Source organism: Octopus sinensis, linkage group LG1 (genome assembly GCF_006345805.1).
Source record: "Octopus sinensis linkage group LG1, ASM634580v1, whole genome shotgun sequence".
NCBI classification, from domain to species: domain Eukaryota; kingdom Metazoa; phylum Mollusca; class Cephalopoda; order Octopoda; family Octopodidae; genus Octopus; species Octopus sinensis.
This window is the reverse complement of record NC_042997.1, coordinates 183,795,726-183,939,904: the sequence shown is the minus strand read 5'-3', so window position 1 is coordinate 183,939,904 and position 144,179 is coordinate 183,795,726. Positions and strand designations below refer to the sequence as shown.

Below are 144,179 nucleotides of genomic sequence, written 5' to 3'. Positions count from 1 at the left end.
ACTTCTGCAAACAAGATATCCAATTGATAGACTAATATTCTTTTACAACCACTTGGTCAAATTCAGTGTCTTTCTTACTGTTATTCTAATGGTCTTTACACGAAGGGGAGAGTCCACATGTATAGTGTGTATAGTTAGAGGTAACAGCAAGAAGGTCATTGAAGAGTGGGAAGAAGCTAGAATTCATATATTGTGGGTAGGAGAGCAATTGTTGATACCAGCTAAATAACAAGAATTTTTTAAAACAAAAGATGAGAGATATTTGGAAGACATAAGCAGGCAACTTTGGAGATTATTGTGTGAGATAAGTTCTACCAATGGCAAAGAAAAACAGATCTGATTCTACTGGTTACTGAATAACAAAAGAAACAATAATTTATGTTTTGTTTTTGTTTTCTTAATGTTAGAAGTGAGGGGGTGGTGGCAGGTAGTTAAAGGGTAGATTAGAAATTTTGCCTTTCTTTTAAATAAGACATTGTTATATGGAGGCAACTTTAAAAAAACACACACAATTTGGTGATAGAAGGGACACACCTTTTGATGAAGTGGCCTAAGAAATTGTCATACTCACAGTAAAGATAGACCATGTAAAATCTAATTAGGTCAGATCTGAGATGTTACTGTCTCACAGAATTGAGACTAAATAAGACATGCTGTACTGAGTATTTGTCAAACATGTTGTAATAATGAAAATGATGATACACTTCACAACATTTCTAAAATTTCTATTCCTTCAGCTCTGATTTTGAGACTTTCTTCAAGCAGTCATATAAATGCATAACAGCATTTGTCTGACGCTATCAATTCTGCTCTTGAAAGAAATAATTGTGACAATGAAACATACGATGGTTATAGTATGTATGGGATGGTTCAAGAGTCAAGTTTGGTTTTGTGGTTTTTTCTTATCTACTAGCCCCTTTGGCTTTGGTTTCCTTTATATCTTACTCCTACTTCACCTCATTTCATGCTTTTCGTCCATATGCTCTCTAACTTATGGCACACCCAACAATCAACCACTGCTAACACTATTATTGCACTTTAGGAACATATTTATTGGCAACGTGCAGGATAAATACATTTTTGTGTGCTCATCTACTCTCTTTTACTTGTTTCAGTCATTTGACTGTGGCCATGCTGGAACACCGCCTTTAGTTAAGCAAATCGACCCCAGGACTTATACTTTGTAAGCCTAGTACTATTCTATCAGTTTCTTTTGCCAAACCGCTAAGTTATGGAAACATATACACACCAGCATCGGTTGTCAAGCGATGTTGACGGGACAAACACGGACACACAAACACACACATACATATATACGACGGGCTTCTTTCAGTTTCTGTCTACCAAATCCACTTACAAGGCTTTTGGCCCAAGGCTATAGTAGAAGACACTTGCCCAAGGTGCCACGTAGTGGGACTGAACCTGGAACCATGTGGTTGGTAAGCAAGCTACTTACCACACAGCCACTCCTACACCTATCAAAAGAATCTTTTTCATCATTTAGGTTTAAATTTCTAAATACCCAAGTTACTATTGAACTGGTTCAGCTCAGGTCTAACATCTAACTTCACATATTTCCTTTCAAAACACACACATATACCTGTTTTAAGCTTTGATAAGACATCAGTACAAATGTGGAATGCGATGGAAAGTTAATGTCTACGGAGAGGTTTATCATGGGGGTCAATTTCTGTTTTCCACCATATTGCATGGTCTGGCAATATCCACAAGTCCCAAGCCAGATATAACAGGTTCAACCTGTATGCAAATACAGGGTGTGGCAGAGAGGACGGACGTTTTTGAAATGGCTATTACTCAGCTCCAGTGGGAGGGACATATGCCTGACAGGTACCATTCGGTCCATGGTGTCTTAGCATTTTTTTTCTTTTCAGGTGAAGCCATGGCGCTGTGGACAATAGAGCATCGCATGTTTGCCTACAACAGTTACGTGAAGAATATTGAGTCTGTCATGGCAGTTCAGTGTGAGTTTCAATGCCACTTCAATATTCACCAAAATCAGGCTGTTCCCACCCGTAACACATTCTTTTGTTGGGTGAATGCACTTCGTACACGATGTATGCTAATGAGTAGGAGACTGGCGGGGGCACCACGAATGGTACAGACCCTAGAAAATGTGGAACGTGTCAGACAAGCTTTGATATGGACCCAAATCTCTCTGCTCAGAGGCATTCCACTGAACTTGGTATTGGTAAGACACATTTTGCATGAAGATCTGCATTTCCACCTGTACAAGTTGGTCGTTCAGCAACAGTTAGAAAAACCATGGAACTATGCACGGTGTCTTACCTTTACCCATCAGATGGAAGCAATTTTTGAGGCAAATGACAACCTCATTTAGTTAATGAGTGATGAAGCTCATTTTCATTTTAGTGGCATGGTGAATCAACAGAACTGTTATTGGGCTCTTGAAAATCCAAGAGAACTGCACCAAAGACCACTGCATAGCCCAAAAGTGACAGTCTGGTGTGCTGTTGGAAAAATTGCCATTATTGGTTCTTACTTTTTTGAAGACAATAATGGAAATGTTGTTACTGTGAACTTCAAGCATTACATTGATATGAACAGCTTCTTTGTGCCTGAATTATGATGAAAACATATGCGTATTTGATGTGTGTGGTTTCAGAAGGATGGGGTGATGGCCCACACAGCCACGGCAGCAATGGACATTCTTCGCCCTCTCTTCAGCGACCACCTCATTTCCAGGTTTGCTGACATTCCTTCACCCCCCCAGTCCTCTGATTTGTCCATGTGTAAGTATTTCTTGTGGGGAAACCCTCAAGGCACATGTGTGTGCACACAAGCCCCATACATTGGACGATTTGAAGGAGGCTATTTGTATGGAAGTCACCCTAATTGACAGAGCAATGCTGGAGAAAGTAGAGGCCAACTTCCAAGAATGCCTTCAGAAATGCATCAATGAAAACACACCACATGATGGATGTTGTTTTCCACACTTGATTTTGACAAATGCTAATTCAATACAAACACATTGATGTCAATAAAATTTGTTTGCAGCTAAAATTAATGACTTTGTGACTTTTTCAAAACATCCGTTCTCTCTGCGCCACCCTGTATATAGATATATATAAATATGTGGTATGCATTCATACCTACATTAAACAAAACCTTTTCTCACAAAGCTTTTGCAGTGCCAGTCCTAGTACCAACATTTGGGATATTGGACTGGACACTTGACAGGATATGCAGCCTGCACATCAAAACTGGGAAGGTACTGGAAACCACAAGCAACTTCCGGAAGAGGCATATGGTCTTGGAATGTCACACAGTTTCATTCAGGCAACACCTGCTGAACAGTAAAGAAAGAAATAAGTACATTCCCTGCATACTCAGAGGTGAGAGCAACAACATCTTCAGAGTTGGAGAACTGCTGTGCAGGTACTCTGAGAATACAACTGTTTGATGTGATCCAAAGGAGCTGGACTGGCCTACCTAAACAGAAGCTTGGAGGTGAACCAGGCAACATACCAACAAAAAGCAATGCATGGATACATATCCTGTAACCTAGGAAGCAATGACATGAAGAGTAGCCTCTCCTGGACCTGCGATAGATATATTACACCCTACTTGCCTTTACTATCCAAGTGCACGAGATAGCTACTAAATACCAGATAAACAAGAGGGACAAAGATACCATGTGATAAAAGATGTAGGCTCTGCTATACCAGTGTGGAAGATATCACCCACATCATCATCAGTAACTGCCCCAAATGTCTATGAGATACTATCTGCTCCTGAGGCATGATATAGTTGCAAAGACTATTTACAATGTTATGTCCAGAAAGGACTGCCCTGATGTATACATTGAAGGCATGTCAGAACCAACAGGTATTCACACCTTTAAAAACAGCAGTTCAGTGCAAATATAACATACCTGAGATTGTTCTGCAGGACAGGGAACAAAAGTAATGCACTGTTGTTGAGGTCAACTGCCCAGCAGATGTGAATATACAATTAAAAGTCCAGGAAAAAGAGAACATTGTACCCTGACTATAAATTCCCATTTGTACCTATCATTGGTGCATTAAGACAGCGAGCTGGCAGAAACGTTAGCACGCCAGGCATAATACTTTGTGGTATTTCGCCTGCCACTGTGTTCTGTGTTCAAATTCCACCGAGGTCAACTTTGCCTTTCGTCCTTTCGGGGTTGATAAATGAAGTACCTGTTACGCACTGGGATTGATGTAAATGACTTAATCCATTTGTCCTTGTTTGTCCCCTCTATGTTTAGCCTCTTGTGGGACAAATTTACCCCAAAACCTAGAAATACTAGGTTTTGTGATGAAACAGCAAAAGAAACTAACAGTGAAGATTTGTAAAACATTCCAAAAATTCTCCATCTGAGATTTTTATGTGAAAAGTTGCAAATACTATTCACATGTGTACATCAACAGCTCAACCAACACACCAACTCAATTACATATTTACAAACATTGGGAACTCTTAATTAAAAAATTATTGTCGCTTTGTTAGCAACCAGTTTGAACTCTCTTATGAACTTAAATAAAACTTTAAAAAATCATTCATTCATACATACATACAAATAAACAAAGTTGGATCCCTTGATCCACCAAATTTCAGACCTAGCCCATTGCCAGTCAGGACAAATGCCAGAAAATAGAAATTGACCTTTAAGAGGATCCTCAATGTAAACGTAGTCTTGCCATCTTGGGACAAGTGCCTTCTATTTTAGCTTAGGGTTGACCAAAGTCTTGTGAGTAGATTTGGTAGGCAGAAACTGAAAGAAGCCTGTCGTATATATATCCATGTGTGTATCTTTGTCCCGCATCACTACTTGACAACCGGTGTTGGTATATTTACAAACTCATAAATTAGCAGTTCAGCAAAAGTAACTAATAGAATAAGTACCAAGCTTAGATATAAAAAAAAAAGTACTGGGATCAATTCCTTTGACTAAAATTCTTTCAAAGTGGTGCTGCAGTTTAATGACTGAAACAATATATATAATCGTCAGTAAATCATAAGTCTGAAAGGGAAGCACACTATAAGTTATAGAGCAGCAGAGTAATTAGATATAGTTATGGCTGGTCTATGAGGTTACCCTGAGTTTCACATCCATCAAGGATAAATATATATATATTATCCGAAGTGTTCAGTATTATATATCCATCGCGGCTAATTTTACCAATCAGTTTCGCACTAGGGGTCGGATAATATACCCACTCCATTGACAGATATATGAGTGGACTTTTAGGTGCAGGAGTGGCTGTGTGGTAAGTAGCTTGCTTACCAACCACATGGTACAAGGTTCAGTCCCACTGCGTGGCACCTTGGGCAAGTGTCTTCTACTATAGCCTCGGGCCGACTAAAGCCTTGTGAGTGTGTTTGGTAGACGGAAACTTAAAAAGAAGCTCATCGTATATATATGTGTGTGTGTGTCTTTATTTGTCCCCCAACATCGCTTGACAACCGATGCTGGTGTGTTTACGTCCCTGTAACTTAACGGTTTGGCAAAAGAGACCGATAGAATAAGTACTAGGTTTACAAAGAATAAGTCCTGGGGTCGATTTCTCTACTAAAGGCGGTGCTCCAGCACGGCCACAGTCAAATGACTGAAACAAGTAAAAGAACCGTTATTTCATCAGAAAAATATTACGAAAGCAAGTTAAAACATCTTTGTGTACAGACCATCATTCTGAATAATTTTTTAAAGTTAAACATACTGCAAGTTTACACGGGCCTTTTTGCAGATACTATACGTTTAAATCCAAATCTTTCAAAGATGGCAAAGTGTAGACTTACCCGTTATCGATACCAATGCCATTACTAATGACTCATCCAAAAGCTAATGTTGATTTCTTGTTTTAGCACACTACCACACATTTGTAGAGAAGGGGAACGAGAGTGTGGGATGTCCGTGCATTTCTTCAGCAAAATAAAAGCTAAATGTTACAACTGCGAAACGAAACCAGGTCACATTCTCAGATCGGTAGGAGTTTGCTTTCAATCCTCCAGCACTCGTCACTCCAAGAGTTAATATTTTGAATATCAAACTAATATAACTAAATAACAGACCTCCTTAACCTGAACTGAAATAGAACTGTTACTTACGAATTTCAATTGTGATGTATATCGCAACTACACAATATCCATAACATGTCCGATTATGTAAATTTTTATTTCGGATAGCAAAGGTATTTTCTCAAAACCTTATAAATAATCGCTGAAATTTTATGTTGTATACACGTCATATATAGTAACCAGTGATCAGAAATAACAGCATACAATTCTGGGAGTAAATAATAAAAATACCATAAGTAAAAACAGCTGCCCATTAAAATTAATGTACAACGTTGATCTGTGTATTCTGATATCCCTTCAGTCACTTATGAAAACAGAAAAAAATAAGCTTGGTGTGTACATGAAACTCTGTTGCACTTAGATATGTTATTCATTTCAGCAAACATTAAAATACACTGACTTTAACATCTGACTGCTGCGTTTGAATAAACGACGGCAAATAATCTGTTAATGTTTAATTAAATAGGCTATAATCCCCGCAACAATTTGACATATGCGTGTGGTGACAGTCTCAAATTGATTAGAAGATAGTAATTTGTTTAAAGTTTTAAGAATCTTGAAAAATATTTTGAATCAACTAACTTCTCATCACTCATAACATCTGTGGTAAAAATTGATACAAATAAACGTATGCTTCTCAAGGCTGTCTTGTAAGATATTTATTTATTTATAAATCGTACTGTGTTTCTACTTGTTGTTGTTATTGGTGTTTTGAATACTAGCAATAGAATTTTAATTAAAACAATGCTGAATAGATATTTATTATATTACTGAAAGCTATCGAAATAAACAAACTAATTAAATAAATAATTGTATACTTACGATCATTCTGAAGGTGGCCGGTTACGGTAACTGACAAACTAAAGAATGACCCATTAATAATTCTTCAACAGCACTACGATGTGAAAGATCGAGTTTATAGCTATAAGGATTTTCATCCATTTTCTTGTTTACTGTGTGAAATGATATATTCAGTCTGAATTCCTTTTTTTTCTTAATTTTTTTTTTTTTTATGTATGGTAATTATGAATCCAAGGTTCCCCGTAGTTTACGAATATGATGTATTGACAATAGATGGCAGTAGTTATCTAACTATGGGAGATAACTCTATGTGACAATCTTTGACTCGTCTGTTACGTATGGACGATATTTGTGACATCCTAAGGCGGCGAGCTGGCAGAAACGTTAGCACGCTGGGCGAAATGCGTAGCCGTATTTCGTCTGCCGTTACGTTCTGAGTTCAAATTCTGCAGAGGTCGACTTTGCCTTTCGTCCTTTCGAGGTCGATAAGTTAAGTACCAGTTACGCACTGGGGTCGATGTAATCGACTTAATCCGTTTGTTTGTCCCCTCTGTGTTTAGCCCCTTGTGGGTAGTAAAGAAATAGATATTTGTGACATCCTAAGGCGGCGAGCTGGCAGAAACGTTAGCACGCCGGGCGAAATGCGTAGCCGTATTTCGTCTGCCGTTACGTTCTGAGTTCAAATTCCGCAGAGGTCGACTTTGCCTTTCATCCTTTCGGGGTCGATAAATTAAGTACCAGTTTCGTACTGGGGTGTCGATGTAATCGACTTAATCTGTTTGTCTGTCCTTGTTTGTCCCCTCTATGTTTAACCCCTTGTGGGTAATAAAGAAACAGATATTTGTGACATCCTTTGCAGATGCATGTTTGTGACCAGCTGACGAGTCTGTATTATTTATTTACATTTGATAACTCACCTGTAGCTCTCGACTTTCTCACCTCCCCTTTCTATTCAACTCGTCTGCTTCTCTTGCTCAGACGCTGTGGTCATTTAGCAGGAAGGTTGGCCAGTGACATGTTCACCTCGGCTTGGGGCAAACAATCTTTTTGCTGCTTTATTGATAGTGAATGGCTCAGGCCACTGTGAATGAGGTCTGCTCATTTGTCCTTCAACAGTGTTGTTATGTCCCTAATGAACAGCAGAGATGATACTGAAGCCATGAACTTGTAGACAGTTCTCAAGGCATCTTAGAAGTCTCTTGAATTGCTGTCTGCCAAGGGTTAAATTTCAATCTGCTTTCATATATAGGCATGATTTCTGCACCTGCCACAGCTTAGCCAGGACAGTCTTGTGTATCACGATGAAAGAACACTTCGTGCTTTTGGGCAATCTGTCATTCTGGCGAACTCTGAGAAGATAGTGCTTCAAGTCCAAGAAGGTTTATATCTATTTCTTTACTACCTACAAGGGAGTAAACACAGAGAGGACAAACAAACGGATTAAGTCGATTATATCGACCCCAGTGTGTAACTGGTACTTATTTAATCGACCCCGAAAGGATGAAAGGCAAAGTCAACCTCAGCAGAATTTGAACTCAGAACGTAACAGCAGACAAAATACGGCTACGCATTTCGCCCGGCGTGCTAACGTTTCTGCCAGTTCACCGCCTTAAGTCCAAGAAGGTTTATATCTCAGTGTTATTCTCTTCAAATTGACCCAGTTGTTTGGGCCAGCGAAGAGCCAAATAAGCTTCTGACAGCTGCTGAATCTTCGTTTACATCAGTGAAGGAGAGACTGAACATCCCAAGTTTGCTTTTTTGCAGACATTGAAAACAAATTGGTGACAGCTCCATGGTTAGTTCCTCCACCCCTGAGAAAGTTGAATAGACTGGATGCAGATACTAAACTGGGACAGGAGTCTAGTAATAGGCACTACACATAGCATTGGTCATACAGTCTGTGTTTAATCATAACGAAAAGGCAGTTGACTAGATTTCAGAGTGAAAGGGTCCGTCTATGATGTCAAGTTATAGAGGAGCAGGAAGATGACTTTTTTGCAACATGATCTGTACACCATCATCATCGTTTAACGTCTGCTTTCCATACTAGCATGGGTTGGACGATTTGATTGAGGACTGGCGAACCAGATGACTGCACCAGGCTCCAATCTTGATTTGGCAGAGTTTCTACAGCTGGATGCCCTTCCTAACGCCAACCGCTCCGAGAGTGTAGTGGGTGCTTTTACGTGTCCTCATGCCGGTGGCACGTAAAAGCACCCACTACACTTCATAAAAACTGAAAGCCATTGCTGTTGCACTTTCCAACTCTACTTCTTCCAGTTGTTCCCTCACAACTCCCATAGTCAAACCCAAGAACATTAAGCTTGTCTTGGTTTGGCACAGAACTGATAAGAGTTCATTCAATTCTTCATGGAACTTTTTCTTGACTTCCTCCAGCTTTGTTATTGTGGATGCATAAGCACTATCGATGAAAATTTATTGCATGTGTTATAAGCCAATTGTTCAATCCCTTGGAAAGACAAAGACCAATGAGTTTTCTGACACAATTCTTGAAAGCGAAGCTCACCTCAAGTTAGGTCATTCTTCAATGTTGCAACCAGCCCAGATATTCCCTATCCCTGTTTCTGTGACTTGGCCTTTTCCAGTCACTTGATTTTCACTCAGTCTACTGTCTTTATACCTTTTTGTGAGAGCTTTCTAGTGCCCAAGGCTTTTTTTTTTTCTTCTCATCTCTCTCCACATTGGTGATGTCTATGATTATTCACTTGATCTGTCTACAGTGATGTTTTACATTAAATTTTTCAATCACCAGTTCAAGATCTCTGCCAGCTGCAGTAAGCAAAACTGTGTTTAGGGTACTTTTTCTAGTTCCTTTCCCAATCTATTGAGATGTGCAGTGGAGTCCATTATTAGTTTCATCCACTCAATTCAGAGATAATATTCATTCACATACGAGGGTAGATACATTCTGACTAACTGAGAATGACATCCAGTGGCTACCTTCAACTGAATTAGTCCACTTATCTGTTTGTTCAGGGGCTAAACAACTATTGAAAACTTCATATAGAAATTGAATAAAAGATACATAGGACTGCAACAACATTAAGGCTCAAGCATTAGTATGGATATATTAAAACCTTAAATTATGTTTTTCAAAATCCAAATCATACCTATATACATAACTTTGGCTTGAGGTAAACAATCTTTTTGCTGCTTTATTGATAGTGAATGACTCAGGACACTGTGAAAAAGGTCTGCTCATTTGTCTGTCAACAGCGTTGTTTTGTCCCTAATTAACAGCAGAGATGATCCTAAGGCCATGGGCTGAAGACAGTTCTCAAAGCGTCAGAAGTCTCTTGGATTGCTGTCTGCCAAGGGTTAAATTCCAATCTGCCTTTATACGTAGGCTGAATCACAGCTCTGGCGTGTCAAAATAACTGAATGGATCAAAGCAGCTCAAGTATTGCAAGTTCTTATCCTGTCATACTATTTCTTTGTTTTTATTAACACATAACTAAACTGATGAAGGTTATAAAGCTAGAGGTCCAGTTTATTTTTGAAATATTGTTTTCAAATGCTTAACATTGCAGTTACTATTCATAACAAAAGTAATAAACTTCTAATAAAATCAGATTTCCCCACTCCTAAGCATATCCAAGCCATTTAAAGAACAAAGTACATTTCTTGAGAAAAAAAATAAGGCATCAGAGGGATGATGCAGGCCCTGCACATAGATAATTTTTTTTTGTAAATTATAGTGTGGCTTACAAAGTTGCTTACCTATGCTTTTTAATTGAACTGAATTAAGCTTTGCGATTGACTAAACTTGCTTATTAGGAAATTTTTAAGTTCGATTAAAAAAATTTTTTTTTTTTTAAGTATCACCATTATAGGTATTATAGGTATTTATACTCTGATGTAATTATGAAATTAATTCATAAATAAACAAAACCCTCAAATCCTTCATTGTACATGCACACAGTCACATATCTATGTATTTATGAATGTTTCAAGATAACAAAACCAAATTTTCATCATTTTAAGCCACTCACCCAATGAGTATTTCTGCCAAATTTAGTGAAAATCCATTCAGCCATTTTCCAGTAATTTTGCAAAAACACAGACAAACAGACTAAGACAAGTGATTACAATACCCTGCTTTTGCATGCAGGGTAAAAATGCTTCTTAAAAAATAGATGACATCGATTCTACATAATTATAAAGGCTTCTCAATATTTTTCATTTAGAATATTTACCATTATGGGGGGGGGGGGTTACTTTCAACCAGTAAATGAACCATATAAAAAGACAAACCAGTTACATGCACATTTTCATTTTACGATATAGAAAACTTATCAAAATTTTTCTCATATTAAATTACAATACTGTCTAACTAATTACTTCTTTATGTTGTTGCAAGGAAACACATTTATGCAGTGTAACCTTAATAGCAGTTACAATTATTAGACTAAAATAGACAAAAAATTAAATGAATTCACAAAAACAACTGAGATTGAGCTAAAGTGAAATATATAGCAAGAAGAGGATAGATTTTATTATTACTAGAGGAGATTCACATTTTCACCAGCTGATAGCTTATGAAAGTATACAACCAACTAAGGACTAAAGATGAAGTCAAAATAAAACCAAAATATGTCTGCTGGTCTCCCATAATTAAGAACAAATGAAAATATTACTCAAAGATTGTTTTTTTTTTCTACCCAATGTAATTATTTCTAATTAGTTACGAAATGTTCTCTAACCACATCATCATCATCGTTTAACGTCCATTTTTCATGCTAGCATGGGTTGGACGGTTCGACCGGGGTCTGGGAAGCCAGAAGGCTGCACCAGGCTCCAGTTTGATCTGGCAGTGTTTCTACAGCTGGATGCCCTTCCTAACGCCAACCACTCCGTGAATGTAGTAGGTGCTTTTTATGTGCCAGGCGAGGCTGGCAACGGCCACAATCGGTTGGTGCTTTTTACATGCCACCAGCACGGAAACCAGTCAAGACGGCACTGGCATCAGCCACATTCGGATGGTGCTTTTTACATGCCACTGGCACAGGGATCACAACTACAATTTCCATTGATTTTTGATGTTGATGTACTTGACTCAATAGGTCTCCTCAAGCACAGGGTCGAAATGGTGTTTCTTTATTTGCCACCTGCACAGGAGTCAGTCCAGTGGCACTGGCAACTGCCAGGTACCAGCCATAGGATTGGTTCAATTTCGATTATTTTTATATGCTTTTGGCCTACCTAAAGGCTCCCTCTGCTGAACCTTGGCTTTATTCTGAGATATGTGTTCCTACTGAAATTCTCTTTCCTGTTGTCAATCTCTTGAGTGCTCGTTCCACATTAATATTGGGGAACTTTTGGAAAAAAAAAAAAGAGAATAAGACACGATAGGCCTAATAGCACTACGTCACCGAGTGCCTTCGACAGAGTTCACTTTATTGCAAACATTTTGAAATATTGTTTTAAAATGCTTAAAATTTCAGTTACTATTCATAACAAAAGTAATAAACTTCTAATAAAATCAGACTTCCCCACTCCTAAGCATATCCAACCCATTTATTGTTATTACATGGACCAGCATGGTTGCTTTTTTACATGGATTAACACAGGTGCTTTTTACATAGACCTGTGGGTGTATGTTTACATGTTTTTTTTTTGTTAGTCAAGAATGAAGGTTTTTAAAAATCCACAGTTTGTTTGACTTTTTGTAGCAGATGTTATGCAATAATGACAGGTTAAAATCTAATACAGATTGAACTGTTAAGTCAATGTTCTATTTCCAAAGGTATCACAAGTTGACAATGTACTTTAATGTCTCTGGAATACATGAAATTCTGCTAGCCTCTATATACATAAGAACTGTAATGCTTCTGTTACAAAATTGAGCAATTAGAAAACTAGCTAACAGGAGATAACATAGAAATTTACAAAACTATAAACTGACAGAAGAACTAAGGGAAGTGAACCAAAAAGGAACAGGTTGAATAAAATCAACTTAGAAGTGATGTTCAATTAACATCATCATCGTTTAACGTCCGTTTTCCATGCCAGCATGGGTTGGACGGTTCGACCGGGGTCTGGGAAGCCAGGAGGCTGCACCAGGCTCCAGTCTGATCTGGCAGTGTTTCTACAGCTTGATGCTCTTCCTAACGCCAACCACTCCATGAGTGAGTGGGTGCTTTTACGTGTCACCTACATGGACGCCAGTCAGGTGGCGCTGGCATCAGCCACGCTCGGATGGTGCTTTTTACGTGTCACTGGCACTGGTATCTTATCTACAATTTCCAGACAAATATGGATTATGGGCTGCTAACACTACAAAGAAATTACAAAATCCATAGTGACCATCCACTGGAAGTTGCTTCTTTTACAATATGCAGAAATGTTGATTAGTTATTTACATTTGGTAAGAAAATGTTTGAAAACAGATTAAAAAATACATGAGAGAAAATAGCAAAAGCATTTTATTGAGCTATCATTTAATACAAATAGACACAGAGTTCCATGTTGGAAAGATAGATAAAAGGCAGAACTCAGTGAAAATAGATGAAAATTGTCACTAAGACTAGTGAATCAATTCATCCTCCTATATGAATAGGAGACATAAAATTAAGATGGGGGATGAAAATATGGAAGTATTTCTATGGTTAGAATCAGTACATAAAGTTGGACACTTAGCAGAGTCAAATTCCATTGTCCAACCTAATATACTGTACACTTAGTTGAGTTAAGCATTCGGTTTATATAGCCTGAATAATAAATTGGCAGAGCTATATGTCCAATTCTCTAAACCACAGAAGAGTATACATAGCAAAGCTAGATATCCAGCTCTTTAAACTAAAGAACTGCACACCTAGCAGAGATAGCTGTTCAAACTTCATATCACACAAATAAATGTTCAGTGTCATTTACATTCTTCTTTGTTCGAATGTTATTTAAATTAATAAAAAAAAAAATGGAGAATTAAAATAGTGACAGGTTTAAGCTCTGACAGCAGCCTTCACTTGAGCCTGTTGGAATTGGTGTTGTAATTTGCCGAGGTTCTCACGGTGGGTTTCCTGTTTCTTTTCTAGGTCTTTAATAGTGTTTTCATGGCGTTTCCTGGAAAAACAAAAATCCAAATAAATAAATAGGCTAGAACAATTTTAAAGTACATTGACATGGGACAAAGTATTGAAGGCTGACCCCCAAAATGCTGAACCTTATGAAGGAGATTACAGAGAACTGAGATATGCAGTGCACTGCTCTACTGGAGAAGACCTGCCCACCGCAACAGAACTAAGATCCTAAAACCAAGGAGCAATGTAAAAAGCACCCAGTACACTGTAAAATGGCTGCTGTTACGAAGGACATCCAGCCATAGAAACCAAGCCAAAACAATGGGACTTGGTGTGGTCTCTGGCCTTGCCAGTGCCCACCAAGCTGTCCAACCCATGCCAGCATGGAAAAATGGATATTAAATGTTGAACTTAAACTTCATTATTGTCCAGTCTTAAAAATAAAACACAAACCAACAATTAAACAACAGCAAATGCTATATAGATTGGTTGAACGTGTATATTTTTACATTACCAAACACTAATAATATATTGTCAAACATTTCTTTAAATTTTGTAACTTTTCAAATTTACTTTTTGTTTCTTTACAAAGCATTAATTAGCACTACATAATCTGTTTTGTTGATTTTCATGAGAAATTAATAAAACATACCCAACAGGAACTATTGGTTTAATTTCTTTTGTATATTTCAACAATTTTTAGAAAATTAACTTCAGGTGTGATGGCAGAATGTTCAAGTGCAGTTTCTGACCTATTAGCCACGAGCTGACAAATTCATCATCACAATGACCATTGTCACTTTTCCAAGGTTGCATGAGTTGCACAGAATTTGTTGAGGCAAATTTTGTACAGTTAGAAGCCTTTCCTCTTGCCAAGTAAGGTATTTTCCCATGGTAGAACATGTTTTCATGGAAGATTGGAAACAAAGGGTACCACTTGTACGACAGTGATACTCATTTGCAAGTAGCACACAAATGGGCTTCTTTCAGTTTCCATCAACCAAATCCACTCACGACATTTTGGTCAGCCTGGGGTTATAGTAAAAGATATTTGCCCAATGTGCCATGCAGTGGGACTGAACCCAAAACCATGTTGGGAAGTGAACTGCTTAACTAGACAGCCATACTTGCACCTCACACACTACAGAATAGTTTTAAAAAACTAATTTAATTTTTTTTAAATTCATTTACAAAAACTGACCCCCAATAATTTTAAAGGATATTCAACATAAAAAGGATAGTTTACTTACAATTCACTAGAGATATAATCAATACGTTTCTGGACATTCTGTTTAGCTTCCTCAAGATCTTGCTTTACCAAAACTGGACCTATCAATTTGTATACACAAGATTCCTTTTCAAGGATGTCCAGTTCCTACAAGAGAGGAAAAAACAAAAAAAAGAAATTGCAATTTATATCAACTCAAACAATCAAATTTAAAGTGGCCATATCCAGCCTAAAATTTTCTTCCTGTTTTATGTTCAAACAGGCCTCTCACACTTACCTAACAATGTCATTGTAAAATAAGCAATCACATCATTGAAATCTGAAAGCTACAAGATAATGCATGATTAATTCAAATCAATGTGAATATATGAGCATTGTGTTTGCCAGAGTAATTCTGAATGCTAAAGGGCTAAACTCCTCATACTTTCATATAAGATGGCACTGAAAGGGTTAACAAATTTCAGATCATTTTACACCTGTCTATCCTTGCTGAAGTGAAGGCGCATAGCTCAGTGGTTAGAGTGTCGAGCTTACGATTGTGAGTTTGAATCCCAGACCGGGCTGCATGTTGTGTTCTTGAGCAAGATACTTTATTTCACGTTGCTCCAGTTCATTCAGCTGTAGAAACAAGTTGCAACATCACAGGTGCCAAGCTGTATCGGCCTTTGCCTTTCCCTTGGATAACATGGGAGGCTGGTATGCATTGGCAACTGCTGGCCTTCCATAAACAACCTTGCCTGGACTGGTGCCTGGGAGGGTAACTTTCTAGGTATGATCCCATGACCAAAGGGGGTCTCAGCATCCTTGCTGGGATGGATTAGATGGGTCATCACAGCCTGCACCATCTTGCACAAAATAGAAAAAAACCTGCCAACTTCAGTTTTGTTTATGTCTGAGATGCATTTCATCACACCACTGATACTAGACTAGCTGCCCCAAGCAAGATGAACTGAAGAATTTCCTCTACCTATATCAGTTTTTATACCAAGTTTCTACTTTCCAAGATGTGTAGCTTGCAATGTGGTTTGTAGAATCCGCATTTCACTCATACATTCCAATTTGACATGGTTTTCTACAAGTGGATGCCCTTCCTGCCATCAAGTAGTTTACAAAGTTTTCTGGGTGTATTTCATCATGCCATTGTTCTAAGTGAGGATTTAAAGACTCCATTATACCATGTGTTAATACTTATTCAGGTTCACTGCCCTCTGTCTGATAGCTGGTGATGCAGCTTTTGAAATCTATGTCAGTTATTCCTCTATCCAGTTTGATAATGGGTAGTTAAACTAACATAAAAAAAGAATCAATAATTGAATACTCCAACCTATAAAAATTTGTATGACATGAATGCATTCAATTCCAGTATAAGAACTATGATTACAATGGACCAGTTCAGTTATCTAGCATCATTAATCAAAGTGATTAGTTAATCTTATAAACAAATTTCAGAAATGTTAAAGCATAAGAAATAATACTCTGGTATTTTTCTTCAGGCTTACAAGGTTTCTGAATTCAATTTTGTCTTTCACCCTTTCAGAGTTGATAAAATAAGTACCAGTCAAGCACCAGCAATGATGTAATCAACTAACCTCCCCACCCCCTCCCAAAATTGCTGGCTTTGAGCTAAAATTAGACAGAATTATTAGTAGTATTATTACAAATGTAAAGAAATTTCAACTATTAAAGGTAGCATATGTAATGTACTTGTGTGTCTTCTTAATTATCATGACAATATAATAGTGTCTAGACTGTAATAAAATGAGATCAGAAAATGTGAATTTTACAAATTAAAACACCAAGCTAAAACTTTAAAAAACCAAAAATTATTACATAGAAAAAAATTAAGAGATAGATTTGACCAAAAAAAAAAATACTTCATACATAAAAGTAAGTAGAAAACTCAGATGGTAAAATGCTTTTAGCAAAATCATAATAGTGATTAAAAGTAGAAAAAAGTTATTACCTCTTTTACTAAAGTGTTCTCATTGAGCTGGGCATCAAGTTTCTGCTTTCCCATGATATACTTCTGGATATCTGAAAAGTATGTCACATGAAACTGATAGAGGAACATATATAAATGTACTTTAACAAAAATAAAGTCAAGTAGCATTTTTATTCAGCTGAGCAGCCATTTGCAACATCAGTGAATGTACTATTCACTGTTTCCTATACCAAAGGTGATGAATTCTTGATCAAGTACATGGATGGCTAAATAATTTGTCTTGCATGTGTCTTATCAACAAATATGTTTGAATTTGTAGTGCATTGCAAGCTAATAGTTAAATGTGACTGGGTAGAACTCAGAACTATAAATAATGAAATATTGATTAAAATTATTAAGCCTTTATGAAATAACTATAAAGTAACAAACTGATAAATGTAGGGGAAAAAATAGCAGACCACTGTAGTTTATGGCATGTAGATGAAAATTATTAACCCCAAAAATTACTGATATAAGTTTCATGATCTTTGGTTGGGAAGCTATATTTATACTGAAAATTATCTCAATTGTAGTAACTTTTAAAATATTTAAATAGACGATGGAGATTAAATAATGGCATATGTGTTCTCTCTAGCATTAATTCCAAACATTTTCACATTTATGTGTTTATACAGAATTTGCTTCTCCAAATTATGTCCAGTCCATAAATTCAGTTGCGTTTCAGATACACAGAACTTATATGCATACATTCAGAAACAATGTTCATCCTCGACACCAGTAAAATTGGCCTCCAAATGCATCACTTAGAAATTTTCATGAACTGACTACCATCCTTGTTCATTATCCACTTTTGTGCTGTTGTTGTTAAGCAACAAGATGGGTAAGGGTGATTAGGTGATGGTCTAGGGCTTAGGGGCCCAGAGACCCCAGACATTGGAAAAAAAAAAAACTTTAGTCATCTTGTTGTAGTCAAGGGCTCTTCGTTGACACCACTGGGAGGTGGCCCTCGAAGTCGCTGGAAATGGAGATCTCCAGGTTCAAATTCTTGAACAGCCTTTTCTGTGCTTGTATGAGTCAGATAGAACTTTGTGGAGGTAATTTTACTGCAGCTGGATGCTCTTCCTATCATTGACCCATACCTGTTTCCAAGCAAGGTAATAAATATTTCATGGAAGACTGGAAATAAGCATTGTTTGCATGACGGTGATGCTCATTTACAATCATCACATGATGTCAAGACAAGTTTACACACAAAGACACATATATATCATATATATGTGTATGTATTTATGACAGAGTTTTTCAATTTTAGTCTACCAAATCCACTCACATGGTTTCGGCCACTAGGACTATAGTAGAAAACACTCGCCTGAAATGCCATGCAGTGGGACTGAACCTGAGATCATATGGTTTCAAAGCAAACTTCGAAATCATAAGCCACAGCTGTACTTAGCAGACTAATATTGAAGTATGAGAGGGCTGAACCAAATGGGCAATAAACCACCAGCCAAAGAGTCAGTGGTTGCGTCTCTTTGGTAGTACTGTACAATGTTCATGGCCTGAAAATTTTGCTCCAATTTATCTACCTGTAGCCAGCAAGAAGACTATAATCAACACATGTTCATTAACCATCAGTGCTAAGCTCAAGTCCTATGGAACTGATAAATCTTACAGAAACCCAATTCTTTTAAAATCAGATAGTTTAGCAGGAGTTGTCTACCACTAAATAGTGATCCTTATAAATTGTTATAATGTAATGGTAAAACTGTAAAGAACACCTCTTGTAGAGTGAGGTCGGTTTCATTATTGACTATTGAAAATATAATTTTGAATGTATTGGATACTATCAAGATAATAAGCACCTATCAGTGTGTATGTAAGACAATACACAGGTGAGCTAAAGAGAAAAATGAACGTCTGAGTAATGAGTTGCAGTGTGTAAAAGAGAAGACCGAACTGGAAGGAACTTGTGATAAGTAGGAAAGATGACTGTAGAAATGTCAAGCAATTCAAGTGGAAGAAATTCGTAAAGGAATAGTGGAAGGCGATCTCAAGATGTTGCCCTTCACGAAAGACGGTGTGCTAGGGGCAGACTAACTGAACTCATTCTAGCATAGAAAATCAGACATAAAATAAGTTATTTTTAATACTGGAGACATATAGCAAAAGCAGCATTTTCATTTTTAGAATTGGAATTGTAAAAGTATAAAATAATGGTGTGACAAAATGTTTTTCACGGATTAAGTTTTTTTAATGTTATTCACAAAATGGTTAGGTCTCTTACTTTCATCTAATACGGAAGAATAGATGATTGGGTAATCTTATCGAAGCAGTACATTTTCAGCATTTTGTTAATGCTAAAATAGCTTCGAAAGATCAACGTTTAGGTTGACAACAGACCCAGAGAAGTACAAGGAGCAAGAAAAGATTTAAAGAACAGGTTCCTCAGAGTTATATTTCAACAACTACATAAACCGAAGTGTTGTGCAGAAATTTTCCTTTTTAATCACCTGTGTGATTTAGCTCCCAGTACATCAATAGGTTTTGTGTTTTACCTGGAACATACCAATGATAGTTGATCATGTACACTGCTGTATAAATGTATACATAAGTGGTGCAATTTAATATGCTAATATTTTTTTTTAAATTCTTAGTCGCACATGTATACCTGTTCAAAATTATGTTGACTAGTATAGGTAACGTTTAATTACGCATATTGTTTGTAATTAACAGTGATCTCGCCAGAGAAGCCTTACTCAATACATCTTCAGTAACCACACTTTAAAAGGAAGGGAACACGATAAAGAAATATGAAAATAATCTCAAGTATCCTGAAATAGCACCACTTAAGCTTATATTGTCTATACATTTACTCTGTGTGTAAATTTACACTATTCACATCTATTTATATATTTACACATATAATTAAAACGTTTTACTTATGCATTTACACAATCCACACATCGTTCATACATAAAATATTAACTGCCTCCTTCCTTCGGAATACACGTGAGGAAGACAGTACATGCACTTACAACAGCAAAATATGACAGTTTTTAACAAACTGTAGCCACAGATAAATCGTCACATTTTAAATTGTTTTGTTATAAATTACCTTTTTGAACACTTTGATACTTTTCGACTTCATTCTGTAACCGCTTCTGTAAACCCTCCGCCATGATGCCTATTAATACTAACCAAGAGGCCAGTAAAAGAACACTTTTGATTGGAGGAAGCTTTTCACTTAGGCGGTTGTTGATTCGTTAATTCTTAGTTGCTCGCAATGATAAAATGTTTCCTTTCGAGCCGTGCGCATGAGGCTGGTTTCAGTGACGTATATATTCCGCACCTGGACGGGTGCATTCTGAGTTCAAATCCTACTGAGGTAGAATTTTGGAATGAGCTGGGAAATTGTTTTTAAGGGAGAAAACTACTCGAGATATTGTGGGGCTCTTCTTTTCTTTCTTTCTTTATTTATTTATTTTGGTATTTTTATTTTCATACAATGCAAATTAAGATTCTGAAAGAATATTTTAATAGACTTGTCAATTTTTTTACAGCCCGTCTCCATCAGTTTTGCGTCACTGATCCAACAGGATTGAAACAAAAAAAAAATTATGCTGGAATCACCTTAGACAATGTACTCTCTCCCCAAATGTGTGGTCTTGGTCTAAAATTGCAAATTATTTATTATAAGTTTATTAAACATTTATATAATTCCAAGATGTTGTAATGTAATCTTCCATTTATCCCAGCACCCATTTCATACGGATAAGCCTAAGTGTAACGAAAGCTATAAAGGATATTTTACACCTAAATGCTTATCAGAAAGCAATTCAGGACTACGAATTAGTTTCACTAGGCCAATAATTTTAGGGGAGGGGCAAGACGGTTACATCGACCTCAGCATCCAACAGATACTTATTTTACTTAAAGAATAAAAAGGAAAGTCAATCTCGGTGGAAACTCAGAACGTAAAGACGGACGAAATGCTGCCAAGTATTTTGGCCGGCGCGGTAGCGATTCTGCTAGCTCGCCGCCTTATTCAGAACTACAAAATAATTAGAAAAATGTTTCACTTGAAATTCTTTTTATCATCATGCAAGTCGTATAGTTAAGATGTTCGCTTCGTAATTTCATGGTTCCAGATTCAATTCCACTATGTGGTACAGTTGGGTAAACGTCTTCTACTATGTTTTAGCTTTGTGGGTGGAATTTGGTTGACAGAACTGTGCAAAAGCCTGTCGTAGGTGAACAAGATTGGAATCTTTTCGGTTTGAACGGCAGTTTTTCTAGCGGTGTCCTATGAAATTGTCACCCATAGTTATGACCCTAGTATCGATCTATTGCATTTCAATCTGTTTTAGGGTTATAGTTAGGGATGGGGGCAAGGGTATCTTTTTTTTCTTCAGAAATGTAAATAAACCCAATCTGTTTCTTATACGTGGGACATTTTCATACGGCACAGAATGTTTTCACCTCAATAGATGTCATTGATTGGTTGAAATTGCAGAAATTGAAGGAAAAAACAACAAATATCTTACAAACTATAGAATTTTCTCAATAAAGCCAAGAGAAAAAGATGTTTTATAAACACATTCTACCAGTATACGAAGTTTTAAAGTGTTTAGTTACGTGGAAATTATTTTTAAAAACTGCCGTTCAAACCGAAAAGATCCCAAGATTAGGCTTAACGATTCCGTTGACAAATCTATTAGCGATTATTGCTCTCTTGTGTACTACCCATTCAAGTGGTATTTAATATTTGTAATACTATATCTTACATTAATTACCAATAAAAGAAATTTTGTCTTGAGTCATTTTTAGATTAATCTCTTTTTTCGTATTTCCATTTTCTACATTTGACTGATTGGCAAGGATCCACTTACCAATACACTCCAACCACCATCCCACAGATGTGCTATTTCATTATTCCGTATCTTCTACCGGTAGTAGAATATGTACTGGTTGTTAGAGCTAGTTATCTGATTACAAATACGACACAAGCTTCCCGATACACCCATCTCTCCTCTCGTAACCAATTTTGTGTCCTGGTTCTTAGGCTTTACATTGACAATGAATGCCAATTCTTCTTTACCTAAAACAAACCTGCTGAAATTCTTTTCCTGTCCATGTTTTTCCTAAAGACATCGGCTTGCAGCTGTTCAAGCTTAACACTAACCGTAGTTATCCCATCATGGTGAAAACCTTGTAATCAGCAGAAAATGTTGCCATTGAGAAATAATGTCTGGTGCTACATGGGCGTGTGATCTACAATTTAAAGGGAGATTACTTTAGGTTACGTTTTAAGTTACTTTTCAGTTTCTACATTTTTTAAATAAATTCTTTTAAATATATTTAGCATTGTAAATATATTTTTTCAAAATTGTAAAAATCTTTAGCCAACATCTTTTAGAAATTGAAAAGTAACCTAAAGTTACTTGAAATTGTAGATCACACGCCAAAGTAGCACCAATTATTGTTAGTGTTGTATTTAAATTTTCTGCAAAACTGGCGTAGTTGTGAGGTCTATCTCCATCTGTATAATCTAGCAATTGAGCAACATCTACTCTGGATAGTAAGGCTTGTCAATTGCAGGGGAGAATTTGAATTCAGTGCAGTCTAACGAAACATTTATCAGTTATACTAGTTAAGTTAGTGCTGACATATTTATTGCAGGAAGTATCATAAAGATAATTCGAAATAAATATACGACGATGAATAAAACAATATTTAAAAAAACTATTACCATTATTCAGGCAAGTACGGGAGATAACTCTAGACATAGTTCGGTATTTTCTAACTTCATCAGCAACGTATAGCTTTAACTACATATGTCTAAATGGTTGATGAGAGTATCGGGGAGGGAGATGCACATTGCGCTCTAAATGAGATGGTGTAACGCAAGGGATCGATATAAATTGTTGACTTTTCCACCTTCCATTAATATCCAAACGGCAGTCAACTACTGATTTTCTTTCTCTCTCCCCCTCTCTCTAATAGTAATTAACGGAAATAAATACGCAAAAAAAAAAACTGATCATAACTTTGAATGCTAATGTGGATATTGTGCCCTTCGATAAGATACTCCACAAATGTTCTAAAATATATATATTTCAGCCCTTGTCCCCTACTGTTCCTACATATGGGGCAGTGTTGCTGCTACGCATACAGAGAAAGGCCACTCAACTAACTGATAGTTAATCACTTACGAACGTATTCCAGCCTCTGGCCTACAAGCGTACTGTCTCTTCTCTGTCATTTCTATTGCTACTGATCATCAAAACTGGTTCGATCTCGTAACCCCACTCTTCATCACTCATGATCTACCAACCTCCTCTGACCTGCACTAGCCATTATGCCAAGTCCTCTTCTCCTAAGAACATCGGTGCTCTATAATTTTCTCCCTACTCGTCTTTCCTGCAGGAGTTGGCTTGCAATAGTCTAAAAGGAACATCAATGGCATCAAACCTTCTGGTCTTGAGGGAGCCTACAAAGATTATAGACAATACTTTCCCCTCCAAACTCAACAAGTAATACACAGGCATGAAGTATTAACAGACATGAGATAGTGAAATAGGAATTTGTAACACAAACTGGATCTTTTCCGTTTGAACGGCAGTTTTTTAAAATAGTTTCCACGTAACTAAACACTTTTAAACTTCGCATACTGGTAGAATGTGTTTATAAAACATCTTTTTCTCTTGGCTTTATTGAGAAAATTCTATGGTTTGTAAGATATTTGTTGTTGATTTTTCTTCAGTTTCTGCAATTTCAACCAATCAATGGCGTCTATTGAGGTAAAAAAAAACATTTTGTGCCGTATGAGTATGTCCCTCGTTTACGAAACAGATTGGGTTTATTTATATTTGTGAAGAAAAAAAGATACCCTTCCCCCTACCCCTAACCATAAAACAGATTGAAATGCAATAGATCGATACTAGGGTCATAATTATGGGTGACAATTTCATATGACACCGCTAGAAAAAACTGCTGTTCAAACAGAAAAGATCCCACAAACTTTCCCCCGAAGTTACTAACGAAGGAATGTACCGGATCAGAGTCAAGAGAGTAGGCCTTTGCTCTGTAAGGGACATAACTTTTTATAGCACCGCTCTGATATTTTGTGCTTGAACGTCGCGTACCGACCGTCATGGGGTGGAATGCTTGTTTACGATTATTAAGTCAACAGGTAAACAAAAGTTCTTTTAACGAAAAATATGAATATATTTTCCTATTCGTTATGTTTTTTCAAATGTGTTTTTAATATTTTAATTACGAATTAATGACTTTTCACTTACATAATAAGTATCTTTAAGTAGGGTCCTATAATCTAATAGTTTCGATACAGAAGGTTTTACTTCTATAAAATATATTTTAACCCAATAAATATCATACATTTTGTTATGAACTCACTAATGAAATGCGGTTTCATTTACAGAAAGATATTATCGCCAGAAGTTGTTCCTTCTATGTTATGTAAAGAGTGAATTCGTTAACCTTCAAACGTCGGCTGCCGTTTAAATAAACCACTGACAGGAGAATTAATCTCTGAAAAACATATTCTTTTATTGTAATTCAATTCATGCCTTAGCTGCGCTTTTAGGAATGTTAAATCGCTCTAGTACAGAATATTTTATGGCGATCCTTCGGTATAATGACCTCAGATGCATTTCATTTAGAAGCGTAAAAGGTCTCAATTAATTAAATATTGCCGGCGTTTTGACGTTTTCTTTAAGGATTTAGGTTTTAGGACAATAAAATACGTACAAAGAAATAAGAATATTATCGACAAGTTGTTTCCCATATAGATAAAAGCACTAACAATTGGATAACGGCGACTGACGAGATTATGCAATATCATAAATACTTTTACTAAAGCCCTGATGTTTTTTCAATCTTCTTTCCAACTGAGATCATTAGTTACTATAAACCCAAAAGGAACAGCTAGGAAGGAATGTGTTATTAAATTACGCATACCATTAGTTTGAGTGTTATAAAATACTAGATTTTGACCTCTAAGTATAAGAATAGAAAATAATTCGTGTATTTCCTCATTTATTGTTACATCTATGGTTTAGTTAGGAAGTTTTGAGTGCCACTGTGTTTACCACCAGTAAAGGAGATTGTGTGGTTTTCGTACTTGCCAGGAATTGTGACTAAATCACCCTTTTCTCTTTAAAATATAAGGAAGCATTGAATGGAGTAGCTTGAATTCATCATCATCATCGTTTAACGTCCGCTTTCCATGCTAGGATGGGTTGGACCATTTGACTGAGGACTGGCGAACCAGATGGCTGTGCCAGACTCCAGTCTGATCTGGCAGAGTGTTGGACAGCTTGATGCCCTTCCTAACGCCAACCACTCCGAGAGTGTAGTGGGTGCTTTTACGTGCCACTGGCACGAAGGCCAATCTGGCGGTACTGGCAACGGCCATGCTTGAAATGGTGTTTTTTACGTACCACCTACACAGGAGTCAGTCCAGCGGCACTGGCAACGACTCTGCTCGAAAGTTTTTTTTTTTTCATGTGCCTCCAGCACAAGTGCCCGTAAGGCGACGCTGGTAACGATCACGCTCAAATGGTGCTTTTTTACGTTCCACCGGCACGGAAGCCAGACAGCTGCTCTGGTAGCTGCAAAAGGTTTTTCTTCAGAGTCTGCTTCATTCAGAGACAGCCTGAGGATAAACAACAACCTACAAATAAGAGCCAGTGAAGGAGCATTTATGTAGTCACTCAATCTGTTAGAAATAACAGTCAAATCTCCCTGCAAACACTACACACCCTACTGTTTCAAAAAAATTGATACAGGATGATGTGTTTAAAAAAGACCAATTGGTCAAGAATGGAATCCCTTTGATTTTAGGGCTTGTCTGGGTGAAACAATAGCTGATAGATTGAACATATATATGTTTTATATATATATATATATATATAAGAAAACTCTCTATATATGTGTGTGTAGCATGTCTGTACTAGCATAGCTTAAAACATGCATTTTGGATCTCAGGTAGGCTCAAACAACACTGTATGTTTACAACTCTATTCAGTCTGTGATTGGCTGAATAAGCAAGCTCCCTCTAAAAGGTGCTCTCTACTATGTCCGATTGTCACTTACATAATGTAGCTACTGCCAGGTTTGAGTTCCTTGTCTCACTTCTCTAAAGCAATTCCAGCATGCAGTTTTGCTCTATCACGTTAACACTGGCCTCTCTCACACAAGAACATCCTTCTTCCTCATGCGCCGGCAGTATAGACCAAATTCATGATTTCAAAGCGATGAAAATATTTTGAAAAATTAAATTTAAATGTTGAAGTGAATCTAACAGTTTTTGTGTAAACACCTTCCACGCTTTAATTGTTTTTGTTTCAGCACATGATCTCAGATCAAGTCACTTGCTATGCGAATACATCTCCATAAAAAAACTTTATTTATTATTTAGCCCAAAAGATGTTCTGTTCTAAAGAGTTTATCACTGAAGCAGTATTCTTCACAAGTTCCTCGCCTCAAACCATATGTATCCAAAAAGAAATCAGCTCCTTCAGGATATGTACTCTTGGTAAGCACTTTTTATTTTGTATTCTATTGTAGTAGTAAAATAGTTGAATGAATTAATTATCAGACCTTAAAATCATAATGTCTGATTTGGAATTCACGAGGGCCTTTTCATTGTTTTTTTGCACAATACAGTTAAGTTTAGGTTCTCCACTTCACCAAACTGTCAGGATTAGGCTTAAGATCATCTGGGACCTATGTTACCTCTGATAAACTGATATGCTATCAAAGAAAAACTTGCAGGACATCATGGCCTAGTTTCTATCATCAGCAGTAAGTCACACACATTATGTATATATGAAGGGAACAGTTGTATCATACCCTTTCTCCAAATGCATGACTTACAAAATTGCTGCAAAAACTGGGCCTCCCAGTCCCTGAGGAGGCTGGCAATGGCTACGATCGGTTGGTGTGGCACGTAAAAAGCACCGACCGATTGTGGCCATTGCCAGCCACCTCTGGCCCCTGTGCCGGTGGCACGTAGAAAGCACCCACTACATTCACAGAGTGGTTGGTGTTAGGAAGGGCATCCAGCTGTAGAAACATTGTCAGATCAGCCTGGTGCAGCCTCCTGGCTTCCCAGAACCCCGGTCGAACTGTCCAACCCATGCTAGCACGGAAAACCAACGTTAAACAATGATGATGATGAACAACCTCACTCATATAAATAACATTACCGAAACTGCATTTCAAAGACAAGGCTCTTGCTCTCTCTCTCTCTCTCTCTCTCTCTCTCTCTCTCTCTCTCTCTCTAGACCCAGAAAATACCAATCAACTCTGCTTAGCTATTAACTCAATGCAAATCTCAAGTAAACTCATAACCCTCTGTGACAATGTTACTGTAACACACACACACACTCACATAGTGCATCTAAAAGAATGACATTTGTCTGATTAGCAAAAAGTCATTTGCCAATACATTACTGTTACCAGATCACTGATACATTATTTCCGCTTTCTTTTACTACTACTATTACATTTGCTTCTCTAAATGAAAAAGGAACTGCTGGGAAGAAATGTTATTAAATTATGCATGGAAGCACTCCGTCGGTTACGACGATGAGGGTTCCGGTTGATCCGAATCAACGGAACAGCCTGCTCGTGAAATTAACGTGTAAGTGGCTGAGCACTCCACAGACACGTGTACCCTTAACATAGTTCTCGGGGATATTCAGCGTGACACAGAGAGTGACAAGGCCGGCCCTTTGAAATACAGGTACAACAGAAACAGGAAGTAAGAGTGAGAGAAAGTTATGGTGAAAAAGTACAGCAGGGATCACCACCATCCCCTGCCGGAGCCTCGTGGAGCTTTAGGTGTTTTCGCTCAATAAACACTCACAACGCCCGGTCTGGGAATCGAAACCGCGAGTCCGCTGCCCTAACCACTGGGTCATTGCGCCTCCACAAATTATGCATACCATTAGTTTGAGTGTTATAAAATAGTAGATCTTAACCTCTAGGAATAAAAAAATATGTGTATTTCCTCATTTGTTACAACTTTGGTTTGGTTAGGATGTTTTGAGTGCTGCAGACCACTGTATTTATCACCAGTAAAAAATGAGACTGTGGTCTTTGTACTTGCCATGAATTGTTACTAAATCACCATTTCCTCTTTAACCCTTTTGTTACCAACCCAGCTGAAACCACCTCTGGCTCTGTAGTACAAATGTCTTGTTTCAAATGTTCTGAATTAAAATCTTCCACCAAACCTTAGTCATAATTTATGTTCCTAACACTAGTTTAATGATAACTAAGTTATTTTACTAAATTCTTTCTTATATTTAAAATTGATTGGAAGAAACACAGAGCATCTCAAAATAAATATGGTAATGAAAGGGTTAAAGTGTAAGGAAGCATTGGATGAAGTAGTTTGAATTAAAAGAAAAAAGAGACGAATGGTTGTAGTTGCAAAAGGTTTTTCTCAATACTCTGCTTCATTCAGGGACAGTTATACCCTCCACTCAAGCCAACCAGACACCCATCTCTCCTCTTGCTACCTCTGTGTCTGACATCTTGGATAAAACCTGCATGAAGTATTTTGCCCAATTCTTCTTCAGACACAACCACCCTCTAAAACCTCCCGAGTTCATAAAATATAATTCTTTTCTATTGTTAACAATAAGAAGACAATAACTTCTTTTTAGAAATTCAGTCTAATTGTGAATTCTATGAATAATGATATCATTGTCATTATTATTCTCCTTGTCCTTATATCTTATGTTTGAAAGAGTCAACAGTTTTATTTGTCTAAAATTTGTGACATCACAACTGTGAGGTCCAGCATTCTCAGGTTTAGCTTAAAAGCCTTTTCCTGGAGTTCCTTCATTTGTCTCAAGCATGGTTACAATCCATAACATTCTTGCAACCCAACATATACCACTCATTCACAGTACATGTTCATATCATTGTAGCTGTATGGAGTTAACATGGTGCATCCAATGTGCAATGTTATCTCAACACTGTGTAACATTTTTTTTTTGTCGTTCAGTAAGTGTTATTTTCTATTTGCTTCTGTCTAGAAATCAAAGGAAATAACTACTGTTCCCTTCAAACTTTTGTGATCTGGACACCAATGTTTTGAAACTGGCCAATTTTCCATTACATTCCAGACAGATTCGGCATTAAGTTGCTGAAGCAGAAATATCATCATAACAAATATTCTGCTCAATACCAAAGATTTGCTTGTCAGTTGCTTCACCTTAACCCTTTTGTTACCAACCCGGCTGAAGCCAGCTCTGGCTCTGAGTATAAATGTCTTGTTTTCATAAGTTTTGAATTAAGATCTTCCATCAAACCTTAGTCACAATTTATGTTCCTAATACTAGCTTAACGATAACTAAGTTTTACTAAATTCTTTGTTATATATAAAGTAATTGAAAGAAACAGAGCATTTCAAAATAAATACAGTAACGAAAGGGTTAATCAGTTGAGCATGTCCCTTAGTGGCTGACAATATGTGCATCTCTGATCATGAGTAGGAGTTATTGGGGAGCATCATAGTCATGTGTCGAGAAGGATTCTTTGGGGTTTGAATAAATGAAACAAAAGAAAAGTTTGAAGGAAATAGCTGCTTTTCATACTTTCTAGGAGTAAGCAAATTAGAAATAACAGTTGCTACTCAAGGACAAAAATTGTGTTACACAGCATAATTTGTCTTTAGTTGCTGTATTCATTGCCTATGTTTTCACAACTATTCAGCATCAAGCCAGTCATATATACCTCTAAAAATACAGTAAATAATCCAAACACTTACAGTTGTATTGTTTTATACTTCTTTATTTTTCCAGATAATCCCTATAACAACTTTTGGCCTTGGGACATGGCAAGTTCGTCGTCGAGAATGGAAACTTGATTTGATTAAGATGCTTGAGGATCGCACTATGGCAGAGCCTATTTCTCTACCCGAAGAGTAAGGGAGCTCTTATGTTTCACATTTCATTTTCACTAATTTTGTAACTGAGAATAAGAAAGAATGAGTTGCTATGAATGATTAGATGTGCATCATGAAATGACAAGTGCATACGTACTACAAAGAAGCTGATAGTGAAAAAGTGTAGTTGAGAGTATACAAGGTAGGAGTAAGTATAAAAATGGTCTTGGATGCAATTTTGTTTTATTTGACCATTGCAGTTTCATAAGATATCCACTTGATAATGAATTACCCTACTACAAGATGATTTAAACAAGTAATAGCTATTATATGCAGCCTTTAATCAGAAACATGTGCTTTGATGGGTGATGGTTCATAAATGTATAATGAAATTATTGTATACAGTGCTCAGGTGCACCACAACTTGTCAAAAGTGCGTATAAAGCATATGCAGTAATGTACAAATGTCTGGAAAGCGAACAGTATATGAGTCAGATACATGCTTGCGTGTGTATGGAGGGGAGAAAATCAGGTGTAGTATTGGCGAATCTCAGGAAGCATGGAAGTTTTGAAGGATGCAGTGCTCCGACAACTAACAACTGATGCCGGCAGTTTGTTCCATGCTTCAGCAACTCTCAGCGTAAAAAAATGTTTCCGAAAGTCATGGGAACTGTGCTGTTTTCTGACTTTGTAAACATGTCCATAGGTATTAGACAGGTGGAGTTTGAAAAGGGGCTCAGTGTTATTGTTTGTAAGATGGTTAATAATTTTATACTAAAATATTCTAGAAACGCTTGTCCTGAAAATATACATCTAACCTCTACATTCTATTTCCACTCACTCCAAACTTCAGACAATTTATGATAGCTGCAGAATCAACAAAATACCCTCCATGTGTCATTCTAGCTATCATCATACTCTGTTGCTAACTATAACTCTGTCTCTCTCTCCCTTTACTTCCCCCTCTATCAACCATTATTAACATCCATCACTCATTTACTCACTTTCATTATGCATGTTTATTGCTATCCATCACTCTATCCCCCATTGCTTTTTCTCTCTTATTTCCAGTTCTCCCTCCTCTGTCACTGTGTTCTTCTTCTCACTTCCTTCATCACACCACTTACGCTATTTTCTATTCAATCTCCTTACCAAAAACCAGCATATAAAAGTTTTTATTCCTCTATTACCCTTTCACTCCTATCACTCTGGTTTTCTCTCTGCCATCACTCTCTTTTTATCACTCTCTCAGTCATGTTACCAACAAATAGATATAGCATAAGATAGAGAGGACTCTTTAGTCTTGCACATGTAGAAGTTGTCATTTCCTTGTCATCACCATATTCTCTCACAAAGCAAACTTCTCAACTACAAAGCCATGTCTATACCTATATGCTCCTCAACTATACATAAGCTCTGGACTGTTAGATTTCACATCACAGCTATTCAACTAACTACATAAATGGCATGAGTCTGCTTGACTAGGGTATGACCAGGGTTACGTAATTACTAGAACAACAACAGTGCTAGAGTTGTTCCTACTCTGTATTATGTATTTTCATCTTGGTTGGCCATTTACCCTGTCTATGGACACACCAGTGCTGGTGACTGGATACAAACTACTAACCTCTCAGCTGGCTGTACACCACCCTGGCTTCTTGGCTTCTACTACATAAAAAATACAGAATAAATAACAAAATCAAAGCAGATAAATGGAGCTTGTGTTACAGATGTACTAATGATTGAAAGGAGGAAGAGAGTGATGATACTTGAGGTATTATCAATATGTATTAATGTGAGAAAGTGTCCTATAAAAGCACAGAATGATAATGGTTTCACATATTTTTGGCTAGGGCCAGCAATTCTGAGGGGAGGGCATTAATTATTACCGTTGATCCTATTACTTGAATGGTACTTCATTTTATCAACCATGGAGGGATGAAAGGCAAGATTGACCCTAACAGAATTTGAACTCAGAATGTAACAAGTTAGTAGAAATACTGCTAGGCATTTTATCCAATGATCTAATGCTTCTTATTTCTTTATTGCCCACAAGGGGCTAAACATAAAGGGAACAGACAAAGGGATTAAGTCGATTACATCGACCCCAGTGCGTAACTGTTACTTAATTTATCGACCCCGAAAGGATGAATGGCAAAGTCGACCTTGGCAGAATTTGAACTCAGAACATAGCGGCAGATGAAATACCTATTTCTTTATTACCCACAAGGGGCTAGACACAGAGAGGACAAACAAGGACAGACCAACGGTTTAAGTCGATTATATGGACCCCAGTGCGTAACTGGTACTTATTTAATTGACCCCAAAAGGATGAAAGGCAAGGTTGACCTCGGCAGAATTTGAACTCAGAACGTAGTGGCAGACAAAATACCGCTAAGCATTTCACCCTGCGTGCTAACGTTTCTGCCAGCTCATTTCTTTGAGGCATGTTAATTATATTAGTTTCAAATTTTGGCACAAGGCCAGCAAGTTCAGTGGAGTGGTTAAGTTGATTTTTATCAACCCCAGTGCTCAACTGGTACTTACTTCATTGACCCCAAAAGGATAAAAGGCGAAGTTGACTTTGGCAGAATTTGAACTCAGAATGTGAAGGTGGACAAAACGTCGCTAAGCATTTTGCCTGGCATGCTAATGATTTTGCCAGTTTACCACTTTAAAAATTCTTAGTTTTCCATGTTTTCTACTTATTGTCTCTTAACTTTTCACTTTGTTACTTCATTGTTATAATATTTTTCTTTTTTTTTTTTCCTTTTAGTCTTGAAGAACTTGAAAATCTTGAATACCGCAGAATCAGAGTGAAAGGAAGATTCATGCACAAAGATGAGTTTACAATAGCACCTCGCTCAAACTTTGTTGAGGATTTTGATCCAAAACTAGTGAATCGTGATGCTGTTAAAAAAGTTGGCATGAACGTCATAACTCCATTCAAACTGTCAGACAGAGAGTAAGTTATTTACTTTGCTTCATTATCTGAAAGGCATTTTGTTTTCTTTTGAAGCAAAACTACTTAAGATCATCTGAACATACCAGAGGCACAGTTTGATACCACTGCAAGCCCCTGCCCACACAGTCCTCAACTGCCAGAATACATCTACAACTCTCTAGAATGCTACTACTGACATAAAAAGTATAAATCTATTTTACATTGTGTTAAATTCAGAAGATTCTTATTTCTGTACTGCCCACAAGGGGTCACACACAGAGGGGACAAACAAGGACAGACAAAGGGATTAATTTGTTTTCATCGACCCCAGTGCGTAACTGGTCCTTAATTTATTGACCCTGAAAGGATGAAAGGCAAAGTCAACCTCGGCGGAATTTGAACTCAGAACGTAGCGGCAGACGAAATACCGCTAAGCATCTCGCCCGAACTGCTAACGTTTCTGCCAGCTCGCCGCCTTCAGAATTCAGAAGATTCTCTCAGTTTCTAAGTGATGGCCTTGTGAAAATTTTTGCAATCTTGGTGTCATCATCATCATCATTTAATGTCTATTTTCCATGCTGGCATGGATTGGGTGGTTTTACTGAAGCTGGTAAGTCCAGGGACTTCACCTGGCTACATTGTCTGTTCTGGCATTGTTTTTTTCCTTTCTTTACACCAACCACTCCATAGTGTGTTCTGGGTGCTTTTGACAGGGCACCAGCACAAGTGCCACATATAACCATGAATTGGATATGTCTCACAATGTATGCCAGACACCTTTGTTGCAGTCACTTGAAGTCAATATATTATAACACAGAAAATATATTATAACACAAGAGTTTAAAATGTTCTTTTAATTAGTACACATTTTGTGTATGTATACTGTTTATATTAGTCAGATTGGTGTCCTCATCTTGATTTTTTGCTTTCAGTATGTTTCAGTTGTGCACTCCAGCTTTCTTCAGATGTCTTGTGTTATATCAGAAATCAACATTTTGTTTTAATAGCTGTTACTTTATGTTCCTATCTTACATTTATATGTATTTTAGTTTGTTTTTACTGTCAATTTTTCTTTTCAGTATTATTATTATGGTGAATAGAGGCTGGATACCTATGAAAAAGAAATATCCTGTAACCAGACTAGAAGGGCAGGTAATGTCTGAATTTAGTGAAATTTTCAATGATTATTGGAAAAGTGAATGCAAAATTCCTTGTTAAAAAATGGGAGTTGTTAAATATCAAGATAGGAAACACTTTGACACAACTGTTTTGGTCCTACCTATTTGGCATTAATGATTCAAAACTGACTTATTTGATTTCAGACATTTTGTTCCCAGAACCATTTGGCACTGTGAAAATTTTGTTTTTCTTCTAGTTGACAACTATTTTGCAACCACAACTACTCAACTTCATTTAACTTTCTGCTACACTTATGTACATAATGGTTGGTGAAATATAGATGAAATGTAGAAAAGGGTGGTTTTCTCACAGTGAATTCCTGTACATCTTTGACAAAGTAGAATTGAGAAGGAATTGAAATTTTGTCACTGTAAGCAGAAAAATCAGAGAAAACATCAAGATGTATGATGTGACCCCTTTTTTTACAAACACATCTCTCTCTCTCTCTCTCTCTCCCCTTTTTGTGTATGTGAGGAGAGGGGAGGTGTTTATGTTAATTGGGTTGAATAGAATTAAATTGTAATGTAAGGTGGCGAGCTGGCAGAAACGTTAGCGCACCAGGCGAAATGCTTAGCAGTATTTTGTCGATAAATTCAGGGTCGATAAATTAAGTACCAGTTATGCAATCGACTTAATCACTTCGTCTGTCCTTGTTTGTCCCCACCAGGAGTGGAGCCTGCGGCTTAATTTGACACAACACGGGAAAACTCATCCGGTCTGGACACCGGTAGGATTGACAGATCGATAGTTCTTTCATGCAATCTTAATTGTGGGCAATAAAGAAATAAGAATTAAATTGTAATGTCTCTCTATTTCCCACTTTCTGTCTGTGTATGTATATCTATGCATGTGGGTGTGAGCTTGTGTTTGACTCCAGTGCCTAAAATAGCCACCACCAAAACAGGTTCCATGTCCAGTTGATCATGCCAAATTGTCAGCATCCAAACAATCGCACCCAGTCGTCTCATTCCATAAACATTAAGGGAGTTTAATCCTTAGCATTTAAATCGACCATATCCAGGCAATATTTTTTTACTGTTTTATGTTGAAACTGGCCAGATCTGGCCTCTCATACCTACCCTACAATGTCATTCTGAAAATAAATAATCACATCAGTGAAATCTCAAAGCTATGACATAATGCGTAATTAATTCAAAACAATGTTAATAAGCATGACATTTGACAGAGTAATCTGAATGCTAAAAGGTTAAAATAAACTGTTATCTTGCTTCTATAATTGATGAATATGGGGGTTAAATGGAATAAGTATTCTGTTGAGTGGAAAGGATAAAACTGATGTATTAATTGCTTCTTGGATCAAATACCGTAAATCCTCGAGTATAGTCCGCCCTTGAGTATAATATGCAGGGGATTTTTAGGGGGCTGTACCTCTGAAAAAGCTAAACCTTGTGTATAATATGCACCCCCTCTCTAACTTGAGTCGTGCGTAATTAAGCCAGCAGCACCTAATCGAACAAACACTTCTGCGCATGCATAATACAATAATGGTGATGTTCTTAACTGTTATATGGGAATGTAAATATGTTTGCAAATTGTTTTTGTTACATGTTATTCTGTGTTCTGAATACTTTTATTTTAATAAATGTTGCTTACTGCAAGCTATGGATGATTCTTTTATGACTTCATTGCTTTCAGGCTTAGCTTAAAGTATTTTCGTGCCCAACATCACAAAATGCATCTGAATAAACATTGCTGGACAGCAAATAGAGACTCGGACATTGCTTAGAAAATATTTTTCATTTTTAACCTCGTATATAGTACACACTAGGGATTTTGACCTCTAAATTTTGGGGGTAAAATGCAGATTATACTCGAGGATTTACGGTAGTTGAGTCTTTTTTGAAATATTCTGATATTTTGTCTCATATTTCAAACAGGATTTTCAAAAGACAGACTTAATGATAACATGCAATCTTAATCTTTTCATCTAATTTGTTCTGTTATGTCATTTTTTAAACTATAAACCACCTTGTTGTTGTTCAAGCCTGCATATAAATCTTACTGTTGGTAAAAGCAAAACTGAATAAATATCTAAATGTCTAAGACAAGCTAATAGGATTATAATTTTTCAGATGATTAGCCTGATCTTAGTGATTAAAAATATATTATCATGTACTTTAAGTTTTGGTCATTAATCGTCAGTGTGTCTTATTTTCTGAATGTATACATAAATACCAGTACTAGGAAGCTTTATTTTTAGAAATAAGGGTAATACCACCTGCTCTTATTCATTAGTCCATGATGCATGTACAATTAACCCTTTAGTGTTTGCATTATTCTACCAAAATTAATGCTTTTTATCCACTTTGTTTTGAACTAATCACACATTATCTTGAGATTTTAATGAAGTAGCTGTTAATTTTTAAAGCGATATTGTAGGGTTGGTGTGAGAGACCAGATCTGGCCAGTTTGAACATAAAACAGGCAGAATACTTTTGGCCGGATACGGCCAGTTTAAATGCTAAAGGGTTAAGGTTACATTTTTAGTGTATTTAAATTAATCATTGAGAAAAGGTTGCCACATTGAGCTGATGTTAGTGCTGGGCTTATTGATTGGGTTACCAGCAAATGTTATACTCTCTCTTTACATGTTTCAGTCTTTTGATTGTGGCCATGCTGGAGCACCACCTTTAGTCGAGCAAATCGACCCCAGGACTTACTCTTTGTAAGCCTAGTACTTATTCTATCGGTCTCTTTTGCCGAACCAGCTAAGTTACAGGGATGTAAACACACCAGCATCGGTTGTCAAGCGATGTTGGGGGGCAAACACAGACACACAAATGTATACACACATACATACATATATATACGACGGGCTTCTTTCAGTTTCCGTCTTCCAAATCCACTCACAAGGCTTTGGTCGGCCTGAGGCTATAGTAGAAGATACTTGCCCAAGGTGCCATGCAGTGGGACTGAACCTGGAACCATGTGCTTCATAAGCAAGCTACTTACCACACAGCTTTTTAAATTTTCCACCATTGTTCCCTCTAACTTTTTGCTCTGTGTGTGTGTGCGTGCGTGTATAGAAATTTGTTGGTGCAAATTTTCTCTTTATTTGTGAAGTATGTGCTCCTTCATACAAATAGCCATTATTTCAATGTCATATTGATCACCTAAGCAAATGCATATTATCTTAAAGATTTTATTATGAAATTACATGATGAATTCTTTCAATTAAAAAATACTTTTTTTCATCTTGAAAACCCTGAGTGCCCACATTTTTTCTCTTTGTGCACTAGTTGTAAAATGTGTGCATGTTTCTATTTTGGTTCTATATGTTATAACATTTTTTTTTCATAGCAATATAAAATTTCCTTACTTGTTATCCAATCATTGTTAAATTGTTTATTCCTTATTTTCATAACACGTAAGCATTAATGAATGTTGACCTGAGCTTAAACAACTAACTCATTTCTTGTTTAATGTTACATGACATTATCTTGTAATAAAATTAATTCATTTCAGATTGAAGATGAGGTAGAAATAGTTGGTGTAGTACGTCACTCTGACCCTGTAAGTAAAATTTGTATATTAAAATATGTCATAATATATATATATATATATACAACCTCGCTACGACTACCTTCTTCTTGCACTTATCCTTATTCTTTCCTTATTCTTCATCCTTATTCTTTCCTTATTCTTCAATTTCCATCTCATTGTATTGTCACTTATTCTTTCAGTATTCCCTCATTACCCTGTCTAGCTCAAACATTTTTTTTTCGTTTAGACTTGTCTCCATGTTCATAGCCACTCTGATTTTTCAATTTTTCAATTTTTCAATTTTTCGTTTAGTATTGTCTCCCGATTCATACAAACCCATTTGCTAGCTCACGATTAACAGAACCTCTTTACTCAGCTACGGTGTTATATTAGCTATCAATAATGATATTCCCTCTGATTTTTCTGATTTTCAAACCTATTTATCTAATGTTTATTTATCGACAATGCCGTCCCCAGTCAAATTCCCTCAAACCGCTTATTGTCACGTGTCCCTTGACCTCTCTCTCTAACTAACCGTATCTCTCTCTCGCTATGTCCCCCCCTTCCCATAACCATCATCGCCATGGTCCTCTATGCCCCCCCTCCCCAAAACCATCATCGCCATACATTAAAGAGCCATCGCATTTATCGTTAACCCCACTCGCTTCAAAATATCTAAAGAATACGCACAGATCATGAATGGCTAAAAGTTAAGTGAATCGTCCAACCTCGCTACGACTACTTCTTCTTCTTGCACTTATCCTTATTCTTTCTTATTCTTCATCCTTATTCTTTCCTTATTCTTCATTTCCATCATTGTATTGTCACTATTCTTTCAGTATTCCCTCATTACCCTGTCTAGCTCAAACATTTTTTTTTCGTTTAGACTTGTCTCCAGGTTCATAGCCACTCTGATTTTTCAATTTTTCGTTTAGTATTGTCTCCCGATTCATACAAACCCATTTGCTAGCTCACGATTAACAGAACCTCTTTACTCAGCTACGGTGCACCCCCCCCCCCCCCCCCCCACCACGCATGCCGGAAGTTCCTATTCTCTTCATTCCGGGTTGCTTCCCATGAAGACTGCAAATGCTCTCACCATCCATACCCCTCCCTACCCCTAGTCTCGACCTATGTAAGGTAATGTTCATACAGTGCAAAATATGAAAGGCTAGCGTTATGCAGGTTGTACTGAAGGCTACTTTACTACTTCATTTCTTGCACATGAATTCTGCCAAATGCGAGCTTTCTTTTCAGGTACACGAAGCTACTGTCCACCGTCCCAGGGTCTCTAGAGCCCATGCCTTCCACACCCTCAGGGTTGGCACCCTCAACGTTGGCACTCTGAAAGGTAGGTCTGGTGAGATAGTCGAGATGCTTGAACGGAGATGTGTGGATATATGTTGCATGCAAGAAATAAGGTGGAGAGGAGGATCAGCTAGGCTCCTCACAGGCAAGGAACGCAGGTACAAGATTTTCTGGGCAGGGAACACTGACGGGGTTGGTGGCGTGGGTATACTTATCGCTGAGAAATGGGTAGATAAAGTAATTGAGGTAATCAGAGTAAGTGACAGAATACTTAAGATTAGATTAGTGCTTCATCATAGTTTAGCAACCATTATATCAGCCTATGCTCCTCAGTCGGGGCTACCCGATGGACAGAAAGACCGATTCTATGACACTCTACTGCAGACTACCTCATTGACGAACGACAGAGACCTTATCTTTGTGGCTGGTGACTTCAATGGTCACGTTGGACGACATGCTGGGGGCTTCCATGGCGTACATGGAGGCTATGGCTATGGCTCCCGCAACGAGGAGGGAACCAGGCTGCTGGAGTTCTGCGATGCAAATAATCTTATGATTTGCAACACTAACTTCAGGAAACCTACCAGCCACCTAGTCACTTACCAATCGGGCCAACATACCAGCCAAATTGACTACATCCTTACAAGGCAAAGGGAGAGATGGCTGCTTATAAATGCCAAAACCTTCCCAGGTGAAGAATGTACCCCACAACATAGACTGGTAGTTAGTGACTTTAGGATCAGGACTAGGAGGACAACCAGAAGACGACAAATATGGAGAAGAAGGATCTGGAAGCTTAAAGATCCTGCAAATGGACAGAGATTTAGGGACATATTACTTGAAGCCTCTGACGAAGTAGAAGGGGATAGAGCATCACAGGGGTAGAAGACAGCTGGACGTTTCTAAGGGACAACCTGCTGAGAGCCACTGACCAGATCTGTGGCTGGTGCAAAGTCCCCTCTCGACCTAGAATAACGTGGTGGTGGAACAATATTGTAGACAGGGCTATTAGAGAAAAGAGACAGGCTTGGAAGGTCTGGAAAAATGGGGGTAGCAGGGAATTGTATCAGACTGCCAAAAGAGAAGCTAGAGACAGGTTTATTTAGCCAGAGGGGAAGCAGATAAGAAAAAATTTGCCAATGTTCTGCGCCGTGAGGACCAAAGACTGGAGGTGTTTCGTGTTGCAAGACAGTGTTTGAGAGAGAATCGTGATGTGGTAGGAGAGAAGTGTGTTCGCATGGAAGATGGTTCACTTGCGCTAAATGAGGATGCGAAGAGAGAGGTTTGGAGATGCCACTATGAAAGGTTGCTGAATGAAGAAAATGAATGGGATAAAGAGAGTCTGCCGAATGTTGACCCACAGAGGGACCAGCTATCCGAGTTGATAGTTCTGTGGTAGCTAAGGCAATTAGAAGCATGAAGACAGGGAAAGCCCCAGGCCCATCAGGAATCACTGCAGAGATGCTCAAAATGTCTGGTAGTGTCGGCTATAGCCTAGTCACCATATAGTTAATCAGGTGATACACAAAGGGGTCATACCCAATGACTGGTGTAGCAGTATAATAGTCAACTGCTACAAAGGTAAAGGTGATGCCCTAGATACAAATAACTACACAGAGGTATCAAGCTGTTGGACCAGGTGATGAAGGTTACGGAGAGGGTCATAGCCCAACTAATTAGAGAGAGAGTTAGTTTAGATGAGATGCAGTTTGGGTTTGTGCCAGGGAAAAGTACTACTGATGCTATATTCCTGGTAAGGCAGCTGCAGGAGAAATACCTAGCCAAAGATAAGCCCCTGTACCTGGCTTTTGTTGACATGGAGAAAGCCTTCGACAGGGTCCCCCGATCCCTTATCTGGTGGGCAATGAGAAAACTAGGGATAGATGAATGGTTAGTGAGAGCTGTGCGGGCCATGTATAGGGACGCCGCTAGTAGGGTGAGGGTTGGAAATGAGTACAGTGAAGAATTCCGGGTAGAGGTAGGGGTCCACCAAGGCTCAGTACTCAGCCCCCTCCTATTTATCATAGTCCTCCAGGCAATAACGGAGGAATTCAAGACAGGATGCCCTTGGGAGCTCCTCTATGCTGATGACCTTGCTCTAATTGCTGAGTCGCTATCAGAACTGGAGGAGAAGTTTCAGGTGTGGAAACAAGGATTAGAATCGAAGGGCCTCAGAGTCAATCTAGCTAAAACCAAAGTCGTAATCAGTAGGAAGGTAGACAAATCACAAACACCTTCAGGTAGATGGCCCTGCTCGATCTGTAGAAAAGGTGTAGGTAGAAACTCTATAAGATGCACCAAGTGTAAGCTATGGACACATAAGAGATGCAGCAATGTCAAAGGAAGGCTAACTAGGAAGATGGTTTTTGTATGTGGCAGATGCTCAGGAACAACAACACTGAAAATGCTCTGAGACCAACTTCCGTCACTTTCCAGGGAGAAAAACTAGAAATAGTTGATAGTTTCCGTTACCTAGGTGACCAAGTCAGCAGCGGGGGGGGTGTGCTGAAAGTGTAACTGCTAGAGTAAGAATAGCTTGGGCAAAGTTCAGAGAGCTCTTACCTCTGCTGGTGACAAAAGGCCTCTCGCACAGAGTGAAAGGCAGACTGTATGATGCGTGTGTACGAACAGCCATGCTACATGGCAGTGAAACATGGGCCGTGACTGCTGAGGATATGCGTAAGCTCGCTAGAAATGAAGCCAGTATGCTCCGATGGATGTGTAATGCCGGTACTCACACTCGGCAGAGTGTAAGTACCTTGAGAGAAAAGCTGGACCTAAGAAGCATCAGTTGTGGTGTGCAAGAGAGACGTTTGCGCTGGTATGGTCATGTGGCGAGAATGGATGAAGATAGTTGTGTGAAAAAGTGCCACACCCTAGCGGTTGAGGGAACCTGTGGAAGAGGCAGACCCAGGAAAACCTGGGACGAGGTGGTGAAGCACGACCTTCGAACTTTAGGTCTCACTGAGGAAATGACTAGAGACCGAGACCTCTGGAAGTGTGCTGTGCGCGAGAAGACCCGGCAGGACAAGTGAGTCCACAACCCGTGGCCTTCTACATGGGATGGAGCCAGCCTACGTATGCATACCTTCCCTTCTTGGGACACAAAACTCTACTTGTGAAGACGTGTTGAGGCAAGTGAGGATCAGAATCGAATCGATCAATGGAAATTGCGGATGTGCTAACCAGTGCCGGTGGCATGTCGAAACTCTGCTTGTGAAGACCCATTGAGGCAAGTGAGGATCAGAATCGAAATCGATCAATGGAAATCGATCAATGGAAATTGCAGATGTGTTACCAGTGCCGGTGGCATGTAAGAGAACTTTCCGTTTCGCGACCGTTGCCAGCACCTCCCCGTTTCGTGTCCGTTGCAGCCTCGCCTGGCCCTCGTGCCGGTGGCACATAAAAAGCACCATCCGTTCGTGGCCGTTTGCCAGCTCTGTCTGGCACCAGTGCGGGTGGCACGTAAAAAGCACCCACTACACTCACGGAGTGGTTGGCGTTAGGAAGGGCATCCAGCCGTAGAAAAACTGCCAGATTTGACTGGGCCTGATGAGCCTTCTGGCTTCACAGACCCCAGTAGAACCGTCCAACCCATGCTAGCATGGAAAACGGACGCTAAATGATGATGATGATGATGATGATGATTATATTATATATATATATATATATATATATAAAACTGAGGATATATATAAAACTAATGAAGTTTGCAACTGATTTTCTTCAGACTGGGGACATTCATTACTTATGTTCCAGAGATGGTTTTAGATACTGGAAATTCTGCCCCTGGGTGCAGAAAACCCTCTTTCCTAGGTAAACAATATGAACAACCATGTAACTTGGTTAAAAGGACATTACTCTTGATGGCATACTTGTGATAATTTCTCTACCTCTCTATATATATAAAACTGAGGATGTATGTCTGTAAACCCACAGAACATCTGAAGTTCGCAACTGATTTTCTCTGGGAACATACATTACTTATGTTCCAGAGATGGTTTTAGACTCTTAAAATTTTTCACATAATGAGTAATGGGACCCCTGGGGGCAGAAAACCCCCTTTCCTGGAGTACATATGACTGCCCACATTGTCCATGCTTTGCTTCTGTTAAAACTGGAAAAAACAGCTACTGAAATTATATAAGTAGTTTGTATTAAATGGATGAACTGATGTAGAGTTCAAACTGTGTGGTCTAAATGGTAGCAATAATAGCCTGTTCCTGTAGTACCATAGGTAGCAATTTGTTGGAATAAAAACAGTTTGGAATGCACTGTGTTTATTTTGAAAAATATGCTACAATATGTTAAAACCTGAGCAACTATTGTCTTTTAGCTTCAGTATAAAAAAGTCTTTCTTCTAAGCTTAGACAAAACCCATACAAATATTCTTCAGCTATTGATTCCAAACCAAAATAATGCATGTACATTAACATACTAATTTATGGTGTCTAAGACCCCACCATGTTAGTTAGAGACTGTGTCCTTAATGTGAGCTTACATGCTCAGACACTGCATGCAGAATTCTTTTTGTTAGGTATCTGAATTATCCTCACAACAGTCGCACAGTTGAGCCATGACCATTGATTCCCAATCATGTCAGCAACTCAGTGCCCTATGACCCAACCATATTTGTTAGAGACTGTGTCCTTAATGTAACCTTGTGTACCCCAACAGATGAAATACTGCTAAGCATTTCGCTTGCCATGCTAACAATTCTGCCAGCTTGCTGAAGGAATTTTTGTTTCAAAGCACCAGTTTATTGGTTTACTTAAAGATATACACATATATGGCTTCTACTTAGTTTCTGCCTGTTGAATCTCAATTATAAGATATTGACCAACCCATGGCTTTTGGTAGAAGACACTGTTCTAGGGTACTGTGCAATGGAATTGAATCTAGAAGCACACGATTGCAAAGAAAACTTTTTAACCCTTTTGTTACCAAACCGGCTCTAGCTCCGAGTACAAATGTCTTGTTTTCATAAGTTTTGAATTAAAATCTTCCACCAAACCTTAGTCACAATTAATGTTCCTTACACTAGCTGAATGATGACTAAGTTATTTTACTAAATTCTTTGTTATATTTAAAGTAATTGAAAGAAACACAGAGGATCTCAATATAAATACAGTAACAAAAGGGTAAACCACATAATCATGATTGTACCTATTAACCACATAATAATGTCTGTCTGCTCTTTCCCTAAAGATTAAAAACCAGGTTGACTTATATTATTTTTCTCTTTTTTTTTATGTTCTTGTAGCCAAGAATGATGACCCCAACTAATGATCCTAAAACACATGGTTACTGGATGTTACGTGATATAGAGGCTATGGCAGGGGCTTCCGGAAGTTCACCAGTCTTCATTGATGCAGATATTCGTAAGTATTTTCATGATGGTAACAATTATCAGAAGAGTGTTCAGCTTTTTAGCATCTAAACTGGTCATATCCAGCCCAAATATTCTACCTGTTTTGCATTCAAACTGGTCAGATCCAACCTCTCACACCTACCCTACAATGTCGTTCTAAAGATAAACAATCACATCATTGAAATCTTGAAGCTACAAGATAATGCATGATTACTTGAAAACAATGAATAAATAAGCATTACATTTGACAGAGTAATCTGGATACTGAAGGGTTAAAAGGAAAAAGCTTTGATACCCAAGAAAAATGGTAAATTATGATTTAGTATAGGTGCAGGAGTGGCTGTGTGGTAAGTAGCTTGCTCACCAACCACATGGTTCCGGGTTCAGTCCCACTGCGTGGCACCTTGGGCAAGTGTCTTCTACTATAGCCTCGGGCTGATAAAAGCCTTGTGAGTGGATTTGGTAGACGGAAACTGAAAGAAGCCCGTCGTATATATGTATATTTATACTGCCTCAAATCTCCTTACAACCTATGCCAGCATGGTAAAATAGACATAAAACAAAAAAAGTCACTTCCTAGAATTTGAGACTGAAATGTTATGATTATCATATTTCAGATGTTAGTCGTCATCATCATCATCATCATTTAACGTCTGTTTTCCATGCTGGCATGGGTTGGACGGTTTGATTGAAAACTGGTAAGCTGCACCAAGTTTCAATCTGATTTGCATGGTTTCCACACCTGGATGCCCTTCGTAATGCCAACCACTCCATGAGTGTAGTGGGTGCTTTTTATGTACCACTGGCAATGTGATGAGACGTAATGTTGTTTTAGGTCAGACTAGACTAGACTAGACATGGTAGGTATACTGGATTTTTAGCTGTATTCAATTCATGTCAAAATTTTGTTTCAACAAGGATGATTTTGAACTATTTCATTTCAATTGCATGACAGGTGTTCTTTGGAAAGGCATTAATGTCTTGTCCTCCTGTGAACAACTTTTGGTTTCATGGTTACAAATTTAGTTGCGATCAAAAGATAAGCATTATCAAGCTGTCTTGCTCTCATTGTATTTCTTGAAGATGGAAGTACTCATGAATTAGTAGATTACATGTTATTGTTTAACCCTAGGTCAACCCTGATTCAGCAGAACTATGATCAGAAGCTTTCAAGCTATGACAATCTTGTGTCCTCTCCATATGAAAGACAATAAGGTGTGGGTTGAGGTAATTTTGGCTGTTATTTCTTATAGGTTGAGTGACCACACAGGCTATTTGTTGACTCAGTAGATTATAGATTATTACTGTAAAGAAAAGCAACAATGTCTTCTTTTTCTTTCATTTTTCCAATTTTATTTCATGTAATTACATTACAGTGTTGGTAAATATTCTAGTTATTAATACTCTTATTATTCATTCACACATTTTAATGAATTACCATTTCATTTGAAATATGCCTTTTTATTATTTTTGCCAACAGACAGCACAGTGCCTGGTGGCCCACTGGGTGGACAAACAAAAATTACTCTAAGAAATGAACACCTGACTTACATATTTACATGGTGAGTGAATTTGAGTATTGACATGATCAATTTCCTTTAACCCTTTAGTGTTTAAACCGGCCACATCCGGCCCAATATATTCTACATGTTTTATATTCAAACTGGCGATATCCAGTCTCTCACACCTAACCTACAGTGACATTCTAAAAATAAACATTCACATCATTGAAACCTCAAAACTATAAGATAATGCATGAGTAATTCAAAACAATTTGAGTGAAAAAGTATTAGATTTAACAGAGTAATCTGAACACTAAAGGGTTAAACATATGGGACAGTAAATTTGTTATTTTTCGAATAGTTTATATTACAAAAAGAAGGAAATTTAATGTCGAGTTAGTGTGTTTGTGGTATTAAGTTTAGAAATTTACAACACTGGTTGTGTTGTTATGAAGATGGCTGTATGAAAGGTTTGTTGTCATCATCATCATCATATATTGTATGCTTGCGGTGCATTGATGGAACTATAAACAAAAGTCTTCCGGATTAAGCACAAGTCCCCCAGCTGCATTGCCACTCTTGTCCAACCAGCTTATGATATTCAAATTCCTGGAAGGTCCCCTATGAATTGTTAATAGCTTTCATTACCTAGGTAATCTAATTAGCAGTGGGAGATGCCCTAAAAGTATAATTGCTTGAATAACAAGGAACTGGAGAAAGTTCAGGGAGCTAATACTTCTGTTGATAACAAAACCTTTCTGTCAGAGAGAAAAACAAAATGCTTGTGTGCAAACTGTGATGCTTTATGATTTCTTACATAGCAATAATGATCTGCTGAAAAAAATAAGGTTTTCTGACTTGGGATTATCTATTATATTTAAGTTGTTCTGTCTGTCTGTGTGTGTGTCTTCTAGGATCTCAAACATCCTCCATCCGATTGCGCTCAATTTGATATGTAGATGCTGATGGTATCAGGGCGTGTATAAGTCTTGAAAAAAATTACAAAAATCGATTCCAGGTGAGAATGGGATCAATTAAGCCGTGGGAACGTGCATTTGTTCGCGCAAGTACATCAGCTGTTGCAATCGATACTATACATACGCAAGAAAAATGCATGGTGTCTCAAATTTAGGTTAAATAAGTGTTTCTCAAAGGGGAGACCTATGTGACAGTTGGACAAGTTGTTTAGAGAAAATTTGGTTTAAATGTTTGACAACTCAGCACCGGATTTTTGGACGGGGGGGGGGGCGTTTTGCTCGTAACCATATAATCACAACTGAAATACACACACACATATATATTTAAACTAGTTGTAGTAGCTCTACAGACACTCTAATAACTGGCTGGCTAAGAAAGAGATTAAAATTAGGATGGAGTATCTCCTAAAAGCAACTTCTGATGCAATATCTTAGATATTGAAAAATATTGGAGATTAAAAGGAAAGCAAAACAAAACACATAGGGGTTTATAGTTATTTCTGAGAATGTAATCCTAAAGACAACAGCCTCCTGAATATTATCATACAAAAATGAAATAAAATGAGAATGATGATGATATAATTTTAATACATGTTAAGTGTTTGCATTTAAAAATTGTTTACTAATATTATTTTTTTTGCCCACAGGTACACATTAAGTGCTATAACTGCATGGATGTGGTACCGTATGTTTCGCCGACCTCCACCTCCTCAACGCCCTGCTGATATAGTATTTAATTCAAGAAAATTTTCATAGTGTTTGAATAAATTATATTTATGTATTCATAAATTTTCTCTTTTTTCCCTCAAATTTGTTAAGAACTTGGTTCAAGACTGTACACCATCAAGTCATATCAGCAAATATATTAAAACGTTTTGGGATCTTTTTGGTTTAAACGGCAGTTTTTTCTAGCGGTGTCATATGAAATTGTCACCCATAATTATGACCCTAGTATCGATCTATTGCATTTCAATCTGTTTTAGGGTTAGGGTGGGGGGAAGGGTATCTTTTTTCCTTCGCAAATGTAAACAAACCCAATCTGTTTCTTAAACGAGTGACATATTCATACGGCACAGAATGTTTTTTTACCTCTATAGACATCAGTGATTGGTTGAAATTGCAGAAATTGAAGAAAAAAAACAACAAATATCTTACAAACTATAGAATTTTCTCAAGAGAAAAAGATGTTTTATAAACACATTCTACCAGTATATGAAGTTTAAAATTTTTTAGTTACCTAGAAATTATGTTAAAAACTGCCGTTCAAACCGAAAAGATCCACATTTTGTTACCATCTTAGATAAGTATTGGGATCAATTTGTGTGAATAAATACCTTCAAGGCAGTACCCCAGCATGGTTGTACTCCAATGACCAAAACAAGTAAAAGATAAAAACTTATTACATTACTCAAATCAAGTGTACTTCTTTCACATTGCTTAAAGCCTTAGGAAAGGTATGTATATTTCAGTTTAACATTTCTCATTTAAAATTCTCATATAGGAAATCTTTATTATAAATCTAAATAGAACAGATCACTAGAGAAAATTTTTTACATCTAGTTTGGTGTCTCCTGTTTGTGAGATCAAATGGTTTTAGCGTTAACTTTGTATTTAATTCTTGCAAGAGTTGATAAAATAATTACCAGCAGTAAGCTAGCATCAATTTATTGGTTTTACTCTACTCTTATTAGCAAACAAGTGTACTTATGAATTAATTTAACTAGGAAGCCAGCTATTTGTCAAACATATTTCTGTCAAATGGCTCATGTTAAGAAAGCCATCTCTTTATCATTATAACTTCCAGGTTCTATGCTGGCATGGGTTGGGCAATTTAACAGAATCTGATGGGCCCGAAATATCTGCTTTTGTATGCTTTCTATGGCTGGATGCCCTTCCTAATGCCAACCACTTTATATTGTGTGTGTTCAGTGCTTTCTTTTCATTGAACCAGCACTAGTGAAGTTGTTGTGTAGCCTGCAAGACTACAATCCTTTTCAATTGAGTGGAGCTACAATTGTGTTATGCTATGGACTGAGGAGTTAAAAGAGAGAAACAGGGTCAGGACAGAACAGGCTTCTTGCTATAAATCACTTTTTCACCCCTGTCCTCTTTAGTGCTGGTGCCATGATATAATGCACCAACATCCTCCACCAAAAAAATAAAACTTACAACCAAATATGGTTCTTTGACCTATCCAGGAAAGCAGCAGTATGCCAGCATAGAAGTGGATGTAAAAGGATGATGATAATTACAGACATAGGTATGGGCTGTGTGGGTGCAAAATTTTGTTTTGAGTTCAGTGTGTGACACCGAGAGCAAGTGTCTTCTACAACAGCCTTGGGTTGACCAATGCCTTTTGAGTGAAATATGGACAAAAATTGTATGGAAACCCATTGTGTGTGCAGATGCACATTTGTATCCATGTCATCATATCACTTTTGAAGCAAAAATTATGACGTCTGTTTACATCTTCTGTAAGCAATATGCCCCCATTGCTTGATAGTTTCAACATGAGAACACCAGTGGAATAAAGACAATTGTAGAACAAGAAGAGCATCCATTCATAGAAAATTGTTTCAATAATTATTGTTCACTTTGTGCCAGTGTGGAAAAATTGAACATAAGAACAAAAGAAAGAAACCATGAATAAAATATGATGTCTTAGTTTCTAGATATGAACTTCTGAATAGTTCAGCTAGTATATATGTTTCACTGTAAACATTTCTTATTTCTTTATTGCCCACAAGGGGCTAAACATAGAGGGGACAAATAAGGACAGACAAAGGGATTAAGTCGATTACATCGACCCCAGTGCGTAACTGGTACTTAATTTATCGACCCTGAAAGGATGAAAGGCAAAGTCGACCTCGGTAGAATTTGAACTCAGAATGTAAAGGCAGACAAAATACCTATTTCTTTACTACCCACAAGGGGCTAAACACTGAGGGGACAAACAAGGACAGACAAATGGATTAAGTCAATTATATCGACCCTAGTGCGTAACTGGTACTTAATTTATCGACCCTGAAAGGATGAAAGGCAAAGTCGACCTTGGTGGAATTTGAACCCAGAACGTAAAGGCAGACGAAATACCGCTAAGCATCTCACCCGGCGCAGTAACATTTCTGCCAGCTTGCCGCCTTATTTCACTGTAAACATTTCTATGAGAGATAAAGTAAGAGACAAAAAGATTTTTGAAATGTAAAAAAAGAGAACAACAATGTGAAATGGGGTTTGGCATATTTACCTCAATTTAATGAACATTTGCATTGCTCAATATTAACAATTCAGTTCAACTATTTTCAGAGCAAATACTACTTGGAGGTTTAATTTTTTTTTTTATACAAGTGAAAAGAACTTTTTTTATTTTAGCATTTTTCTTTTACAATGTCTTGAATTTTTAAATATGAAGATAAAGGGAAAGAAAATGAGAAACAGTGAAGAGTTAACCATCAGTGAAATCCCTTGTCTTCACATTTTTTCTTGAATAAAGGGATGAGTAAGAGCCTGGTTTATACTGATGCGTTTACTGGGATCAAGCATCAATATTTTTTCTAATAAGTCCTTTAGTTGAGTTACTTTACGTAACTGATCTTCTGGTAACCGTTGGTATCCCACAAGCTCCTGAAGAAGATCCTTACTTGGACTGATGCTGCTATGCACTGTTACTTTTTCCTGAAACAAAATATACGAAGCATGTAGGATCTTTAAGTAATTACAAAATATTCTGAGAAAATCATAAATTTAACATACAGTTCTATATTTAAGAGATGAGGAATTATCTACATTATTTGACAGATATTTGTCCTCATCTTGTTTTCGGCTTATATATCCTCCAGCCTTCATCAGGTGTCTTGGGGAAATTTCAAACCTGGGTTCTCATTCCTAAGGTATTTTTTGATGTTATTATTATTCAGGTCACTGCCTGGAATCGAATTCAGAATCTTGGAGTTAGTAGCCTGCACTCTTAACCACTACACTATATTCCCGTGGGCATATAATAATAACAACATCAAAAAATACCTTAGGAATGAGAATCCAGGTTTGAAATTTCCCCAAGACATCTGATGAAGACTGGAGGGTATACCAGCCGAAACATTGTGTTAAGAACAAACAAGATGAGGACAAATATCCATCAAATGTAAATAATGTACATAAATTTAACATTTTGGTGATTGCAATTTTATGATAATTTGCAAAGAATATTTTTAGTTAGATATTCAATAAAAGCTCAAAAGTTAGCCCGAAATAAAATAGTACTTACCCTATGAGTTACTTTGTCAACTTCATGATACAAGAAATTGTAATTTATATCAAAATGTTGATCTTTAAACATTCCTTTGCGTACCATACGGTTGGGCATTTTCCCTTTTACATCCATCATAAATTTCAGCATTTCATTATTTGATTGTCCAGGAAATAAAATTTTTCCCGTATACAGTTCAAAGATAGTGCAACCAACAGACCACATGTCTATAGCATGTTCATAGCCCATGCCAATAACTGAAAAATCAGAAACATATTTATAAAAATTTTTTTTCTTTTTTTAAATATATACACACACACTTACATATATCAGAAACACATAAATATATAAATAATATATCATCATCATCATCATGGGTTGGATGGTTCAACTGGGGTCTGGGAAGCCAGAAGGCTGTACCAGGCCCAGTCTGATCTGGTAGTGTTTCTACAGCTGGATGCCCTTCCTAACGCCAACCACTCCGTGAGTGTAGTGGATGCTTTTTATGTGCCACCGGCACAGGTGCCAGACGAGGCTGGCAACGGCCATGATCGGATGGTGCTTTTTACGTGCCACTGGCATGGAGGCCAGACGGGGCTGGCAACGGCTACGATCGGATGGTGCTTTTTACATGCCACCGGCACATTATCATTAAATGTCTGTTTTCCATGCTGGCATGGCTTGGACAGTTTTGTCATGGTTTGTATGGTTGGATGCCCTTCCTAATGCCAACCTCTTTACAGAATGCTTTGGGTGCTTTTTATGTGGCATCAGCACAGATGCTTCAACATGGTGCCAGCAACAGTGCTTTACACATGGCACTGGCATGAGTGCCTTTGAAGTGGCACTGGCCTGAGTGGTTTTTATGCGGTGCCGGCATGAGTTGGTGTTAGGAAGGGCATCCAGCTGTAGAAACATTGCCAGATCGGACTGGAGCCTGGTGCAGCCTTCTGGCTCGCCAGACCTCAGTCAAACCGTCCAACCCCTGCCAGCATGGAAAGTGGATGTTAAACGATGATGATAATATATATATATATGCACAAACACAATGACAAACCAAGATATACTGTGCTAATGAATTGAAGTTATCTTGTGCAGAATATCTACTGAGCAAGCAGAGTTTATTTTTGGACTGTGTGTGAAGTCGGGGCCTTGGTATATTTTTATGTTACTTTTCATGTTCTTTATCATACTGCAATTATTATTACTGGTACAAGGCTTACACATTTTGTAGGGTGAGAGTTGAGTCAATCAAACTGATACCAGTACTTGACTGGTGATTTAATTTATCAAACTTTGCAACAATGAAAAAACATTCCCTGATGGATTTGAACTCAGAATATCACTAAATTCTACAAGGCATTTTGTTTGTTGCTCTACTGAATCTGACATTCAAAATTTCTCACATTTGTACAAAGGCAATTTCTATAGAGTGAGGTTGAGCATGCTTGGTGGGTATTTTAGTGAACCTGGATGAATTGAAAACAAAATTTTTGTCAGAATGTGAAAGAAAAAAACTAGGTGCTATAATTGCAAATATGCCGGTGGCATGTGTAAAAAGATTCAAGCGAGGTCATTGCCAGTACCGCCTGACTGGCCCGCATGCTGGTGGCATGTAAAATGCACCCACTAAACTCTTGGAGTGGTTGGCGTTAGGAAGGGCATCCAGCTGTAGAAACTCTGTCAGATCAAGATTGGAGCCTGGTTCGCCAGCCCTCAGTCAAATCGTCCAACCCATGCTAGCATGGAAAGTGGACGTTAAACGATAATGATGATACTCTTTAAGAAAACAGTAACTGCACACTATAAAGGTTTCTTAATCATCCTCATTATCTTCATATTTTAAGCTTTCATATTATTGACATGAAAGTAGATATTAGATAAGTCAGAATTATTGAATTTTATATATTATTTATTTATTTTGTAATAAATATTTCAAAACTGCTTGTAATAGTTGAGAATTTGTAAAGACTTCAATATATTTTCTGACAGAAAAATTTAACACTATAATCAAGTTTATGTGTATACACAACACTTTACACTGTGTTTCTCAATAGATTTTTTTCATGGAAGACTACAAAAGAACAACCTAACCCATATGCAAGTGGTGCTTGTTTGCAATCGTCATGTGATGTCAAAACAAGGGTACACACAAACACACACGATAAGCTTCTTCCAGTTTCCATCTACCAAATCCAACCACAATCACAAGGCTTTGATCAGCCTGAGGCTATAGTAGAAGACACTTGCTCAAGATGTCTCACAGCAGGACAGAACCTGAGAATAAATGGTAGGAGGCAAACTTCTTAACTGCATGGCTACACCTGTGCCTGCTTTACATCTGATTACAATATTCTCACTATCAAGAGATTATAAAGTAAAGAAATAGAAATGGTTTGATGAACAGGCAGTTTCTCCATTTTCACTCGGAACACTCTGTTGCCATAGTTACTCTTTTACTTGTTTCAGTCATCTGACTGTGGCCATGCTGGAGCACTGCTTTTAGTTGAGCAAATCAACCCCAGGACTTATTCTTTGTAAGCCAAGTACATTCTATCGGTCTCTTTTGCCGAACCGCTAAGTTACGGGGGACGTAAACACACTAGCATCAGTTGTCAAGCGATGTTGGGGGAACAGACACACACACACATATACATATATACGACGGGCTTCTTTCAGTTTCCGTCTACCAAATCCACTCACAAGGCTTTGGTCGGCCCAAGGCTATAGTAGAAGACACTTGCTCAAGATGCCATGCAGTGGGACTGAACCCAGAACCATGTGGTTGGTAAGCAAGCTACTTACCACACAGCCACTCCTACGCCTAGTTAGTCAACTGTTTAATCACAAATAAACAGAAAATGAAAAAAATAAAACAATCCAATATCAGTTACTCTTTTTAATACATACCAATTTCAGGAGCTCTGTAAAATCGACTAACTAAATAAGGTGTAATATCATTTTCTGATACATGGGAAGCTGAACCAAAATCACATAACTTTAAAACTAATTTAGTTTCATTCACCTAGAGAGAAAAAAAAGATAAATTCATTAACAAAATTATACATCATTATCATTATTGTTGAAACGTTTATTTTTTGCATATAAATATGAATGGGATAAAAAGAAAAAAGGAGGTAAAAACTCCCTTCGGTCATGAATGACCATAGGATTACACCTAGAAAGTTCTTCTCCAAGCACAAGTCCAGGTAAGGTTGTTTATGGAAGACCAACAGTTGCCCATGCATACCAGCCTCCTCTCTCCATGCCACTGTTATCCAAGGGGAAAGGCAAAGGCTGATACAGCTTAGCACCAGTGACACTGCAAGGACTGCTATAAAGCTTATTTCCAACAAGTTTAATCTTTTAATGTGAGTTCAATGAAGATAGTAGATCCAGTATGATGAATACAAGTAAAACACCAAATACAAATACCGTAAAATCTTCGAGTATAGTCCACCCTTGAGTATAATACGCAGGGGATTTTTAGTGGGTTGTACCTCTGAAAAACCTAAGCCTTGTGTATAATACACACCTCTTCTCTAACTTGAGTCATGAGTAATTAAGCCAGCAGCACCTAGTCGAACAAACACTTCCATGCATGCGTAATACAATAATGATGATGTTCTTAACTGTTATATGGGAATGTAAATATGTTTGCAAATTGTTTTTGTTACATGTTATTCTGTGTTCTGAATACTTTTATTTTAATATAATGTTTCTTACTGCAAGTTATGGATGATTCTTTTATGACTTCATTGCTTTCAGGCTTAGCTTAAGGTATTTTTGCGCCCGACATCACAAAATGCGTCTGAATAAACCTTGCCGGACAGCAAATAGAGACTCGGACATTGCTTAGAAAATATTTTTCATTTTTAACCTCGTATATAGTACGCACTAGGGATTTTGACCTTTAAATTTTAGGGAAAAAAATGCGGATTATACTCGAGGATTTATGGTATTCATAAGAGCTACATGGCCATATTTATTTAGTAGGACATGTTTTAATGTGGTTACAGGATAATTATTGGTATTGTTACTATAATTCATTGTACTTTCCTTTTATTCATTTATCACCTAGGGTTCTGCTATTGATCTGAACAAAATTTAATAATATATACTGTATATACCAGCATATAAAACGATCAGATGTAAAAGATGATCCCTAGGAATTCCAGTTTAAAAAGTAGGTTTTGAGCTATACTTGCTGTATAAGACTACCCCAAGTTTTCATAGAAAATAGCTTGAGTGCCGAAGGTACAAACTTCATAGATAAAGGGGTTGGGTGAGCTGTAGCTGCCCCAGCGGCCCCTGAAGCCTCTGCTTTTCTTGTGTTTCAATAGCATCTTAACTATGTTTCAATCAGTAAACTCTGTATACAACAATTTTGGGATCTTTTCGGTTTGAACAGCAGTTTTTAACATAATTTCTAGGTAACTAAAAAATTTTAAACTTCATATACTGGTAGAATGTGTTTATAAAACATCTTTTTCTCTTGGCTTTATTGAGAAAATTCTATAGTTTGTAAGATATTTGTTGTTTTTTTTTCTTCAATTTCTGCAATTTCAACCAATCACTGATGTCTATAGAGGTAAAAAAACATTCTGTGCCGTATGAATATGTCCCATGTTTAAGAAACAGATTGGGTTTATTTACATTTGCGAAGGAAAAAAGATACCCTTCCCCCCCACCCTAACCCTAAAACAGATTGAAATGCAATAGATCGATACTAGGGTCATAATTATGGGTGACAATTTCATATGACACCGCTAGAAAAAACTGCCGTTCAAACCGAAAAGATCCCAATTTTGCTGTCTTGGTTACATAAAATTTATCCAGTTCTTCTCAAAAAGTGGCCAGATATTGTAAATTACCTACTATAATAGACATCAAACATACCTGGCTGGTGTAAACACTACTGTAGTGACGTCACTTAGGTGTCGATTTTACACAGGGTATATAAGTCGAGCCCTAGTTTTGGGGTGATATTTTTTAAAGTTCAAATTCTTTTCTGTATGCTAGTATATACAGTAATTTGTTTTAATTTTTGTTTTTTTGGAGATTTTTTTCCCCGAGAAAATTAGTCAACTTCTGTTCCAAGAACTGTATAATTACACATGACTGTTGTAAAGACAAAAACAAAAGATACATAAATTATACTCACAAGAATGTTATCTGGTTTGATGTCAGCATGTAATATGCTGCACCGCTTGAGAAGCTTGAGAGCTAGAAATAGTTGTTGGGAATATGACCTGACAGCTTTAATATGTAAACCAATGTCTTTGCCGTATTTCTTCAATACTTCTCTTAAATTCATGCTAAGTAAAATAATATGGTTGATAAAAAAATTCTATTAAAATATATATTGAATGGGATAAAACAAATATATATAAAGTAAGTTATATGAGAAAAAAATGTTATTAATAAGAAAATCTATATATATAAAACTCTAGTTGTGTGAGTGTCTGTCCCCTTCAATTTAGATTCCTAACTCCTCCCACATTTTGCGGTGCAGTTTAACCAAATTCGGGTATCTTATAGTCGTGATTCATATCGAGCCCGTCTGGCTATTAGCGCGCGTCAACGAGGAGTCTACGATTTTAAAAATAATTTAACATCATTTTTTATTCCATTTTAATGCATAATTTTTCGTGTGTCGATGGCGGCGGAGTTGGCGTCCATGGTCACACCTGCACCTGTTTGCTTCTCCCCCTTCTTCCCTCCCTCGTGAAGCTGTGGGGAAGGGAGTTTAAGGAAATCAATGTCGTAATGCGTTGTCAAGGAGACCAGCGTTCTTTTAGAACAACGACTTCATGGCTTGAAGACACCAAAACAGAAATGGCTAAGAAAGCCCGAATTGGCATCTATAAGGGAAGTAACTCTCTAAAAATGCTTATATAGTTATTTCCCTTACAAACCCGAGCAACGCCGGGCGATACTGCTAGTACATAATAAATGTGGATGGAAAATTAAAAATTATAACAATTGAGGTTGCATAAACTATATCAGCAAACCTATCCATACAGAATGTGTAAAGAATTCATCAGCTTAATAGAAAAACTTCACATGGCATATTTCTTTCTTTTCTTGTAATAATAATCTTTTACTCATTTCAGTCATTTGACTGTGGCCATGCTGGAGCACCGCCTTTAGTCGAGCAAATCAACCCCAGGACTTATTCTTTGTAAGCCTAGTACTTATTCTATCGGTCTCTTTTGCCGAACTGCTAAGTTACGGGGATGTAAACACACCAGCATCGGTTGTCAAGCAATGTTGGGGGGAAAAACACAGACACACACACACATATATACATATATACGATGGGCTAGTTTCAGTTTCCGTCTACCAAATCCACTCACAAGGCTTTGGTCGGCCTGAGGCTATAGTAAAAGACACTTGCCCAAGGTGCCACGCAGTGGGACTGAACCTGGAACCATGTGGTTTGTAAGCAAGCTACTTACCACACAGCCACTCCCACGTCTATGTATCTAGCGTTTATCAATACTGTTATCTTTTCTTTCGGTATACAGTAGCTGTCCTAACTTAAGAGTTTTCTCATAAATTAACACAAAGCATTCAATGAAACATATTCCTCTTCCAACTCATTCTTCAACAACCATTCACTGTATAATCTCATATAAGTTACACATTTCATATAATATAAGAGATTTGAAAACTGGAGTTACTACTTACTTCAAAGACTCAAATACCATACACAAATGGTTCTTATGGAAGAAATGCCGATGCAAACGCAAACAGTGAAACTTATCATCAGGATCAGCATCATTCAATTTGCGAAGGAACTCAAGTTCTTTCAAACCTGTTTTATGCCTGGAAACAAGGAATTATCAAATTAAAGATGGCTGTAGAGCATTAAAATAACAATTTACATACAAATCAAATATATATCATTAACAACCCCATTTTGTTTTCCTTTTTTACTTTCCACATAAATGCTTTCTAGACATCCAACACATCTCTCAACTTTCTTTGCTTCATCTGAAATTTAATTATTTCTTATTTTGACTGAGATCGCAGTCATAAAATTGAAATTGTATGATCAATTTGACAGAGGAATCTGAATGCTAAATTCAGATTACTGTCAAATGTAATTCTTGGCTATTCATCATCATCATCATCATCATCATCATCACCATCGTTTAACGTCCGTTTTCCATGCTAGCACGGGTTGGACGGTTCAACTGAGGTCTGGGAAGCCAGGAGGTTGCACCAGGCTCCAGTCCAATCTGGCAGTGTTTCTACAGCTGGATGTCTTTCCTAATGCCAACCACTCCGTGAGTGTAGTGGGTGCTTTTTACGTGCCACCAGCACAGGTGCCAGACGAGGCTGGCAGCAGCCACGATCGGTTTGTGCTTTTTACGTGTCACCGGCACAGAAGCCAGTCAAGGCGGCGCTGGCATCAGCCACGTTTGGATGGTGCTTTTTACGTGCCACCAGCACAGGTATCACAACTACAATTTCCATTTGATATTTATTTTGATGTTGATGTACTTAATTCAATAGGTCTCCTCAAGCACAGCAGGTCACCCTACGATCCAAGGTATTCATATTGTTTTGAATTAATTATGCATTATTTTGTAGCTTTGAGATTTCAGTAATGTAACTGTTTAGTTTTAGAATGATATTATAGGTAGATGTGAGAGGTTGAATCCGGTCAATTTGAACATTAAACATAATATTTGAGCCACATATGGCAAACTTAAATGCTAAAGAGTTAAGCCAAAGACAAATATTGCACCAAGCATACTTAATTCAGTTTGCAAGTACCTAAAATGTAACACTGAACAACAACTCTTTTTACCTGTTTCAGTCATTTGACTGCGGCCATGCTGGAGCACTGCCTTTAGTCGAGCAAATTGACCCCAAGACTTATTCTTTGTAAGCCTAGTACTTATTCTGTCGGTCTCTTTTGCCGAACCGCTAAGTTACAGGGACATAAACACAGACACACAAACATATACACACACACAACACACACACATATATATATACATATATACGATGGGCTTCTTTCAGTTTCCGTCTACCAAATCCACTCACAAGGCTTTGGTTGGCTTGAGGCAATAGTAGAAGACACTTGCCCAAGGTGCCACATAATGGGAATGGACCTGGAACCATGTGATTGGTAAGCAAGCTACTTACCACAGCCACTCCTGTGCCTTTTTAAAACCTTGAACATAAAATTAATTTGAAATTTCATGGAGATCAGAAATGTTGACTCACTTTCAATATAGCGTATCATTTATTTTTATTGCATACCTACAGCAACACAAGTCTATCTTTCAATATACTTCTCATCTTTGTCTAGAATTCAAATTTATATTTACACATTCAAATAATTATACCCCTTACAAGGGTTTACTACATTCCTAAATATTCAATTTCCATCAGTTACATAACGTCTTCATGTAGTTACATAGTGAAGCATATTAAAGTTTCCCGAAATCGAATTGAACCAGCCAGGATCCCTGGTCTGGTAGTACGTAAAAAGCACTATCCGACTCGTGGCCGATGCCAGCGCCACCTTGACTGGCTTCCGTGCTGGTGGCACATAAAATACACCAATCCGACCATGGCCGTTGCCAGCCTCGCCTGGCACCTGTGCAGGTGGCACGTAAAAAGCACCCACTACACTCACGGAGTGGTTGGCGTTAGGAAGGGCATCCAGCTGTAGAAACATTGCCAGATAAGACTGGAGCCTGGTGCAGCCTTCTGGCTTCCCAGATCCCCGGTCGAACCGTCCAACCCATGCTAGCATGGAGAACGGACGTTAAACGATGATGATGATGATGATTGAAGAAACAGCTACTTTGACAAGATACAAAAAGAATAAGAGTTGTTATTTGAAATTATATAAAAAACAAATCTTAATCTCAATTACCAAAGAATTTTATGAATCATCTCCTTTAGACTTATTACATATAGAAAAAGGGAAATATATAACATAATTATACTATTGCTATTAGCACTATGACCCGGCAACACCGGGTCATAGTGCTAGTGCATGCATGCGCACGTACACACGAGTACTGTCCAAATCTCCGACCAATCACATACAGCTAGCTGGCATTCAATTGGCGTATCAAGTTTCAAGCATTTTGATTGGGTTTTGGATAGAAAATTCACAAAAAAGTCACTTCTATTGATTTTTTAATGGTTTTGCAGGGTGACTGGGGAAATGTAAAGATGTGCACAACCACCCTTGGACGGTTTTGAATGACTATAGACTGAAAAATTGTGGATTTGTATAAAGGACACACACACACACACACACACATTTTGCCATTTATATAGAGATGATTATTTTTATTTCAGTCCAGAGAGTTAATTTCCTTCTTGTTGTAAGAGTTTTACAGGTTTAAGTAGCTGTTAAATAGAAACACAAAAGAATCAATCACTTTTAAAATATTATGATCCATCACTCAGTCTAGCATCATTCCTGGCTGGTAGAATCCACTCTGTTGAAAGTATTTAGACCAGGTCTTCTGTGAGAGAAGAACTCAAAATCTTATATGCCACTTCCAACTACAGTAAACCATGAGCTGTGAGGTCTCTTACCTTAACCTCACCAGGTTCAGATATACTACAAAACATCATAGACAATGATATATAAAAAAGAAAATGTCTTGAAGAGATCTGTCCTTTGATGTTTTCAGTTAAAAAAGAAAGTTTACTATGTAAAACTTTGTTTAAAAAAAAACTGAATCTTACAAAAATAATCTTAACAATATAAAATCTACCCAGCATATCTCTTTCTCTATATGTAAGACATGAAGCAATTTTAAAGGAGATAATTCAAGTTCTTTATCCACTTAATAGAATTTTAATGAGCTTAAATAATTCTTTCTACTATAGGCACAAGGTCTGAAATTTGTAAGGAGTGAGAAGTTGATTAAATCGACCCCAGTGCTTAATTGGTACTTATTTTATCAACCACAAAAGAATGAAAGGCAAAGTCGACCTCGGTGGAATTTGAACTCAGAACATAAAGATGGACAAAATGCCTCTAAGCATTTTTCCCAGCATGCTAATGATTCTGCCAGCTCGCCACCTAATAAGCTTAAACAGAATATAATTTTTATATGACAATTTAAAATGTTGAAAAAATTGTATTAAATCCTTTTTCAGGTATACATCACCATTTCCTCATATTGAAGAAAGTGCAATCTAAACAGTTAAAAAAAAAAGAGGTAATGTAGGAAAATTCATGGAAAAGTTTTTTTATATAATAAATTCTATATAGATCAAAATTAAGATAATTATTAAATACAAACACGAAACTTACATCATTTCATTATTTCTTATAATTTTAACAGCTACATCTAAATTTCCTCGTGCTGCATCTCGGGCTCTCACTACATTACTGAACACTCCCTGGCCTGTATAGCCATACACAGTGTAGCGTTTATCAAGAACTTCTCCAATCCGGACCCCTAGTTTAAAAAAAAAAGCAACAATAATAACAATAATTTCTGAGATAAGTGAATGACTGCATTTATGGGGAAGGGCATAGCAAATTTAATATTGACACCAGTACTTGACAAAGTACTTTATTTTATCAACTATGGAAGGATAAAAGGTAAGTCAACCTCAGTGGAATTTGAATTTAGAATGTGAAGGGACATAACTAAATGCCAAGAGACATTTGATGCTTAACTGATCTTAATAATAATAATAATAATCATCATCATCATCGTTTAACGTCCACTTTCCATGCTAGCATGGGTTGGACGATTTTGACTGAGGGCTGGCGTGGTGCACCACAACTTGTCAAAAGTGTGTATAAAGCATATGCAGTAATGTACAAATGTCTGGAAAGTGAACAGTGTAGGAGTCAGATACATGCTTGCATGTGTATGGAGGGGAGAAAATCAGGTGTAGTGTTGGCGAATCTCAGGAAGCATGGAAGTTTTGAAGGATGCAGTGCTCCGACAACTAACAACTGATGCCAGCAGTCTGTTCCATGCTTCAGCAACTCTTAGTGTGAAAAAATGTTTCCGAAAGTCATGGGAACTGTGCTGTTTTCTGACTTTGTAAACATGTCCACGGGTGTTAGACAGATGGAGTTTGAAAAGGTGCTCAGAGTTATTGTTAGTAAGATGGTTAATAATTTTATGGATGTCTGCCAAGTCAGCTGCCAGACGTCGGAGTTTCAATGTATCCATGCCCAGGGAAGTAAGGCATTCAAAATATGGCAAATGCTTGTCACTACTGTCACTACATCTTGTCATTACTCTTGGTTGTGCATAGGTAGCAATGAAATATCATTTAGACCGACAAGGACACAAAGCTGGGCTACTGACTATTTAGGTTTTACTACAGAGATTATGGCGTTACCCTAGCTTTGCATGCTCAAGTTTCCCTAACTTTAAAAAGAAAAGAAAGGATGGGAATTCACTCTTTCTTCATAGCTGAGTGATTATTAGTAGGAGGGACATTCAATCCTAAAAACAATTGTTTTGAAAAAGAAATAATCCCACACTAAGCAAGCACGAAAAAAAAACAAATGGATATTTAAAAACAGGTTAAATTTCTAACACAATCATCATCACCACCACCTTTACCATCATTGTCAACACCATCATCATTTCACATCCATTTGCCAAAATGACATGTGTTGGATGGTTTGACAGGGTCCAACGAGCCACTGCATCAGGCCCTAATGTCAACTTTGGCATACTTTCTATGGCTCGATGCTCTTCCTAACACCAACCACATTACTGAGTGCTTTTTTCCATTACACCAAAGTAACATGTAAGACATAGTAAAGAAAGGAAAAACAAAAAGACACCACATCTAAGTGGGAGTATTTGAGAGAGAGATGGAAATTACTTTTAAGCAAAGTGTTCAAGGCTAAACTATGATAGAGAAATTAGCACAGATGTCTTACTATAAAGGAGATACATGACTTCCCAGCATTATGTGAGAGTGAAAGGGAAATAAAGATGATGGTAACGGGAGGTTAGAGTGTAACTCACAAGGTACAAGGCAAGTATAAGGGAAAGTCTAAATTGTGGATCGGGAGGGAAAGAAAGGATAAGTAATTTCATGAGAATGTGGGAAGAGAGTGACAGAGGGGTAGAAATTGGAGTAAACGTGGATGTAGAGAGTGATGAAAACGGGTGAAGATGTGGTTGATTGTAAATATCAGTTTGGAGGCAGGGGTGAGAATGACAGAAGTGGATCCGGAAGGAGAAATTGTGGAAAGCACAATTGTGGGGAGTAGCAATCTGACAATGAAGTTGGTGGGAGGATGATGAATTATGGCAGAGATGGGGACCAGAAATAGATGACTGTGGCCATAGTAAGTAGGATGACAAAGGTGGAGGGGGTATTGATAGTGGGCTATGAAAGGGGGTTGAGAAAGATTGAAAAGGGGTTGAGAAATAATTAAATACAAAAAATTTAACAAAAACATGACTAATTACATTGAGTTATATAAATTCTTATCATAGATTTAACATTTGATTCCCATGATTTTGGAGGTATTAACTTACAAAATGTAAAAGTATAGGAAATGACCTTAACTAAGCCTAAACTAAATGTATGACCATATCTACTTTTGAGATGAACTTTGCTTTCTTCTGAGTGTAGGGACCAAATAATTATGTCAATACAATATACTGCATCTCTTTTGTTCAAGTGATGTCAATTAACAACCTCTTTTGGAAAGACACTAATTAAAGAATATAATGTCAACTTACTGTAGTATCCTTCAGCATCATCCCAGTTATCTGTCAGACTTGGGTTTTCATGAACAGCACCAGTATAGTTTGCCACACAAACATCCTGAAATACAAAACAGGTCCCAACAGATTAGTAGACTGTTAGTCTTGAATTTCTAATTAAAGCAATCATTTATTTAATACTGTTAATGCTCATTTTAAAAATAAATGGGCATCATCATCGTTTAACGTTCGCTTTCCCTGCTAGCATGGGTTGGACGATTTGGCTGAGGGCTGGTGAACCAGATGGCTGCACCATGCTTCAATCTTGATCTGGCAGAGTTTCTACAGCTGGATGCCCTTCCTAATGCCAACCACTCTGAGAGTGTAGTGGGTGCTTTTTACGTGCCACCAGCACGGGGCCAGTCAGGCTGTACTGGCAATGACCTTGCTCGAATCTTTTACACATGCCACTGGCACAGGTGCAAGTAAGGCAATGCTGGTAACGATCACGCTCGAATGGTGCCTTTTACGTGCCACCAGCACGGAGGCCAGATAACCGCTCTGGCAACGATCATGCTCGGATGGTGCTCTTAACACCCTATTAGCACGGGGCTCAAGTGCCAATAAGACGACGCTGATAATGATCACACTCAAATGGTGCCTTTTATGTGCCACTGGCATGGAAGCCGGTTAGCCACTCTGTCAACGATCACGCTCATATGGTGCTCTTTGCACCCTGCTAGCACGAATGTCAGTCATCAAATTTGATTTTGATTTCACTTGCCTCAACAGGTCTTCGCAAGCAGCCAGATAAAACAATAAACATTTTCAAAAGTAGTACAACTGCTGTGGGGTTCAGATGCTGGTCTACTAACCCACATAAGTTGAAACCTGAAAGCTGACAACGCTTCTTGTTACAGTCAGCCTGACCTGTAACAAAATCTATTTTACTTGAGCGTGTTCGGTTTCATAGTTGGGTATGAACATTGTGTTCTGTCAATGAGCAGGATCCATATCTTTGTTACAGTCTGCTTCATCTATAAAAAGACCCATTTCACAGTTGAGTGGTTACAAGACTTACTATAGAATTGTAAAAACTACCACCACACATACAACTTCATAAAGATACTTATACCTATTTCTTTACTACCCACAAGGGGCTAAACACAGAGAGGTCAAACAAGGACAGACAAACGGATTAAGTTGATTATACCGACCCCAGTGCGTAACTGGTACTTATTTAATCGACCCCGAAAGGATGAAAGGCAAAGTCAACCTCGGCGGAATTTGAACTCAGAACGTAGCGGCAGAAGAAATACTGCTAAGCATTTCGCCCGACGTGCTAACAATTCTGCCAGCTCGCCGCCTTAAAGATACTTATACCATTGCTACCATGCATACAGCTACATGAAAATACTCATAATTGAATACGCATATATAAGCACATAGATATGTTTATGAACAGAATACACGAGTTATTCTTACATGGTATTCATCTAGAGTTTCATTTTCTGCAAACATGTCAATTCCTGACCTCACCGGCACAGCCTTCTTGTTAGATAATGAGTCATTGAGTGAAGGTTGTAACAAGGGTTCAGAATCTTTAGGAAAAACAAAGGAAAACAATCAAATATACCATTATATATTAACAAACAGTGATGGAGAACTGAAAATTAGAAAAAAAAAGTTAGCATTTAAAGAAAAGGCAAGCTAATATTTAGAATAATATCTTTATATATAAAATTGAAGTTGTGTGTGTGAGACGCTGTCTCCTCCGATTTAGATTCCTAACTACTCCCACATTTTGCAGTGCAGTTTAACCAAAGCGGGTATCTTATAGTCGTCATTCATATCAAGCCCTTCTGGGTATTAGCGCGCGTCTACGATGAGTCTACGATTTAAAAAAAAATTTACCATAATTTTTCCGCATTTTTAATGATTTTTTCTCGGGTTATATAAGGGAAGTAACTCTCTAAAAATGCTTATATAGTTATTTCCCTTACAAACCCGAGCAACGCCGGGCAATACTGCTAGGAATACATAAATGCATTTATTTGATATTAAATGAAAGGATGAAGGCAACAGTTTCAAACCATTTAAATATTATGATTTTCTACCAAACTTGGTATCATTAATATTTAAGTTCCTTGTAGTAGTTATTGGTATCTACTCTTTGGAATACAAAAAGTAAAAAAAAGCATACAAACTAAAACCTGAATTATATATAAAATTTGGTGTAATGGATCCTTTATTTGTCTGACTTCCAAAGTTGCAAATGTCTTTTGCTGTTCTTAAAACATTATCTTTTACTTGCACCAGTCATCCGACAACGGCCATGCTGGGGCACCGCCTTGAAGGGATTTAGCTAAACATACAGGGACATAAACACACCAACACCAGTTGTCAAGCAGTGGGGAGGGGGACAAACACAGATACACAGACACATGACAGGCTTCTTTCAGTTTCTTATTTCTTTATTGCCCACAAGGGGCTAAACATAGAGGGGACAAGGGGAATCATCATCATCATTTAGCGTCCGTTTTCCATGCTAGCATGGGTTGGACGGTTCAACTGGGGTCTGTGAAGCTGGAAGGCTTCATCAGGCCCAGTCAGATCTGGCAGTGTTTCTACGGCTGGATGCCCTTCCTAACGCCAACCACTCCGTGAGTGTAGTGGGTGCTTTTTACGTGCCACCCACACAGGTGCCAGACAGAGCTGGCAAACGGCCACGAACGGATGGTGCTTTTACGTGTCACCGGCACGGGGGCCAGGCGAGGCTGGCAACGGACACGAATGGATGGTGCTTTTACGTGCCACCAACACGGGGGCCAGACAGAGCTGGCAAACGGCCACGAAACGGATGGTGCTTTTACGTGTCACCGGCACGGGGGCCAGGCGAGGCTGGATATGTTGGATAAAATCATAATTAACTGATCCTCTTGTATTATCTTTTACCCAAAGTCAAGAACTTTTCAGCACCCCCTCGTAGATGAATTTACTGAGAAGAAAGATCTGAGCCAACCTTCTATGATTTTTTTTTTTTTAAATTAGCAGAAAAACTCACAAATATTTGATCTACCAAGAGAAGAATACAAATTTAGCAAACACAGAACCAACTTACTAGGAATTACACAAGTCATCCCAGCGCCTCAATACACATAATGTGCAGTCTGATTGGAAATGGAATACACGAGAGACAATGAGCTGCTGAAAAAGGCATGGAAAATTATGAGTGAAAACTAAAAGTAATTAGAATTGTGAATGCCTTATTTGTCTGATGAATCTTTAAGGAGATCAGAAGCAGGAAGGACATAAGACAAATGCGATAAAATGATTAACAATAATCCTTAGTAAAGGTTGATACTGCTGCGAAAGAAACCATTTAATTAATGCTCTGGAGAGCACATTTGTTATATTTATATTAGCCATACCATATAACAAGACAAGTTGATAGCATATGACAAAAAGAATGATTTATATGTTCTACTATTAAAAGAAACAAATGGACACACTTAGCAAGTTCGTTAATCCTTTTACATAATCCATTAAGATCTGATTAACCCTTTAGCACTTAAACCAGTCACATCCAGCCAAAATATTCCGTTTTACGTTGAAGCTGGCCAAATCCAGCCTCTCACACCTACCCTACAATGTTAATCTAAAAATATATTATCACATCATCAAAATCTTAAAGCTACAAGATAATACATGGTTAATTTTTAAAAATGTGAATAAATGCAGGAGTGGCTGTGTGGTAAGTAGCTTGCTTACCAACCACATGGTTCCGGGGTTCATTCCCACAGCATGGCACCTTGGACAAGTGTCTTCTACTATAGCCTTGGGCCGACCAAAGCCTTGTGAGTGGATTTGGTAGACGGAAACTGAAAGAAGCCCGTTGTCTATATGTGTGTGTGTGTGTGTGTGTGTATATGTTGGTGTGTCTGTGTTTGTCCACCCCAACATCTCTCGACAACCAATGCTGGTGTGTTTATGTCCCCGTAACTTAGCGGTTCGGCAATAGACACCGATAGAATAAGTACTAGGCTTACAAAGAATAAGTCCTGGGGTTGCCTTGCTCGACTAAAAGACGGTGCTCCAGCATGGCCGCTGTCAAATGACTGAAACAAGTAAAAGAGTAAATAAATATCACTGTCGACAAAGTAATCTGAATGCTAAAGGGTTAAATAAGAAATAAATCAAGAGACATAAATTAAGCAGAAATAATTTTAAACTAACTTACAATGAAACTTCCTGAAGACTGTCTTCCCTGACAGTATCAAGCATCCAATGAATGTAGACTAGTTATTTTAACATAAATTTATTGAAGCTTTAACCCTTTCATTACCATATTTCTTTTGAGATGCTCTGTGTTTCTTCCAATTAATTTTGAAGATAACAAAGAATTTAGTAAAATAACTTTTTGAGATGCTTTGTGTTTCTTTCAATTACTTGAAATATAAGAAAGAATTTAGTAAAATAACTTAGTTATCATTAAGCTAGTGTTAGGAACATAAACTGTGACTAAGGTTTGGTGGAAGATTTTAATTTAAACCTTATAAAAACAAGATATTTGTACTACAGAGCTAGAGGCGGTTTCATCCAGGTTGGTATTGAAAGGGTTAAATACTCTAACATACATCTGCCAGTTTCCTACACTCCGATACTTCTCTTCCACACTATCTCTTATTCAATCGATTGCCAGAACTATACTCATTTTCATTGTTAACAACTTTCACCAACACACGTCTATACTTATCAATGGATCTCTTTCTCTCTCTCTTGGCCCAATCACTCTCCTCCATACTTGCATACTTAATGCATTGATTTTACTTCTCAGTCAATACAGACAGGCGCAGGAGTGCCTGTGTGGTAAGTAGCGTGCTTACTAACCACATGTTTCCGGGTTCAGTCCCACTGCGTGGCACCTTGGGCAAGTGTCTTCTACTATAGCTTCGGGCCGACCAAAGCCTTGTGAGTGGATTTGGTAGATGGAAACTGAAAGAAGCCCATCGTATATATGTATATGTATGTGTGTGTTTGTGTGTCTGTGTTTGTCCCCCCAACATCGCTTGACAACCAATCCTGGCGTGTTTACGTCCCCGTAACTTAGCAGTTCAGCAAAGGAGACCGATAGAATAAGTACTAGGCTTACAAAAAATAAGTCCTGGGGTCGATTTGCTCGACTAAAGGTGGTGCTCCAGCATGGCCGCAGTCAAATGACTGAAACAAGTAAAAGAGTTGATGTCAGTGACATACACTTCCTATATCAATGAGGACTTTCACAATACCTGCATTACTGGAATTTAATGATTAAGTAACATTTTATAATAACACACTGTAATGTATTAAGTTTCAGTCTGAGGACTGCAGCCAGGCTGGGGCACCACCGTTTACACAAATACATTAATGCAAATGTTGGCTGTATCACAGAAACACGTCCCACTCGAACTTTATTTCACTCGTTATGAAAAGAGAATATTTACCATTATCTAAACTTTCCAATGTTTCCAGCTTTTGTTTAATTATGTTCTCGAAATCATCCAAATCTACATCCATCGGAACATCATTAGAGTTCTTGAGTTTTGAATCTTCTGACTCATCATCACTGCTTTCTGTAGATGACGACGACGATGATGATGATGAGGCTGACGATGATGATGTTGAAGAACTATTATCAGAATCATCGTCTACATCTATAGCATTTTCATCTTCATCTTCATATGCTTCTTTATTTTCTATTTCTTCTTCATCCTCTTTTTCGTCAGCTACCTCAGGTGCCTCTTCAAAAGGCTCCACCTCATCGACATTTTCATTTTTCTCAGTATCCTCCTCCACAGAAGCTGGTGTTTCAGCATCATCTTTGCTGGTTTTCAAAGTCTAGGGAAAAAAAAAAACCCTCAAAATTATAGTTGCAATCAATAAAAATATTAACTGAAGTGTTCATGTGCAAACATAAAGATATGTGTATACAATAATAAAGAATGGATGTTGTTAGGTCATTGTAACACCACCAAACCCTCTCATCAAGATGCAGTGTATCAGGTGCAATCGCTTTTTCTCCGTTCTTTATGTATAACAGTTCAATGTCTGTCTATCTCTCTCTCTCCCTCACTTTCTGTGTGAGTATGTGTGTATGTTTGCGTTCTGTGCTAAATAGTCTATCACTAAAAAAGCCATTGTCAAATCAGATTTAATGCCCAAACAGCTATGCCAAATAGCCAGAACCCAAACAGCTGCAGCCAATTAATCCCATTCTGAGAGGTAATAGTATTCATTCAGTCCCATTTTCCCATGCAGATTACAGGTTGAGTGGGGGCTTAGCTAAAGCAGGATCTTAGAGCAGGATGCACTTTCTATAATGAACAGTTACCTGTTTTTCAACAGGTAATTGTTAATTTTATTCCATGCACCTTTGAAAGTGCAGAGCAACAAGCCATAATGTAAACAATGAACGCAAACTTTTTTGCAAAAGCAGTGACAAGCAAAACTGTGGAATACCAACGTTCATGCACATTGCACAAACATATGCAATGAACTTCCATAGTTTCTGTCTATCAAATTTACTCACAAGGTACTGGTCAGCCCAGGGGTATAACAGAAGATTCTTCCCCAAGGTGCTGTGCAGCGGGACAGAACCTGAAACCACAAGGCTACAAAGTACACCTCTTAACTATGCAGCCATACTTGAAGGAAGGGTACAATTAATTGAATGCAACTCAATGCCTGTCTGATAGCTGTTTTATAGAAGTGGAGGGATGAAGGGCAAAGATTTACCCAGGAAGAACATGAACTCAGAATGCATATGAATGAGAGCAGTTGCATCAAGAGGTGCTGATCTCTAATTGTAGAGGGAAAATGTGGAAGGAGTAGACCCAGGAAGATATGGGATGAAGTGGTGAGAAAAGATCTATAGATGTTGGGACTCACAGAGCAGATGACAGGGGACTGAAACTCCTGGCAGTTTGCTGTGCTTGAAAAAACACATCAAGCTAAGTAAAAGCATGGTAGCCCTTGCATACAGGCTTGTCCCCTGCAACCCTCTCCAGCTGAGCATCCCTAATCTTATGGATTTATAAGTGCTGGTGCCACAGAAAAAGCACCCATGCCGGTGCTATGTAAAAGTACTTCTGTAAAGTTGTTGGCATTAGGAAGGGCATCCAAACATAGAAACTGTACCAAAAACAGACATGGAACCTGAACAGCCTTTCAGCTGGTCAGCATGGAAAATGGACATGAAATGATGATGACTGTTAAACACTTAACTCAATTCTGTAGTATTTCTGAATGTAGAAACGCAGAATATTTAAACTAGATACTATAAAAGGTACCTGGTCAATTGTTCTAATGCTTTACTATGTAAATCAATGAGAAAAAAATTAAGTAAAATCAGAGATTCTTTGAGTTGAGATTATATTAACATTTATGAGGGTTAATCTTTTTTTTCAAACTACTAACAAATTGGGGGATCTTTTCGGTTTGAATGGCAGTTTTTTCTAGCGGTGTCATGTGAAATTGTCACCCATAATTATGACCCTAGTATCAATCTATTGCATTTCAATCTATTTTAGGGTTAGGGTTAGGGTTAGGGGTGGGGGGAGGGTATCTTTTTTTCTTCAGAAATGTAAATAAACCCAATCTGTTTCTTAAACGAGGGACATATTCATACGGCACAGAATGTTTTCACCTCAATAGACGGTCATTGATTGGTTGAAATTGCAGAAATTTAAGAAAAAAAAAACAACAAATATCTTACAAACTATAGAATTTTCTCAATAAAGCCAAGAGAAAAAGATGTTTTATAAACACATTAAAAACTGCCGTTCAAACCGAAAAGATCCCAAATTGGGTACAAATTTCTTATAGAACTATCTCAAACAATTACCTAGAACCATGAAAACAAAATTAAGAAATTGTTAATAAATTTGGAAAGACAAAAAAATACCACAAGAAATACACGTTTGTTAGAATTCAGTTTAACTCTGTTGATAGTAACCAAATATATTACCTCTAACAATGCTTCTCTTTCTTTCCTACGTTTTTCAATAATTGCATCCACATCATCATCTTCCTTTTCAGAAAAATCTAAATCACCTCTGAAATAGAAACATTAACTAATAAGCATTATAGTAAAATATTAAAAACTTTAAAAATATTAATACTCTTTTACTCTTTTATTTGTTTCAGTCATTTGACTGTCGCCATGCTGGAGCACCGCCTTTAGTCGAGCAAATCGACCCCAGGACTTATTCTTTGTAAGCCTAGTACTTATTCTATCGGTCTCTTTAGTCGAGCAAATCAACCCCAGGATTTATTCTTTGTAAGCCTTGTACTTATTCTATCGGTCTCTTTAGTCGAGCAAATCAACCCCAGGACTTATTCTTTGTAAGCCTTGTACTTATTCTATCGGTCTCTTTAGTCGAGCAAATCAACCCCAGGACTTATTCTTTGTAAGCCTAGTACTTATTCTATCAGTCTCTTTTGCCGAACCGCTAAGTTACGGGGACGTAAACACACCAGCATCGGCTGTCAATCGATGTTGGGGGGACAAACACAGACACACAAACACACACACATATATATATACATATATACGACGGGCTTCTTTCAGTTTCCGTCTACCAAATTCACTCGCAAGACTTTGGTCGGTCCGAGGCTATAGTAGAAGACACTTGCCCAAGGTGCCACGCAGTGGGACTGAACCTGGAACCATGCAGTTCGTAAGCAAGCTACTTACCACACAGCCACTCCTATGCTTAGAAAATTATTATTATTGGAAATGTCACATGATATACTTCACATCATGAATCAATGACAGTATTTCTATGCAAATGATTGACTTACTATGTGCAGCAGCAAAATCTCTCACTAAACATTCTTTCAGCTTTAATCCATTTGCATTCAGGTTACTCTGTCAAATGTAATGCTTAGTTATTCACATCTTTAAAAATTTATCACGCATTATCTTGTAGCTTCAAAATTTCTATGAAGAGCTTTTTTATCGTTAGAATGACATAGTAGGGGGTAGGTGTAAGAGGCTAGATCTGACCAGTTTGAATATAAAATTGGTGGAATATTTAGCTGGATATCACCAGTTTAAAAGCTAGTGTTAAAACTTACAAAAGCATGTATGAAATGCTTTGTAAGTTCTTATAAAAACTGACCTACATTAAGGATGGGATAGCCAGAGTCGTTAATGCCTACTGAATGCTTTTTTTGATAAGCTATCTTCAGGCTTAAGGCATGTTCAGGCAAAGTTATTTTGCTTTTTTAACAAAAAACATCAGTAGCGACATTATTTAACACTAGCCTTGTTGAGTTTAAATAAATTATAGAAAACTCAAAGAGTAAATAGTAAAAAATAAGATGTGTAAATTATCAAATTTTCTATCTATCTTAAAATGCCAGTAAACCTATATGGAAAAGTTGTCTTCTTCTTCTTACAGCATTCAACCGGGGTGGGTTGAGCTGGCTTCATTCATCCTCAATGCTGCATCTCTCACAAACGCTGACCAGGCCTGGCGATTTGAGGCTAATGACCGCGTGATCTCCAACCACTCCTTATTCCAGCGGCGAATGCCATAGATATGGGGGCCTAGGTTAGGTTCCAGATCAGCCTTGACCGTCGTCAGCCAGGTTTTTCGTTGTCCACCACATTGCTTTCGCCAACCCTGAAGGGGAGCTGGGGCAATTGCTTTGTAGATGAATTCTCCTGGTTGACGACGGAGGGCATGACGTCTCATTAGGATGGAAAAGTGAAAAAAAACTTGACTCTTTTAATAATTACACACAATATTAATAGCATTTTAACTATGTGAATATATCTACTAGTAACTAATTTTGGTATTAAATGAAGAAAAAGCTGCTGATTATAATAGTTTACTTGTTGTTGTTTCAAACCTAAGACATTGGATGAAAATCATTAGCTGAGATACTTTTGTTTTTCTAAAAGTCATCAACAACATAGAATGAAATGGATAAAATTGTGATATTTTTTTCTAGACTTTAGATCTATTTCTTAATTATAGAACAAGTGGGAAGATTTTTGTAAGCTGAGACATTTGCATGAACTTGACAATAAAATTATGTACAACCGACACTTGGCAGTGGAAGGATTAGCATTAAGAGAGCCATAAAAAAAGTTATGAGACATTTTGAAAATAAAAAAATAATATTACTCTTTTACTGGTTTCAGTCATTTGACTGCGGCCATGCTGGAGCACCGCCTTTAGTCAAGCAAATCGACCCCAGGACTTAATCTTTGTAAGCCTAGTACTTATTCTATCGGTCTCTTTTGCCAAACTGCTAAGTTATGGGGATGTAAACACACCAGCATCGGTTGTCAAGCAATGTTGGGGGACAAACACAGACACACAAACACAAACATATATATACATATATACGATGGGCTTCTTTCAGTTTCCGTCTACCAAATCTACTCACAAGGCTTTGGTCGGCCTGAGGCTATAGTAGAAGACACTTGCCTAAGGTGCCACACAGTGGGACTGAACCCAGAACCAAGCTACTTACCACACAATCTCTTCTACGCCTATTAAAAAGTAATTTTTCAAAGAACATTGTACTTGGCATAAAAAATAAACAAAAATTCAATTAAAAAAACAACTTAGAAAAGATAAAGAGCAACAAAAATGGAAAAGACATGTTCACTTAATTGAAGCTGATTAATATCACAATAATTTTCTTCTACATTAATTATTGGACTTTCTGGTAATTAGATGTCAAAAGTAACTGCAGATACATTTGGAGACATAGCCAATATCTTACTTGCTTGACATACACATCGTAATTATAGCACTGACAAATATTTATCATATCAGATACTACTTAATAACTCATTATATTTTATTTGTGTATTCACTATATGTTACCATTATTACTAATTATCATCAACATTTTCTTATTAATAAAAACTTAGCTTCATACCAAATAATCAGTCTGTGAGTAGAGTATTCAGCCAGGAAGCATAATGTTCTTGGTTTGAAACTTGGTATCCTTATCAGTTGGTGCAATACTTGCAAATGGACACAAGTAGAGGATGGACCTCAAAACAAAAGTCTCACCTCCTCAGCTGCAACCACCACCACCACCACCACCACTTACACTAGAAAAATGGCAGGGTAGAAAGCTATTTATAAAGCAATGTATAAATAAAACTCCTTATCAATATAATTTACATTCAAAACAGTAATTAGCACTGTTGACAAAAAGTAACTATAACAGAGAAAGATAAAACCTCTCGATATCGACACAAATAGATTAATCACAAGTCATGTGATTGCATGTCACCAAAATGACGGACATTGCAATTAACTAAAATCTATCAATTATTACAATAGCTGGTTCGATCTAAAGCAAAAAGATTTCAGAATAATTTACAGTTGTTTTCAGAATGTCAGCTTATTAAACAAAAATATTCCAACAAATTTACTGAATCCAACTCTTTACTAGACTTAACTGAAACTCAATCTAATCTGACAACCAATCATCATCACCATCATCATTTGATGTCTACTTTCCATGCTGGCATGGGTTGGATGGTTTGACAGGACCGGGCAAGTCAGAAGACTTGTGCCATGCTCTATTGTCTGCTTTGGTATGGTTTTTATAGCTGGATGCCCTTCCTAATGCCAACCATTTTACAGTGTGGACTGGGTGCTTGTCATGTGGTGCCAGCAGCAATGATGTCACCAAATAATTTACAAGACGCTTCCATGCCAGTGGCACATAAAAAGCACCAACTGATCGTGGCCGTTGCCAGCCTCCCCTGGCCCGTGACGGTGGCACGTAAAAAGCACCCACTACACTCACGGAGTGGTTGGTGTTAGGAAGAGCATCCAGCTGAAGAAACACTGCGAGATCAGACTGGAGCCTGGTGCAGCCTCCCGGCCTCCCAGACCCCAGTCGAACTGTCCAACCCATGCTAGCATGGAAAACGGACATTAAACAATGATGATAATGATGATGATGACCCCTCAACTGAGGGAAGGAGTAATAATGAGGAAGGTTGATAAGATTGAGAAGAACAGTTTAAGAATACTGAAAAAATACTACACTCAAATGCCACTAAAAAATAAAAAAGGACAGAAGTACTTACTCTTCTTCAGAAGATATTTCAACTTGCAAAAACAAACCCTCAGACAAACTGTCTTTGAATTTATCTACAGGTCCTTTAAACTCTTCAGCATGGCGCTTAGCACGACGATCTTCAGTAGTTCTTTGTTTCCTATCACGAGGTGACCTGCTTCGTCCATATCTCCTAGGAGAGTAGCTTCTATCTCTTCCACGATGCTTCATACTAGAAAAGTAATATAAATATATATATAAAAACTACAAAAAGTAAGAAATATAAATAGTATAACATATATATATATATGTGTGTGTGTGTGTGTGTGTGTATAGTTTAGGGCAATCAGTAAGTTGTCATAATAGGAACTCAGAGTTTCTAATGCCAGAGCTAAGAGCTACGATGCATTCTCAATGACTATTATGACAATAGATGCTATAAAAAAAAACGTTGAATAAAAGAAAAGTTATTCTAATAGAGTAGGAAAAAATATAAAAGTTAAAAAATACACGCAACCATATTCTCACAATACATAGACATAAAAACCTCCTGCGTTCATAAACATCTACATACGTACACACTCACACAAACATGTATATGTACATGCCCATACACACACACAAACATATATGTGCATTTACATAGTCATACACATATCCACGCACATACACACATATATGCATGCAACTTCATCTTCATATATGCATAGGTATATGTCTACATATATATTTAGACAATTATACATATAAACATACGCATTCCGTCCCTATTTTTGTATTCATATTCGTGTAACATCGTCCATTTTCCGTCCTTGTTTCATATATATTCGAAGCTTTTTACCAAGGAATCTAATGCACTTAGCTTAGTTTTTCCTTGGGCTGGCCAGATTGGAGCAATCTCAAGATTAATCAGCCAAAATTGTGAGGATGTTCCGGTTCATTACTGAAGATTGAAGGCTTCGAATGTCCCGTCTGTGTTATATATTTCAACCCCCGGTCGATGCCGCAGCAAGTTCCTCTTTAAAATTTATCTTACTATTTTTTATTCGTTGTTACTACGTTTATTCATACATTGATAACTTGATTCGTATTACCCATCTCATTCGCTACGAAAATTAACCTTTTAGGCTACTTTCAAGCCTTCGCCATAACTTGATTTATCTTTCCTATCTCTCTCTCTCTCTCTCTCTACAATTTAACCTTAGGCTACCTCAAGCCGTAATCCTATCTTTTCCCATCTTTCCGCCATTGGCGGTGCGCCCCGCCCCCCCACCCCCACCACCAATACCGATGAACACTGTTCTCACTCCCCCCCACCACCAATACCGGTGAACACTGTTCTCACCCCCACCACCAATACCGATGAACACTGCTCTCACTGCCACCACCAATACCGGTGAACACTGCTCTCACCGCCACCACCAATACCGGTGAACACTGTTCTCACCCCCCCACCAATACCGGTTGAACACTGCTCTCACCCCTACCACCAATACCAGTATACCCTGTTCTCACCATCTACACCGGATACGCCCTACTCCCTCCTCCGCCCCCCACTACCCCTTATCCTCATATGCTTTCACTGTGAAAAGACAAGCTGCTAGCGCCATAGCTCATCAACTGCCCACCGATCTTTGCTTCCTCCTGACACCGCCTCAATCCGACCATCCCCTTTTAGTACCCTCCCTGCCTCGTAATATCCTAAAGACCCGGGCTGCTTTCTGCAGCAATTCCACATACCCCCTACCCATTCTAAGTACCCCGGATCCCCAAAGTACCCCGGACCTCGTTGCCCCCGTGCCGCTGACACGTTAAAATGCTCGAACCGATCGTGACGATGCCGGACCCCTCCGGCCCCTGTGCAGGTGGCACGTAAAAAGCACCCAATCCACTCTCGGAGTGGTTGGCGTTAGGAAGGGCATCCAGCCGTAGAAAACCTGCCAGATTCAGACTGGAGCCTGGAGCGGCCCCTGGCTTCCCAGACCCGGTCGAACCGTCCAACCCGTGCTAGCGCGGAAAGCGGACGTTAAACGATGATGATGATGATGATGATGATGATATATATATATATATACATACATATACATACTCATACAGGCATACATTCACACTAACCACATATATGAATGTACATATGTACACAGATATATTTATATATATATATATCCCTATGTACTGGACACAGTCCTGCACTCGTATACATACATACACGCGTACACATATATACACATGCACACATACACATTTAATATATACATACATATACTCACACATGTACAGTCACACCATTAAAAAGGAAAAATGAAAAAAATATATGAAACAATAAAACATGTTAAGACATATGGAAAGCTTGTACAGGAACAAAGTAAAAATGCAGATTCTATCCGTGATCCGGTGGGGGGGGGGACAAAACCATAACAGGAGGTTTTATGTCTATGTATTGTAAGAATATGGTTGTGTGTATTTTTTATCTTTTATATTTTATCCTACCTATTAGAGTAACTTCCCTTTTATTTAATGTTTTTTTTTATAGCATCTATTGTCATAATAGCCGATGAGAATGCATCGTAGCTCTTAGCACTGGCATTTGAAACTCTGAGTCCTATTATGACAACTTACTGATTGCCCTAAAATATACATATATAAATTCCTCTATTTACTTAATATCAAGGTCTCATTTTTTTGTTGTCATTTATTATTATTATCATTATTATATATATATATATCAGTCACCATGATAGATCGTTAGCCACTACACACATTTCTTCTCCGTGACCTCTGCAAAACTCCTGGTCTTTTCTAGCATACTGTCCATTGCTATGACCGCCCTCACGAGCTCCTCCTCTGAAGACAGCTCAGACCCGGTAAGGTTCGAGTACATTGTCTCACCGCAGCAACAAAACCGACGTCCGACTCGGACACAATCGACAAACCAAATGCAGTATGGGCAACCGGAAGCAAGCTGGTTAGCGAGCTACTTTATTTTATTAAATTTGCCATAAAGGCAGTACACAGATGGGACACTACAACACATGTGGGAACATATAACAATTAAAAAATAAAATATGATATAATGAATGAACATGAAAATGCACATGAAGAACAAATTAAAATATGATAATATGAATGATATCTGAAAATGATATTATGAAGAGTGTGCTACTCACCCCACACTGAATAACACAACTCGCTGTCTCTGGGTCCTGAGTCCTTTTTCTCTTTTCGTTCAATCCTGTCACTTGATGGTAACCTTCTCTCCATCATGCATTCATAACCTTTTTTGCCGGGAGGGGGGTCTTCTAAATTTTGTGGTGTCTGTTCTTTTTTTTTCTTTTTTTCTTGAGGGGAAATGGAGTGGGTGGGTCTGAATGGTCTTGGGTGGGATAGGGTTGGACTGGGGTGCCACATCATACTCAGTGTCTTTTCTTTTTTTTCTCTTTCTTCTTGTGCGCTCTGCAACTTTCCATTCCTCCTTTTCATCGCTCCTTGCGTCTTTTTTTTCTTTCCTCTCTTTTCTCTTCTGTCTCCGCAACCACATCCTCGGCCGTAGTCTTTCGTAGAGGGCAGTATGCTCTAATGTGGCCCTTTTGGCCACATTTAAAGTAACGTGGTACTCTGCCCTCTACCCACACCCTCAGCATGATTTCCCCCAGCGTCACAGTCTCTGCCAAGTTCTCAAGTTGTTCCTCCTCCGTCTGAATGATTAATTCGAGCGTCCTTCCTTTGCACCCTCCGTCTTCTGTTTCTGTGGCTTGGAGGACAGCCACCTTTTCCTCGCTTCCAACAAGGACAGCTGCCACTACCCAAGCCTCTTCAACATCCGGCGGAATTGCTTCTACCCTCACTTTAGAAGTTTTTTTTCCCAGGTATTTGGGCAGAAGCACTACCTCCTCCGTTTTCACCACCACACTTGCCAGCCTCATTGCCTCTTCAGCTGTCCTAAATTGGACGACCATTGTTCCGTATCTTTTTCCTTTTGTGATGTATGTGATTTCTTTTGACCTCTCTCTTAGCACTCTTTCTGTATCCGCTTCCACCTGTTCAGCCCTTTTTCCTTTTAAAGAGAACACCTTATAGGTGATAGTCTTCCTTTCTATCTTCTCCATAATTCCTTTGGGAGGCGACAGTCTTACGTCCCCTCCCACCTTCTGTAGCATCTTGCCATGGTTTTTCAGACCAGCCAAGTCCAGCTCCTTTCGTTTCTTCTCCGTGACCTCTGCAAAACTCCTGGTCTTTTCTAGCATACTGTCCATTGCTATGACCGCCCTCACGAGCTCCTCCTCTGAAGACAGCTCAGACCCGGTAAGGTCCGACTACATTGTCTCACCGCAGCAACAAAACCGACGTCCGACTCGGACACAATCGACAAACCAAATGCAGTATGGGTAACCGGAAGCAAGCTACTTACCACACAGCCACACTTACGCCTATTAATTGAATACATCTGATATAAATACTTTCTTTCTCTTCATACACATAAAGAGAGATTCGCTTGCACATAAACAGGGAGAGAGAATGAGTAAAACATTAAAACATCTGATGTCAAAATAAGTCAGTGTCAAATTAAGCAGTGCTAAATAAGCAGCACCAAAATATTTCGTATCCCATAGAGTGTGAGTGAAACCAGAACAACATAACTGTGAAGATATTAGATAAAAAATAAATGCACTTACCGATTTGGGGATCTACTCCTTGACCTACGGAAACGGTACTTATCAGCTCTTTTACTGTATCCTCTACTTTCACTCACAATGAGAACATCATCATCATCGTTGTTGTTAGTAGAGGACAGCTGAGAAGTTTTGTGTTGCTTTCGTCCAATGTCAAAGCGCTGACGAGATATTGGGCTACTGTCTCTCTTGGACCGATGTAAAGGTGAATTAGAACGATGCTTAGATTTTGAGTCATGTGATATGCGCTTTGGAGAGCTTCGAGAGCGTTTGTGAGGAGGTGAGCGTTCAACCGATGTCCGTCTCCTATAAGCAGATTGAAAATGCAACATATAAGAAATTGAAGTCATTAAATTTTTCTTGAATAGCTGAAAGATACATACACACACACACATATTTATATATACATAGTCAATAAAACATAAGAAAAGAACCACATTCTAAATTTAAAAAATCAGTAGTTAGTAAAACAAGAAGTTAAATTCTGGTCATAGAGCTACCAAAGGTTTTGTATCCATGAAAGCCTTGTAGATAGTTTGTCAGACTACATACAAAGAAACAAAAATTATTAAACTTTGTGGACGTGAGGAAACACTCAGATATTGAGATTTAGCTCAGATATCGAGCTAACATATAAAAACGTTAATTAGGACGGATTATCTCCCCTTCGAAACATGGAGTAGATAAAACAGGGACAACTGAAGTAGGAGAATATTCTTTATGTTGTATGCCTTGTTTCTCTGTTTGTTTGTTTTCGTTGTTCAAAAAAAGTTTGTTTCTATGTTTTTGTTTTTATGTTTTCATTTCTCATTGTGTTCAACGTTTTTTTTTTGTCCTGTAGCCATATATGCATGTATATATACATATAGATGTAGGTATGTACATATATGTATATATGCATATATTTATATATTATTATTATAATATATATATATACACATACAAAGTAAGATAGGGGTTATGAATGTAACCCACTATGGGATATCAATTATCCAATATACTGCTGGTAAAGTACCCAAATTCTTAATACATAAATGCTTTTAATTGCAATGCAATTAATTCATTTATTGTATTAAATGGGTGAAGGTAAAAAATATTTTTCCCGTAAATTCATAATACAAATGAGAAAATGGAGAAACAAATTCATTTCGTTCATCAACTTACGGATATTACAATTTCACATCGTTTACACACACATACATACATACATACACAGACACATCTCATTCCATACAGAAAATAGATAAAAGTTGTAACATCACATGCAGGATTCAAACACCACATTTGCTATAAACCACTTAACTGAACTAACTGCTAAACCAAAGCAATATCATAGCCTTTGACTGCCTAAATTAGTAGGCTTAAGTCCATAATGCACATACTAGTGACCAGTCAACAGAGATCTCAGTCCATATAGTATTTAAATCCAGCTGATAAAATACTTAGATGCATACATATATGTATACATAAGTATGTATGTATGTATGTATGATATATGTGTGTGGGGAGAGAGAGAGAGAGAGATTTAACTTCAATAGTTTATGACATCGAAGGACTGAAAGAGAAAGTAGATCTCTTGAGGCTTTGATAGAAATTATGAAAAACTGAACTTTCACACATACATTGAGTTCATGAAATATATATTAAGTTTCAAAAGGACAAAGAAAAGAAAACTGACAGCTGTTGTTAACTAAATAATTTCAACAGAAACAATCGTTTTCCAAAGATACACTTGAAAAACATTAAACTAAAATGTAATCTTTTTGGTATCTCATATTGATTTAAGCTGGATTTCATCATCATCGTTTAACGTCCGCTTTCCATGTTAGCATGGGTTGGACGATTTTGCCTGAGGGCTGGCAAACCAGATGGCTGCACCAGCCTCCAATCTTGATCTGGCAGAGTTTCTACAGCTGGATGCCCTTCCTAACGCCAACCACTCCGAGAGTGTAGTGGGTGCTTTTTACATTCCACCGGCATGGGGGCCAGTCAGGCAGTACTGGCAATGACCTCGCTCAAATCTTTTTACACGTGCCACTGGCACAGGTTCCAGTGAAGCGGGCTGCATGTTGTGTTCTTGAGCAAGGCAGTTTATTTCACATTGCTCGAGTTTACTCAGCTGTAGAAATAAGTTGCAACGTCACAGGTACCAAGCTGTATCGGCCCTTGCCTTTCCCTTGGATAACACTGGTGGCGTGGAGAGAGGAGGCAGGTATGCATGGGCGACTGCTGGTCTTCCATAAACAACCTTGCCCAGACTTGTGCCTGGGATGGTAACTTTCTAGGTGCAATCCCATGGTCTGTGTCGTGACCGAAGGGGGGTCTCAGCTTTTCTATTACCCTCTCCTCTCTATCACTCTCTTGCTCTGGTTCTCTAACTTCCATTTCTCTCTTTTATCAACTGCTTGGTTATGTTGCTTCTATTCAATTTCCTTACTATCAACTATCATACAACTGCCTATCACTCACTCTCCCTTTTAACACACTATACCCCTTTAGCTGTAGCTCTCTTCCTATCCTTTAGGGTGGGAAAGAAAGGAATGAATGAATGAACAGAGGCAAAGCAAGGAAGAATGATGAATGAATAAAAACAGAGACAAACATAAGGGGTTACGCTCGAATGGTGCCCTTTTATGTGCCACGGGTACGGAAGCCAGTTGGCTGCTCTGGCAACGATCATGCTTGGATGGTGCCCTATTAGCACATGCACAAGTGCCAGTAAGGCGACGCTGGTAATGATCATACTCGAATGGTGACCTTTTTATGTGCCACTGGCACAGAAGCCGGTTAGCCACTCTGTCAGCGATCACACTTGTTCTTTGAAATTGATTGTTCTCAATAGCTTATTTCCCAAACCAAATACAAGCAGGGACACTCAGTTTATATTCATACATGAGGATTAGTTTAACTTCAATATTAGTAAATATATGCTTAATGTTGGAATTAAACATGGCAAAGTTAGAGATATTTTGTAAATCATTCCCAAAGCACAAAACAAAATCTGAAAGAGAGGGATTTTGCGAATTTCAAAGTGGGAAGAACATGCCCAGAAACTGATTAGTCTTTACTCTTGACTTGGTGGACAGTGAAGTACAACTGGCATTAGGTCAAAGAGAAATGTATTTAGTAAATAAAGACTTCAAAACCATAGCAGTTTAATATGTAAAGAGATTTGGTAGAATTTAGTTCCTTGTACTGAAAGCAAGCAAATGGATATAGAAAAGTGCAGAGGAGCTTAGTTATGCAAGAGTAGATAATAGAAGATCTCATGAAATGAATTCTTATTTCTTTATTGCCCACAAGGGGTTAAACATAGAGGGGACAAACAAGGACAGACAAAGGGATTAAGTTGATTACATCGACCCCAGTGTGTAACTGGTACTTAATTTATCAACCCTGAAAGGACGAAAGGCAAAGTCGACCTTGGTGGAATTTGAACTCAAAATGTAATTGCAGATGAAATACCGCTAAGCATTTCGCCCAGCATGCTAACGTTTCTGCCAGCTCACCGCCTTCTTATGAAATGAATTCAATGAACAATTCAGATGGCTGGCTAGAAGAAATATATAATTTTTTATCTAGATTACATATTTTCTATGAGAGATAAGAGACACGTCTCATTTAAAAGGTCACCATATTCTAGCAGAAAGAAATCCCTATTCTATTGTACAAGCCCTCAACTGAAATTAAGGAGGTTTGAAGGAAATGAACAGAGTGCATTTACTACACATGTAATACAAGAAAATCAAAAGATTCCAGTCTTCAGTTATGCAATAATTCTAATAATATGACAAAGATTAGTGATGGAAGTAGCTGTGATGAGTATATAGTTGGAGGGTTAGAAGCACCTCCATCTGATCAGGATTACTGCCAGAGCAGCTGTCTGGCTTCCATGCCGGTGGGCACGTAAAAAGTACAATTTGAGCATGATCGTTACCAGCGTCGCCTTACTGGCACTTGTGCAGGTGGCACGTGAACAAAACATTCAAGCGAGGTTGTTGCCAGTGCCGCTGGACTGACTCCTGTGCAGGTGGCATGTAAAAAACACCATTTAGAGCGTGGCCGTTGCCAGTACCGCTAGACTGGCCCTCATGCCAGTGGCACATAAAAGCAGCCACTACACTCTTGGAGTTGTTGGCGTTAGGAAGGGCATCCAGCTGTGAAAACAGATCAGATGGAGCCTGGCGCAGCCATCTGGTTCACCAGTCCTCAGTCAAATAGTCCAACCCATGCTAGCATGGAAAGTGGACATTAAATGATGATGATGATGATGATGAATACCAAAGGTTTTTCTATTCATGCCTAAGAAGTATAATGTTGCATAGCAGCAAAGACTAAGCACTAAATGTTGAAGATCTTCAAAAAGCTGGTGAGAAATGAGTTATCTTATTAGATGCACAATGTTAACTTGCATGAAAAATAGAGTACATGTGAAATGAGAAGGTAGTTAGACATTAAGGCATTAGTTGATTGTGTGCAGGTAAGTGAAAAAGTGCTGTGTGGAAGGAACTTGTCTCAGAGAAAGATAAAACTCTTGAGAAGCAGTAAGGTCTAATCTCTCTATATATATAAGCTGAAGTTGTCTGTGTATGGCAGGTTTGGTAGCCTTCAACTAACACTATCTCCTCCGAGACCCTGTGGCGCAAGTTGACCAAAATTGAGAGTATGATAGGAGAAGGCTTGCTCTTCCTTCCATAGAAGAAAATTTCAAATCAGACCATGTTAACACCAAAAATTATTTACATCAAAAAGGTGCTTTTTTTCTACGAAAATCCCTATTTTTTTACGATTTTTTGACTGCTGTGTCGCCATTTTTTGGTGTATTTCAACCAGAAAAATTTTCACTTGAAGAGAATAACAAGCTACATAATGCAAAATTTTACTTTTCAAAGATTCCAATCCTAAAGGGTCGAAACAAACCCAAGCAATGACAGGTGATACTGATAGTTTTGCCAACATTGAAAAGTAGATATAACAATGACAAGAATATGTAGGAGATAGATAACTAAAATAGGAGATCTAATGAAAATACAAAAATCTAGAAAGGGAGAAGGTTCCTAGGTATGAAAGAATATGCACTATATCTATGCAAAGATCAGCTAATATATTAAGAGACAGGAGAAAGAAAAACCAAGCTACTGAACTATTAATGAGGGGATATTTACAGATGAACTGAATGCAATGTAGCAAATGTGAGAATACATCAGCAGAGTAAATCTAAGTGCAGATGAATATACTAAACTTATACTTCTGATATAATTTACAATTAGCAACAACTATATCAACAACAACATAACAGTTTATCACCTTCTTTTTTCTATTGTGTGAAGGCGCATGGCTCAGTGGTTAGAGCAACAAGCTTACGATTGAGAGGTTGTGAGCTCGAATCCCGGACCGGGCTGCATGTTGTGTTCTTGAGCAAGGCAGTTTATTTCACATTGCTCGAGTTTACTCAGCTGTAGAAATAAGTTGCAACGTCACAGGTACCAAGCTGTATTGGCCCTTGCCTTTCCCTTGGATAACACTGGTGGCGTGGAGAGAGGAGGCAGGTATGCATGGGCGACTGCTGGTCTTCCATAAACAACCTTGCCCAGACTTGTGCCTGGGATGGTAACTTTCTAGGTGCAATCCCATGGTCTGTGTCGTGACCGAAGGGGGTCTCAGCTTTCTATTACCCTCTCCTCTCTATCACTCTCTTGCTCTGGTTCTCTAACTTCCATTTCTCTCTTTTATCAACTGCTTGGTTATGTTGCTTCTATTCAATTTCCTTACTATCAACTATCATACAACTGCCTATCACTCACTCTCCCTTTTAACACACTATACCCCTTTAGCTGTAGCTCTCTTCCTATCCTTTAGGGTGGGAAAGAAAGGAATGAATGAATGAACAGAGGCAAAGCAAGGAAGAATGATGAATGAATAAAAACAGAGACAAACATAAGGGGTTACTCTTCAGTTTTGCTGGAGGCAAGACAACCTCTCTAGTGCTGGTGCATCTATTACATTCAGTAAAGTGGTTAGTAATAGAAACAATACCAAAAATGAAATGTACGAATGAGAAGAGGGCCTTGACCCCTCTAGGAAGGCAGTAACTTTAATAACTGACTATAATGACCTGTCCAGCCCATACCAACACAGAAAAATGAACATATGACGATAAAGACCTCCCACAACCTTCACTGTTTCAGCATGCCAGTTCTGCTATATCATATGTCAACAAGAGAGCTTATATGTGGTCATTTGACTTGCTAGAAGTAACAGCAAAATCTTCTTTAAATTATACCCTAGCATTTTAATAACATTATCATGTTAGATAATGCATTCCTAGCTATATTATGCCTGAATAAAAGATAGGATAGTTATGGTTGGAATATCTTTTATCATAGGACTACTCAATCAGGGCTGACCTTGAGATAAACAACAGCAGTTTGCTGTATTAAAAATGATACTTCAATGAAACTAAAATAATTTTGGAAATACATCTATAGAAAAGAGTCAAAGCTGGTCAAATCAATTACTGAAGGATTAGTTGTTCAAATAATATAATCAATAAGACCACTATATCCATGATCGACACACTTAACTTCTAGTGGCCTAGTAAGAGTAGGTACTACTATAATGTGGTGTGTAGAGTTCACTACTTTAAGAGTGATGTTGAAATGACTGTAAAATTGGTGATCACTTAATTTGCTTGCAGTACTGAATTCAACTGCCACTTGTGTTTATGGTTTGAAGTGTTCACATTATCATCATCATTTAGTTGAGAAGACCTGGCAAGCCAAGTGAGACCATTACCTCGTGGCCTATGCCAGGGGTGTAACCAGCCCACTTATGCATACCTTTCCTTCATTGGACACTAAACTCTGCTCGCGAAGACCTGTTGAGGCAAGTGAAATCGGAATCGAAATTGAAATCAAATTCGATGACTGGCATCCGTGCTAGTTGAGCGCTAAGAGCATCATCTGAGTGTGATCGTTGCCAGAGCAGCTAACTAGCTTCCGTGTCGGTGGCATGTAAAAAGCACCATTCAAGCATGATCGTTACCAGCGTCGCCTTACTGGCACTTGTCCCGGTGGCATGTGAAAAAACATTTGAGCAAGGTCATTGCCAGTGCCGCTGGACTGACTTCTGTGCAGGTGGCACATAAAAAACACCATTTGAGCATGGCCGTTGCCAGTACAGCCTGACTGGCCCTCGTGCTGGTGACACGTAAAAGCACCCACTACACTCTCAGAGTGGTTGGCTTTAGGAAGGGCATCCAGCTGTAGAAACTCTGCCAGATCAAGATTGGATCCTGGTGCAGCCATCTGGTTCGCCAGTCCTCAGTCAAATTTTCCAACCCATGCTAGCATGGAAAGCAGACGTTAAACAATGATGATGATGATATATATATATATATATATATATATATATATATACATACATACATACATACATATATATATATATATATGTGTATCTTTCTGTTGAAGAGCGTAGGCTCGAAATGTAAAAGACTTGTTTTATTTATATTCCTGAGCGCCATACTAATACAATTGTTTGTTTATATTCCACCTGCCTTCGTCTTTTGTTTATTTTCATAAAGCTTCCCGTTATATATATATATATATATATATACACACATATGTATGCATACATATATATCAAAGTTCATCATCATTTAAACGAATTTTACTTAATTTAGTGTCTGTTTTCCAAGCTGGCGTGGGTTAGACAGTTTGACTGGGACAGGTAAACTGGAGAGTTGTACCAGGCTTCAGTCTGATTTGGTTGGATTTCTACAGCTCGATGCCCTTTCTAATGCCACCCATTCCAAGAGTGTAGTGGATCACCTTTACATGTCACCAGCACAGGCCACAACTATGGTTTCACTTGGTTTGACGTGTCTTCTCAAGCACAGCAAATCACAAAAAAATCTCATTCAATACTCTCTTTCTCTCTTTTACTTGTTTCAGTCATTTAACTGCGGCAATGCTGGAGCAACGCCTTTAATCGAGCAACTCGACCCCGGGACTTATTCTTTTGTAAGCCCAGTACTTATTCTATAGGTCTCTTTTGCCGAACCGCTAAGTAACGGGGACATAAACACACCAGCATTGGTTGTCAAACAATGCTAGGGGGACAAACACACACACGCATATATATATATATATAAATAAAAAAGGAGAAGAAGAACAGAAAAATAGCACTTAGTGCACATATTGATACCTGTGCCGTACAACTTCATCCCAATTTTAGAATCTTTCCCCTCTACAAATTTAAAGACAATGCCACTCATACCCAGCGAATAACCATGGAATCCCACTTTATTAATAAATACAGACCACTTCTAAACACATCCCCCTAACACGAACCCACAACAAACACACTTACACCTGCACACACCCTACACACACTTTTACCCAGATATTAACACCATGACACACGCAAATATATGGTTCCACACATACACATAATTTGATACGGGTGCAAAACATTCAACACTATTTTTTGGAAATGACTGTAAATATTGACTTCACACAAACACGTTGCTTCCCGATACAGGCACAAGGCCAGCAGAACTATAAATATTGAAAATTGTACGCACACATATATACATGCGCGCGCGCCCTAACATACATATAAACACACACACACACGCACACATACATACATATAGCTCTGCCTGTCCTAAATGAACTTACTTATCCAGCTCAAATTCAGTCAAGCGGAAAATACACTCCTTAACTACGCCCTAAAAAGCTATTTAAAATATCCACATGACGTCTACTGACCAGCCTGAACAATAAGAATTTTCAACAATGCTATTTTCCAAAACTCCATACACCACCCACACCAACATTCATTCTAAACATTCACATGACCTCTCTATTATGACCACATCCAAGTGACCTCTTTATTATGACCAATAAGAAATTTTAGGCGCGACACTAGCCAAATTTTAACATCTCTGGAGCCTATTTTCTTACCCCAACACCAACTTCCATTCAAACATTCACGTGACCCCTTTATAATGACCAATCAAAATTGTATTGACCATTGTCCACAAGAAATTTTAGGCGCGAAACCAAGCAAATCTTAAACAACTCTGGAGCCTCTTTTTTCACAAATAAGAGACAGCAAACCCAACATAAAGTCAGATAAGAGAAAAAAATCTATCAGAAAGGAACTCTATCTCTCTTAAAAAAATATCTTTTGATAAGCATAAGAAATGCGCAACCGGTAAAAAGAACTTTCACCTAATTAAATACACTCTCACTTACTTAAATTATTTTGTCAGCATTTTCTTCATTTCCTTTTTTTATATATCACAACTCATGTTCCACATCTTTTTTAAATATATATATATATATATACATATATACGACAGGCTTCTTTCAGTTTCCGTCTACCAAATCCACTCACAAGGCTTTGGTCGGCCCGAGGCTATAGTAGAAGACACTTGCCAAATATCATTTATTTCATTATATTTTTTATTAAATTTCATCATGATAGAAGGAAAATAATTATGCTGTTTCATACATATTGAGAAAGTGAAACTCACTATTCAGTGAGGTGTAGAGAATTAGTTTTACTTTTTACATTTTATATAGTAATCAGTGAAGAAAGGCATCATAGGTTCATTGTATTTTTAACAGTAAGAGAAATAAAGGAATTAATAGAACATGGTAGGCACAGACGTGGTTTGTGCGTACCTTTGTCTTCACATCATATGATAGATGTAAACAAGTAAATCACTGTCATACAAGTAATGTTGCTTGTTTCCAGTCTTCCATGTCTGACCATGGGAAATATTGGGTTGTCCGGAAAGTTCGTGCCAATTTATAGTAGCTTACCTTTCGACTTATTTTAGAACATGGTTGAGTCCATAAAATAGGATTTGACTACACCTCCATTTAGAGCACAGTTTAAGCTATCTTTACGTGGAAGAAGGTTTATGTTCCTATAACCTGTGTTAATTCTGTAACCCTTTAAAATGGAAGATAAGAAAGTTCATTTTCGGCACTTGATGCTTTGGGAACCAGACAAAAATTGCTGCAGCTTGGCTGGTATGTGTTACATCACCCTCCATATTCACCAGATATTGCTCCTTCAGATTTCCACTTATTCAGGTCTCTGCAGAATAGTCTTAATGGTAAAAATTTCAATTCCTTGGATGATGTAAAAAGATACCTTAATGAATTATTTGCCATGAAACCCTTCAATTCTGGGAAGAGAGTATTTTCAAGTTAAAGGAAAGATGGAGATGCATTGAGCAATAAAATGTTTCATATTTGGTTGATTAAAAATGTAATGGCAAGTATTTATTGACCTTTTTCTTTCCTTTAAAAATTGGCACAAACTTTCTGGACAACCCAATATTATTTAGTTTGGAAACAGGTGAGGGTTGGCAACAGGAGGGGTACCCAGCCATAGAAAAATCTGCCTCAACAAGTTCTGTTTGATCCATGCAAGCATGGAAAAGTAGGTGTGACGATGATGTACATAAAGCGGGTATTTCAGCTTGAAAAAAACTGTTAGCTGAAAACTCAGATTATTTTGAAAGTAGAGAATAACAAAAGATATTCAAGTTATATTTTTGAATGACAAAAAAAAGTTAATAAAAAGAAATAAATAAAACCAACAAAATAATAAAAATACTTACCTTGGAGGAGAGGAATGCTTGTGTTGGTCATGTTCTGATCGATAATGAGAGTTATTTGTTTCTGAATCAATCCAGACCACATTTCGATCTCCATCAGAATACTTTTTACTACTCCTCTCATGGCGCAAAGATTCCCTTTCAGAGTTTTTTTCAGACGACTGTTTCTCTTTCGACTTAGGAAATGCCATATGTGGAGAATGACTTGTTGATCTCCGACTCTGCTGTAAAAACTGTTCTAAGTATCTCTCCACCGAGTCTTCTCGCATCGGTGTACTTACTGAAGAAGCTAATTTATCCCCTTTAGATTTATGAGATGACGACTGTGATGTCTGCCCCGTGCTCTTTCTGTTTGCAAAATAAGTAGCATTATCTTCACTGTGGTCAATGACAATTCTGGTGTCGCATTCTCGCTGTGTTGTTACATCTAACTCATGTGCGGATGCATGCATTGGAGGAGAGTAATATTCATAATCATAGTTTCTCGCATAGTTGCTATTATCAGAAGGTTCTCTCTCCCTCTGATGTGAATCTTCTGCTTGATTATTTTTGTTGTAATAAGAGCCTTCTCTATAGTAAGAACTGTCATTTTTTTTATAAACAGATTCAGTCTTTTGAGAATTACTTTCACTACCATGACTATGGGAATGGTGGTGGTGATGGTGGTGATGATGATGATGATGATGGGGAGGATGGTAGTCATCTTCTTTTGAATGGGGATCAGACTGCTCGGGAGATAGCTTCACTTTCTGATTTTCAATCTCACCTTCTTCAGCTTCTTCCTCAGAATCTGACCCATAACCCTGAGCTATAAGTGCCATAGCATTCATTATCTGTGCATTTTTCTCCCCATTTAAATGGGCACGGATAGCATCTCTGGCCGCTTCCAGCTTAGCTAGGTCATTGTCTTCTAATCGCCCTTTCTGGTCACTGTCATCCTTTGAAGCTTGGTATTTCTCTGACCTGTGCTTTTTACGCTTATGTTTGTGCCGTTTTCGATCGTTGCTATGTTTGTGCTTATGTTTATGTTTGTGCTTGTGTTTCTTCTTGTCTCTTCGACTATGTACCTCCTTCTCCATTCCATCTTCACTGCATGAACTTTCACCCCTGTAACAGAGAAAAAAAAATGACAAAATTAAAAGTAACCAGAAACACAAAGAAGCAAAAATATATACAGTAACAAAAGTCACAGCAGAATAAATTGACAAAGTGGTTCCCAAGCTGTGTACATATGCAAGGTGAAGCTAATTGTGTCGCAAAATTAATAAAATTACCTTTAAAAAAAGACGGGAAAAATACATACTGAAATTCTAACTGAAATAAATTGAAATTATAGTCTTGAGACACATTTTTTGTTCAAATGATACTCACAATAAAATATTTCTCTAACATCTGGGATGGCACTGCTATCACATATACAGATAGCTTAGAAATTTGGTAAACAATCTGTAGTGTGTCCTATTCCCAAGAAGAGCTAATTCTTCTCACTGCCACTCATCATCATCATTGTTCGACCGTGGTCGAGACAATGGAATTTACTATGCTACGCCAGACTTCACGGTCCATCATAGCATTACGGAGGTCCTGTTGCTGGATGCCTGTATCCCTGGAGATTACATCAGGATTACATCACTGCCACTTATTGCCCTATCATACTCACTCCTAACAATTCAAGGACAATGAAACACACCCATTGACAACAACCATCTCCTTCACCTTGAATTTCTCACTCTCCCACCTTAATTACTGTTAGTGAGATCTCACTCTTTAAGAAATATAATGAAAACTGTTGTTGCTCTTGATATCAGTAAAGTTTTCAACTGTATCTGTATCAGACAAACAAATCTGGCAGAGATGGAAATGTCTACCTAACGGTCCCCTCTGTCTCCTGTCTCTTGAATTAGTGGTTGTCTGTTAGATCACACATCTGAAATATGCACAAATGAAGTTCTCTCTGAACCCCACTACACTCTATCAACTCATGCACCGCAGGGTTCATTTTGTCTACCTACACTTTTCTTTTTAAACATCTTGTTGTCACCTCCAACAAAGCCCAATCCTACACAGATGACACTACCCTTCATTCCTCGAAAACTTCACATCTGTCGGCCCACTGTGTGGCATCTTGGGCAAGTGTCTTCTACTATAGCCTTGGGCTAACCAAAGCCTTGTGAGTGAATTTGGTAGACGCAAACTGAAAGAAGCCCGTCGTATATATGTATGTGTGTGTAAATGTTTGTGTGTCTGTGTTGGTCCCCCCAATATCACTCGACAACCGATGCTGGTGTGTTCCTGTAACTTAGCAGTTCAGCAAAAGAGACCAATAGAATAAGTACTAGGCTTACAAAGAATAAGTCCTGGGGTCGATTTGTTTGACTAAAGGCAGTGCTACAGCATGGTCACAGTCACATGACTGAAACAAGTAAAAGAGAGAAAGAGTATACCCAACTCCCCATCATGATTAGCATGCAACTAGAACTCACAGTTACTACAAACACTAGGCCTCATCATTACTGAGGATCTCTCTTGGCAAAGCATACATCTTCAATTATATTCAAAACAGCATCACAAATACTGACTTTTCTCTTCAGAAGACCAGAAAATGCATTAGTCCTCCTCCATAACTACTAATTGTCTTTAAAACCTAAGTGAGATCCAAAATGCAAAATTGCTCACCAAGTGCTACTGATCCACACACAAACAGCTAAGACCACATCCAAAGAAAGCCACTCAAATGATGTTAATCACAAACCCACCAAAGTCTCTAGTTCACAAATGTGCTGTCTTCTCTACTGCTACTATAGTAGCTACTGCTCCTTGACCAACTCTTACACTGAATTTTCTCTCCCTAGACTGTAAACTATCTTTTAAATCTCTTGTGGAAGCGTCATCCAACCAAAATGCAAATATATGGGAAACTACCACCAGTGTCATCTCTTGTGAAAGGTAGGAGAGTCCAGTTTGCTGGACATTGTTGTAGAGCTGAAAACGAGGCAATTTCTACTCTTCTCCTCTGGAAGCGATCTACTCGCAATACCAGAGGGCGCACACTCTCCTACCCTGATGTAATCTCCAGGGATACAGGCATCCAGCAACAGGACCTCCATAATGCTATGATGGACCGTGAAGTCTGGCGCAGCATGGTAAATTCCATTGTCTCGACCACGGTCGAACAATGATGATCTCTTAATTCCCTTCCTGCAGCTATCAACTAGTAACTATTCAAGAGAAATATCAACTGCAGAAATCTCACCAGTCTTGGAGGGCCAGTAAAGAGCATGGGCACAGGATCTTCCTCCCAACCAAAACAATGGGCCACCTGGCTGATTAGCATGAAGACATATATCTTTAGTCCACAGATGTACCTTCTCTTCACTCTTTCTATTATACTGTTACTTCAGAAGCATCTATCCTCCTATGCCACCTTAATTCAGGCCTACCCAGACTCACATGTACCTAGCCATTTGCATCACTATGCCCAGTCACCCAAGCCAGGGCCACCCTGTAGAATTCCCTCTAAGCAAATGTTTTTCTTACAACTTCAACTTGCAGTTGTTCAAGAAAAATACCAACCCCGTTGATGTCTTTAATGGGAACAGTCCCTTTCCCCAGACCAAACCAATAAGAAGAAAAAAAAAGCAACAACTTAGAGTGGTTAGATTGATAGAGAGTAAATATATTGATAGAAACGTGACAGGAAATAAATATTGAGCTCCCAATGGATATTAATTTCAGATAGATATGAAGGATAGGTATAGTTGACTATGTTGGACTTGTATTTCTTTAGTTTATCGACCTCCAGAAAATGAAAGGTAAAACCACGGTTAGATTTGAACTCAGAACGTTAAAGGATTATATTAAATACCGTATATCTAACGATTTTGCTAATTCACCATCCTTTCGATATTGGAACTTATTTTGTCTAGATATAGTCGAAAATATTAGTAGATTCTGACAGTTGATTAATTAGTCTTTGAGAGATAAAGAGGGGCTAATTCGTGGGTGTGATTAATGAGATATAGTCAATACGAAGGGAGCAACATTCAACTAGCCAGCATGCTGTTGGGTCGTGTAATGATATTAACGTAACAGGAATTGAATAATCTATCGAACATACACAGATTATATTCAACCCTCCAACAATACGATGTTATATTCAATGTCTGAAATCTACACCAGTTTTCGAAATCAGAAACTTAAGAAATAAACAACACCTACAGACTGCGTGCAACTTTATTAGTTGGCGACAAAGCAAAGGGTTAATTAAAGCCACGAGATATAATAAAATGTCTCTAAGAAAATACACATGCTTCTCAATATGAAACAAAATAGTATTCATAATTTCGAAGCACTGGCTTTTAACAACAGTATTTATTCAAGGAAGCATTTCGTAAAACGATATGGGAATATAAACAAACAGTAACCGGTCATTGACAATGATTGGAGATTTATGGATTTATTTTTATTTCAATCTTAATTTTTATGTGCAAATGATCTACAGATTTCGAATCAATACACAGATGCCATGAAGCAAATGAAAACACTCAATCATTTTCCCTTTCGTTCATTTTGTAACAAGAATACGCAGAAAGTCATACTGGAATTTTTGTCTCAGATTAAAAGCCACGGTATCTGATAATCTAACAAAAGAACCCTTCGGGAAAACAAATGTCTGAGAAGAGGAGTCATTTATAACCACTTGTAATATTGGGTAAAATATAATATACACCGTAATTAGTTAAAATAACATTAACACTCCAGCGTTTAGTTGATTTCGTGAAGGAAATAAGAAAGAAAACACGAACTCTCTTGTCGCCCAAGTAACACACGCAGGGTCAAAAGAGCAATAAAATCAATAAATTGAAACTTTTCTCTGTGCTTTTTATAGAACAGAATTATCCAGCAATTTTATATAACCAATTAAAGACATAGAATTTGCTTACTTTTTGCTTGCTTGGTGTTCTTGATTTAAAGTCTCAATCTCTAAGAGAGCGGATTGCATGTCCGCCATTGCACTTATATTATATGTAATATAGAGCCGTGCAATATTTATTATGAAAACAAATGAAGTTTATAATGATGTCATGTTAAGTTACGTTTCCAATTAAAGAGATAAAATAAAATTAATTTTCTTTGATGAATCGTTGGGCATTTTCGTAAGATGTGACAATGTTCGAAACTAAGGAAATTTGAAAACAGTCAGGTTCGATTTCCAATATCACAGATCACTCAGAAAACTGTTTTCGTTGAAAGCTTCAACTTATTTGCAGCTCAAACTTCATCAATTAATATAAATTCGATTTGTCTAAGAATTTCTAAATATCTTTATTGGAATTATCCAAATTTATTTTATGTAAATATTGGTTTCGTATTCTTAAAAACCGATTTATATTGGTTCACAAATATATAAGAATTATTTCGAAATATATCGATTACTGTTTTAAAAAGGTTACCACTTCGTATTGTTTTCTTTGAATCCCCTTTTCCAAAAAGAAATTACTAAATCTTAAAATTATAGTTTATTAGGGAACTTGCAATGACAACTTAAATATTTAGTTTCTTTTGAATAAGTCCTCCCACCTTTTTTTTTTTTCTACGTGAAGAGATTAGGGAGTCGGGAAACGACTGAAATCGACCTGGAAATTTACTTCTTAATTTCCATTTAAAAACTGCATGTGGCTTGCATACTTTTAATTTTAAAAAATAGATAAATAAACTCCGGCTTCTATGCGACCGCTCGACCTGTTAGAAATAACAGCCCTACCTTCCTCAAATTACCCCCTACTATCTTGTAAAAGAACACATTTTATAAATACCCTTTAAAAAAGGGATGTTCACGACTTGAGGACCTTTGATTTGATCTGCTCGATTGTCCCACAGTAATTACGAATATTTGAAGAATGGATTGAATCAAGCGTCTACATAAAGCGCAAGTGTAGAAATATAAATGGAGTGTGCTTGTGTGAAGGTCATGCCTTAAAAAAAAAAAACTACTGACATTAATCAAAACTGACGGCTAAAAAAACCTGAAAACTGGTAGGGGTTTTGATAGATGAATGCCATAAAGGGGACATTAATTGATTCGATATGGCGGTTTCTCAAGTTAATGATTTACATGAGTTTAGGTGGAATGTCTTCTTTGACAAAAAATGGATAGGCATTGCAGTAAACAGTTGTCGAACAACAGTAGAAAAGAAGGTGGATCTTTTCGGTTTGAACGACAGTTTTTTCTAGTGGTGTCATATGAAATTGTCACCCATAATTATGACCCTAGTATCGATCCATTGCCTTTCAATCTGTTTTAGGGTTAGGGGTGGGGGGAATGGTATCTTTTTTTTTCTTCACAAATGTAAATAAACCCAATCTGTTTCTTAAACGAGGGACATATTCATACGGCACATAATGTTTTCACCTCCAATAGACGTCATTGATTGGTTGAAATTGCAGAAACTGAAGGAAAAAAACAACAAATATCTTACAAACTATAGAATTTTCTCAATAAAGCCAAGAGAAAAAGATGTTTTATAAACACATTCTACTAGTATATGAAGTTTAAAATTTTTTAGTTACCTAGAAATTATGTTAAAAACTGCCGTTCAAACAGAAAAGATCCCTTTTAATTACCTATGATTGCCTGTATTAAATAATAATATTCAAATGCTTTCACAATAAAATATTTTTTCGCTTATTTCTCTCTTATCTGTATTTTAAATTATTTCACTTGGAAAGACCCCCCCCCCCATTTTCTCCCAAATTTGTTTATTTTTGTAATTTTTTTTTTTTTCAAAAAATCCCCGTTTTCGGATACGGAGGTTCCGGAAAATTGCCAAAAATCGGCATTGTGAAATTCCCCTCCCCTTTCCCTCCAACTTCTTCAATTTTGACTTTATTCACTAACACTAACCCTAAAACGGAGTAGTGATGACAGTTTTCCTGGCAAAGGGTACCACAATTATAGGAGCCTATTATGCTTCACTTTTGAGGAAATTAACGAGAAGCTATCAAAATCAAGAGGCGGGGCAAGATCAGCAAAGGCATCCTCCTCCTGCAGGACAACGCTCCGGTTCACAACTCGCGTGTCGCCATATCAGAAGCACGGGCGTGCGGCTATGAACTCCTCCCCCATAACCCCTACTCTCCTGACCTTGCACCCTCTGATTTTCACCTCTTCCCAGCCATGAAGTTGTTTTTGAAAGGAAAGCGTTTCCCAGATGATGCAGCCTTAATTTCTGAAGTCACGTCGTGGTTGGAGGACCAAGCTGGGGTCTTCTACAAAAACGGTCTCCAGAGCTGCACCAAACGATGGGAGAAATGCGTAACTCTGGGTGGTTCCTATGTAGAAAAGACTAATAACTGTGCCAAGTTTCGTTGCTTTACTGCTATGGGAAGTGGGTCAGGAGCATTACTTACTGAAAGCCCCTCGTACTTGCCGAAATAAAGATGGGAATAAGTAAATATTTAAATTAGCTGATTTTTCATGTCTACTCGTACACAATATTTTACATCTACTTAGTGGTTATCTCGTCACTACTTCTGCAGTTACAGTGAAATCTATACATAACTGAAGAGGTCTAATAACACTAAAGCATATCTGGTGTTATCTCCCGTGCTTACTGAAATGTCTAAAAATAATATTGAGCTAATGTTGTTGTTTTTTTCACCGCGTAATTCTTATGAATATTAATCTTCACTACATTCAATAATTTAAAACTAACTATTGTTTTTCAAGTGATGTCGTCTTTGAATAATTATTTCCATTGATTCTTTTTTTTTTTTTAATGTATACATTATATAGATGATAACCCGAGAAAGAAGACTCTTCTGATCCAATTCGCTATCAACTTATACTCTCACTTCTAAATTGTAATTAATAATCATTTCGAGCGGTCCCATAAATTTCGGTCAATTAGAAATTTTTCACACACAAAAGTGCGTCCTATGCTCTTTTGACGCTCGCAGAAACACCACGCGCGCACAAATTTAAATTAGCTGAACCACAGTTAGCATGATCAAAACGAAACTCTTTTGAAACTAAATATGTAAAATACAGTTTTATTAGAATGTAATTTAGTTTTTATCTTAGCGAAAAAAGAATAATTCTCTTGTTTATCAATTGAACTTTATTCGTATACCAACAGCTCGGAACTATCTCTGTAAGGAACTCGGTATAATTAATTATAAAAACATATTAATGGATTTGTTTTGCGCTTTTTTAGTGAATTAAAATCTTTATTTACTATTTACTATATATAACAATCAACGCAGAATAATTATATACTGAGTAAAAGTCTTAAAATAGTTTGTAAGTTTTTAATGAAATTTACAATAACTACACCGCTTCGAAGGATGTTCAGTATTTATCTTTCTTCATAGCATCAACAATTATAAATTGTTTACAGTAAATTAAAACTTTTTGTTCGATATAAATTAATTACTATTTTATATTATTTTATATATTGGCAAGAATTCCTCGTTGATAAAACGAAAAAGAAAAGTAAAGAAATTAAGAATATACAAAGCGCTCGTTAATGAGTTTGTTGGGAAACTGTTAAATGATATGAATGTATTAAAACTCCCGCGTCGTGACGATAGATGAAGATGGAAGAAAATAACAGTGACAGGTATGTGCAACAACTAATATGTTTTAATATTATTTTCTCAGTCTTATGACACCTATTTAATCATCTTCCCTTAGGAAAAATATAAAGGAAAGGGAAATTCTGTTATATGGTATGAACACCTGGTTTGTGCTTGTCACCGTTGTTTGCTTACATAAGTGTTAAAAACTGATTGTTTGGGAAATAGAGTTGGGACGTGGTGACGTTAATAATGTTTTTCTCAGTTTGATAATTTTCGGCCTTAAACTCTATAATGCTCGCGATTAAATAGTGTCATTTTCAGGACACTTCGCCTATAGATTTCAGGCTCGCCTCTTTATTACTCGGTATTGTGTGTAATAGATATTTTCTTTTCAAGTAGATGAAGGCTTCCCTTCTCTAATTTATCCATAAATTTCGCTTGCTCGAGCCCTCAGTTTGTAATGTTGTTGTCGGTGCTCCGTCGTGATAATAATAATAATGAAATTATTGTATACAGTGTTCAGGTGCACCACAACTTGTCAAAAGTGCGTATAAAGCATATGCAGTAATGTACTAATGTCTGGAAAGCGAACAGTGTTCGAGTCAGCTACATGCTTGCGTGTATGGAGGGGAGAAAATCAGGTGCAGTGTTGGCGAATCTTAGGAAGCATGGAAGTTTTGAAGGATGCAGTGCTCCGACAACTAACAACTGATGCTGGCAGTCTGTTCCATGCTTCAGCAACTCTTAGCGTGAAAAAATGTTTCCGAAAGTCATGGGAGCTGTGCTGTTTTCTGACTTTGTAAACGTATCCACGGGTGTTAGACAGGTGGAGTTTGAAAAGGTGCTCAGAGTTACGGCAGATAATGACTTGTCACTGCTGTGTACCAGAACTTGGTCCACTTTTATTTACTTGTCCATTTACTGAGGTTTCCCGTCCATTTTCCGGTCTGCCCTTCTTTCCCTATCCACGGTCTTTTGCAGGAAGGGCTTACTAAGGACACTTGTTATTGCATGGTTAAAGCGTCAACACCAACATCACCATTATGAGAGTTTTATGAGAGCTGTGACACTGACTCGTTTTGTGCGCTTTTTCTTTGTAATATCAAATACAAGGTTCTTAAGATGTTATAGTAGCTTAACATGTTTAATACTGCATTTTCGTAACTGTATATTTACAGTAAGAGAGTTTATACGGGGTGCTTAAACCAGAATTCGGCGAAAGTAAAGAATACGCACACCACCCATTTTCGGCATAACCCTATCCCTAAACACAGGGTGTGCGTGTTCTTTACCTTCGCCAAACCAAGCGAATTGAATATATACACCTTGCTATTGTTAGCGATATAAGCATTTATCTGACATATAAATGCATGGGTGGAGTTTCGGAAGAGCTAATGCAGTTTCGCCAGATTCCTACGTTTTAGATGTCGGAGATTATGAATATGCAAGAAAGCACGTTTTCAAAATTTTTAATTCAATAAGCATATAGGTATGTGTATAGATAGATATGAATGTCTTCCTGGGGCTAAAAACAACAACACCATCCACATTTAGTTGGCAAATATATTTCATGAATAAACAGACAGGGATAAATAGACAGGCAAATAAATAAATGGATGAAAAAGTTCAAAATTTAAAATTGGGGGAAGGGTGAAATTTGAGCCCCGTCTTAAACTTTATAACATTAATTATTAAACATATTAATGTTTGGTTTGCAAGATTCTTTATGTGAGTTCGTGTATTGAAGCATATTCTGTTGTGCCTTATAATTTAACACACTCACCAGTAAAATTTTACCAAAATTTCTACTCATTTACTTATTTTCTTTTCAAAAATTTGCGTTGCGTCTTGCAACCTTTTTAATAAACAAGATCAAAATTTAAAATTTAGGGATGAAATTAATTTTTTTTTTTGCATATTCATAATCTCTGACATCTAAAAATTAGGAATCCGATAACATTTTTTCCAAAATTGCCTTTTTCAAAGAAAGGTGCGATTCTGTACTAGCCCCGTTTTCGGATAAGGACGCTCGCATATGTTGGATTCTCCCCCCTTCTTTTTTTTTTGCATTCCTGCAGATGTGTACCCAACCCCCGATTTTGTTGCCTCATAACATCCAGGAAAATGGATACTTTTTACCGAAGCCTTCAACAAATACTACTTAGATGTTGTAGATTTAGAGTATATAGTGATCTGTTGGAAAGAATTTTTCCGAAGGTGTGGGGGGGGAGGAGTTTCGGAAAATTCACACGGCCCGACTTTTTTGCCTCAGTTTTCGGGAAAATGGGTATCTTTTAATGAAATTTTATACAAATACCTTTCAAACAGCATAGATTACGATTATAAAAGAATTTGTTATGAATTTTTTTTTCCGAGGGAATTAGGTGAGGATTTTCGGATCAAGAAGCCCACATAAGTTGGAATTTCTCCGTTTTGACTGGGATTTTCTCTTTTTGTTTTTTTTTTTCATCACGGCCTTCGAAATGATGTTGGGGTTATCTTTTTATGAAAAAATAGTTTTGAAAATTTATAATATTTTTTTCGCCTTACCCATCTCAATCCCCGACTCCAAACCAATTTTGGTCAATTTTTTGGCCCTGCGCACTTTAAAAAAAAAATGGGAACAGCTTTACGATAAAAAAAAAAAAATATTTGTAAATATTTTCAGAGGGAAAAGTGTGTGATCTAAGGGAGATTAGGCTGTTGTTTCTAGCATATCCTTAAAACACCCTCCTCATTTCTTTATCATGAGGTTTTTCTCCCCATTAACACATTTATACTATAAAAAAAATTTTGGAAATTTATGATTTTTTTCAACCCTACACCCCATTCTATTTATAATTTTAAAATATTGAAAAGCCTGAAAAGGTCATTGCTAGGATTAATCCCTATATACTCTTAATCTAATTTGCATCATCAGTTTGGAACCCCTATCTTGCTCAGAACATTGACCTCCTGAAATCTGCTCAGAGACATGCAACCAAACACATACCCTCCATCAGACACCTACCATACTCTGAGCGCCTTGTTTCCCTGGGCATGGATTCACTGAAGCTCCGGCGTCTGGCGATGGACTTGGTAAACACCCACAAAGTTATCAACCACCTCACCAACAACACCACTGAACACCTTTTTGATCTCCATGTGTCCAACACACGTGGACATGCCTACAAAGTCAGAAAACAGCACAGCTCCCATGACTTTCAGAAACATTTTTTCACGCTCAGAGTTGCTGAAGCATGGAACAAACTGCCTGCGTCAGTTGTTGACTGCCATGACACTGCATCCTTTAAGGCCCTCATGCTTTCCGAAATCCACCGAAACTACACCTGATTGTCCCCCTTCCATACTCATACACATATGTGTATGTCATGACTCATGCACTGTTCTTTTCCTGACGCTTGTACATTACCCTATGTACTATACATACACTTTAGATGAGTTGTTGTGCACCTGAGCACTGTACACAATGTATTATTATTATTATTTGTTGAAAATTTCGTTAAAAAGCATCCATTTTCCTGGAAGTTATGAAGCAACAAAGTCAGTGGTTACACATCTATAGGAATGTCTTTTTTTCACTTTTCCTTGTTCCTACCTCTGACGGCATGCATAAGTTGCATAAATCTTCCCTTGAAATCACTAGCTGTTATGCTTGTGAAATATTTAGTGATGCAATCAGTATGAAGATAGTTTTATAGACTTAGAGAGATGGGATTCTTCTAGTGGGTTATTGGTGAGATTTCAGTAGATACAGGCTGTGAAATGGGATGGAGTCCATATGGGTGCCTACTCACACATATCTTTGTTGTAAATAAAGTTTTGCTCTTTGAAAATCAGTAGCATGAAGGACAACACTTATAAAACTCTAAAAATGTAAGAATAAAATAGAGAGTAATTTCAGCACATTAATAAATAATTACACCCTACTTCTGTATGGAATACTCTCCTTGTTATAAACTCTCACTCACACCATCATCATCATCTTTATATATAAAAGTGAGGTTGTGTGCTGTCTGTCTCCTACGATTTAGATTCCTAACTACTCCCACATTTTGCGGTGCAGTTTAACCAAAACCGGGTATCTTATAGTCGTGATTCATATCGAGCCCTTCTGGGTATTAGCGCGCGTCTACGATAAGTCTACGATTTAAAAAAAAATTTACCATCTATTTTTCCCATTTTTAATGCATTTTTGGCATATATAAGGGAAGTAACTCTCTAAAAATTTATTATTAAATCTCAGAACGTAAAAAGCTACAATACCCCCCCCCCACCTTTGTGGTTAGCCATATTGAGATGGCTATTATACTTTACATCTCTAAAAATGCTTATATAGTTATTTCCCTTACAAACCCGAGCAACGCCGGGTGATACTGCTAGTTATTTATAAGTGACTTGGTAGTGTTTTAGTTATTTCTAATAAATATTAAATGACATGTAATTTTTAATATCTACAGTGCTACGAGTTCCAGCCAAAATGACAGTGAAGAATTTCTGAAGAATCGAACATTTCAGAAAGATACTATCCAGGCAATTGATCGTAAATCAATTCATCACATATGCTCTGGTCAGGTCATTGTTAATCTAGCAACAGGCGTTAAAGAACTTGTTGAGAACAGTATAGATGCTGGAGCCACAACTGTCGGTATGTATCAACATCATTGTTTTAGAAATTTTTTCATTTTTATTGAAATAGTTTTGAAGGACCTGCCTTTCTACATTTTGTTAATATCATTTTATGCTTAGTTGTTTTTGTGAAAGCCTTACCAACATTGTTTGAGTAGACTATTGCTATAGAAGTAAATATTAGTAATGTAAAGTACGGAAATGATCCATCTTGATTATGCCATACCTCATTCTGAACTGAGTCATCAAACAGCTTTTCATTTGGGGTAGTAGAAAGGTGTCACAGCCAGATTGTGCTGTACCTAGTTTTGTTTCCATTCAAAGTGTTTTGTGTTGATAACAATATAAGAAAGTGAAATAGGCCCTTTTTTTATTATTGCTGCATACAAACCATCCTTTAATATAAGTATATTTTGTTAATAAAGCTATTTTTGTGAGCATATGTTTTCTGTCTTTTTTTTTTGCATCAAATGAAATGGGTATTTTAGTAACGCTGTAGCATGATTTAACTTCACTTTTTTTAATGTTTTTTACAAAGCTGTTTATTATATTATTTGGAGGCACATGGCCTAGTGATTAGATCATGGGTTTGAATCTCAGATTGGGCGATGTGTGTGTTTATGAGCGAAACACCTAAGCTCCACGTGACTCTGACAGAAGGTAATGGCGAACTTCTGACTCTTTCGCCACAACTTTCTCTCATTCTTTCTTCCTGCATCTTGCAGCTCACCTGCGACGGACCATCATCCCATCCAGGTGGGGAACCTATACACCAAGGAAACTGGGAAACCGGCCCTTATGAGCCAGGCATGGCTCGAGAAGGAAGAGACAAAAAATATTTAGAAACTTTGCATCTTAACAATTATAATTAGCTGAGGTTCCAACTTTGTCAGTACCTGAAAATAAGTACTGCTTCTGCTTCATATTTTAGTTACTAGCATGAGGAAATCTGCTCAATGGGAAATATTTTATCTATGGAAATGTATTTCTAGTTTGAGTTTAGTAAAGTAGTAAAAGTTGATCATAGCTATTATTATCACAGATGGATTGGATTAACAACTTCAAATTATTGTAAATAGTTCGCAGTTCCTATGACAACTTATCTAATATTTAATCTAATCTATGTGTTTTTATCAATGTCAATTTGATTTGCAGAAATTAAATTAAAAGAATATGGTTCTGAGTTGATTGAAGTTATTGATAATGGTTGTGGCGTCGCAGAAGAAAATTTTGAAGGTTTAAGTAAGTGTATTGTTACTGCATTAAATTCTTTCCAAATGCCAGGGAAAGTCTTTTTTTTTTTTCTGTCGAGGGCTTATATTATTAGACTATTTTCCTTAGTCATTGCACGGTGAACGGCATAAGCTTTAAGCTTATATAAAAATACCATTATTATTATTATTATTATATACAGAATTGTAAAATATGGCACCGTATAATAAAGCCATTCGCACCGACCAAAACTTTGTGGGTGGATTTCGTACTTGGAAACTGAAAGAAGACTGTTGTGTATATGTGTATATTTGTGTGTGTGTCTTGTATTTGTACCCCCACCATTGCTTGACCACTGATGTTGCTGTGTTTACATTCCTGTAACTTAGCAGTTTGGTAAAAGACACTGACAGAATGAGTACTAGGCTTACAATGAATAAATCTTGTGATTGATTTCTTCGACCAACGGTGGTGCTCCAGCTTGGCTGCAGTCACATGACTGAAATAAGTAAAGCAATAAAAATCTATGCAGTTTTAATTCTGAGCAAGGCCGAGTATCTCTGCTAGTTATATTTAAAAATCTTGAACCCAAGGTAAGAGATGTGTAGTGGCTGTAAGGTTAAAAAATCTAATTTACAGATGTATCTCAGCAATGACAAGGAGTTGCGTCCCTTGATAAGTTACTCTTAACTTAGTCTCACTTCGCTGAAAATTACTTTTTCACCTTGTAATTGAATGATTATCCTGCAGAAAACTACCCCACTTAAATGAGAGAGGGGGAAAAAAAATGAATACCACTTCAGCAATTCACTAAATATCCAAAATCTGAAGTAGAGTCATTATCGACGTAAAAAAAGGGCTGTAATGTGTTGAACTACTAATTCCAGGGTCTCATTCAAATTTTGCTGTTGCTATTTTATTTTGTATGTATGCAACCATTGTCACTTCAGTTTTCTTAGTTAACAACAAATCAAATTCTTCTCAGTATTAATACTTCAGGGGAAGTATTAATAATTCAGATACAAGTGTAGTAAAACCACCTCATACACTTTATCATCTCTTGTGAAAGGTAGAAGAGTCCAGTTTCCTGGGTATTGTTGTAGAGCTGAAAACGAGGTAATTTCTACTCTTCTCCTCTGGAAGCCATCTGCTCGCGACACCAAAGGGCGCACACTCTCTTACCCTGATGTAATCTCTAGGGATACAGCCATCCAGCAACAGGACCTCCGTAATGCTATGATGAACTGTGAGGTCTGGCGTGGCACGGTATTCCATTGTCTCGACCACGGTCGAACAATGATTATGATTACCATAGAACTGTGTGTGTGTTTAAAACTGATAAATAAATGAAAATAAACAAAACTTTAAAATATACTTATATGCCAAATTTTAAAAGTTTAAAATTAATTTTCTTTGTTTTGGGATTTTCTCAGCTTTGAAACATTATACCTCCAAACTGAAGGATATTTCTGACCTCACCTTAGTAGAAACATTTGGGTTTCGTGGAGAAGCATTGAGTTCATTGTGTGCCCTCAGTAAACTAACAGTTATCACCAGACATATAAATGCTTCAGTTGGTACAAAACTCCAATTTGATCATCATGGAAAGATTAATTCACGCACACCTTGTGCAAGACAAGTAAGATGCATTCATTTCTTTATATTTCCTTACTTTTTGTGTCTTATTTCATTGTATCTCGGGAAGGTCGCTTCAATGGATGAGTTTACATCAAGAATATTGCAAACCAAATACAGAATCAAGGATCAAGATCATTAATTGTATCATCAATTGGAAAGTGTTCAGTTAAAGAAAATATCGCCAATATTTTTGGAACAAAGCAAGTATGTATTATAAAAACATTTAGAGAAAGAAAATTATTTTCACATTTATTGTATTGCCAGTACCGCTGGACTGGTTCCTGTGCAGGTGGCACATAAAAAGCACCATTTGAGCATGGCCGTTGCCAGTACCACCTAACTGGCCCTCATGCTGGTGGCACGTAAAAGCACCCACTACACTCTCGGAGTGGTTGGCACTAGGAAGGGCATCCAGCTGTAGAAACTCTGCTAGAACAGATTGGAGTCTGGTGCAGCCATCTGTTTCACCAGACCTCAGTCAAATCGTCCAACCCATACTAGCATGGAAAGCGGATGTTAAACGATGATGATGTTCTATGTAATTGGTATAGTCCACAATCTTTAATTAATGGCATATCAGGCATCATCTATAAGAAAGGCATTTGTTTCAATGATGAACTCTTCTTTGGTTTGTGCCAATACTGTGGTCATCTCTTTCTCAACCCACATATAACAGATACTTGTTAGGCCATTGATGATAATTTTGTTAAAACCCCTGAAGCTCCTTCTTTTCCCATGTTTTCCTTACAAACATTAATCTACAATGTCAACCATGTCAACTTGATGGGTTTTCTAAGAGCTAGAGTTACTGCTCTTTGACTAATTGATATAATAAATAAAAATAATTTCAGAAACGTAGACTTTTAGAGATTGTAATAAACACAATTCAAATGTTAGTAAAATGATTGTTTCAGAGTCAAAATATTTTCATTTCTTTCTTCAACCTTATGTAATTTCTTTGAATGTGCATTTAACTTAAATGTATTTTCATCTGCAGCCAGGATGCACTGTCATATTGGAGAATTTGTTTTCAACACTACCTGTTAGGCATAAAGAATTTTTAAGGAACTTGAAAAAAGAATTCTTTAAAATGGTTCAAATTTTGAATTCCTACTGCCTTATTAACGTCGGTGTGAGGATTTCATGTTATAACCAGGTTGGAAAAGGGTAAGTAATGTTTTTAGAGTCATTTTAAAGGAATTTAAGTAAATAAAATTGCATCTTTGGGAAGGAAGAAGAATCATTAAACTTAGTGATCAATTCTGTTTATAAATAAAAAGGTGACAGCACATATCTAAACTGTGGAGGCACGTGGTTAAGTGGTTTAGGGTGTCAGCATCATGACCGTAAGATTGTGGTTTCGATTCCTGGACCGGGCAACGCATTGTGTTCTTGAGCAAAACACTTCATTTCACATTGCTCCAGTCCACTCAGCTGGCAAAAATGAGTAACACTGCAATGGACTGGCGTCTCGTCCAGCTGAGGAACACATACGCCATTGAAACCGGGAAACTGGGCCTATGAGCCTGGCTAAGCTTTAAAAGAGCGCATTTATTATTATTTTACATATTTAAACTAAAATTATTTTTAAATAGACTGTGCAATGCAGTAGAAAATGAGCCTACTTTTTTATATTTGCTTCACAGTAAAATTCCAGTCTTACTTTTCAGTTAAGGAATGAGTGATAATTAAAATCATTGCCTCTCAAATCGCAAAAGGTTCATAAAGATTGTTGCTCATCTGCAGTTTCTTGGTATTGAGTGGATGGGATAAAAGTTTCTTCTTGCTAAAAGGCCATCACAAGAACGTAATATTCCCAACGGCTTTCTGAATTGAGATATGTTCTGAAGTTTGGAAAGTGAAGGCAACTGATGAGTTTGATGTAGATGTTCAGTTGGAACATTTGTAGGTTTATGTTTGCAATGATAAGATGAGTAAGGAACAAGCTCTTGTTGAAAAAGGGAAAATTATTTGTGGGTTAAGGCAAAGTATGGCTGATGTGAGGGTGGGAGGTAATTGTATTAGTTAGTACACTGTTTTCTAGCTCAGAGGAGCAAAATCTACTATTGTAACAGAAGAGATAAAAGTTGGAGTTGGGACATCTTGAGGCTAGTACTTGTAGTGTGTTGACTTGTGTGACTAGTAGTTAAAATAGTATTTTATTATTTTTTTCTGACACCGATTTGTATATAGTTCTTTTCCTGCTACTGAATTGTATATATTTTTGTGGGGATTTTTGTAGGTTTTAGATTTAGCCATAAAAATTATGTTGATACCAAACTTGTTTATTATAACCATTAATGAATTTGTAGATTTTAATTTTGAAAGATAAGAATTTCCTTTCTCACTTTTCAAAATTTCTTTTCTTGGTATTCCTCAGATCAAGATCATTAATTGTATCATCAATTGGAAAGTGTTCAGTTAAAGAAAATATCGCTAATATTTTTGGAACAAAGCAAGTATGTATTATGAAATTTTTACATTTATTGTTATGAATTAATAAACAGAAAGGGCTTTGGTTTGCTTTCAAAAGCCTGATGTTGACTGAGGTTTCCTAATAATTATTGGCAAAGTATTTTATATTATGCAGAAGTTTATCATTGCACTCTCAATTAACTTAGATCTTTATGGATCTTTTTTTAAATATGCTGGAAAACAAGTAATTTCAGACCGCTTAAATATCCACAGATTATCTCTCATTTCCCATTTGTTATGACTTGTTTAGGTTACTAATTTCTCAAACTACCCTGTTTCCTCTATAATCGTTGTTGTTGGCTAACAGTATTCTCGTTATTACTATAATAATATCATGTTTATCTATGTTTGTTTGATATTTACTGATCAATTTTCCTTTGCCAATGCTGTTCCATATTATCTCATCTGTGATTTTTTTCAATTATCATATTTAATCTGTTAATGTTACATGTCCAAATATGTATATATTTCTTGTATACATCAGCCGATATCTTTGATACTCACTTAATTTCTCAATCTTTTTCATTTAGTGTTGTTGTTAGTTTATTTCATGAATCTGACTTACCGTACATGACTCATTTCTCTGTTTTATGTTAAACATTAAATCATTAGTTTTGTATCAAAACTGAATGAAATGTCACTTTGTCTTACAGCTTCAAACAATTTCAGAAATTATTCATACTAAACCCTCAGAAGATGTATGTGCTGACTTTGGAATAAAACTGAATGAAGAAGTGTGTGATCTTTTCAGGTATTTTAAGAGAATTAATTATATTACTATTTCATTGAATAAATGGTAGGTGATGACAGATTTTCACTTGAGTGCCATGTAAAATGCCAAACAATATTTAGTCATGTTATTTCATGTTCTGATCTTGGATTCCTTCAAGTTCAGTTTTTAAAATAGTAATGATAGTGAGCTTATGGTATGCAGTTCTCAGATGCACTATGGCATGTCAGAAATAGATAAAGAATGGATATAAAGTGGCGATAGTCAAGTAAACAAAAAGATAGCAATGATACCCAAAAGTGCATGCCTAGTACACAGACAGAAAAGAGAATTTTAAAAGAGCTATAAAATTTAAAGGGCTCATAGGCTTGTTAAAAGTATTGGTGAATTTCAGGAAGCATGGACTCTTTGAAGAATACAGTATCCTGAGAGCTATTAATGGATGAAAATAGTTTACTCCATACTTTGACAATCCTGAACATGAAAAATGTTTTTAAAAAATCATGGATATCTTGCTGAATAACAAACATAAAAGAAAAACAGTGGGAAACATTTAGAACTATGAGTTGAAGAGCTAAATACCATAATGCAAAACCATTTTTCCATATTGTAAAGTATTGCTAATAATATTCATTTTGATTGCTGAGGATTTAAAAATCAATAATGTTAATTTTATAGCATTGATGGTTACATTTCAAAATGTGAACATGGCTGTGGAAGAAGTAGCACTGATCGGCAATTTTATTTTGTCAATAAACGCCCCTGTGATTCTGTAAAGGTAAGTTTCAATAATGAGAATAATTCTTAGAATTTGTCAATGAATATATATGTATTAGGTGTAGGAGTGGCTGTGTGGTAAGTAGCTTGCTTACGAATCACATGGTTCCAGGTTCAGTCCCACTGCATGGCACCTTGGGCAAGTGTTTTCTACTATAGCTTCGGGCTGACCCAAGCCTTGTGAGTGGATTTGGTAGACGGAAACTGAAAGAAGCCCATCGTATATATGTATATATATATATATATATATATATATATATATATATATATATATATATATATATATATATATATATATATGTATGTGTGTGTATATGTTTGTGTGTCTGTGTTTGTTCCCCCAACATCACCTGACAACCTATGGGGTGTGTTTACGTCCCTGTAACTTAGCGGTTCGGCAAAGAGACCGATAGAATAAGTACGAGGTTTACAAAGAATAAGTCCTGGGGTCGATTTGCTCGACTAAAGGTGGTGCTCCAGCATGGCCACAGTCAAATGGCTGAAACAAGTAAAAGAGTATATTATTGCCATTGAGTTTACTTAATGAATGCCATCTATAATATTGGAGCATTCTGTTCAAGCATGGCTGTGTGGTAAGAAATTTGCTTCTCCACCAGGTGGGTCTGAATTCAGTCCCACTGCATGACACATTGGGCAAGTGTCTTCTGACCTAACTCTGGGCCAACCAAATCCTTGTGAGTGGATTTGGTAGACAGAAAGTGAAAGAAGCCTAAGGTGGTGAGCTGGCAGAAACGTTAGCGCGCCGGGCGAAATGCTTAGCTGTATTTCGTCTGTCGTTAAGTTCTGAGTTCAAATTCCACCAAGGTCAACTTTACCTTTCATCCTTTCGGAGGTCAATAAATTAAGTACCAGTTACGCACTGGGGTTGATGTAATTGACTTAATCCATTTGTCTGTCCTTGTTTGTCCTCTCTGTGTTTAGCCCCTTGTGGGTAGTAAAGAAATTGGTATTTTGTCTGTCGTTACGTTCTGAGTTCAAATTCCGCCGAGGTTGACTTTGCCTTTCATCCTTACGGGGTCGATAAATTAATTACCAGTTACGCACTGGGGTCGATGTAATCGACTCAATCCCTTTGTCTGTCCTTGTTTGCCTCCTCTATGTTTAGCCCCTTGTGGGCAATAAAGAAATAAGAAACTGACAGAAGCCTGTCATATAAAATAACAAAGGCAGCTTTACACAATATAAAACCAAAAAGGACAAATTCAATTGTTACTAATTGTGACTGATGGTGCAGGGTAGAACCTACATCGCTAGAAATAAGAGCTAAAATCCCTTAGAGCTGTAAAGAAGCACGTTTATGCACTGACAGTTTAGTTAACTGCCCTACAGTGAGTGAAATCACCATACTAGTCTAGTTTCGCTTAAAATTAAAGCTCATCAGCAGTGACTACTCCATTTCTTGATGATTTGGCCTAATCCTGACTGTCAGTATATTAGTGACACGTAAAAAGCACCATTCAAGTGTGATCGTTACCAGCGTCACTTTACTGGCACATGAAAAAACATTTGAGCGAGGTCGTTGCCAGTGCCGCTGGACTAGCTCCTGTGCAGGTGGCACGTAAAAAACACCATTTTAATGTGGCCATTGCCAGTACCGCCTGACTGGCCCTTGTGCCGGTGGCACGTAAAAGCACCCTCTACACCCTTGGAGTGGTTGGCATTAAGAAGGGCATCCAGCTGTAGAAACTCTGCCAGATCAGATTGAAGCCTGGTGCAGCCTTCTGGTTCGCCAATCCTCAGTCAAATCATCCAACGCATGCTAGCATGGAAAGCGGATGTTAAACGATGATGATGATGATAAGCTTTTAAATCTTAGAAACTTAGTACTTATATGTCTCGTTTTGATCAAATTTATATCCCCATTGTATGCTTGTATGTGATTAGAAAATCTTAGTCATGGTGAAAAGTGGTAATGTGAAATTTGGAATAATACGATGTAAAATCTCAGTTTGTGGTTCTTGTTATTAACTGCATTATATATTGAGTGTTGAATCCTATGTTGTCTTTAAAATCAAAATAATCTCAAATAACTCTGCTGCCTATGAGTGTGGTTGGATTTTTATACTGACTGATTTTTCTTAAGTAAATCTTTTTGCTTTTGCAGATTACTAAGATTGTCAATGATGTTTATCACATGTACAACCGTCACCAGTACCCATTTGTGGTTCTTCAGCTGAACATTACCAAAGGTAATATTTCTACTTCTTTTCTTTGCTGCTGCTGCAATTACTACTACTGCTGCGGCTGCCGCCACCGCCATTTTCATGCCTTCCCTGTTCAAAATTGATCTTTTTCCTGAACAAGCAAAATCAGTTTCATCCTCATCTATAGATTTCAGACACAGTATAATCCCTTAACACATAGTGCTTGCAGTATCTAATTGAACCTGAAATCATATAGTTGAAAAGCAAAATCATAAAAACCACACAGCCATAGTGCACCTCTTCTTTAAAAATTTCTGTTTATAAAGCATTATTAAATTGTTGACACTTAACTAAATGTTTATATTTTATTTTCATTTTTTCTCCTTCTCTAGGAAGTGTTGATGTCAACGTTACACCTGATAAACGGAAAGTATTCTTTGAGAATGAGAAGTTACTTCATGCTATCATAAAGGTTCTTGTCAACATCTTTTTTATTTGTGTTTCTCTCTCCTTCCAATGTTTTACTTGATTTGATTTGTGTGATGATAGTGAAACTGATTATGGTGGTGGTGGTGGTGGTTCTTGTTTAGCTCCAAATCAATCCTGATCAAGAGACATATGATCAAAGGCATTCCAATGTGCCCAACCTGTCTTTTCCTCTATGTCGTAAACCCAGGTTCACATCCAGTGTGTCTTTTTCAAAGACACTGGAGTCACTAGGTTCTTAAACCAGAAATTGTTAGTTCAAGTCCCATGAATGCAGAGTCATATTATGATGTAGGGTACAATAATTGTGATTTTAAGTGCTGGTATACTAACCACATGATTAAAAGGCTCTTCTTATTACAACTATTTTGTTTTACCCTGAGCAAAGCATATAACTCTGCATGGTTGTGGTTGCTTGATTAACAAAAACAGGTTCTATTCATAATTTAGTGTTAGAAAAGAGCATCATAATCATCATCGTTTAACGTCCTCTTTCCATGCTAGCATGGGTTGGACGATTTTGACTGAGGGCTGGCAAACCAGATAGCTGCACCAGGCCCCAATCTTGATCTGGCAGAGTTTCTACAGCTGGATGCCCTTCCTAACGCCAGGATGCTCTTCCTAATGCCAAGATGCCCTTTCTAATACCATCCATCTTTAAAAATAGTTGCTCCATTTATGCAAACATGAAATGATTACTGCAAAGTCAAGGAATTTGATGTGATACATTATCTTCTTTGCGTTACCATCATTTTTGTTTGAATTCTGAGAACTAAGAATTGCATCTTTAGAAGAGTGATCTAAAAGAGAAACTAAGGTTTCATTGTTAAAAATGAATGTAACTGAGATGAAATATGTCATAAATAACAATGACAAACGAAATATAGACGACCGGAAGTTGTTGTTGACAAACAACAGCAGTAATTTTATTCAGCTGAATACACATCATTGATTGGTTGAAATTACCGAAATACGACGACTTTAACACAAAATAACTTCGTAAATAGAAACTTTTCTCAACAACGCTAAGAGTAAAAGATGTTCTATATGACACATTCTACCAGTATACAAAATTTCAATGTGTTTAGTTAAAGAAAATTAATTAATCGAGCTGCCCATGAAAAGGAAAAGATCCAGCAATTGTACTAAATTAACTTGGGGAAGCATTTGTCCAATACCTTGGGCAAGTGCCTTCTTCTGTAGCCTCTAGTTGATGAAAGCCTTGTGAGTGGAGTTGATAAAAAGATGCCCATTGTGTGTGTGTGAGTGTCTTGTCTTCACATGATGGTTTTAAACAAGCATCACCATCATACAAGTAATGCTGTTCATTTCCAGTCTACTGTGAAAAAACATGTCTGATCATGGGGAAATATTACAGGTGACAGTTGACAAGAAGGGCATTCAACCATAGGAAAACTACCTCAATGAATGTTGCACTTACAACATATTGGTCAACCTAAAGCTATAGTAGAAGATACTTACCCAAGACACAGTGGGTTTGGACCCAGAAACGCAATGTTGTGAAATGATTTTAACCATACTGATATACTTGCTCCTATAAACATTCTCCAAAGACCTGACATCTTGCCAGCCTACCCTGGCATCTGTGCCAGTGGCACTTAAAAAGCACCATCCGTACGTGGCTTATGCCAGCACCGCCTTGACTGGCTTCCGTGCTGATGGCACGTAAAAAGCACCAACCGATCGTGTCCGTTGCCAGCCTACCCTGGCATCTGTGCCGGTGGCACCTAAAAAGCACCAGCCATACGTGGCCGATGCAAGCACCGACTTGACTGGCTTCCATGCCGGTGGCACGTAAAAAGCACCAACCGATCATGGCCGTTGCCAGCCTCTCCTGGCACCTGTGCTGGTGGCACGTAAAAAGCATGCACTACACTCACAGAGTGATTGGCATTAGGAAGGGCATCCAGCTGTAGAATCACTGCCAGATCAGACTGGAGCCTGGTGCAGCCTCCTGGCTTCCCAGACCCCAGTTGAACCGTCCAACCCATGCTACCATGGAAAACGGATGTTAAATGATGATGATGACACAACGCAAGTTCACATAATTTTATATGAAATCTGCAATTTTTTCCCAGTTCTCTAAGACCTTTTTCTATTTCAGGCTTCACTGTTGGCACTTTATGAACCAATGTCTGCTATTTGTACAAGTATTTCTATGAAAGGTAATGCAATTGAGTTAATTTCTTAGTATTGATCTTGAAATTCTAATATTTTTAAGTTGCTTAACCTCCTTGCAAAACGCCAGATGTTAGAAGTGGCTATAATGATGTATGATGAAGATAAAGGGTAATGAACTGTGTGACCAAATAGTTATTATTGGGAGTTAAGGTCAGCTCCTGTTTGAGCAGAGAGAGTAAAGTCTAAAATCCATTGAGATTGATGATAATTCACATCAGATTTTAGGAACTTCATGTATTGCTGTAACACAAAAGTAATCAATCATGTACATCATTGAGTAAGCGTTCTAGCCACGGTCATCCTGCTATAATGGAAGGCAAGGTTTACGATATCGGGAGAATATCGCCATCTCCCATTTTATCTTGTTCTTTGTGTAGTTCAGGCTTCGGCAGGTGAAGAAAGAAGTCTTTAAGTACAAATGCAATTTACAACCGGTTTATTTACAAGTTTCACAGAATAGGTGAAGTGTGTTGCTCTCAGCAACCATCTCAAGCTGTGTGCGTTTTGTTGTATTTCCCTTAGTGCGAGCACATTGCTTCTGGAGGTACAACATGCAGACAGGCCAAGCCAGTGAAGTGTGCTCAGCAAGTGCTGCTGCGAAGAAGTGGAGAGAAAGACTGAATCTGTTTCTGTTTTGCCCTTATATAGATCACTGCCCGAGCAGCTGCCTGGCTTCCGTGCATCATTTGAGTGTGATCATTACCAGCGTTGCCTTACTGGGACTTGTGCTGGTGGCACAGGAACGAGACATTCGAGCGCGGTCGTTGCCAGTGCTGCTGGACTGACTCCTGTGCAGGTGGCACGTAAAAAACACCATTTCGAGCGTGGCCCTCGTGCTGGTGGCACATAAAAGCACCCACTACACTCTCGGAGTGGTTGGCATTAGGAAGGGCATCCAGCTGTAGAAACTCTGCCAGATCAGATGGGAGTCTGGTGCAGCCATCTGGTTCGCCAGTCCTCAGTCAAATTGTCCAACCCATGCTAGCATGGAAAGCGGACGTTAAATGATGATGATGATGATGATACAGTTTGCTGTCACGAGCCTCGTTGTGATCTCGCGTATGGCAAATGGATGCAGGTGAGGTCTCACTCCAGTCTCGGAGATGGCAATGGCTGCCACAAGATCTCATCCAATATGGTGCTGACTGCTTGTGCCACTACACTGCTTTTGTTGTGGGACATAATTTCCTAACGCTTTAGATTTAATACATGTGACCATTTGATATAAAGTGTATTGAATTTGTTGTTTAGTGGTAGGTCAGCTCTGATGGAGCAGATCAGACATTCCTGTTCTGACCATCCTGCCTTTGAATGCTTTATTGTTTTATGAGAGTAGGTTATTTCTGGTAAATCACATGACATACAGGTTCCCTCATGTTAGAGTAGATTTGACTACTATACTATGCAGGGTATGTGATTATATAGAAGTTCCTTGTTGGTTTGTGTCTAACAATAGATTTTACTTTGTGAAAGTAATATGGAACTGGGTAACAAAAACACTCATTTCAGATTATTAAAATTAGGTTATGTAAGTTAAAGTCTTCAAAGCCACAGTCGAACCAATTCTACTATATGGCTCAGAAACCTTGACGTTATCAAAGAAGCTTGAGAGGCGGTTGGATGGAACTTACACTTGCCTCCTTATGAGAGCTCAAAATCTCTCATGGAAGCGTCATCCAATCAAAGTACAAATATATGGGAAATTACCACTTGTATCATCTCTTGTGAAAGGTAGGAGAGTCCAGTTTGCTGGACATTGTTGTAGAGCTGAAAACGAGGTAATTTCTACTCTTCTCCTCTGGAAGCCATCTGCTCCCGATACCAGAGGGTGCACGCTCTCCTACCCTGATGTAATCTCCAGGGATACAGGTATCCAACAACGGGACCTCCGTAATGCTATGATGGACCGTGAAGTCTGGCGTAACATAGTAAATGCCATTGTCTTGACCACGGTCGAAAAATGATGATGAAGTTGATATGGTTGTAACTTGTAACAGCTGTTCATATTCCATATCAGGTGCTGCAATGTATCCCAAGTAAAAACGCTGAACTCTCAGTGGCTATGTTCACCTATTTATAAAATGGGGAACATATCAAGATATAATTCAACACTTTTAGCAGTGGTGAACTGTATAATTGATTTGGTGTCCTTTATTTTCAGTGCTAAGTGCTAATTTTTCCATGAAATTGGGAAAAGCAACAGGAAGCTATACCAGTGTATGTAATTTTGAATCAATTCATGAAGACCAACTCTTCTGTGGTGCTCCAACAACCTCAGTGAGTTGCAGGATATTAACTATGTTAAACAAGAGTGGATGGGTAATAGGTTAGTGGTGGGTGGTAATAATAGTTTAAGATAATAATGTTTAAGATAATAAAACTGACTCTCCATCGGTTACAATGACAAGGGTTCCAGAAGTGCAACATGGGCTGTGACTGTGGAGGACATGTGTAGGCTCAAAAGAAATGAAGCTAGCATGATCTGCTGTATGTGTAACGTCAGTGTTTACACACGACAGAGTGTAAGCACCCTGAGAGAAATGTTGGATATAAGAAGCATCAGATGTGGCATCCAAGAGAGACGTTTGGGCTGGTATGGTCATATACTACGGATGATAATCTTTTCTGCTATAGGCACAAGGCCTGAAATTTTGGGGAAATGGGCTAATCGATTACATCAACTCCAGTACCCAACTGGAACTTTTTTTTGTTTTTTTGACCTTGAAAGGATGAAAGGTAAAGTGGACCTTGGTGGCATAATGATAATAATAATAGTAGTAGTAGTAGTAGTTTCTGCTTTAGGCATAAGACTAGCAATTTTGAAGGGAGATAGGTTAATTGATACCATGAACATCAGTACTTTGACTAGTATTTTTATTGACCTCAAAAGGGTGAAAGGCAAAGTTGATCTCAGTAGGATTTGAACTCAGAATGTAGAGAGCTGGAACAAATATCACAGATCATAATTTTTAGAAGCTCTAATGACCCTGCTAGTTTGCTGCTCTTAATTGTTTCTAAGCTAGGTACAAGGCCAGGTGTTTTGTGGAAAGGAGGATAGTTGAAACCCTGCCATGTTAAAAAGCACCATTCGAGCATGGGTGATGCCAGTGCCACCTGACTGGTTCCCATGCTGGAGGCACATAAAAGCAGCCACTATACTCTCGAGTGATTGGCTTTAGGAAGGGCATCCAGCTGTAGAAACCTTGCCAAATCAGATTGAAGCCTGGTGCAGCCTCCTGGCTTGCCAGTTTTCAGTCAAACCATCCAACCCATGCCAGCATGGAAAGCAGACATTAAAAGACGATGATGATGATGATGATGATTGACCACAGTAGCTGAAGGTACTTTATTTTATCAATCTCTGAAATCCCAGAAGGATGAAAGGCAAAGTTGAACAAGGCAGGATTTGAACTCAGAATGTAAAGGGCTGCAAGAAATACTGCAAGACATTTTTTCTGATGCTCTAATGATTCTTCCTCTTGTTATCCAACTTTTATTTTATGAGAAATTAACTATTGCTCACTTTCAGGAAAGGATTCTAAAAGGAAAAAACAGGTTTGCTACTGGCCAATAGGATGGTTCTTGTGTAATAATGGAGAAATGAAAAGAAATATTTTACAATTTTCAGTCTTTAGTAATTTGAAGTCCTAAAAATCTTCATCATAAATATGATTGTTATTTTAAAAAATTCTTTGTCTTTATTTAAGGTCAATTAAATTTTGATGCAAAACATGAGAGAGTATTTAATGAAAGGTAAGCTGTTTTGAATTTTTGTTGTCCTCACGTTGCTAAACATTGGCAAACTTCTTTTCTGCTTCTTCCTTGGCTATATATATCTGACTCCTAGCTTCCCTTCTGGCTATCTGATAGTCCCCTGCTACCCACTACTCTTCCAGGCCTGTTTCTTTACTCTAATGGCCTTGTCTACAGTATTGTTCCACCACCATGTTACCCAGGTCTAGAAGAGACTTTGCACCAGCCATAGATTTGGTCTGTGGCACTCAGCATGCTATTTCACAGGAATTCCTAGCTGCTTTCTGTCACAGGACTGTAGCTCCTCCTCCCTCTCTTTAAATTTCTTGGTAAGGATATCCCTAAATCTCTGACCATGTGAAGGAGTCTTAAGCTTCCAAGTCCTCCTTCTAATCCTGATTGGTCTGTTTTTTGGCACCCTTCTGGCTAATGTCTAAAATCACTAATAACCAGTCTATGCTGGGGGGGTACATTCTTCACCAGGGAGGGTCTTTGTATTTAAGAGCAATCATGCATCCTGCTGTCTAGTGAGAATGAAATCAATCTGGCTAGTAGAGTCACTTAATTGATAGGTTATCAGGTGGCTGGCTGGCTTCCTGAAGGTGGCGTTGCAGTTCAATAGGTTATTTGTATCGCAGAACTCCAGGAACCTAGCTCCTTCTTTATTTCTGGGAATATGTGAAATAAAATCATAATTAACTGATCCTCCTGTATTTTCTTTTACCCAAAGCCAGGAACTTTTCAGCACCACCTCAAATAATACTTTTAAAAATTTATTCACAGTTGTGAAAAAGAATTGTCAAGTCCTAAGCAGGTATGTACATAATACATTATCAGTTTCGTTTCTTGTATCAAATTTACTGCTCACGAGTTGATGTACAAGCTTTTCTCTCTCCCTCATTCTATAAATATGTATATCTGTCTATCATCATCATTGTTTAATGTCCATGTTCCATATTGGCATTGTTTGGATGATTTGATAAGACTTTATGGGCTCAAGAACTGCATAGCGCTCCAGTGTCTGCTTTAGCATGGTTTCTATGGTTGGATGCCCTTTCTAATTCTAACCACATCCAACAAAAGCCATCTCTTATTCTTACATAAAAATAGATATAAAATAACAAACAGATAGGTGAATAAAATGATTTCAAATTTTCGCACAAGGCCAGCAATTTCAGGAGAGAGGGTAATTCGATTACATCGACCCCAGTGTTGTACTGGTACTTATTTTATTGACCCAAAAGAATGCAAAAAAACTTGAACTCAGAGCATTAAGACAAATGAAGTGCTGCTAAGCATTTTGCCTGATGTGCTAACAATTTTGCTAGCAGAGGTTTTTTTCTCAGTTATGTCGACCACTTATTTGGTGGGCGTGGCCATTGCCAGTACTGCCTGACTGGCACGTAAAAACACCCACTACACTCTCAGAGTGGTTGGCGTTAGGAAGGGCATCCAGCTGTAGAAACTCTGCCAGATCAAAATTGGAGCCTGGTGCAACAATCTGGTTTGCCAGTCCTCAGTCAAATCATCCAACCCATGCTAGCATGGAAACTCTTTTACTTGTTTCTGTCATTTGACAGTGGCTATGTTGGAGCACCGTTTTTTGTCGAGCAAATCGACCCCAGGACTTATTCTTTGTAAGCCAAGTACTTATTCTATCGGTCACTTTTGCAGAACCGCTAAGTTACGGGGACGTAAACACACCAGCATCGGTTGTCAGGCAATGTTGCAGGGACAAACACAGACACATAAACATATACACACACACACACACACACACACACACACACACATACATATATATATGTGTATACATATATACGACAGGCTTCTTTCAGTTTCCGTCTACCAAATCCACTCACAAGGCTTTGGTCAACCCAAGGCTATAGTAGAAGACACTTGCCCAAGGTGCCATGCAGTGGGACTGAACCCGGAACCATGTGGTTGGTAAGCAAGCTACTTACCACACAGCCACTCCTACGCGGATGTTAAATGATGATGATGATCTCATCATCTCTTTTGTTATTGATTCCAATCCACTCAAACCATTATTTTGCTTGTAAAGAGCTTTGTCTAAAAGTGATGCCAAAACCATCATGTTATTTATTTATTTATTTTATCTCTGGAATATAGACACCGAGTAAATTACTTAGCAACTTGAGCAGGTCAATGTCTTCCCCTTCATCTGGTTCAAACCATCAATCTCATGAAAATACACCATCAAGCCTTATGAAATTTTACAATGAAAAACGTATGTATGCTAGATTATTATTATTGTTGTTGTTGTTATTTTTCTTTTTTCAATTTTGTTTCCATTTCTTGCCGAGTGTCTCCCTGACACTTAGGGCAAAGAAAATCACTGTATACATTGGTAGGCCGTTAAAAATAAACATACCAGATTCTTCATTTACAAAGTAAATTATGTGATAGAAAAAAAAATGGTGGGGTGGTGAGAAAAAAGAAAACAAAGGAAAAAGGGAAAGAAAATTCATTGTGACTATGCTCTTAATACATGTGACATACAAGTTAAAACAATCTTTTGCACTTCTTGCATAGATGGTAAGCCAAGGATCATTCTCAAATAATTGTTTTATTGTCAGGTTCCTGCTGATTTAGGGTATTTAGGCCAACAGGGTTAAGGGAGTATAGTATGCCGTTTTTGTTATATATTTATATGCAAAGAATGTATTGTGTTAATTATCCTACTGAGAAGATACTGTAGAATATTTATGGTTACCAAAGCTATACTTTGTATTGAGTGTAAAGTTGCAAGTTCTGCTCTTTTTAGGTTCTTTTTATCATTTTTAGTGCTCTGGTTATTATTGTTATTGTTACTACTGTAATTTTCTACATGACACTTTTTTCAACTTTGAGAACTTTGTTTTCTTGAAGGTCTCTTAGAATGTATAAATCCTTGTCTTTACTTTTTATTACACTCAATAACTCTTCATTACTAAAATGAATAAAAGAAAAAAGCGTTTGCTTTTGGAGGAGGCTTACAAGTTTCAATGTCTTTAACTAAGAAAATAACATTGCTTTTTGGTTTATTTCCAGAAAAATTATCAAGCTCTTCACCAACTTTAAAGAAAGCTCAATCATTAAACAGTCTTTCAAGATGGTTGAAAAGAAAGCCACAAGATGACACTGAAAATGTGGAATCTGACAGAAGTTCTCCAAAGAAACTTGCGTATAGTGAACCATTTCTGGATTCTTCTTTTACTTTCAAAGACCTTTCTCAAGGCGAAAATTGTAAACAGGTACAAGATGAAGACACAGCCTCATTCCATTCATCTAATGAAACTCAGCCTGTTTCAGATTCAGGACTATCTCTCAGTCAACCTGAATCTTCACAAAGCCAAACAGAATCTTATTCCTCTCTATCAGTTTATTACCATAGTTGTGACACGGTCTCTCCATCCGAAGAACATACAGCCAGTGTTAAAAGTGAAGAATCACAATCACAAACTTCTGAGTTACAAGAACAGGAGACAGAAAGAGAAATGGTGAAAAAGAGTGAAGTGATTGCAAAATATGTAAGTTATTATTTATATACCTTTATTTGAGAAACCATAATAGTGAAGTTTACAACTATCATAATATTATTGTTGGTTCCATATGGGTAGGGCTGTGGCATAGAGGAAGATCAATCCAACACTTGAGAGTAACTAACAAATCAAACACTCTAAATACATTGTGTTTTAATGTGTTCTGAAAATAGTAGATGACCAGCGTCGCCTTACTGGCACTTGAGCCCCATGCTAATAGGGTGCTAAGAGCACCATCCGAGCGTAATCGTTACCAGAGCGGCTAACTGGCCTCTGTGCCGGTGGCACGTAAAAGGCACCATTCGAGCATGATTGTTACCAGCATCGCCTTACTGGCACCTGTGCCGGTGACATGTGTAAAAGGATTCAAGCGAGGTCGTTGCTAGTACCGCCTGACTGACCCCCGTGCCGGTGGCACGTAAAAGCACCAACTACACTCTTGGAGTGGTTGGCATTAGGAAGGGCATCCAGCTGTAGAAACTATGCCAGATCAAGATTGAAGCCTGGTGCAGCCATCTGGTTCGCCAGCCCTCGGTCAAATCGTCCAACCCATGCTAGTATGGAAAGTGGACGTTAAACGATGATGATGATGATTGTTGTGAGACATTTGGCTGCCTTTAATATAGGTGGAGCAATTACATAAAAGCTATCCAAATATTTCACTTGTGTTGTACATTAGTGTAGGACCCAACTTTGAATATTTCCCTTACTTCTGAAACTTGTGATGAATTGACTGGAATTTAAACAAGCATATTGTACTTCCATGCTTCCTGAGATTCGCCAACACTACACTTGATTTTCTCCCCTCCATACACACACAAGCATGTATCTGAGTCATACATTGTTCGCTTTCCAGACATTTCTACATTACTGCATGTACTTTATATGCACTTTCTGACAAGTTGTGGTGCACCTGAGCACTGTATACAATTAATTTCATTATTATTATTATTATTTACTCTTTGTAGGTTCATTCAATATAAATAATTCCAGGCTTTAATCACCCTCTTACTTTGTTGTAGAATAAATTGTCACTGATTCATATTATAAGAATAATGCAGGAAATGTATCAAATAATAACAAATCAATAAGAAAAGATAAGTAACAGTAGTCATAAGTTGAAACATCACAGTAGCATTTGTATTGAGCCTCTTAGGTATTTTAATCTAATTATCTCCATCTGCACGACATAGATACCAACCACACTGTACATTTCTTGAATGGTTAGGAATAAGATCATCCAGATATAAAAATTACTTTTTTTAGTAATTCATGCTAATTTCCAAATTTCCAGAATCAGCCTTTGTCTGTTGGATGGAAAACCATTTAAAAAAAAAAAAATTTATTTCTTAATTTCAATTTCTTTTCTGGATAAAAATTACTATTTTTTAGTAATTCATGCTAATTTCCATATTTCCAGAACCATCCTATGTCTGTTGGGTGGAAAACCATTTAAAAAAAAAAAATCTTATTCTTTAATTTCAATTTTTTTTTCAGGATGAAGAGTCAGAGATATTTAGAAAAGAAACAACTGTGCCATTTTCTATGGATTTCCTCCGTCAGAAACTAAAATTACGTAGAGAACACAAAGACAATGCTTCCAAAGATCTTTGTCGCAACTTTCGAGCAAAAATTTCTCCAAATGAAAACAAATCAGCTGAGGAAGAACTTGCTAAACAAATTGACAAAAGTATGTTTAAAAGTATGGAAATCTTGGGACAGGTAAATTTTGAGATCATCTTTATTGGTTGTTGTTTATAAAATGCTCCTTTTATTTATCATCTGTAGCAAGTATTGTGGAGGCGCAATGGCCCAGTGGTTAGAGCAGCGAACTCGCGGTCATAGGATCGCGGTTTCGATTCCCAGACCGGGCATTGTGAGTGTTTATTGAGCAAAAACACCTAAAGCCCCACGAGGCTCTGGCAGGGGGTGGTGGTGAACCCTGCTGTACTCTTTCACCACAACTTTCTCTCACTCTTTCTTTCTGTGTCTGTTGTACATGTATTTCAAAGGGGCCAGCCTTGTCACACTCTGTGTCACACTGAATCTCCCCGAGAACTACGTTAAGGGTACACGTGTCTGTGAAAAGCTCAGCCACTTGCATGTTAATAAATGAACTGTGATGTCACTGGTGCCAAACTGTATCGGCCTTTGCCTTTCCCTTGGATAACATCGGTGGTGTGGCGAGAGGAGGCTGGTATGCATTGGCAACTGCTGGTCTTCCTTAAACAACCTTGCCTGGACTTGTGCCTCGGAGAGTAACTTTCTAGGTGCAATCCCATGGTCATTCGTGACTGAAGGGGGTCATACGTAGTAGGTATTAGAGTTATCAGAGTAAACTGGAATTTGTCTCTGTTATATAGAAGCATTTTCTCCTCTGAATATTCCATGTATTTTTTTGTGGAAATGTTTCTGCTAATTACATGCATTCATTAGTTATACATTTAGCATATTTTAAAACTGTCCTTTGTTGGATTGAAAAATGTTTTTAAAAATTTAGTAAAAGTAAATTTGATAGAAATAAAAGGCTTCTTGATAGAGGAGCTGCAATTGAATGATATGATAGTTTTGTTTCTAGCAAAATTTTTGTTTTGTTCTGTCCCATAGTTTATTTTAGGTTGTTCAGAATGTTTCTATTAATAACTTTTTACATTAAAGAATGACAGAATTCAACCAATTTTGGCTGGAATTTGAACTGTATAAGTTTGTACTTATGCTTGAGAATTATGTTAAGGGTACTAATGTTTGGATGGAATATATACATACTTGCACTGGGATTCAGTATGTAGTTTCATTGATTAAAACACCCAGAATACTCATTGTGGAAACTGACAAAGGACCTATTTAACTTACATGTGCATGCACACAAACACACATTTACACATATATTTTCACATCAATACATACACATTTACACATATATTTTCACATCAATGCACACACATTTACACACATTCAAATGCATGCACACACATATAAAACATTATTTATGCTGTTTTTTAAACTTCTTTCAGTTCAATCTTGGCTTTATCATCACACGATTAAATGATGACTTATTCATTGTGGATCAACATGCTACTGATGAAAAGTATAATTTTGAGAAATTGCGGAAAAACACAGTTATGCAAGGCCAGAAATTGATTCGGTGAGTGAATACCTGACCTACCTAATTTATTCTCCAACTTATAACAACACCTGTATAGTAGAATTGATGGCTAAAATTACTGTTATTTTATCATTTGAAAGGCTTTGGAAGAGAGAATCATTAGAACACTGAACAAAATGCCTTGCAGTATTCAGTTAGGTCCCTTTACATTCTGAGTTCAAATCCAACCAGGGTTAACTTGGCCTTTCATCTTTCTAATCATCATCATCATCATCATCGTTTAACATCTGCTTTCCATGCTAGCATGGGTTAGACGATTTGACTGAGGTATGGTGAACCAGGCTCCGATCTGATCTGGCAGAGTTTCTACAGCTGGATGCCCTTCCTAACACCAACCACTCTGAGAGTGTAGTGGGTGCTTTGTTGATAAAATATGTTATGCATTTGGAGGCAGTATAAATGGATGAATGTGGAAGGGCAGTGGATGGTAGAATCTATATTACACTGGACAAAATAATTTCGCAGAATTTAGATACATTTACATTTTGAGTTCAAATCCTGCTGGGGTAAATAAAAGTCAAGTTCTGGGGTTGATTTATTTGTTTATACCATTCTTCTAATATAGATCAATGTTAGAAATTGTTGATTGATCAATATACTGCTGGTGAGAAGCAGAGAGCTGGACTTGATTTTTTTATGATATCTTCTATCTTTTACTTGTTTCAATCATTTGACTGAATTTGTTGAGGCAGATTTTCTACAGTTGGATGCCTTTCCTATCGCCAACCCTCACCTCTTTCCAAGTAAGGTAATATTGCCCATGATCAGACATGTTTTTACAGAAGTTTGGAAATAGACACCACTTACATGTTGGTGATATTCATTCACAAATTTCACATGAAGTCATGGCAAGGGAGACAGTAACTGTCTCCCTTGCCTTGACTTCATCTGGTGTTAGGAAGGGCATCCAGCTGTAGAAACTCTGCCAGATCAGATTGGAGCCTGGTGCAGCCACTTGGTTCGCCAGTCCTCAGTCAAATTGTCCAACCCATGCTAGCATGGAAAGTGGACGTTAAGCGGTGATGATGATGATATGACAGGTTTCTTTTCAGTTTCTGGCTACCAAATCCACCCACAACACTTTGATTGACCTGGGGCTATAGTAGAAGGCAGTTGCCCAAGGTACCACACAATAGGACTGAACCCAAGTCCGTGTTGTTGAGAAAGTAAACTTTTTACTGCATGGCTATGCCTGCACCTATAGTAGTATGGACACATATTTCTCTAAGGACCTGAAGACCTTTTAATTTTTATTCATGTTTCAAATATATTCAACCCTTTTTACTACCACTACAACTACTTTTATTATTCTCATGTTGTTTTACCAGTCCTCAGTCTTTGGAATTAACTGCAAGCAATGAAATTATTCTTCTCAATAGTATTGAGATTTTCAACCGAAATGGCTTCAGTTTTATAATTGATGAATCTGCTCTACCAGGTCAGCGAGTAAAACTGGAAACAGCACCTGTGAGTAAAAACTGGAATTTTGGCAAAGAAGGTAAGTGTTTCTAATAATGTGTCAATAATTGGAAGCAATTCCAGTTGAATCCTACTGAACCAAATGGAATTGAGAGTCAGTTTCAGTTGGATCAGTACAACAGCATTATCATCGTTTAACGTCTGTTTTCCATGCTATGATGACTGGCACCCATGCCAACCTCCCTTCATTGGACGCTTAACTCTGCTTGCGAAAACCTGTTGGGGCAAGTGAAATCAAAATTGAACCAAATCCTATGACTGGCACCCGGCCGTTGCCAGTGCCGCTGGACTGACTCCTGTTCAGGTTGCAAGTAAAGAAACACCGTTCGACCAGAGTCTGGGAAGCCAGAAGCCTGCACCAGGCTCCAGTCTGATCTGGCAGTGTTTCTACAGCTGGATGCCTTTCCTAATGCCAACCACTCCATGAGTGTAGTGAGTGCTTTTTACGTGCCACCGGCACAGGTGCCAGGCAAGGCTGGCAACGGCCACGATCGGTTGGTGCTGTTTACGTGCAACCGGCATGGAAGCCAGGCAAGGTGGCGCTGGCATTGGCCATGTTCGGAAGGTGCTTTTTACATGCCACCAGCACAGGGATCACAACTACAATTTCCATTGATTTTTGATGTTGATGTACTTGACTCAATAGGTCTCCTCAAGCACAGAGTCGAAGCCGTGTTTCTTTACTTGTCACCTGAACAGGAGTCAGTCCAGCGGCACTGGCAACGGCCGGGTGCCAGTCATAGGATTTGGTTCAATTTCAATTTCACTTGCCCCAACAGGTCTTTGCAACCAGAGTTAAGCGTCCAATGAAGGGAGGTTGGCATGGGTGCCAGTCATCATACAATGTTAGTTTATTAGTTGAGAGACCAACAGTTTATATTAATGTTCAAAGACACTCGCACACACACACAGATATGCACGCACACATGCACACATTAAGAAAATGGATGTAAAGTGGTTAGCTACAGCACACACCTTACATTAAACATGACGACAAGAATAGCAACAATTCTGTATGTTTTCTCTTATGTGTATTTTAGATATTGAAGAACTTATTTTCATGCTGACAGATTCTCCGGTGAGAAATTTTATTAATCTCTTTGTTATCAATTTAGTTTTCATGTAAAGCTATATTTAACACAGTTGAGTACATTCGCTGTGGAAATAGCCCTGGGAGAAAATCCTCTTCCTAGATGGCCCACAATCATATACCATATGCTATCCTACTGTAAGAATGAATTCTTTCTTATCAGGCTGTAAGTGACTGATTTGGTGTTCGTGGTTGCCAACATGAAAGAGAGCGGAGATGCATGTGTCCTATGAACTAATAACATTATTCATTTCATTATGTGCTTCTATATGCCTAGCAGGTGTGTTTTCTTCCAGGATTATTTCTACAGCAGAAGTAGCTCTGTGGTAAAAAGTTAGTTTCCTAACTACAAGGTTCTGAGTTCAGTCCCACTGCATGGCACCTTAGGCAAGTGTTTTCTATTATCACTCAGCCTAAGCTTTGCGAGTGGATCTGATAGATGAAAACTGAAAGAAGCACGCATGCATGTGTGTGTGTATGTGTTATTGTCATCTTGCCTTGACATCACATGATAGTTGGAAGCAAGTGTCACTGTCATACAAACATTGTCCTTTATTTCCAATCTTCCATGGAAACTTGTCTAGTCATGAAGAAATATTACCTTATTTACAAATAGGAGAGGGAGGGTGACAAGATGGGCATCAAGCCATAGAAAATCTGCTTCGACAATTTTCGTTTGACCCATGTAGGCATGAAAAAGTGGACATTAACATTATGATGATGGTCTTCTCATGTCTGAATGTACTTGACTCTGTTAAATACAACTTTACATGAATGTATTTTAAACAATGCTGGTTTGTGCGACTTTTTTTGTGCATTTTTGTTTTGTTCTGCTGTCAGAACTCTATTTCCTTATACCTTGATCATAATATATTGTAGACATCTCTAATTCATCATCATCATCATTGTTTAACATCTGCTTTCCATGCTAGCATGGGTTGGACGATTTGACTGAGGTCTGGTGAACCAGAAGGCAGAATGGAGTCTGGTGCAGCCATCTGGTTCGCCAGACCTCAGTCAAATCGTCCAACCCATGCTAGCATGGAAAGCGGACGTTAAACGATGATGATGATGATGAATTAGAGATGTCTCCAATATATCATTGTACTCTCCTTACAAAGACTTGAGATTTGTACCTATATTAAAAGTCAGTCATATGACAGAATAAAATTTTGTACAAGTTTTTAAATGGCAATGACATTAATAATGGTTCCTTACATAGACTGGTACTTATCTTATTAACTTTGAAAGGGCGTAGGGTAAAGTCAACTTTGGCTGGATTTGAACATAGAACATAAAGAGCCACAACTATATACTCAAGCCATCTTCTTTGACATTACCAAGTCTGCCAATCCACTGCCCTGGCAGTAACATTACTATTCATCATCATCATCATCGTTTAACGTCCGTTTTCCATGCTAGCATGAGTTGGACGGTTCAACCGGTGTCTGGGAAGTTTAGAGGTTGCACCAGGCTTCAGTCTGATCTGGCAGTGTTTCTACAGCTGGATGCCCTTCCTAATGCCAACCACTCTGTGAGTGTAGTGGGTGCTTTTTACATGCCACCGGCACAGAAGCCTGTCAAGGTGGCACTGGCATCGGCCACGTACAGATGATGCTTTTTACGTGCCACCGGCACAGGTATCACAACTACAATTTCCATTTGATATTTTGATGTTGATGTACTTCATCATTTTAATGTCCACTTTGCCATGCCTGCATGGGTCAGACAGATTTTATTGAAGCAGATTTTCTCTCGTCAGATGGTCTTCCTGTTGCTAACCTTTACCTGTTTCTAAGCAAGGTAATATTTCACCATGGCCAGATGTATTTTTGCAGAATATTGGAAATGATTGATATTCATTTACAACAATCATGTGATGTCAAGACAAACACTCATGCACTCATCTAGATGATGGGCTTCCTTCAGTTTCCTTCTACCAAATCTTCTCACAAGGCTTAGGTCAGCTTGAGACTATAGAAGACTCTTGGCCAAAGTGCCATGCAGCAGACTAAACCTAAAACCATGTGGTTAAGAAACATACCTCTAACCACACAGTCACATCTGCTTTTGTATACTACTACTATTAATAATAATTACTTTTAACAGGCACAAGATCATGGCTTTGGTGGGTGAGGGTTTGTTGATTAAATTGATCCCAGTATTTGATTGGTACTTTATTTTATTGATCTCAGAATGACAAAAATTAAGTTTGACCCTCTCAGGATTTGAACTCAGAGTATTAAGGAATATAATTAAATGTGTGAAAAAGTGCCACACCCTAGCGGTTGAGGGAACCTGTGGAAGAGGCAGACCCAGGAAAACCTGGGACGAGGTGGTGAAGCACGACCTTCGAACTTTTGGTCTCACTGAGGAAATGACTAGAGACCGAGACCTCTGGAAGTGTGCTGTGCGCGAGAAGACCCGGCAGGACAAGTGAGTCCATAACCCTTGGCCTTCTACATGGGATGGAGCCAGCCTACGTATGCGTACCTTCCCTTCTTGGGACACAAAACTCTACTTGTGAAGACGTGTTGAGGCAAGTGAGGATCAGAATCGAAATCGATCAATGGAATTTGCGGATGTGTTACCAGTGCCGGTGGCATGTCGAAACTCTACTTGTGAAGACCCGTTGAGGCAAGTGAGGATCAGAATCGAAATCGATCAATGGAAATTGCAGATGTGTTACCAGTGCCGGTGTTACCAGTGCCGGTGGCATGTAAGAGAACTTTCCGTTTCGCGACCGTTGCCAGCACCGCCTTGTTTCGTGTCCGTTGCCAGCCTCGCCTGGCCCTCGTGCCGGTGGCACATAAAAAGCACCATCCGTTCGTGGCCGTTTGCCAGCTCTGTCTGGCACCAGTGCGGGTGGCACGTAAAAAGCACCCACTACACTCACGGAGTGGTTGGCGTTAGGAAGGGCATCCGGCCGTAGAAACACTGCCAGATTTGGCTGGGCCTGATGAAGCCTTCTGGCTTCACAGACCCCAGTAGAACCGTCCAACCCATGCTAGCATGGAAAACGGACGCTAAACGACGACGATGATGATGATGATGATGATGATCACAAGGCATTAAAATAGCACTCTAACATTTCTGTTTATCCAATAAACTAAATAATAATAATGATAATGGTTGACAACCAGTATTGGTTTGTTTACATCCTTGTAACTTAGCTGTTCATCAGAAGAGACCAATAGAATTACCAGACATTAAAAATTAAATACTGGATTCAATTTGTTTGACTAAAACCCTTCAGGTGGTGCGCCAGCATGGCTGCAGTCCAAAGACTGAAACAAGTAAAAGATAAAAGGATAAAAGGAAGAGTGTGGGAGGTGTATTTGAACCCTGGGACGCATCAAAGTCAATAGAATGTGTGATAGAAAGAGTTCTGTTGATGAATATTGCAATCGGGTTATCTGATAGGAAACTTCTAATCTAGGAAATGGCTTAAGGCTATCTTCACTTGAAAGTTCTGCTGTCAGGTATGGCCAAAGACTTTACCGAAGAGCAGCAGCATTGCTTTCCTTCAAGGAACAATGACCACTGGTGCAGGTCGTTGAAAAGCAAAACTTTGGTAGATCTCACTCTACAGAAACCATATTGGTGGTCAATGAAAGTGGAAAGAGGTTGACAATGATAATGGAGGTGGTTGTTCATCTATGTCGGATGGGATGGCAATTGGTTGACAGTTGACAACTCAAACTGCAAGAATTCTTAAGACAGTGTTTTCTTTAGGATTATGTAGGTAAAAGGTTCCTGTCAGTAAATTATATAAGTAATTATATCATCACATTTCAATGAGGAGGAGGAGGATTTGTAAAATAGATGGAGAGAAATAACAATTTGAGATTGTGGTGTGTATGTGTGTGCTATTTTAATCTTTTTGATTAAATGTATTTTCTTAAGAATGAAAAAAAACAATAAATAAAAAAAATGAAACTGATTGAAATTTAATTTTGAAAAATCTTTGGAATATATCTTGTTTATTTTGTCAGGGTGTCATGTGCCGTCCATCCCGTATATGTCAGATGTTTGCTTCTCGTGCTTGTCGCAAATCAATAATGATTGGAACTGCTCTCAAAAAAAGAGAAATGAAAACGGTATACAATATTGTTCCTATTCTGTTCTGTTATCAACAGTTGAGATTTTCCTAAGGCTTTGTATTAAAAAAATTCCTACATAATTTTCTGAGGCTGATTACATCCAACACTTCTCTAGGTTTGTAGGAATATTCTCAGAAAATCTATTACCTATTCCTAACAACTAAATGAATGGAGGCATATTAAATTAAGTGCAATGATGACACCTGAAGTCACAGTTCAATAATTTATCAACCTAGTGATTTAACCCTTTCATTATTGTATTTATTTTGAGATGCTCTGTGTTTCTTTCAATTACTTTAAATATAACAAAGAATTTAGTAAAATAACTTAGTTATCATTCAGCTAGTGTTAGGAACATAAATTGTGATTAAGGTTTGGTGGAAGATTTTAATTCAAAACTTATGAAAACAAGATATTTGTACTTAGAGCCAGAGCCGGTTTCAGCCGGGTTGGTAACGAAATGGTTAAACAACTATAAGCGCTAGGAAACCTCTAACTCTAAAAATTATCCCATCCAACAGCTATTGAAAATATAAATTTGATGAATAGTCTAAAATGTGGATAAATGGATGTTAAAGTAGTACAGTTACATGTAAAACCATAAGCAACAGGATATTCATTGTAATCTCTAATTTCAAGGAGTTACTGTCCAAACATAGAAGTTGTTGACTGACAATGTCAGTTCATCCTCCCTTTATGAATAAGCACATTTGTGCACAAAATATTTGTGACCTCATATAATTCTCCTGTTAGTAAATAAGCATAGCATTGTAAGACAATTACAGAATATCCGTTGTTACAACATTAAAAGAAATAGCAATTGAAATAAGCCCTTTTTTTCTCTCACATATTTTTGTTTGTTTTTTTTTATATGCAATTGAATTCAGTTTTTGTTAACCCCACTTTCCTTTCTCAAATTCACAGCTCATCTGTCACATGTCAGAACTTGACCAACCATGGGTAAGTTTAAGCATTGTCTAATTTTAAATTGTTGTATAATTTAACTTAAATTTGTATCTTATACAGGGTTGGAATATTTGGTAGCATGCAAGACTAGATATATTTTGGTACTTAGTTTAGTATTGTATCTGGTTTGTTTCAAATGTCACTTACCCACAATTTAACCTATCATCATTCCACAGTTTGTAGTACCTGTTTCTTTACTACCCACAAGGGGCTTAAACATAGGGTGGACAGACAAAGGGATCAAGTGCATGACTGGTACTTAATTTATCGACCCCGAAAGGATGAAAGGTAAAGTCGACCTCGGCGGAATTTGAACTCACAACGTAATGGCGGATGAAATACCGCTAAAGTATTTCGCCCAGCGTGCTAACATTTCTGCCAGCTCGCCGCCTTCACAGTTTGTAGTACCATTAATATAATGGAGTTGGTTTGACAAGGCAACTTCCTCTTACATAAAAAAACTGTGTAACCTGAGCAAAAATATTCATTTGTGAAGCAGTTCAAGTGTCATAGAGTAGTGTCACACTCTCAGAGAACCAATTTGTTTCCTAATTTTAATAATTCTAATGGTGGCACTAATTTCAATATCTTAAAACCTTAAATTCAAATTCAGTCTTAACCTACTGAGAAAGTTAACAGAATGAATACCCATTTTTTCCCTAGTTGGAGGAGTCAAAAGTTGATCCGGAAAAATGTTGCACCTCTGTCTTTGGAGATAGAGCAAATGAACTCTTAGGACATGGTCATCATAATCAACACTACCCACCTCACTAATTAAAAATGATGTTTGTATTTAATTTTTTTTCACTAATATTCATTACTTATATATTCTGATTATTATATTATATATTTTCAGAATTGCCCTCATGGTCGTCCGACTATGCGCCATTTGATCAACTTAAGCATGATTCCAACTTCCATTTGATGAAATTCTGAAACATTTTGTAATAAAATTCATAATGCTGTAAAACCAAATAATAATAGTTTGGGAAAATTTGCACCAAAATGTGTGTATTTATATGTATAAAATGTGTATGTGTATATAATATAGTGTTTGTGTTTGTGTTTGTGTGTATATAATCTGTGTGTTTTGAGTGCTACTGATAATGTATAATCCATTATGACCTGTTGCATGGTCAGGTTGTCAGCAATGAAGCTGCCCCAAACTAACTTGATGACAAGCTTGACAAAAACAAAATCTGTTAGAAGAATTGATGATCCAGCATAGAATCAGCAACTATCAAGAAATAGTGTGCAGGGACATAGAAATATTGAACTGGCGAATGAGCACATTGTAAATTCATATCAGGAGTGATGGACTTTGTTTTTGTTTTTTTTATCAGAGCATCTGTTTGAGAAAGGAATAGGCATGGCTCCTTAGATATGGTGGGACTAACCAATCTGCACTGCTCTGCTGCTTTGTGGGTGAGTCCAGGAAGACAAAAGCTGATAGAGTACAGCTTGAGAGAAAAACAAACTGTAGCTGTCAACTTCAAGGCAGTTTCTGACAGTTAAGTTTCTTATAAAAAGGACCTTACTCTGATCTGTGAATAAATATTGTAATATATTTGTCTAGTCTCAACACCAGTTAAAAGAAATTTTTAATCTGATAACTTACTTTGTTCTAGTGAAAAATTTTAATTTAAATATTTATGCTAATAGTTTACAAGTGTACATACACTAAAAGGTTTAATATAAAAAGAAGGCTTCTTTATTCCTTATTAAATTCATCATCATCATCATCGTCGTTTAACGTCCGTTCTCCATGCTAGCATGGGTTGGACGGTTCGACCGGGGTTCTGGAAAGCCAGAAGGCTGCACCAGGCTCCAGTCTAATTTGGCAATGTTTCTACAGCTGGATGCCCTTCCTAACGCCAACCACTCCGTGAGTGTAGTGGGTGCTTTTTACGTGCCACCTGCACAGGTGCCAGGCGGGGCTGGCAACGGCCACGGTCAGATTGGTGTATTTTATGTGCACCGGCACGGAAGCCAGTCGAGGCGGTGCTGGCATCGGCCACGAGTCGGATAGTGCTTTTTACGTACCACCAGACCAGGGATCCTGGCTGGTTCAATTCGATTTCGATTTCGCTTGCCCCAACATGTCTTCACAAGCAAAGGGGGTTGGCAAGGGTGCCTGTCGTACGGTCGCATTGGAGTATTTTACGTGCCACGCCACGAGTCGGATAGTGCTTTTTACGTACCATCAGACCAGGGATCCTGGCTGGTTCAATCGATTTCGATTTCGCTTGCCCCAACATGTCTTCACAAGCAAAGGGGGTTGGCATGGGTGCCTGTCGTACGGTCGCATTGGAGTATTTTACGTGCCACGGCACGAGTCGGATAGTGCTTTTTACGTACCACCAGGCCAGGGATCCTGGCTGGTTCAATTCGGTTTCGATTTCGATTTCGCTTGCCCCAACATGTCTTCGCAAGCATGGGGGGTTGGCATGGGTGTCTGTCGTCGGATGAGGTTCTATATCGACTTCGCTTGCCTCAACCGGTCTTTGTGTCCAAGGGAGGAAAGGCATTCATAAGTGGGCTGGGCTCACTTGTCCTGCCTGGTCTTCTCACGTACAGAATATTTCCAAAGGTCTCGGTCTCTGGTCATTTCCTCAGTGAGGCCTAAAGTTCGAAGGTCGTGCTTCACCACCTCGTCCCAGGTTTTCCTGGGTCTACCTCTTCCACGGGTTCCCTCAACTGCTAGGGATTGGCACTTTCTCACACACCTATCTTCATCCATTCTCGCCACATGACCATACCAGCGCAATCGTCTCTCTTGCACACCACAACTGATGCTTCTTAGGTACAACATTTCTCTCAAGGTGCTAACGCTCTGTCGAGTATGTACACTGACATTACACATCCATCGGAGCATACTGGCTTCATTCCTCACGAGCTTACGCATGTCCTCAGCAGTCACGGCCCATGTTTCGCTGCCATGTAGCATGGCTGTTCGTACACACGCATCATACAGTCTGCCTTTTACTCTGAGCGAGAGGCCTTTAGTCACCAGCAGAGGTAAGAGCTCCCTAAACTTTGCCCAGGCTATTCTTATTCTAGCAGTTACACTTTCAGCGCACCCACCCCCACTACTGACTTGGTCACCTAGATAACGGAAGCTATCAACTACTTCTAGTTTTTCCCCCTGGAAAGTGACGGAAGTTGTTTTCTGCAGATTTTCGGAGGTTAATGCTCCCGAGCATCTGCCACATACAAAAACTATCTTCCCAGTTAGCCTACCTTTGACATTGCTGCACCTCTTATGTGTCCATAGCTTACACTGGGTACATCTTATAGAGTTTCTACCTACACCTTTTCTACAGATCGAGCAGGGCCATCTTCCTGAAGATATTTGTGGATTGTCTACCTTCTACTTATTAGTACTTTGGTTTTAGCTAGGTTGACTCTAAGGCCCCTTGATTCTAAACCCTCCTTCCACACCTGGAACTTCTCCTCCAGTTCTGATAGTGACTCAGCAATAAGAGCAAGGTCGTCAGCGTAGAGGAGCTCCCAGGGACAGCCTGTCTTGAATTCCTCCGTAATTGCCTGGAGTACTATGATAAATAGGAGGGGGCTGAGTACTGAACCCTGGTGGACCCCAACCTCTACTTTGAATTCTTCTGTGTACATGTTGCCAACCCTAACCTTACTTACGGCATCTCTGTACATGGCTTGCACAGTCCTCACCAGCCATTCATCTATCCCTAGTTTCCTCATTGACCACCAGATAAGGGATCGGGGGACCCTATCAAAAGCTTTCTCCATGTCAACAAAAGCCAGGTACAGGGGCTTATCTTTGGCTAGGTATTTCTCCTGCAGCTGCCTTACCAGGAATATAGCATCAGTGGTACTTTTCCCTGGCACGAACCCAAACTGCATCTCATCTAAACTAACTCTCTCTCTAATTAGTTGGGCTATGACCCTCTCCGTAACCTTCATTACTTGATCCAACAGCTTGATACCTCTGTAATTATTTGTATCTAGGGCATCACCTTTACCTTTGTAGCAGTTGACTAGTATGCTGCTGCACCAGTCATTGGGTATGACTCCTTCGTGTATCACCTGGTTGACTATACGGGTGACTAGGTTATAGCCGACACTGCCAGATATTTTGAGCATCTCTGCAGTAATTCCTGATGGGCCTGGGGCTTTCCTGTCTTCATGCTTCTAATTGCTTAGCTACCACGGAACTATCAACTCGGATAGCTGGTCCCTCTGTAGGGTCAACATTCGGCAGACTCTCTTTATCCCATTCATTTTCCTCATTCAGTAACCTTTCATAGTGGCGTCTCCAAGCTTCTCACTTTGCATCCTCATTTAGCGCAAGTGAACCATCCTCCATGCGAACACATTTCTCTCCTACCACATCACGATTCTCTCTCACACACTGTCTTGCAACACGAAATACCTCAAGTCTTTCATCCTCACGGCGCAGGACATTGGCAAATTTTCTCTTATCTGCTTCCCCTCTGGCTAGATAGACCTGTCTCCTAGCTTCCCTTCTGGCAGTCTGATACCCTTCTCTGCTACCACCGTTCTTCCAGGCCTTCCAAGCCTGTTTCTTTTGTCTAATAGCCCTGTCAACAATATTGTTCCACCACCACGTTATTTTGGGTCTTAAGGGGACTTTGCACCAGCCACAGATCTGGTCAGCGGCTTTCAGCAGGTTGTCCCTCAGAAACGTCCAGTTGTCTTCTACCCCATGTGTAGCTATACCCCCTTCCACTTCGTCGAAGGCTTCAAGTAACATATCTCTAAATCTCTGTCCATTCGCAGGGGCTTTAAGCTTCCAGACCCTTCTTCTCCATGTTGGTCGTCTTCTAGTCGCCCTCTTAGTCCTGATCCTAAAGTCACTAACTACCAGTCTATGTTGTGGGGTACATTCTTCGCCTGGGAAGGTTTTGGCATTTTTAAGCAGCCATCTTTCCCTTTTTCTGGCAAGGATGTAGTCGATTTGGCTAGTATGCCGGCCCGATCGGTAGGTGACCAGGTGGCTTGTTGGTTTCCTGAAGTTAGTGTTGCAGACCATAAGACTATTCACATCGCAGAACTCCAGCAGCCTGGTTCCCTCCTCGTTGCGGGGAACCATAACCGTAGCCTCCATGTACGCCATGGAAGCCCCCAGCATGTCGTCCAACATGCCCATTGAAATCACCAGCCACAAAGAGAAGGTCCCTGTCGTTCGTCGATGAGGTGGTCTGCAGTAGCGTGTCATAGAAACTGTCTTTCTGTCCATCGTGTAGCCCTGGCTGAGGGGCATAGGCCGATATAATGGTTGCTAATCTATTATGAAGCACTATTCTAATCTTAAGTATTCTGTCACTTTTTAAAATTTTATCTATTATAAAAATAGTTTTGCACTTAATCTCCTTTAAATCATCCAACCAAGTAAACAAACAGAAAGTTAGTGAAATGTAAAATAAATTCGTTCAGTGTTTTTCTTTAATAGGATTACATTCCTACAACCATACATATACCCAAACACATACACTCACCTACACATACATCATCATCATCGTTTAACGTCCGTTTTCCATGCTAGCATGGGTTGGACGGTTCAACTGGAGTCTGGGAAGCCAGAAGGCTGCGCCAGGCCCAGTCTGATCTGGCAATGTTTCTACAGCTGGATGCCCTTCCTAACGCCAACCACTCCGTGAGTGTAGTGGGTGCTTTTTACGTGCCACCTGCACAGGTGCCAGACGAGGCTGGCAAACGGCCACGATCGGATGGTGCTTTTTACATGCCACCGGCACGGAGGCCACTTGGGGCAGCGCTGGCAACGGCCACGTTCGGATGGTTCTTTTACGTGCCACCGGCACTGGTATCACAGCTACAATTTCCATTGATGTTGATCAATTTCGATCGACAAATACTCAAATATACATAAAATACCTACACAATTATCTCTTGAGGTAAGATATATTTGTAAGTGGACATACAAGGGTAGGCTGAAAAGTTCATTGACTGACTATGAAGGAGTGATGCTAGAGCTGTAAAAACTTGCATACATTAATTTCAACTCTTCATAAGAAGGAAAATCTGACATTGTTTGAAGTGGATCCAGCTGGTTTTCTTGGACATTTCCTAAGCCAGAGACAAAGAGAATCCATGCAGTAGAAATACCCCTCTTCACCTGCCTGAAAGAAGGCCAATGTTTTTTCATCTGCTGGGAAGGTGATGGTCTCAGTTTTTTTGGGATGCAAAAAGCATTGAGATTATTGACTATCTTCAGAAGGGCCATACCATCACTGGAGCTTACTATACCAACCTGCTGAAGCAGTTATAAAAGACTATCAAGATCAAATACCCAGGAAACTGAAGAAATGGGTCTTGTTTCATCAAGACACTGCTCCAGCACACAAGTCATTGATTTCAATGGCTATGGATTTGAACTAGTTGATCACTCACCCTATTCTCCTGATTTGGCCCCTTTTCTTTATTGCCCACAAGGGGCTAAACATAGAAGGGACAGACAAAGGGATTAAGTCAATTACATCAACCCCAGTGCGTAACTGGTACTTTATCGACCCTGAAAGGAGGAAAGGCCAAGTCGACCTCGGCGGAATTTGAACTTAGAACATAATGGCAGACGAAATACCGATAAGCATTTCGCCTGGCATGCTAACGTTTCTGTCTATCAAATCCACTTGCAAGGCTTTGGTTGGCCCAAGGCTTTAGTAGAAGACACTTGCCCAAGGTGCCACACAGTGGGACTGAACCCAGAACCATGTGGTTGTTAAGCAAGCTACTTACCACACAGCCACTCTTGCTTAATCATCAAATGTTTGTACAGTGAAAGAAATATAAAGGAAATATATACAATCTTAGCTCCTTGCAAGTCTGCTACAAAATGCTTTGTAACAAACTGTATCAATGATAGACACCTTCTGTAGATCATAGTATAAGGACATCATCACTCAGGGTTGGATATAAAACTGCCCAGAATGGTCTAATGTACTGAAAAACAAGCACATATATCCAAGTAGATGAAATTATCTTTTGAGGAAAGCTACCAGCTAACTTGAAGTGCTCAACGTGGTATTAATTTGGTAGGGTCACACGTTATGCATATATATATATATACACAAGTGTATATATATATATATATATATAAACCATAGTTACTTAATTATACTGTACATAAGAATTACATTATCAAGAGTCAAAATGGTCCTGATGTTAAGAAGAATAAGAGATAAAGGAGAAAAAAGACAAAAGTAACAAAGGAAAAAGAGAAATAAAAATAAAATAATAGCAATAACAACAACAACAATGAAAAACAATAAGAATATAGTAGTTAGCCCCTGAAAGAATAAGGACTATGAATTTCTGCAGCTGTTAAGATAACAAATCGTTTACTGTAAAAACCCATGTAATTTATGCACTTTTTTTTTCGCAAAATTAAAATTAAAAAAAACTTTAGTAGATACATAAATTACATAAGTAGATTGTTTTTAGAATTTTTTTTTTTTTTTTTTGAAAAAAGACGTACAAAACGTAAATATTTGTACTGCAAGTTGACTCATTTAATGGGCTTAAATATAATAAAGTTGACATTTATGATGCTGGTAACCATGGTCTTGGCCATATTTTACACATTTTACTCGGTTGAGTAAAGTGTCATCCAAGCTGATGTTTATTGGTAATTAAACTTAATTTGCAACATCTGTGCATATTTATCAACTTTGTTTTCATTGATAATTCTTTTCAACAACTTTTCCTGTGATTGTGGTTTGAGAAGACATACAACAGTATGCTAAAGATTGGACATAATTTCTTGTGGGCAAGAAATCTCTCTATATATAAATGGCAAAATGTCTGCGTGCGTGTCCTTTATACAAATCCACAATTTTTCAGTTAGAGGGCTCGCACTTTCTATGGTCATTCAAAACCGTCCAAGGGTGGCCGTGCCCATCTTTACATTTCCCCAGTCACCCCGCAAAGCCATTAAAAAATCAATAGAAGTGACTTTTTTGTGAATTTTCTATCCAAAACCCAATCAAAATGCTCGAAACTTGATACGCCAATTGAATGCCAGCTAGCTGTATGTGATTGGTCAGAGATTTGGACAGTACTCGCATGTATGTGTGCACGCATGCAGCTGAATATGCATGCACTAGTGTAAAATAAAGTTTATTATAAAGATTATCCACTATCTTTCCAACAACAACAACCTTGGGCACCCTTTTGAATTCCACATGACAAACTCACAGACATGCTTATAAAATCAAAAAAACAACACAACACCCATAACTTTTGGAAATGTTTTTTTCATGCTCAGGATTGCAGAAGCATGGAATAAACTACCCACATCAGTTGTTCACTGTTGAGACACTCCATCCTTCAAAACTTCCATGCTTCCTGAAATCCGCCAACAGTACATCTGATGGCCTTTTTTTTTTTGTTTTAGTTGTGTACCTGAGCACTGTATACAACAATTTCCTTTATTATATCATATATACATGCTCACAATTTGTAAAATAATACTTTGGTTATTTCTGGTTATGCAGAGACACATAAGCTCATAAAGGTACATGCATGCATGCACAAACACAGTCTCATACAGTTACGTAAACATACAAACACACGATCTCATACAGTTATGCGTAAATACACATACTTAAAATAGTTACACGCAAACACATAATCAGCATCATATTTTACACTTATTTTTATTGGAATGCTAACGTCAAAGGAGGAGGCAGGTATACTGAGTGGCTAAAGCAGACTGCCTTTGTCAGTCTCATAAGGGAGGAGAAGGAGGGTGTACCAAGCAAGTAAAACGGACTGACATGTTTCAGTTCCACAAAAGCAATTTTATTTATATAGACAATGACAAACACTGTAATTTAATAGCTTTTAATGTGATGCCTGTTAAACAAAAATTATTTTTATTTAATGAAAATTTAATAAAATCTAATCATAAGTAAGTGAAATTATGCTAAATACAACTAAATTGAAAACTTTTTTCCTTTGGCCATATCGTCAATTCTGAAAACTTTTGGGTGTGAATTTTACATAAGTAGAAACGTTTTTTTAACAATTTTTATCCTGAAAATCACCTGCATAAATTACGCAGGTGCACAATTTACATGGGTGGCACATAAAAAGCACCATCCGATCATGGAAGTTTTCCAGCCTTGTCTGGCCCCTGTACCAGTGGCACGTAAAAAGCACCCACTACACTCATGGAGTGGTTGGCGTTAGGAAGGGCATCCAGCCGTAGAAACATTGCCAGATCAGACTGGGCCTGGTGCAGCCTTCTGGCTTCCCAGACCCCAGTTGCACCGTCCAACCCATGCTAGCATGCAAAGCGGACGTTAAACTATGATGATGATGATGATTGACTATGTGGGTTTCATTAGGGTTTGCTTGAATCATAAAGCAATATGCTAGTTACTAGATTATGAGAGATGAAAGAAATGCAATACAGATACACTTTTTTTTTTCATAGACGACTACCAGTAATATAAGTTTGACCAAATGGTTCTTGATTCAGTTTTTACTGTGTGGTACTTTGAGTAAAAGTCTTATACTGTGGCCTTCAGATTACTCTGCCAAATGCAATGCTTATGTATTTACATTGTTTTGAATTAATCACACATTATCTCATAGTTTTGGGATTTCGATGGTGTAATAGTTTATTTTTTTTAGAATTATATTGCAGGGTAGGTGTGAGAGGCCAGATCTGGCCAGTTTGAATATATAAAACTGGTAGAATATTTGGGCTAGATATGGCCGGTTTAAACACTAAAAGGTTGAATGAAATTTGGTAGACAGAAATACTATGGAAGCATGTGTGTATATGTAGTTTGCTCGATATGTAGAAAAGGCATAGGTAGAAACTCTATAAGATGCACCAAGTGTAAGCTATGGACACATAAGAGGTGCAGCAACGTCAAGGGAAGGCTAACTAGGAAGATAGTTTTTGTATGTGGCAGATGCTCAGGAGCAATAAACACTGAAAATGCGCAGAGAGCAACTTCTGCCACATTCCAGGGATAAAAACTAGAAATAGTTGATAGCTTCCGTTACCTAGGTGATCAAGTCAGT

General features: G+C 38.0%; 5 protein-coding genes and 1 long non-coding RNA gene across 10 annotated transcripts in view; 3 read left to right on the top strand and 3 right to left on the bottom strand.

Moving 5' to 3' along the window:
- Positions 1-7,159, bottom strand: part of LOC115212064 — a 12,101-nt gene extending 4,942 nt beyond the window's left edge. For 2 of the 5 annotated variants that reach the window (XM_029780875.2, XM_036507594.1), the window contains exon 1: positions 6,904-7,159. In XM_029780875.2, coding sequence (XP_029636735.1) covers positions 6,904-6,909 — 6 coding nt within the window. In that variant the 5' untranslated portion in view covers positions 6,910-7,159. Of the gene's footprint in view, positions 1-4,668; positions 4,826-5,802; positions 6,376-6,903 lie in introns of those variants that run through there. The other 3 variants (XM_036507595.1, XM_036507603.1, XM_036507609.1) reach the window with 2 other exon arrangements.
- A 6,151-nt stretch (positions 7,160-13,310) lies between these two features.
- LOC115213295 (prefoldin subunit 6) lies at positions 13,311-20,355 on the bottom strand. The gene is made up of 4 exons (XM_029782232.2): positions 20,208-20,355; positions 17,114-17,184; positions 15,173-15,297; positions 13,311-13,965 (listed from the first exon to the last, which is right to left on the bottom strand). The coding sequence occupies exons 1-4, from the start codon at positions 20,269-20,271 to the stop codon at positions 13,845-13,847; spliced, it is 381 nt and encodes a 126-aa protein (XP_029638092.1). The 5' UTR covers positions 20,272-20,355; the 3' UTR covers positions 13,311-13,844.
- Positions 20,356-24,125: 3,770 nt separating this feature from the next.
- On the top strand, positions 24,126-47,591 carry LOC115216360 (surfeit locus protein 1). The gene is made up of 9 exons (XM_029785626.2): positions 24,126-24,284; positions 26,535-26,651; positions 29,935-30,056; positions 32,794-32,982; positions 34,041-34,113; positions 37,627-37,674; positions 44,216-44,333; positions 45,804-45,885; positions 47,450-47,591. The coding sequence occupies exons 1-9, from the start codon at positions 24,246-24,248 to the stop codon at positions 47,556-47,558; spliced, it is 897 nt and encodes a 298-aa protein (XP_029641486.1). The 5' UTR covers positions 24,126-24,245; the 3' UTR covers positions 47,559-47,591.
- Positions 35,925-37,413, top strand: LOC118765471. Its single transcript, XR_005001339.1, has 3 exons — positions 35,925-36,425; positions 36,636-36,751; positions 37,121-37,413. It is a non-coding gene; the product is annotated as an uncharacterized LOC118765471 (long non-coding RNA).
- A 2,441-nt stretch (positions 47,592-50,032) lies between the features above and the next one.
- On the bottom strand, positions 50,033-96,233 carry LOC115213250 (serine/threonine-protein kinase PRP4 homolog). The gene is made up of 14 exons (XM_029782188.2): positions 96,074-96,233; positions 91,134-92,237; positions 80,492-80,794; positions 75,850-76,050; positions 71,743-71,830; positions 69,221-69,614; positions 65,223-65,338; positions 63,774-63,858; positions 61,355-61,502; positions 57,742-57,879; positions 56,213-56,366; positions 53,959-54,073; positions 51,067-51,305; positions 50,033-50,477 (listed from the first exon to the last, which is right to left on the bottom strand). Exons 1-14 carry the CDS (start codon positions 96,139-96,141, stop codon positions 50,274-50,276), a joined length of 3,357 nt encoding a protein of 1,118 aa, XP_029638048.1. The 5' UTR covers positions 96,142-96,233; the 3' UTR covers positions 50,033-50,273.
- A 3,248-nt stretch (positions 96,234-99,481) lies between these two features.
- On the top strand, positions 99,482-135,172 carry LOC115213062 (mismatch repair endonuclease PMS2). Its single transcript, XM_029781975.2, has 22 exons — positions 99,482-99,751; positions 104,171-104,358; positions 105,495-105,581; positions 106,985-107,190; positions 108,187-108,356; positions 109,570-109,648; positions 110,318-110,415; positions 111,073-111,172; positions 113,297-113,381; positions 113,729-113,808; positions 115,948-116,008; positions 119,732-119,777; positions 120,561-120,591; positions 121,911-122,028; positions 122,832-123,310; positions 124,820-125,044; positions 126,337-126,467; positions 127,817-127,986; positions 129,008-129,045; positions 133,053-133,157; positions 134,085-134,120; positions 134,983-135,172. Exons 1-22 carry the CDS (start codon positions 99,723-99,725, stop codon positions 135,049-135,051), a joined length of 2,631 nt encoding a protein of 876 aa, XP_029637835.1. The 5' UTR covers positions 99,482-99,722; the 3' UTR covers positions 135,052-135,172.
- Positions 135,173-144,179: the final 9,007 nt, after the last annotated feature.

What these genes read in the sequence shown, in the direction of transcription:
- LOC115213250 (XM_029782188.2), bottom strand. Translation starts at nt 96,141, where the DNA reads ATGGCGGACATGCAATCCGCTCTCTTAGAGATTGAGACTTTAAATCAA. An exon ending in ATTGGAAAGTTTAGATAATG is followed by an intron (nt 65,339 to 69,220) that starts GTAAATATTCTC and finishes TTTTTCCTAAAG; the next exon opens with ATTCTGAACCCTTGTTACAA. An exon ending in ATAAGAAATAATGAAATGAT is followed by an intron (nt 57,880 to 61,354) that starts GTAAGTTTCGTG and finishes CCTTGTTTCCAG; the next exon opens with GCATAAAACAGGTTTGAAAG.
- LOC115216360 (XM_029785626.2), top strand. Translation starts at nt 24,246, where the DNA reads ATGGGGTGGAATGCTTGTTTACGATTATTAAGTCAACAG. An exon ending in TTCAAACTGTCAGACAGAGA is followed by an intron (nt 32,983 to 34,040) that starts GTAAGTTATTTA and finishes TTTTCTTTTCAG; the next exon opens with TATTATTATTATGGTGAATA. An exon ending in TAACCAGACTAGAAGGGCAG is followed by an intron (nt 34,114 to 37,626) that starts GTAATGTCTGAA and finishes AATTCATTTCAG; the next exon opens with ATTGAAGATGAGGTAGAAAT.
- LOC115213295 (XM_029782232.2), bottom strand. Translation starts at nt 20,271, where the DNA reads ATGGCGGAGGGTTTACAGAAGCGGTTACAGAATGAAGTCGAAAAGTAT. An exon ending in GTATCAAAGTGTTCAAAAAG is followed by an intron (nt 17,185 to 20,207) that starts GTAATTTATAAC and finishes CATACTTTTCAG; the next exon opens with ATATCCAGAAGTATATCATG. An exon ending in GATTATATCTCTAGTGAATT is followed by an intron (nt 13,966 to 15,172) that starts GTAAGTAAACTA and finishes TTGTTTTTCCAG; the next exon opens with GAAACGCCATGAAAACACTA.
- LOC115213062 (XM_029781975.2), top strand. Translation starts at nt 99,723, where the DNA reads ATGAAGATGGAAGAAAATAACAGTGACAG. An exon ending in AGAAAATTTTGAAGGTTTAA is followed by an intron (nt 105,582 to 106,984) that starts GTAAGTGTATTG and finishes GGATTTTCTCAG; the next exon opens with CTTTGAAACATTATACCTCC. An exon ending in ATATTTTTGGAACAAAGCAA is followed by an intron (nt 109,649 to 110,317) that starts GTATGTATTATG and finishes TTTGTCTTACAG; the next exon opens with CTTCAAACAATTTCAGAAAT.